Source organism: Oncorhynchus keta, chromosome 32 (assembly GCF_023373465.1).
Source record: "Oncorhynchus keta strain PuntledgeMale-10-30-2019 chromosome 32, Oket_V2, whole genome shotgun sequence".
In the NCBI taxonomy this organism is placed as follows: domain Eukaryota; kingdom Metazoa; phylum Chordata; class Actinopteri; order Salmoniformes; family Salmonidae; genus Oncorhynchus; species Oncorhynchus keta.
In genome coordinates, this window is record NC_068452.1 from 24,426,744 (window position 1) to 24,559,680 (window position 132,937).

Consider the following 132,937-nt stretch of genomic DNA (forward strand, 5'->3'; position numbering starts at 1 on the left):
CTCTAACTACTAGGCTACCCTGTCACCCGAAGGTTCAGACAACAAAACAAGCCATACAGATACCCGCCATGTTGTGGAGTCAACAGAAGTCAGAAATAGCATTATAAATATTCTTAACTTTGATGATCTTCATCAGAATGCACTCACAGGAATCACAGTTCCACAATAAATGTTTGTTTTGTTAGATAAAGTCCATCATTTATGTCCAAATACCTCCTTTTTGTTCGCGTTTAGTTCACAAATCCAAATTCATGAGGCGCAGGCACACTTAGTACAGATAAAATGTCAAAAAAAGTTATATTACAGTTCGTAGAAACATGTCAAACGATGTATGGAATCAATCTTTAGGGTGTTTTTAACATAAATCTTCAATAATATTCCAACCGAACAATTCTTTTGACTTTAGAAAGGAAAAGGAACACAGCTCGCTCTCACAGCCACACGGCATTCTGCCAGACCCCTGACTCAAACAGCTCTTATTCGCTACCCCTTCACAGTAGAAGCCTGAAACAAGGTTCTAAAGGCTGTTGACATCTAGTGGAAGCCTTAGGAAGTGCAATCAGAACAAATTTCCACTGTGTTTGGATAGGCAAAGACTTGAAAACCTACAAACCTCAGATTTCCCACTTCCTGGTTAGATCTTTTCTCCGGTTTTTGCCTGCCATATGAGTTGTTATACTCACAGACATCATTCAAACGATTTTAGAAAATTCAGAGTGTTTTCTATCCAAATCTACAAATATTATGCATATCTTAGCTTCTGGGCCTGAATAGCAGGCAATTTACTCTGTGCACCTTATTCATTCAAGCTACTCAATACTGCCCCCCATCCACCTACAACGCATAAGCTTCATAAACATTGCATGAAATCCATGTAAAGAACTATGAAGTAAGCCTAATGGTCATGGATGTGGTGGGTTTTAATGTGAGCAGTACGGAATAGCAGAGAGTGGGGCAGTGTATTATAGGAATTTCAGCCATGTAACTCTGTTCCTCCATCTCGTCTTGTGTTCCTGGCAGCTCCACTATCATCCTGGCCAACCTGGCAGCTGCCTGGTATTCATGTCACACCCTGCAAACACAACACAGCCAGCGAGGTTGACTGGGATAGGGAGGGGACTGGGTCCAGCAGGATGGGTCTAAAGGAGACCCACTGCTGCTGCCAGGGAGGTGGAGGTGATATAAGGATAGTCATAGTCAGAAGAGACACACAACTCACCTCTCATTACTGCTGGTTATTTGGGGGGACCGAGAGAGAGGGGGGGTAGAAATAGAAAAAGAGGGTGAGAAAGAAAGAAAGAACAAGGGGGTTGTGCATTTTGAGAGCAGCCGTTGTTTATGTTTGCATGCCTGAGTGTTCTCCACATTTTGGGGCAAAAGCAAGTCACATTGCTGATCTCCCCTGGCGCATGCTCTCACCATTTCCTCTATTCTATTTCAGGCTAAAAGTACATCTCCAGTATGTATACCCAAACCATCATGTCTTAGTTTGGCTCAAACTAGTTTGTGCTTACAGTACTTCAAGGCTCTGCGCAGCAGGGAAATCTTGTGTTAGCCTGCTTACAGTTTTACAGTGCAGCAATTTGCAGTGTAAACAAACAGCAACACAACTCACCAATCCCATGAGTTTTGAGGAGTTATGAGGATGGGTGGACTGCTCGGGGGCCACTCACCTTTCACTGTCAACTCAGTACAGACAGATCAGATCGATCAGTCTGATGTCAGCATGACATTATACAATGTACCAGGCCTGTCCAGCTACAGAATACAGGGAGGTTCACCATGTGAGCAGAAGAACAATAATTGTTTGAGGTTGATAGGTGCACAGTCCAACTAGGCTCTGGTTAATGTTTGAATCCATGTCGCTATGTGTTATGACTGTTGGAGCATAAACACGCTCACAGAACTGAGGACGATCATCAACACTCAAGTCAAAATAGAGAGAAGTTGAATAGCATACACAGGGGATGACATGAATGAAGACAACGTCTATCAAATGGGAAGAGCTGATTTCCTAAGAAGATGGTGGGGAAAGAACAGTGGGGTGAAAAGGTTTGTCATACAAAAACACATCTGTACCACATAGACAAGGAAGTGGCCATAACATAGCACTGTTTGGTCTCTGCTTGTCCTTGTAGTGTGGGATAAACAGTCTCTGACTCAAGATCTCCTCCTCAGTCTGCTCTGAGGTCTTTCATCAATCCAAGGATGGAGAGAGAAGGCCAGACATTCATCTGTTTAGACCATTTCACATTTCCCCTGTTTTTTTAAACAGTGTATCTCTCCCTGATGTGATGTGTGTGTGTGACTGAAGATTGCGTCATACCAACTCACTGGACTCAACATCCGCTGAGAAATAAACTGCCATCTGGGAAATACTAAAAGAGCACAGGATGTTGTGGGTTATAGTTCCATTAGAGCCCCATGTCCATTTGATACATAGAGTCAGACTCCAAGATCTAATGCAGTGTAATAGATACAATATTTATTCAGAAACACAAAATAATGAATTGTCTGGTAATCCACACAATTGTTGTGGTAGCTGTCTCTTGGAAAACATTGCGGAACAGGCGTGTGTTCAGATTAACCGATGTGCAAAGCAAAACTAGTGTGATTATCAGATTAACAGATCGTAGAATAGAAAACGTTTGGATGAGTCCTTCCCTGAATGTATCAGTTCCTTTCAATTGCAATATTCATTCCATTTTACAAAATAAAAAGATGATCAGGTGCATAGACAAAACATTTTTGAGCCGAGAGTTCCTGAGACAGCATCACCAAATATGCAGTTTTCTTATTATTTTTTATTTATATGTTTTAAATCTATATTTTTTCAAATATATTTTCCCTATTTATTATTTTCCCCTAATATGTTGATTTCCATCTTAAGCAACAACAACACTGTATCAAAAACTGTCTGCTACTTCGAGATGGTGCACAGCTGGAATATCAAGCAAGAAGTCTCGCTCTGACAGAAACCTTTATCTCACTTTTCCTCTGAACACTAGTGGCTGAAAACAAAATGATACAAAAAACACTGAACCATGATTGTAGTATAACATCCTTTAGCATTCAATGCAGACAGAAACACTGTATACAAAGAGGAGCAGTTTGTAAAGTTGCTTATTAAACATATATAAGTCGGATTGGCTAGCTGGTGTTCCTTGATTGTGTGAGTGAGACAGTCAAAGTCATTGCCCAATATTTGAAAAAGCAGATCCAAGTTGGTTTCTAAGCACATTAGAATACTAGAACACATGATATTCACACACTTACACTGGTTTAAAAAAATCAAGAAGAATGATGTTATTTATGCAGTGCACCCCCAGTATCAAAGGCATCCAGTCCATTGACACCACTCCAGAAAAGACAAAGGAAAGATGATGACACTGTCATACACATCGGTGTGTACAACAAGAAGATCCTTCTTCGGCACTAGTTATACAAGTCCACCTTAGTCTCTGGTTTCAGATCAATGGAAAAAAATTAAACATATGCCTAACTAAAATTGTCTGCAAATTTGTACAATGTGGCGTCATGTGAATGTTCATCAGCTGTATGCTCATAATTCCTCCTTCCTGTCCTCAGTGCATGTCCACAACATTGCTTGGTTTTCTGCTCTCCCTTGCAGACAATTCATTTCTCATTTTGTCAAAGAGGACTGCCCGATATTGGTTCCTCTTGTTATCGCGAGGCCCCTGCAGTGCTCTCATCTCTCTGCCTCCATGGTGACGCTGGCCTGTTCACTGGAGGCCTGCTGTGTGACGGCTTGGGGCCACCCAGGGGGAGGCACCTGAGAGGGCATCTGCCCAGAAGTCCACAGGCCCTGCTGGGTCTGACCTGGGGCAGAAGGGCCCATGGCCCAGTTGACCTGAGGAGGAGAGGTCGCCATGGAGGCTATGGGACTGCTGGCGTTGAAGCTCTCTGAGGCCTTGAGGCGGGAGAACATGGCCAGGGCGTCTGGGAAGTTGGGAGGTGTTGCTGGTGTGTTGGCTGGAGTGTGCATCTGTGGAGAAAGGAGAGAACCATTAATAACAGAACATCGATCTGTACTTATTTCTGATTACATATTTCACTACTGACTTTTGTAATTACTGGCGCATTGTCTCCAGTTCTAATTGACAAGCTTGGTTTGATTTACCATCTTGACACTTATGTCCTCCCTCAACTGGTCCTTAGAAGTGCCTACATCATAATAGTTGTGGAAGCGAAAAGGGAAAAATATTTTCCCTTCGAAGCCCAACTTCCTCAGACTGACCCCTTGTCTTTCCACTGAATTCTACATCCTGCCCTGAGTCTGCCCTCTCAGCTGACACTACAGAGAGCAGGCCTCAGGAGACTGCTCTGTGACTGCCAAACACAGGACCAGTCAGCCAAAACAAACACCATTCCATGAGTAAGAACCTAAGAGGGTCCAAAGGAATCGTACCTTCCAGGACATAAAAGGTCAAAGCAACCAGTGTTAGGATTCACCCCAACCATCTGAAGGCTACCAGACTGTCTGTTTTCTCATTGTGTGGACAGGATATCCACCACATAATAGATTATGCAATATCTCAAAACAGTCATGTGGTTTGTAGTGGAACTAGGGGAAACAGATACCCTCCCCCCCAAGGCACATGCTTGCCTTCAGAACAGGTTTTGACTACGGTAAACATATTTCTTTAGGAGGATTGTCAGACAATTGAACTACATTTTGTTAATGAGAGCTGAAATATGTATAAGAAGAAAAAGATGTCCACAGGCTAATAAAGAAATTCTTATTACTTGATAAGAACATTAGTGGAGTATCCCACACACATGGATTTCTAAGGTTTCTATGGTGCAGTACGAGTGAATGAGTTAATGAATGAATGAACAATCATTGGATTTCCCACAGGCATTAGCGTCGAGCTGCTTCAATAGGAACAAGACATGCCTTTATTCAACATAATCATTTATGATGCGTAGTGAACCATAAAGCTAGTATGTGCATTGCTCAGTTCAGGACAAGCATGTCTTTGTACAAAAAAACAGGTCAGCAGCAGCCATACTAGCATAAGGCTGGCTGCTTCAGAAAAGTAATTTTGCATTTTGCAGATCACTGGTCGCCTACATTTGCTTCAGTCAATAGCATTGCAATAAATTACAGCAATAAATTGAAAGTGATCATAACAGACTTCCTGTCACCTGACACACATGGCGGCAATAAAACAATGACCTAAGAGTAATGGTTGCGTGTCGGTGGCCGAGAAGTCTGGCAGAAAATCAAACTTGGTATAAACGGAGTCGTTTAATAAGTGCTCATAAAACTCCAAAAAACAAAATATACAAAAATATTGGGTACAAAATCACATGACTTTCACATAACATACAATAAAACAATCTCTGACAAGTACATGAGGGGAAACAGAGGGTTAAATACACAACATGTAATTGATAGTATTGGAACCAGGTGTGAAGGAAGACCAAATAAAACCAATGGAAAATGAAAAATGGATCAGTGAAGGCTAGAAGGTCGGTGACGTCACCCGCCGAACACCGCCCGAACAAGGAGAGGGACCGAATTTGCCGGAAGTCGTGACACTAAGATTTGATTTAGAATTATATTTTTTTATATTATATCTGCTTACAAAACGGTTAAAACTGTACAGCTGAAAAACACATATAATACAAAAGCCTTCCGTTATCTGACCTCAATAACAAGACAGCCTTGTATATGTGTGGGAGTTTCCACTGCTTTACATTGAAAGAGGTCAGCAGTGTATAGGGAGAAGGGTGTTGAAGGGGTTGGCTATGTGGACACACAGGGTGTGGGCCTCAGTGTGTGGCAGCTGCTCAGTCAGATCAGCTGGCTCTGTACACATAAACACACAGGAGACCGACCGTGTATTTTCTCATCTGGAGCTGCAAAGTTGCTATAGAAACAGTCCTGTTTGATAGGGATGGATCCTGTAATAGCAGCTGCAGCCAGGGAAACAGTACAAGAGAGCTTGTTTTAGAGAGTGTGGTCTTTCTCATCCCTTTTCCCATTGTTTATTGTCAGTTTGCCATATTTGTGGCTCAGAATAAACAATGGCAAACTGTACCCTGTACTAAAGCCCTGCATCCTACCAACCAGCATTGTCCATTTGAAACAAATGTGCTATTGTACACCAGGCAGTCTACTTTACCATTGTTCAAAGGGCTTGTAAACAGACACATTTTCTTTTCAAAAGTATATCCCGCATCAGAGCACATCTAAATGTAGACACTCAACGTCTAATAGCCATCCCAAATATGAATAACAAGGGCAGTAGTACAGTTTACAAAAGCTGTTTCTTTTGGACGATGTTATGAAGACTCTTTAACTGACTCGATTCATGACTGCCACAGACCTCCTGGCATCCTAGACATTGACTGGGACATTGTGATAAGCCACACGTCTACAATATTGCCACCAGCCTATGCCTTATGAGCCTTAAAAACCCCTATGTGCATTTCAATCATGAGGGACGTAATCATCTGTGGATGTAACATCCCATAAGCACGTTGAGTTTCAACACTGACCTCCATCGTGTGATCTACAAGATAAAATTGTTGAGGGCATCATGGGTAATCTGTCTTTAGCGAGGCTGCACCTTTTTCAGAGCTGTTTCACTAACTCACAGTCACCCTACACAATGTCTGTTTCCATGTACGTGGTCAACTGTCCAACGAGATGAACGAAAGGAAATTCAAACATCACGTGTCACGTGATACACAGCTTACATTACTGTGTCCTGTATCAACAAATCAATCTCACCAACCTCCAACACAAACAGGTCAATGAGCAACCATAGAGTGAGTCAATAATTAACCCAACACAGTCCCTTGTTGTTATTATACAGCCAGGGATAGATTAATATACGGGTGCTGGTTTGTCATGTCAACTTGTTCTAGTGACAAGTGTCTTTTTAAACCAAGGTCACGGTGCTCTTCATAACAACACAACCACTACTGACAACAGAAACAATAGCCTACAGCACTTTCAAAAACACTTCCTTTAATAGCCGTGGGTGTAACAGAGTTCATTTCGTAACCTCACTCCCCAGCTTGAGATGTCTCCACATCATGTTGCATGTGCATCGGGCCTCTCCTACGCCTGACCTTTCTGCGCTGGTCTGTTGAAGGACACAGTGGGCACATACTGCACCGTAGTTAACCTGTCAACCAATTGTCAATGAAAGGGGCTCAACTTAACCTTATGCCACGCCTGACAGCCAACCCCTAATGTAAACAGACCACGCCAGCTGTATTGCCAATGTCACTGCTTCTTATCTAATCTAACGTCTGCCCACATCCTGTTTATTTTCATCCAGTTTGAAAATGAAAAAATGAAAATAGGAGCAGGATGAGATCCTTGGGAAATGGCAGACCCAGTGGTAGGTTATGAGAGGTAAGGTTCTAGACCTAAATAAACTGATATCTTATTGCTCATGAAGCCAGATGTTGTTTCGAAGGAGGAAATCTATTGGCCAAATGGAAAATCTATATGACAAATGGCCAAGAATAAACTGTGCTAATGTCCTGTTATACATGTGTCAAGATTTTAACACTGTCATTAAAAGACAATGTATGTACAGTTGAAGTCGGAAGTTTACATACACTTAGGTTGGAGTCATTAAAACTTGTTTTTCAACCACTCCACAAATTTCTTAACAAACTATAGTTTTGGCAAGTCGGTTAGGACATCTACTTTGTGCATGACACAAGTAATTGTTCCAACAATTGTGTACAGACAGATTATTTCACTTATAATTCACTGAATCACAATTCCAGTAGGTCAGAAGTTTACATACACTAAGTTGACTGTGCCTTTAAACAGTTTGGAAAATTCCAGAAAATTATGTCATGGCTTTAGAAGATTCTGATAGGCTAATTGACAACATTTGAGTCAATTGGAGGTGTACCTGTGGATGTATTTCAAGGCCTACCTTCAAACTCAATGCCTCTTTGCTTGACATCGTGGGAAAATCAAAAGAAATTTGCCAAGACCTCCACCAAATTGTAGACCTCCACAAGTCTGGTTCATCCTTGGGAGCAATTTCCAAACACCTGAAGGTATAAACACCATGGGACCATGCAGCCGTCATACCACTCAGGATGGAGACACGTTCTGTCTCCTAGAGATGAACGTACTTTGGTGTGAAAAGTGCAAATCAATCCCAGAACAACAGCAAAGGACCTTGTGAAGATGCTGGAGGAAACAGGTACAAAAGTATCTATATCCACAGTAAAACAAGTCCAATATCGACATAACCTGAAAGACCGCTCAGCAAGGAAGAAGCCACTGCTCCAAAACGCCATCGAAAAGCCAGACTACGGTTTACAACTGCACATGGGGACTAAGATCGTACTTTTTGGAGAAATGTCCTCTGGTCTGATGAAATAAAAATAGAACTGTTTGGCCATAATGACCATTGTTATGTTTGGAGGAAAAAGGGTGAGGCTTGCAAGCCGAAGAACACCATCCCAACCGTGAAGCATGGGGGTGGCAGCATCGTGTTGTCGGGGTGCTTTGCTGCAGGAGGGACTTGTGCACTTCACAAAATAGATGGCATTGAAGCAACATCTCAGGACATCAGTCAGGAAGTTAAAGTTTGGTCGCAAATGGGTCTTCCAAATGACCCCAAACATACTTCCAAAGTTGTGGCAAAATGGCTTAAGGACAACAAAGTCAAGGTATTGGAGTGGCCATCACAAAGCCCTGACCTCAATCCCATAGAAAATTTGTGGGCAGAACTGAAAAAGCGTGTGCGAGCAAGGAAGCCTACAAACCTGACTCAGTTACACCAACTCTGTCGGGAGGAATGGGCCAAAATTCACCCAACTTATTGTGGGAAGGTTGTGAAAGGCTACCAGAAACGTTTGACCCAAGTTAAACAATTTAAAGGCAAAGCTACCAAATACTAATTGAGTATGTAAACTTCTGTCCCGCTGGGAATGTGCTGAAAAAAATAAAAACTGAAATAAATTATTCTCTCTACTATTATTCTGACATTTCAAATTCTTAAAATAAAGTGGTGATCCTAACTGGCCTAAAACATGGAATTTTTACTCGGATTACATGTCAGGAATTGTGAAAAACTGAATTTAAATGTATTTGGCTAAGGTGTATGTAAACTTCAACTGTATGTTTTGTATAGTATGTATCATAAGTGCTGTAGCCCTGAAATCATTTTATTTATTTATTTTGACCTTTTTTAAATTCATTTTTTACTAAAACAATGTTCACTTTTTCTGGAACCACCCTCCCCCACAAGACACATTTCCAAGGCTTCGATTAAAGAAAAAGAATAGTAGCAGTACAGATCATCCATGACTCACGTGACTTCATTTGACGACTATAGGTATTAGAAACATAGCAGCCTATCATGTCACCGTTCATGTGAAATAACACAGTAAGTAATATGCTACAGTACATGACAAGGCACTATGAACAACGTGGCCAACGTGTGTTTATTTTTGTCAGGCTTGTGTGTGGGTACAACATGGCGGACACGGACGACAAGGGCATGAATATAAATATAATCATAGATGTTGCAATAATCATCATCATGATGTAATAATAATAATAATAATAATACATAAATTATTCATTATTAACAATAATACTGTAGGTTTTCTATACTTACCATTTGATGATGGTGACTGTATGGAATATTGGTTTCTTGAAAAAAGACACTTAATGCAGTCTATTGAAAAATAAAATATATGTGTCAATAAGCAACAGTCCAGTGTGCATTACACATATGATAGATAGCCTATTGCAGACAGATACAACCTAAATTGATATTATATTATCTGCTGTGAAAATGTTACATTGTGCCATAAGGCTGCTGAATACCATAGTTAGCTACATTTTCATTGCATAATAGCATTAGCCTACTGGGATGTTGTAAAGATAACCAGATTATTTTACAAATGATTGGCATTACTGTATTAATTAGATGTATTTAATTAATGACTCTAAGAAACAGACACAGATTGATCTCTGTAACTGATCTATCTTCCATGCACCAAACCCATTGTCAACAAGAAAAGGTTCCCATACCTCGAACTGCCAATGTGCCGCTTGTAGAAGCTGTTTCGCTTGGTCTGCGGCACATCCAGCAGTCAGGACAAACTGATTTATCATAACTTGGTGCTTTAGATCATCCATATTTGCATAAGCGGGCTATTCTAAACCTTTCCCCTTGGGTTGGTGCTCAGTCCTTGAGGTTATTCTCCCTTGCATTAGCCTTTCCTCTCATCGACCATGAAGACAGCACAGTCCGCAGTAAAAACCCAAATATTTACTGTATGAACTATGTTCAGTGTCCTGAGCGCCCCTTTGATCGGCAGCACGAGAGCGCAAATCAGAGCCATGGGGAGGGTCGATCAGTAAGTAGGTCGGTGACAGAAAGAACTACAAGTCCCTAACACCATGTAGTTTGACGTATCACACATCAGAAGGCTTTTGGCTAGAAACTTGTGTTTATTTTCTTTAGCGGAAACCCAGTTGTCCTTGGTTCTATCGTTATTCTTGACAGGTACACAGTTGGATATATAAGTGCCTGTGTAATACCGAAGAAAGTCTAAAACTTGTTACAAAACGGTCCCTTGGACGATAAATACACTAGCGTAGGGGCTAGTAACGTTAGTAGTTAGCCAAGTCTAGCTAGCTAGCAACAACAAGGAAAGATGGGGTCGATTCTTAGCCGGAGAATCGCTGGCGTTGAGGATATTGATATCCAGGCGAATTCTGCGTACAGATTTCCACCGAAATCGGGTAAATATAGCTATTAATTTGGATTGTAACGCTAAAACTCGAACTATAGCTAACGCTGCTAACGTCAGTTAAACTGACATCATCAGTTCCCAACATTATAGGCCTAACGTTACATGTGAACGCTGTAAATGGGTAATTGGATGATATTCAGTCGTGGTGAGATGTTTATTTGTTGAGGCAGAGATGAGTTGTACATCAGTGTCCTGATCTTGTCCTGATTAAAGATAGGCCTTCCATCCTGATTTTTATCCTGATTCTAATCTAGTCACATACTTCTATTTTTTTAAGGGAATTACTTTGCCAGCCATTTTTTCATGGGAGGGGAGAAATTTGACACGCCACATCCAGAGGGTTACCTATTTGGAGAGAACATGGATCTGAACTTCCTTGGAAATAGGCCTGTACAAGTAAGGACCTACAAGTTCGCTATACAGTGGTAAAGAGTGTTAGCTATGTTGTTAAGTTTTGCACCTTGCAAGCTGCAGACAGAGAAGTAACATGTACAGCCTCTTAGGCATATTAGTTGAAGTGGAAGTTCAGGAGTAGTTCTTGATTCACATCCCCCATGTTATTGGTTAGGCTAAATCATTTGAAGTTTATCTGCATTGGGCTGTTCTTTTCTTAGACTAGTTGTCATGTCTCACCTTTGCTTAGTTTCCGTACGTGACCCCGGCACCCCATGAGCCTGTGAAGACCCTGAGGAGTCTGGTCAATATCAGAAAGGACTCCCTGCGCTTGGTCAGGTGAGGAAAAACCCCACCATATTCTACAGCGAGTTGGTAGAGCATGGCGCTTGTAACGCCAGGGTAGGGGGTTCGATCCCCGGGACCACCCATACGTAGAATGTATGCACACATGACTGTAAGTCGCTTTGGATAAAAGCGTCTGCTAAATGGCATTTATTATTATTATTATAGTCTTCAGACTAACCTTACCTCATTTATTTTTCTTAGTGGTTTTCATTGTCAAGTGATTCAAGGTCAAGAATCCTGGCTGATTGAGCTTAGCTTAACATCTCTTCACTGTACTTGTTTAGGCCTATGTTTCATTTGATATCGACATGCTTTCATAAGTGTGGTCCATGAGGGATTTGTTGTTGTTGACTTAATCATAGCTTCAGTATCAAAGTTATGTCATTTTGAAATTGGCCACTTGAAAAAGCTAGCTTAACATTGTTTTGTTTGTCTGCTTGACTACTAGGTACAAAGATGACACTGATGCTCCAGTAGAGGAAGGAGGGAAGCCAAAGGTTCTGTATGGTGTGGAGTTCACATTTGACGCTGATGCTCGTGTGGCTATCACCCTGTATTGCCAAGCTTTTGAGGAATTCACCAATGGGATGGCAATGTATGTAAGAGTCTGATTCAGAAACCTTTTCATTTACATAATAGACTATGTTTAGCATCAATATGCTATTTCTAAGTCATTCACTAATTAGAAATACATATTTTCTTCCACTGTCTCTTGCTCTCTTGCTAACTAAATCAAATTCATCATTTTACATTTCTCATTTGAAATTAAATCTATGCCTTTTATCTGTTTCTGCAGTGAACTTGTTTTATTCACTTTAAAGACACGTTGTATAATAACATCTTATGATAGTGGCCAATATACAGCATAGAATGTCAGTCTCCAAAAAGCAGACTGGGAGAGATACAATGGGTCCTTAGCAACCGCCTGTCTCCATGGATACGCATGTCATCTGAAGAGGGAATTAATATAATAGTTTATGCTGAGGTCATTATGTGAGTGGATGGATGTGTTTTTCTGCCTTTTTTTGCATGTTTTTTTTATTGAGCTTTTCCATTGACAAATTTAAGAGGGAAAATTCGGAAATGGATTTTAGTTAGGCATAATGCTGTTTTTCATTATTTGTGGTTGATGAAAGAGCTCTCAACAAGAGATCTGATAAAGAACATCTTATATTTCCGCTATACTAAATTAACGTTGATAGTTTTTGTATTGATAATATATTGACATCACTGTTTCTGTGTTGTGTAGGTACAACCCAAAGGGCCCAGCCCTGGTTTCTGAGACTGTACACTATAAGAGGGGTGTGAGCCAACATTTCTCCCTACCTTCTTTCAAAATCGATTTCACCGACTGGAAGGAGGAGGATGTGAGTATATCTGGGCAGCAGCACTCAATCCTGTGGAGTGATGTCACCACCTCACAGTTGATAAACTCATCTGTTGTCACCATTTATTTTATCTTTACAGCTGAACTTTGACCTGGACCGGGGTGTTTTCCCCATGGTGATCCAAGCTGTGGTGGATGAAGGGGATGGTAGGTGGTCCAAACGGTTGACGCTGATGTTAATGTACTGCGCTCCATATATCACCTCAAGATTGACTTAACAAACTTAGTTGGCAACTGTCTCTCCGCTGTACCACAATAGCAGGTGCTAGATTAGACACACTGTATGCACAGAGTACAGTAAACCCTTGTGAATTAGTGTTTGTCCTTTTCCAGATTGCTTGGGACATGCACATGTGCTGCTGGCAGCTTTTGAGAGAGTAAGTAACTCATTGTGTCAATTGAGTGGAAGAGGACAGTGTTTGAATTTGACTCAAATTTGCATCCCGCGTCTGATGTCATGAAGTTCTGTTTTCACACATTATGAAATATGTGAAGTAAACACCATTTCTTCCTTTCAAGCATGTGGATGGCAGTTTCTCCGTCAAGCCTCTGAAGCAGAAGCAAATTGTAAGTTCATTCAAGTTAATCCATGTCTTCTCTATTACATTAGTCGATTATTCAAAATGCAAATGCCTGAATAACAAAAACATGTTAATTTACAACACATACATTTGTTAGCATGTGTGCTCATGTCCTCTTTATCCCCTATGGGACATAAGGCTACAATGTGTTCCTCCCATCGTTCTCTGTCCTTGGCCACGTGTTACCATGTGTGCACTCTGTTATAGGTGGATCGTGTGAGCTACCTGCTGCAGGAGATCTATGGAATTGAAAACAAAAACAACCAAGAGACCAAGGTTGTTGTTCTAGAACTCACCAGGAACAACTTTTGTAGATGCATACAGTAGATTTATTTAACATGAATTTACAAAGGCTGTTGGAAAGCAACACATTTTTACATTATAGAGGTGTAACCACACCTGAATCTATCAGAAATGTGGCTCATTTTCCTGTAGGTTTTCAGACCGTTGGTTTGCGTAGTCTATTTTTTTCCTACATGATCATCACTCTTAACAACACTCTTGTTTTTTGGTTCTCTGCAGCCATCGGAGGATGAGAACAGTGACAACAGCAATGAGTGTGTTGTTTGTCTGTCAGACCTCCGAGACACCATCATTCTGCCCTGCAGACACCTGTGTCTCTGCAACTCCTGTGCTGACACCCTGCGTTACCAGGCCAACAACTGTCCTATCTGCAGACTGCGTAAGGCGCGACGCTAGTTTGTTTCCAATAGGCTTCCAACTGGGATTTCATGCCGTAGCTAATAGGAAATAGACCTGCCAGGCTGCCATGTTTCAGAGCTCAGCGAGAGAGACACCTAATGGACGTGGAGATGAATGCCCTGTGTGGACTGAGCTGATTTAAGGAAAATGCTGTAAAGTTGACATTTTAGTGAAGATGCAGTCCCATTTGACAGTGTGTAGTGTAATCGGTGTTTGGTCTGTCTCTCCCCCCAGCCTTCCGAGCCTTGCTGCAGATCAGAGCTGTGAGGAAGAAGCCTGGGCCACTGTCACCTGTGTCTTTCAGCCCTGTACTGGCTCAGACCATGGACCATGATGAGCACTCGGTACGGCGCACACGACACAGGCATTTGTTGTTAATACATAACATCAGTTGTGATAAGGATTGTTTCATTTTATACTAGTATTTAAAGAAACTCGACTCCATCACGATGCAGTTACAAAGCCTTTAATAAATGACTGTGGATGACTAGTGAAGATATGAGCAGTCTTTCTGCGTGTGCCTCTCTCCAGAGCTCAGACTCGGTTCCCCCAGGCTTTGAGCCCATCTCTCTGCTGGAGGCCCTGAATGGCCTGCACTCTGTGTCCCCCTCCATCCCCCCCGCCCCCCTCTACGATGATATTAACTTCTCTGGGAGCCTGGTAGGGGAGGGCCGGCCGCTGGGCTCCCCAGAACACTCCGGGGACGGGGGCCTGCAGAAGGGCAAGGTCAGCAAGTCACCTGACAGGTAATCCTGAGACACAAGGGTAGTAAGTAACAAGCTCAGTTCACTTTATCCTCCATCTGAGATGGACCATCTCCCTGAAGTGTGCACTCGTACACTACACTCCCCCTCATGGATTTAAAAATAATGGACAGGTGTAAGAGAAGATGGTGGAACCTCCCTCCAGCTAATATTTAAACCAATCCAATGCTTTGAAATCTTTTGAAGTAGGATGAATCGGTGCACACTTTAGGAAGAAGGGGGAGGAACTGAAGTGGGCTAAAGTCTCACAGTGCTGCTCTCTACCGTCCAGCTGCCTGCTACTGTAATTCTTCACACCATTACCATTTGATTTGATCGGTCTCTGACTTGGAGCATATGCAATTTTGAATGATTTAGTTTTAGTATGGAGTTAATAGCCCTGGCAGATTAACTGCCCTGGATGGATTTGCTTGTTGACATTGGGTTTGACTCTGGATTGATTGCTCATCATTTTGTGTAACAGCTCGGCCCAGAGTCTGAATAAATAGTCTCCTAATGTTGTGGTGAGCTGCTGCTAGAGGTCATCTTCTGTATCCAGCACCATGCTACAAACTGATTATATGGCATGTCCTTGGCAATCCATCCAGTTGACATTGCTGAGCCTTGCCAACCTGCAGAAAATAAACTTACTAGGACAACAGTACAGAGTGCAGTCTGTATATTATAAAGCTTCACGTCGGTTGTAAATGTTTTTTTTTGTTTGTTATCCATGTCACCTCATTGTAAGTGTTTCACCCCCGCAGCACCCTGAGGTCGCCCTCATCACCCATCCAGGAGGAGGATGAGGAGAAGCTGTCTGAGATGTCGGACGCCCAGCCTCACACACTGCTCTCCAGCAGCCCTGCTCCCACCGAGGCCACTGCAGCCGAGGATGTACCGGAGTCCATCTCCCCAGATGATGGTGAGTTCTGTCATGCTCTGAATGCACGTAGTTAGCGGTCCAGTCTACATCAGGTTCGAGTAGGTGACCTCTCCAAATAATGACATCACACATGACTTGGAAATACCTACCAGGGTACATTGCAAACCAGTGTAAGGACATTTAGGTCTTGTTGCATGTTGTGACCTTGTCTCTCCCTCCTGTCGTGGGTGGTACAGAGGACAGGCTGCACTCTGGAGGAGAGCGAGAGATCCTTCACGACTACAGCAGTGAACACAGCAGCCTGACCAAAACAGAGAGTGACCCGCCAGGGGACCTGTCTCTGCCAGGTGAGCTAATAATAACACAAGGCCCAGGCCTGTGCGTATCTGTGCACAATTGTGTATGTTTGTCTGGATATTAAAGATATTCTCTGGTTCTTTTGTATACTTTTTAGCTAGTAGTTCTGAAAGTAGCGCCCACGAGCCAAAAGTGGCCCCAGAAAATTGCGTACTCTGTCACATATGTGCATCATGTCTCTCTCTGTCTACTGTGTGCGTGTTGCTCGCCGTCACTCCCTTGGCAGGCTGAAGATCATTGGCTGAAACTTTAATTGCTAGGGGGCTGGCCCATGTGGGGGTAAATGTAGGGAAAATGGCGCTGCACAGCTTCCAGAAAACAGTCAAACTAGGGATTTCTTGGCTAGTTCTGCTCATAGATTATGTATGAACTACACATTAACACACAAAAAATAGGAACCTTAAAAAATACTTACTAGTTGCCAAAGTACCAGAGCATGTCTTTAAGGCTCAAACCAATTGTTAACATACATTTTTGATTGCACGTATAATACCTTTTGGCTCTTTTTCTCTTTATTCTCCCAGGCTTTCAGTCCCCCAGCTTTGCATCTAACCTGTGTGCTGTTTGTTCTTCTCTGTTTCCTTACTCCCTGCCCTGTCCCTTTACCTGGCCTTGCTATGGCCAGCTCTAGGTCCTGATACCTGCTCTATTGGTGTGGAGGAATAAATGTGGTATGTAGGACTTCTCTGTCCTGTCTTTACCTATCTGCTTTTCTGTCTCGTTGCTTCAGAGAAAACGATCCCTCGCAATCTGTCCGATTCAGGACAGTTGGTTAATAATCTGCTGCAGGTTGTAACTCTGTTTATCATGCAAATAGACAGCAAGTTTGTATTGATAAGTATGCAATTGTTTAGATTTATTTCACTGGAGTAAGAGCTCCTCTTGTTTAATTGGATCATGCTCCTTGTATTCACAGGGTCATCAGAGAGCCTGAAGAGTCAGAGTACCAACTGCTCTAGCCAACCCCTCCTGTGTCCCCCCAGCAGCCTTCACATGGAGGATGAGCAATTTGACCCCTAACCTCTGGGCCCAACGGTTCTCCCTCTCTGGCTGAGTCCCAATTCACTTTCTCTAATGGCTTTCACAAACTCCCTCCAGTCAATAATTACACCAATCCAATGCTTTTAAATCCATGACGGGGAGTGTGAAAGTGCACATTTAGCCTAAAGGGTGAATAATTGGGACTTAGCCATGGTCTCCTCCCAAGCCCATCCCTCCCCCATGATCCAGTCCCCTTGGGCCTTGTAGAAGACCTCTCTCCTACTTTGGTCACCGATTCATGCCATAACTGGCATTGATTCAAAATGTGTTTTGTGGTGGTCATTGCAAGGATTTACTAAAACCATACTATACCTTAATAGAAAAACAACAAGTCCTTAATTAGATTGCTTTGCATACATACATTTAGGAGTGTGTAATTGTTTATCCATTCTGGATGGGGTTGTGATGCAGTGGCGGACGTTGCATGATTCCAGTGGTTGAGTATGACTACCATCATATGGTAGTACTAGAAGCACACTCACTTTCAGTTTACTCTATTCAAATTATTGCTTGACACTAATTGTTTTAGAGAGCATTAATACCATTCATGTTGTATTCATCTAAACTAATAACTTTTTTTAACTGTTATTTCTTGGTGCTTGTACGATATGAAACGTTTTTGAAAGCAAACTTTGAAACATTTCAGTGGACATTTGACATGATCTAAACATGACATAATTGAATGGTGTCATTTTTTTTTTAAAGGTTTTGAGGATTCATTCATTTTACTTTGAAATGGTGAATTCCCCTGTCATAGCAAGTCAAATTGCGGCATTTCATTTCAAGTTGTCTTCAACGGTAAATATCTGCATTTGTTTGTTTTTATACTGAATTATGTGATATCTTATGTATTGTACCTGTACTAGAAAATTGTGTAGATTAATTTGCAAAATTGTATATTTGTGTATTATAGAAGAACATCTGGGGATTCAAATAAGGAGATTAGTAGTTACAGCTACATGCACAGTATCTCACATTTAGCTGATCGATTTTTAGTGAACAGAGTCCAGCTTTACACCCGAACAGCTGAACACAAAGATAGATAGAGCCTGCAACAAGCCAATACGCGATGCTGACTGTATAGCACAAAGTGTGTTATTTGTAGACGTGGCATATTTCTGTAGCTATATTGTGGCTTGTCATCCTGGCATAGTCGTTGCCTTGCTCAAGTTCCATGACTTGCAGTGTCTGACTTCCCTGTAGATGTAGCACCATACATATAGATCTATGTGCCTTCAACTAAACAGATATGGCTGCTGCCTGTTGCATTTTCGGTGTTCTTGTGATGAAACGGTTTCAGGATATACAGCTGTATGAGCACGTAGTCTAGGAGGTTTTTATTCCCATTGGCTGATATACAGAGCTGTAAAAGTATGACATTTCTTTGCATTCTCAATGGTTCGTTAAATATTTTTAAAGAAACCTAATTGTTATTAAAACCAACTGTTCAGCAATTACAATTATGTTAAGTCCATATATTGATACATTTAATCTAAAAATGAACTACATTATGAGTAGACTTGGTTGTTATATGGTCTGTATTGTATGTGTTCTAATTTTTTTCCCAGGGGGAATAAACTAAATGCTTCTCAACCATTTTACTTATGCAACATCTTGAGACATTGCATCTTTAACATTAGGTTATCTTTTGCTTGTGAGTTTTGTTGTAGAGGGCTGTAAAACTATCCAATCTGTTTTGGATTAACACTGTTCATGTCATGTGTCTTTGATTAACGATGTGTCATGTTAACTTTGATGATGCACTTGTGCCTTGTTCCTGTTTTTCACTATTATTGACCTGGTATCCAGGACAACACCACATTTAGTGATTCATAACTCTATCAATATCTGTCTGTCCCTGTGTACAGATGTAGGATCTTCATTTGATCAATATTCTGTTACTGAGAATTTTCCTTCACAGCAGGAAATGCATTTGTAATGCATTCAAGGTTTAAAAAGACTTCTAAAGTTTGTCATTTCTACTTTAAAATATCAGACTAGATTTGCACTAACGAAAAATGTATCAACCCCTACAAAAATGTCCCATTCACTATAATCCACATAATTAAAATTTCCTGTTACTGCAGGATTATTTTCCTGCTGTAGCAAACTGGCTCAAATTAAGATCCTACATGTGTAGCCTATAGCCGCATGTGAATAACAATTAAATAAATGTAATGTTGAACACTTCTGGTTTTAACTGCATGTCTCATGCTTGACCTGTGATGACCATTTAGGGTGAATTCGGAAAAAGTGGGACACTTTGCATTTCCATCTTCTGTAACCTCTTTCGACATCTATTCAACATATTAGCCCAACACATGACACATTTCTGAAATCCTACATATGTTTCGTAATCACACAAAAAAAAACAACTGTTGATTTTATATTCACAGGAGGCATGACCATATTTTCAGTTCGCATTTGGTCAACTTTGACACCATTATTATAGTCCTAATTGTACTTCAATGACGATTCAATTTTGTGTGATTAGGAAACATTTGAGGATTTCAGAAATGTATCATGTTGGGCCGATATGTTGTATAGGTGTCTGAAGAAGTTACAGAAGGCGAAAACGCAAAAAGTGTCCTGCTTTCTGAATTCCAGAAATAACAGTACTAATAACAGGATATAGTACTACAAGAACCAGAGCCTAACCTAAATACAGGTGGTCCTTAATGTAAACTGGTTCTCTCTCCTCCATTAGAAAAGCCCACTCCATTCTGCTACTTTCACTAGCTATGGTTGGTAAAGCCGGACAACAAACATGACAATTTCAAAATTGAAAGATAATATTGGCAACTATGTATTTTGATGCACCAGTACATAGTATTCACATTTACGTCAACATTCTGCACAGTGCATTATGTAGGACCGTTTTATAACCTTAACAACAAAACAGAGAAGCTATGTCACTGATTTTACCGTGAGCTTCCTGTTTGCTTTCTCTGCCCCTCCATGATGTCACCAATTAAGTGATGTAATTTTGCTTTTAGTAACAATAGTTTAAATGTTCTTTTGTCAGACCAAGAAATAAAGGAATCAGGATTAATCTGTCCCAGTAATATCTTGTCCCACTCTTTCCCAAATTCATCCCATGCATAGTCCTACAAGTTGAAATGAAATGTGTATATATTATATATACAGTACCAGTCAAAAGTTTGGACACACCTACTCATTCAAGGGTTTTTATTTATTTGATTATTTTCTACATAGCAGAATAATAGTGAGAGATCAAAACTATGAAATTACACATATGGAATAATGTAGTAACCAAAAAAGTTTTAAACAATTCTAAATAGATTTTAGATTCTTCAAAGTAGCCACCCTTTGCCTTGATGACAGCTTTGCACACTTGTGGCATTCTCTCAACCAGCTTCACCAGGAATGCTTTTCCAACAATCTTGAAGGAGTTCCCACATATGCTGAGCACTTGTTGGCTTTTCCGTCATTCTGCGCTCCAACTCATCCCATACCATCTCAATTGGATTGAGGTCGGGTGATTGTGGAGGCCAGGTCATCTAATGCAGCACTCCATCACTCTCCTTCTTGGTCAAATAGCCCTTACACCGCCTGGAGGTGTGTTGAGTCCCTGTGCTGTTGAAAAACAAATGTTAGTCCCACTAAGTGAAACCAGATGTGGTGGCGTATCACTGCAGAATGATGTGGGTTATCCATGCTGGTTAAGTGTGCCTTGAATTCTAAATAAAGCACAGACAGTGTCACCAGCAAAGCACCATCACACCTCCTCCTCCATGCTTCATGGTGGGAACCACACATGCGGAGATTATGCGTCCACCTACTCCGCGATCTGACAAAGACTTGACGGTTGGAACCAAAAATCTCAAATTTCGACTCATGAGACCAAAGGACAGATTTCCACCAGTCTAATGTCCATGGCTCGTGTTTCTTGGTCCAAGCAAGTCTCTTCTTCTTATTGGTGTGCTTTAGATGAGGCTTCTTTGCACTTTGCAGCAATTAAACCACGAAGGCCTGATTCACGCAGTCTCCTCTGAACAGTTGATGTTGAGATGTGTCTGTTACTTGAACTGTGAAGCAGCAGGTAGCCTAGTGGTTAGAATGTTGGGCCAGTAACTGAAAGGTTGATGGATTGAATCCCTGAGCTGACAAGGTAAAAATCTGTTGCTCTCCCCCTGAACAAGGAAGTTAACCCACTGTTCCCCTGTAGGTTGTCATTGTAAATAAGAATGTGTTATTTACTGACTTGCCTAGTTAAATTTAAAAAGCATGCAATTTCTACGGCTGGTAACTCTAATGAACTTATTCTCTGCAGCAGTGGTAACTCTGGGTCTCCCATTTCTGCGGCGGTCTTCATGAGAGCCAGTTTCATCATAGCGCTTGATGGTTTTTGCGGCTGCACTTGAAGAAACTTTGAAAGTTCTTGACATTTTCTGCATGGACTGGCTTTCATGTCTTAGAGTAATGATGGACTGTCGTTTCTCTTTGCTTATTTTAGCTGTTCTTGCCTTAATATGGACTTGATCTTTTACCAAATAGGGCTATATTCTATATACCAACCCTACCTTGTCACAACACAACTGATTAGCTCAAACGCATTAAAAAGGAAAGAAATTCCATAAATGAACTTTTAAGAAGGCACACTTGTTAATTGAAATGCATTCCAGGTGACTACCTGTCACACCCTGACCTTAGTATTCTTTGTTTTCTTAATTTTTTTGGTTAGGTCAGGGTGTGACAAGGGTGATATATATGTTTTGTCCTGTCTAGGGTTTTTGTATGTATATGGGGTTGTTTCTAGTCTAGGTGTTTTTATGTCTATGGTTGCCTAGATTGGTTCTCAATCAGAGGCAGCTGTTTATCGTTGTCTCTGATTGGGGACCATATTTAGGTAGCCATATTCCTTGGGTATTTTGTGGGTTATTGTCTATGTATTAGTTGCCTGTGTCCGCGCCAGTGTTTATAGCGTCACGGTTGTGTTGTTAGTTTATGTGTTCTTCCTTTAATAAGAGGAATGTCACGCTGCGCCTTGGTCTCCTCGTTACAACGAACGTGACACTACCTCATGAAGCTGGTTGAGAGAATACCAAGCATGTGCAAAGCTGTCATCAAGGCAAAGGGTGGCTACTTTGAAGAATCTCGAATATAAAATATATTTTAATTTGTTTAAAATTTTTTGGTTGCTACATGATTCCATATGTGTTATTTCTTAGTTTTGATGTCTTGATTATTCTACAATGTAGAAACTAGTAAAAATAAAGACAAACCCATGAATGAGTAGGTGTGTCCAAACTAATGACTGGTACTGTATATACAAAAGTATCTGAACAACCCTTCAAATGAGTGGATTTGGCTATTTCAGCCATACTCCTTGCTGACAGGTGTATAAAATTGAGCACACAGCCATGCAATCTCTATACAAATCATTGGCAATAGAATGGCCATACTGATGAGCTCAGTGACTTTCAACGTGGCACCGTCATAAGATTCCATCTTTCCAACAAGTCAGTTAGTCAAATTTCTGCCCTGCTAGAGCTGTCCCGGTCAACTGTAGGTGCTGTTATTGTGAAGTGGAAATATCTAGGAGCAACAATGGCTCAGCAGCGAAGTGGTAGGCCACACAAGCTCACAGAACGGGAATGCCAAATGCTGAAGCGTGTAACTCGTAAAAATCGTCTGTCCAAGGTTGCAACACTCACTACCGAGTTCCAAACGGCCTCTGGAAGCAACATCAGCACAAGAACTGTTCGTCCCGAGCAGCCGCACACAAGCCTAAGATCATCATGCACAATGCCAAGCAGTGGCTGGAGTGGTGTAAAGCTCGTCACCATTGGACTCTGGAGCAGTGGAAACGCGTTCTCTGGAGTGATGAATGACTTCATCATCTGGTAGTCTGACACATGAATCTGGGTTTGGCGGATGCAAGGAGAATGCTACCTGCCCCAATGCATAGTGCCCACTAAAGTTTGGTGGAAGAGGAATAATGGTCTCGGGATGTTTTCATGGTTTGGGCTAGGCCACTTAGTTCCAGTGAAGGTAAATATTAATGATACCGCATACAATGATATTCTAGACAATTCTGTGCTTCCAACTTTGTGGCAACAGTTTGCGGAATGACCTTTTCTGTTCCACAAAGCGAGGTTGATACAGAAATAGTTTGTTGAGATCGGTGTGGAAGAACTTGACTGACCTGCACAGAGCCCTGACTAAAAACCCATTTAACACCTTTGGGATGAATTGGAACACCTACTGCAAACCAGGCCTAATCTCCTAATATCAGTGTCCGACCTCACTAATGCTCTTGTGGCTGAATGGAATCAAGTCCCGGCAGCAATGTTCCAACATCTAGTGGAAAGCCTTCCCAGAAGAGTGGAGGCTGTTATATCAGCAAAGGGTGACCAACTCCATAGTAATGCCCATGATTTTGGAATGAGATGTTTGAAGAGCAGGTGTTCACATACTTTTGGTCATGTAGTGTATGTATGACTAAAACCATATAAAGACAGTGTAGAAACTATAATGGACCTACAGTACCTTCATACAGTTTCTTGACTGTGTCCAACTCGTTAATAATCATCGAAATTAAAGATAGAAAGTCAGGGAGTATATACAATTTAAAAAATTGATGGAGAGAGAACTATTTTAGGCCAATTTCTGATGGCGAGGAAATATAAGACATTTTAGTGCGTCCTCCGAACATCCTTCGAAGACCGAGTGCGCGAATGCTATCTGCGGGGCAAAATGAGTTTGACACCCTGAGTTAGAAAGACAGAGTTTGTGAGCCTGTGTCCCAGACTCCCAGGACCAGAGAAAGAGTAACTGTGATGGAGTTTTCTACAATGATCATATTCATTTTAACGGAATCATAGTTTCCCTGTCAGCTGGGTATACCTGCTGATTAAAAAACGGATACAGCAAATTCGAGAAGCTAACATCGACAATAACCAGTAGATGTCGCTAATACATCATGTCAAAGCCAGAATTACCCAATTTCATCCCAGAGCCAGTATGTTCGCAGTTTCAACTACACACATTGTCATTAACTGTAACATGTATGTCTTCAATGTCTATAAAACGAGGAATTAATCAAAAGTCAATTCAAATATCGACCATGTGTAGCTAAAGTCACATCACTGTTGTAAAAAATGTAACTCCAAAGGTGGCTGATTTACAATTAACTAAGGATGTATTCATTATCTACAATTATTCAGGATATATTTTAAATATTAGGTATCATTAACTGTCCAATAGCCTACAGAAGACCCTTAGTAAACAAAACTGCACTTCAGTTTTCAAATCAAAACTCATTCTTCTTACAATTCATGAATGCACAACGTATTCATGACAGTCAGAAGCCACTTTGTTTCTGATGAATTAGATAAAAAATAATACATAGAATATTCTGTGTAATTACATTCTGTTTGTTTTCGCTGATTTAACACATTTTCCCTGTATATGCACGCATACAGCGAGCAGTAGAGACAAAGGCGAAACCTGAAAACCACGGAGCCAATCAGCGTCCTGCTATTTGTTTAGGGCTATTAAAACTCAAGGCGGTCTTTTCTGTCTTTCCCTCAGTATTTTCTGATCTGCCCATCGCCGTTGTGGGATTATTATCACACATCGACAGGATCTGAACGAATGTGGAAACATAAAAAGGCTGCTTTTGCCAATGAAGTCTTGGCTTTACATGTTTAGATAGCAGTTTCTCTCCAAGCCATCTGTACAGACATCGCAATAACGTGTAAGAGGTTTGGGTACCATATGAGAACAGTGGAGCTGATCATTCAAGCTGTACTGCGGAGTACACCAAGATCAAGGTAAATGCTTTTGCAAATACTTCTTTATGAATGAATGGCCACTGTTATTTTATTTTTTTATGAGATTATAATGCAGTTGAGTGAGATCACACCAATATTTTGTGGGAATTTATTAACAGGGACACTTTACAATGCCAGTACTACCAAGTCAGGAGATTGCCACCAGATTCAAGGAGAAATGGATGAAGCTTCACCCAGAAGACCAAGACAATGAGAATGGTTCAGTGCACCTGGATGACAGTCTCACCAGCCTCCAATGGCTCCAGGACTTCACCATAGTCAGTGTGAGTCTAGAAAGCCTACCGGGCTCCACTTGCCAGCCGTACCACCTGCCTCAGCCCAGCCACCTGCATCCTCAGGGCTCCGACTCCCCTTCCAGTCCAACTGCTGGGGACACTGCAGCCTCCGGCATGCCTCAGAGTGCAGGCAGCCCCATCACCTCCAGTGCCTCAGCCAACAGGACTAGTTACTACTCACTTCAACCGACAGTGACCAACCACCACCAGATCACTGTGCCAGCCAAGTCCCTGGAGGAGGTAGACTTCAAGACCAACCACGAGGTGAAGCCTCCCTACTCCTACGCCACACTGATCTGCATGGCCATGCAGGCCGGCAAGAAGAACAAGATCACACTGTCTGCTATCTATAACTGGATCACAGAGAACTTCTGCTACTACAGACACGCTGAGACCAGCTGGCAGGTTAGTGACTCAGTCTGTCTTCTACATTATTGATCAAACCTGAGAGAGGTACACAACACAGGGGGAGAGAGATGGGTGGGCGATTGCATGCAACTAATCCCTCAGAGATACAGTATTTATTTTTGATGTTGTATGGAAAATATGTTCTAGGCCTATCATGATTATTTATATATGTTTATCATTGATGTAATCGTGGGTTATTTAATGTTTAATGTTATTTTTTGGGGGAAATAAGTAGAAGGTGCTCAACCAACGTGAGTAGAGGTGCAACCTAAAAATGGGTAGACATCATTGGACAAAAAAAGACACAACGCTCGCTCACCATTCAAAATTGGTAGTTTTATTAGACAAGTTAAATGATTGACTTTGTTTGATTTTCTTGGAATCTCTGTGATGGGGACTATATGATTCAGGAGTACACTGAACTTAAATGGTTATTACCTTGTCCTGACGATGCACATTTGACATGTTATGACCAATGATTTATATATACAGCATTAGTTATAACATTATGACGATCCAGCAACACATGACAGAGAATCTTTAATGAGACCGCTGTCAGTTAGCTCATGTTTTCATGAACTACATTCCATTCTCTCCTCAGAACTCTATCCGTCATAACCTGTCACTCAACAAGTGCTTCATGAAGGTTCCCAGGCAGAAAAATGAACCAGGAAAAGGGGGATTCTGGCAGATTGACCCTCAGTACGCGGACATGTTTGTCAATGGAGTCTTCAAGCGCAAGCGGATGTCAGCCATCCATTTCAACACCCAGAGACACAGCAAAACCCAAGGATCATCCCGTAACCGAAAAACCCAGGAGTACCACCAGCATTTCTCCCAGGCCCACTACACAGTGTCCCACAGAGGGGCAGGTGCTGGGAACAGACGCAAACTTGGTGGCACAAAGTGGGAGACAGTCCATAAGTCACCACTGTTGACACCGGATCTCATGGAACCAGAGGCACTGAAGGGTGAACTAGACTGGGCCATGGTGTTTGACGATGTTCTGAATGGGAGCAGCAATAACTTTGAGGATCTAGACATTAACTTAGCTCTGAACTCCCTGGGCTGTAAGGTGGAGCTCTCCCAGCAGGATCAAGGCCGGGCCTGGCACCTGGGGAGGTGGTGCAGCGGAGGGGCTGACCGGGACCACCAGCAGGCCTGCAGGTACATGGAGGTGACCACCATGGGCTGCTACAGCATGGAGGAGATCCAGCAGCACCTCAACCTGACTGGACTGCAGCAGCCGCTCCCTTTGGAGGTCCCCCCGCAGCACTTTGAGGAGCCGACACTGTTCCCTGATGAGCAGCAGAGGCACCCCTGGGAGGAGCTGAAAGAGGAGGTGCAGGCAGTGCCTATCGCCCTGGACCATAGCCTCAGCTTCTGTGAAGGCTTCTTCACTGAGATGCAGCCATGGGGGACAGCAGAGTCTTATATGTGACACCCTCACCCAGCACCAGCCCCAATACTGAACAAGCAGTCCAGCAGGAGGCCAGAGGACCTATAGACTACTGTTTTGCTACATTAGCATTATGGATTTATTCGGAGAAACGTCTGAGTCACATTTACTGTGTTTTTTAATGTGCATTTTCTATTTGCTTTGTGATTGTTTGCATCTATGAAACAAACATGCTGTTTTTATTGTAGTATTGAATGTCTGTTATAGAACAAAACAAATCTATCCTAATTAGCAACCACTTCGTTTTATTCCAAAAAATCTTTACACTACTTGTCAAAAGTTTTAGAACACCTACTCATTTAAGGGTTTTTCTTTATTTTTTACTATTTTCTACATTTTAGAATAATAGTGAAGACATCAAAACTATGAAATAACACATATGGAATCATGTAATAACCAAAAAAGTGTTAAACAAATCAAAATATATTTTATATTCTTCAAATAGCCACCTTTTGCCTTGATGACAGATTTGCACACTCTTGGCATTCTTTCAACCAGCTTCATGTGGTAGTCACCTGAAATGCATTTCAATTAACAGGTGTGCCTTCGTAAAAGTTCAGTTGTGGAATTTCTTTCCTTCTTAATGCGTTTGAGCCAATCAGTTGTGTTGTGACAAGGTAGGGGTGGTATACAGAAGATTGCCCTATTTGGTAAAAGATCAAGTCCATATTATGGCAAGAACAGCTCAAATAAGCAAAGAGAAACGACAGTCCATCATTAATTTAAGACATGAAGATCAGTCAATCTGGAAAATGTCAAGAACTTTGAAAGTTTCTTCAAGTGCAGTCGCAAAAACCATCAAGCGCTATGATGAAACTGGCTCGCATGAAGACCGCTACAGGAATGGAAAGCCCAGAGTTACCTCTGCTGCAGAGGACAAGTTCATTAGAGTTACCAGCCTCAGAAATTGCAGCCCAGATAAATGCTTCACTGAGTTCAAGTAACAGACACATCTCAAAATCAACTGTTCAGAGGAGATATGCACAAATTGCTGCAAAGAAACCACTACTAAAGTACACCAATAAGAAGAAGAGACTTGCTTCGGCCAAGAAACATGAGCAATGGACATTAGACCGGTGGCAATTTGATATTTTACACACATATGAAGGATAAGAAATCATTTCTGATGAAAAAAACAAATGTGAAAAATGTGTGTATATAGTGTTTTGGAACTCTTCGCATATTAATATAATATCATTTCATAATCAGTATTTTGTGGGCAATCAGATCAGACATAATGCAAGAGAGAGTTGTGTCATGACAGTTTGCTGGCTGTCGAGCAGGCTACATTATACTCTGAAAGTCTTCAACTGTAAAACTTTATGATGATTTTTTAAATATTCTTTCCATTAGTAGATATTCTTAAAAGGCTCAGGATTACCTAACATTAGTATAGCCATGGTTGTAAGGCTATGTTATGTAAAGGATGTTTTATGTATGATTCAAGTAATACAGTTAAAATATGAAAACACTGAATCACTTTTTCTGCATAGATGGTCATCTCTTTGGCAGTAAGTTTATCTAAACGTACATGTGATGAATGGGGTGATGAATTATTGAATTATTAATTAAAAGGCTGTAAATAATGCATTAATTAAATAAATACAGTGGACTTAAACAATAAATTATTTCATGATGTAGTTTATATGATCTTCCTAAGGATAGGAAAAAGATGGAACAGAGTAAATAGGTGTTAACTTGTGGAATAGACACTGGCTGAAATAGGTTTTAACCAATCAGCATTCAGGATTAGGCCCACCCGTTGTAGAAATCTCATTATACACTGTTTGGTTCGAGCCCTGAATGCTGATTCGCTGACAGCGCTAGTATATCAGACCGTATACCACAGGTAGGACCAAAAACATTTTTTTTACTGCTCTAATTATGTTGTTAACCAGTTTATAATAGCAATAAGGCACCTCTGTGATTTGTGGTATATGGCCAGTTAAGGGCTGTGTCTAAGAACAGACCTTTTTTTTTTTTTTTTAACCTTTATTTTACTAGGCAAGTCAGTTAAGAACAAATTCTTATTTTCAATGACAGCCTAGGAACAGTGGGTTAACTGCCTGTTCAGGGGCAGAATAACAGATTTGTACCTTGTCAGCTCGGGGATTCGAACTTGCAAACTTTCGGTTACTAGTCCAACGCTTTAACCACTAGGCTACCCTGCCCCCTTAGCCGTGGTATATTGGCCATATACCACACACCCTCGTGCCTTATTGCTTAACTATACTGGATGATCTATTGTTAATGTATGTAGACAGACAAATATTATTCTACTCTACCAGGAAAGAACTGTCCTATCTCTATCCCCTACCTACACCCTCTCACCATACACTACTGAACCTTCGTCTCATGAGGACCAGCCTGCCTAAGCCCAGGTCACTCATTTCATTCTGAAATGGATGGTACAAAACAAAGCACTTCACCCAGCAGGGCAAATGAACACACTTCCATCTCTGCAAGATGAAACGTTTCTTTCAGTTCCCTCAAGGAGTTTTTTTTCCCAACAAATCCAAATTCCATTTCCAGAGGAGGATCCATTAGCGATAGAGCGTGATGAGGTATTGTAGCAGTGCCCATTCAATTCCACTCATGGTGGAGAAGTTATTCCAGGATCAAAATAATAATTTGGTGGTGTGTGTGTGTGTGTGTGTGTGTGTGTGTGTGTGTGTGTGTGTGTGTGTGTGTGTGTGTGTGTGTGTGTGTGTGTGTGTGTGTGTGTGTGTGTGTGTGTGTGTGTGTGTGTGTGTGTGTGTGTGTGTGTGTGTGTGTGTGTGACCCGTTCTGAACACTTCCCTCCTTCTCTTGCCCCATGTTATAATGAAGATAACCTCTTTCTCTTTCACAACAGAAAAAAAGTAGATATTTCTCTCAGGCAAGTCTGAGCTTGTCGAAAGATTCATAAAATGGCCAGACCCACTGGACTAATAACCATGGTACAACTTGGTCTGTCTGTGTAAGTCTAATGTTTTTGTAATCGTCACCCTGAACATGAGCAGCCCAGAGGCAGGTGTTAAGGAAGAGTCGGGTCAAGTGGAGGTGGTGGAGCAGGTCTGGGCATGCAGGGGCCATTGTGTTATTATGCAGTTCTGAGTAAACATAAACCAGTTGGATGTGTAGGTAGGTTGGGTCATCCTGAGGTCCATGGCCAATCTGCACATCACTTAAACTCAAACTGAACCACACCACAGCTTGTGGACCTTACGACAGTTTACGTTCTAGACAATCTAATGGAAGGTACAGCTGGGTGGTGAGCTCAAATCTAACATTCCCCCCTGGACAAACGTTTTGTCTGGTGTCGAAGCCAACTTTCCTGAGCTGCCCTGATAGACTTATCTCCCTGCAGGCTGAACCATGGGGCTCTATTCAAACAAGGAACTGTGGCACACTGTCAGCCCAACATGCAGATCTGTCAGGGTGAACAAGCAGGGCAGTCAATTCACCCTGACCCTGTCTGCTTAATGTCCTCCTGGTACTGCTGATTACAGGAGCTGACTGCTGGGGGGCACAGGACAGCCAAGGAGGAGCTGACTGCTGGGGGGCACAGGACAGCCAAGGAGGAGCTGACTGCTGGGGGGCACAGGACAGCCAAGGAGGAGCTGACTGCTGGGGGGCACAGGACAGCCAAGGAGGAGCTGACTGCTGGGGGCACAGGACAGCCAAGGAGGAGCTGACTGCTGGGGGCACAGGACAGCCAAGGAGGAGCTGACTGCTGGGGGCACAGGACAGCCAAGGAGGAGCTGACTGCTGGGGGCACAGGACAGCCAAGGAGGAGCTGACTGCTGGGGGGCACAGGACAGCCAAGGAGGAGCTCACTGCTGGGGGGCACAGGACAGCCAAGGAGGAGCTGACTACTGGGGGGCACAGGACAGCCAAGGAGGAGCTGACTGCTGGGGGGCACAGGACAGCCAAGGAGGAGCTGACTGCGGGGGGCACAGGACAGCCAAGGAGGAGCTGACTGCTGGGGGCACAGGACAGCCAAGGAGGAGCTGACTGCTGGGGGCACAGGACAGCCAAGGAGGAGCTGACTGCTGGGGGGCACAGGACAGCCAAGGAGGAGCTGAAACAAAGGGTGAACTGATACTGATGGCTTCACTCATGTACACAATACATTAACAAATTAAATCATGTTGGTTTTTATTAGTCTTTCCAGTGATATACAGTAGAAAGCACAACACAGAGTGGGGACGGCCTGAAAGCTCAATGGGTTGTTCTGTGTATGTTTCTTTTACGTCTGTACAAACAGTCCCGACCTGACATGCCTATTATTACACAAGTGGTCCCCAATCCCCAGAGTCCATTCACTCTGAGAATGATTGCTTCTCATTGTTCCCTGCATCTTCATCCAAACCAAGTGGACGTCTTTGTGTGGTGGAGAGACGTCTGGGGATCCATCTCCTTCAGATGTGTGTGAAACCAGAGCAGAGAAGGGGATGAGGAGCTGCATCTGACTGCATAGTGGCTTGCATTAGTCAAGTAAAACTCTGTCCTAATGCACAGCTCTGCTGAGTTTAAAACATAATTCTAAATATATTTCTATACTCTTGAGCATGGTTATAGATATGTCTTTAATTATCACTGTTGTATACATTATGATAGGAGAATCTTGACAAGTTCCAACTTTTACATTCTCGGCTTTACTTAAAAATCTTTTGGGAGACCAAATGTCATGATTGATATTCAGACACACAAAAGAGATCCGTTTTTTTTTTTTCAAGTGGGATGACTGTCTCGTATCTGTCACATTAGGGGTTAAAACAGACTAATCTAATGTTCTCCCATGGTCATTACATTTCCACGGTCCATTCCCAATTCTGACTTGGGCTGACTGATCAATGACATCCTCCAGAAAGAAAGACAATCTAAACATAGAAAAATATATAGTTTGTTTTTACCATGCTGTTTTGACAACCAGACTGCAGACCAAGTTGCCTACTGTTTGTGACTGGAATCTCTCAAAGACTGTCACGTCCTGACCAAAGAAAGCCTGTATTTTCTATGGTAGAGTAGGTCAGGGCGTGACTAGGGGTTTTAGTCTAGGTTTAATTTTCTATGTTGGTGATTTGTATGATTCCCAATTAGAGGCAGCTGGTAATCGTTGTCTCTAATTGGGGATCATACTTAAGCAATTTTTCCACCTGTGGGTTATGGGATATTGTTCATGTTTAGTTGCCTGTTCGCACTGCATAGTCGTCATGTTTTGTTTATTCTTTATTGTTTTGTTTTTTCTAAGTTTCACTGTCTATAAATATGTGGAACTCTACGTACGCTGCGCCTTGATCCGTCTATAGTATAGACTCTATACTAACGAACGTGACAGAATATCCCATCAACAAAGGACCAAGCAGTGTGCCCAGAAGGAGGAAGTATCCTGGACTTGGGAGGAGATCCTGGCAGGACATGATCGCCTTCCTTGGTGGGAGTCGCCTAGGAACATGAGAGGACAGCGACGACGTCAGGAAGGAAGGCCACAGAAACCCCAATAAATAAATACAATTTTGGGGCGGGGCTGAGGAGTGAACCAGAGCCAGTCTGGGAGAAGAGGGAGAATTTTGTATTTTTTTATTTATCCGTTATTTTACCAGGTAAGTTGACTGAGAACACATTCTCATTTGCAGCAACAACCTGGGGAATAGTTACAGGGGAGAGCAGGGGGATGAATGAGCCAATTGTAAACTGGGGATTATTAGGTAACCATGATGGTTTGATGGCCAGATTGGGAATTTAGTCAGGACACCGGGGTTAACACCCCTACTCTTACGATAAGTGCCATGGGATCTTTAATGACCGTAGAGAGTCAGGATACCCGTTTAACGTCCCATCTGAAAGACGGCACCCAACACAGGGCAATGTCCCCAATCACTGCCCTGGGACGTTGGGATATTTTTTAGACCAGAGGAAAGAGTGCCTCCTACTGGCCCTCCAACACCACTTCCAGCAGCATCTGGTCACCCATCCAGGGACTGACCAGGAACAACCCTGCTTAGCTTCAAAAGCAAGCCAGCAGTGGTATGCAGGGTGGTATGCTGCTGGAGGAGAGAGAAATGGGAGATTTGTTGAGTCGGTGGAGGATGCACGGCATTTGCCCTAAGGAACGTGTTGTCAGTTTAGTGCCACCTGAGTCTGCTCCCCGTACTCGTCCTGAGAAGTGTGTTAAAGTTCCAGTACAATCGAAACCGGCTATACGCACCAGGTCTCCACTGCGTCTTCACAGCCCAGTACGTCCTGTGCCAGATCCTCGCACTTGCCGTGCGAAGTGTGTTAACGTTCCGGTACAATGTGTGGCGGTTTTGGCAAAGTGTCTCCAATGCGCCTTCACAGCCCGGTGCGTCCTGTGCCAGCTCTCCGCACTTTCCGTGCGAAGGTTGTCATCTGTCCAGAACACGTTGTGCCAGCTCTAAGCTCCAGACCTCCAGTGTACATCCACAGCCCAGTACTTCCTGTGTCTGCTCCTCACACTCTCCCTGAAGTGCGCCTTCCCAGTCAGGTACGTCCTGTGCCTGCTCCTCTCACTCGCCCTGAAGTGCGTGTCACCAGTCTGGTGCCACCTGTGCCGGAACCACGCATCATGCCTCCAGTGCGCCTCCCCAGTCCAGAGAACCGGCGACAGTTCCCGGTCCAGAACCTCCTGAGACGGTCCACGGTCCGGAACCTCCTGAGACGGTCCATGGTCCGGAACCTCCTGCGACGGTCAATGGTCTGGAACCTCCAGCTCCATGGCTGGAGCCTTCCCCTGTGCTGATGCCCAGTCTAAGCACGGTGTTCAGCCTGGGTCCATGGCTGGATCCGCAGGATGAGCGGATACTTCGTCCCGCACCAGAGCCGTCTCTGATGCTGGCGGATGAGCGGGTACTTCGCCACGCGCCAGAACCGCCACCGACACTAGATACTAGATACCCCCCCCCCATAGAGAGCCTGTATTTTCTATGGTGGAGCAGGTCATGGCGTGACTAGGGGTTTTAGTCTAGTTATTTATTTCTATGTGGGGTTCTAGGTTTAATTTAATACTTAAGTAGCATTTTTTCCACCTGTGGGTTATGGGATATTGTTCATGTATTGCCTGTTCGCACTGCATAGTCGTCACGTTTCGTTTATTCTTTATTGTTTCGTTTTTTCTAAGTTTCACTGTCTATAAATATGTGGAACTCTATACTAACGAACGTGACAAAGACAAAGCATGGTTGGGAATAATGGTTTAATATCCAGTGGTCTTTCATTAACTTCCTCTATGAAGCTATGTGGTCTCCCACATGAAAAAATACTGTCGTATAGAGGTTGTTAGGCGGTCAATGGAATGCAGACCGTGAGGGATAGAAGGGAGCTGGACTGGGGCAAATTAAACACATTATATTTTTAAAAGTGGATATTCATCAAATCCGTCATGATTGATGTCTTGTAAGAGACCCAGAAGCATTTCGCTACACACACAATAACATCTGCCAAATACAGTTGAAGTGGGAAGTTTACATACACCTTAGCCAAATATATTTAAACTCAGTTTTTCACAATTCCTGACATTTAATCCGAGTACAAAGCACAGATCCTGCAGCAAAGCACCCCCACAACATGATGCTGTCACCCCCGTGCTTCACGGTTGGGATGGTGTTCTTCGACTTGCAAGCCTCCCCCTTTTTCCTCCAAACATAATGATGGTCATTATGGCCAAACAGTTCCATTTTTGTTTCATCAGACCAGAGGACATTTCTCCAAAAAGTACGATCTTTGTCCCCAGTTGCAAACTGTCGTCTGGCTTTTTTATGGCGGTTTTTGAGCAGCGGCTTATTCCTTGCTGTGCGGCCTTTCAGGTTATGCCAATATAGAACTCTTTTTACTGTGGATATAGATACTTTTATACCTGTTTCCTCCAGCATCTTCACAAGGTCCTTTGCTGTTGTTCTGGGATGGATTTGCACTTTTCGAACCAAAATATGTTCATCTCTAGGAGACAGAACGCTTCTTCTTGCTGAGCGGTATGACAGCTGTGTGGTCCCATGGTGTTTATACTTGCATACTATTTTTTGTACAGATGAACGTGGTACCTTCAGGCGGAAATTGCTCCCAACGAGGAACCAGACTTGTGGAGGTCTACAGTTTTTTTCTGTGGTCTTGGCTGATTTCTTTTGATTTTCCCATGATGTCAAGCAAAGAGGCACTGAGTTTGAAGGTAGGCCTTGAAATACATCCACAGGTACACCTCCAATTGACTCAAATGATGTCAATCAGAAGCTTCTAAAGCTATGACATCATTTTCTGGAATTTTCCAAACTGTTTAAAGGCACAGTCAACTTAGTGTATGTAAACTTCTCACCCACTGGAATTGTGATTCAGTGAATTATAAGTGAAATAATCTGTCTGTAAACAATTGTTGGAAAATTTACTTGTGTCATGCACAAAGTAGATGTCCTAACCGACTTGCCAAACCTATAGTTTGTCAACAAGAAATGTGTGGAGTGGTTGAAAAACAAGATTTAATGACTCCAACCTAAGTGTATGTTAACTTCTGACTTCAACTGTATATGTATGTGACCAATACAATTTGATGTGGTTCCTAAAGTCCGATGTGGATATATTTGGCTGTTACTGCATAACATTTAGAAGTTGTCCCTGTTCAGGTTTAGAAGAAGTGACTGCTAAATGCTAACACCCATAAGTATAAGCTTTTACCATAGCTAGTATACAGATATCGATGCTGGTAGTCAAAGTTGTTTTGAACTGTAATGCAGTTGATTGATGATGACAAGATGAACATATATTGGGGTTGACATCCTGTAATGTTCGTCGTTGGGAGAAAGAGAGGAGGACCAAGGTGCAGCGTGGTAAGTATTCATTATGCCGTTTAATGAAAACGAATACTCGAACAAAACAACAAAACGATAAACGAGAATGAAACGAAACAGTCCTGTTTGGTGACATACACAAAGACAGAATATAATCACCCACGAAACACAATAGAAAACAGGCTACCTAAATATGGTTCTCGATCAGGGACAACGATTGACAGCTGCCTCTGATTGAGAATCATACCAGGCAAAAACACTACAGTGAATTCTGTGGTATTTCAGTTAACTATAGTATAAATACGGTAGTAAAAAGAAAACTGTCGTATATACGACAGTAATTTGTTTTTTCTTCATTCAAATCGTGAGTGTATTGAGAACAGAGGCAGGTTGAAACTTTTCAAGTACATTTAAGGAGAAGGTAGAAGGATGCATGTGTGTGAAAGGAACTATACCACTAACCCTAACCCTAACCCTAACCCTTACCACCAATAAACCACTTAATTCCCAAACAGCATCTCTTTAATGTGAGGGGAACTAAATAGGCCCAATGAGTGATAATCCAATCTGTTGTGGTAAAGAATTATTGGAAGTGGCATTCCTATTCTATTATTCACCCAGGAACATGGAAGTGCCTCTGTGGTGTCCTGCAGTGGTGGTTCACAAGTTCATAAAGCAGTTGATTCCTTACATGAAACGGTAGTGGGAGCATGTCTCACCCCTGAGGACTCCGGACAGAAAATAAAACCACAGCATGGGCTTAATGCCATTTTTAATATAGCTATGTTCTAGATCTCTCTGTGTATACACCAACACACAGCTGGGGTCATGCAGTGTGCCCTCTGGCTTTGATGGGCAGCACGGTAAAGGTCAGAGGTCACAGATCTGTCAGATAGTTCTCCTGTTGAGGCTGTAATTAACTTGGGCCCCTCTGAGAAAGGGGGTGAAAGGATTGTCTCCTTTTGATTTGGTCTGACTAGATTTGGTCTCATCCTTGGCCCTATAGATAGTCCAGTTTGAACATCTCCCAATCTCAGTGCATCAGCAGGATATCTGACCATTGATGTCTAAACAAAAGAGGGGTCCAATTAGAGCAGCATTATGTCAGAGAATCCTGCAGCCCAAGGTGAGGTGACAGGCTGGGGGTGAAACATCATCTTTACGTCTGTTTGAGAACCTCTGGTCAGGTGATCCTTAGTCATCATCATTTATGTTACATTTGAGTCTTTTAGCAGATGCTCTTATCCAGAGCGACTTACAATTGCAATTAGGGTTAAGTGCCCCACCTCCACCTGCTGTGGGTCTGCTCTATCCCTATGGGGAATGTGGATTATCATCAAAAGTGAACACCAAACAACAGCCTCCACTCCAGACCAGACTGAGGAAAGAGGAGAATGAGTGGTGGGTCCTTCAATAACTTGCATCCCCTGAACACAGCATGTTGATTATTATTATTATTTAACCAGGCAAGTCCGTTAAGAACAAATTCTTATTTACTATGATGGCCTACACCGGCCAAACCCGGATGACACTGGGCCAATTGTGCGCCGCCCTATGGGACTCCCAATCACAGCCGGTTGTGATACAGCCTGGATTCGAACCAGGGTGTCTGTAGTGACGCCTCTAGCACTGAGATGCAGTGCCTTAGACCACTGCGCCATTCAGGAATTAGCTCTTGCAAATCTATCGATCATTATAAGAAAGTATTTTCTGCCACATCAGTGCAGTCACCAATAAATGAATGTGTTCATTTGAGTTGTGTGCTGTGTGTGTGTGTGTGTGTGTGTGTGTGTGTGTGTGTGTGTGTGTGTGTGTGTGTGTGTGTGTGTGTGTGTGTGTGTGTGTGTAAGCGCAGACGCTCAGTCCTCTTTTCTATTTCCCTCTCCTCACAGCTTTCCTGATGAATAAGAAGGTGGGTTTACATTGCAGGGATTGTCTGGGTCTTGAAGAGAGTCTTACTTGATTAGCTGCTCCTTGTTTTATGAAGCCTGGCATCTGGCTCCCTGGGCCACCTAACTGGTTAATACAGGGTAACACTATACCTTCCTTCCCTAGGCCTGGGACCAGGTGACTGCACTGGGAGCTCCCCTAATCAGCTGTCTGGATGGAGGGATATGTGTATGCATGCTGGGGGAGATTTGACGGGGAGTAGAATCTCTCTCACCTGCTCTCCTCTTAGGACATCATCATACTCAACACAATAATCTCTCTCTTTTACTAATCAGACTAACAATCAGTAGTCAATATTGACCAATGAAAAGAACAATGATCAGACAGTAGAAGCAGACCTGTTTAAAGGTTGGAATGACTTCCTGGAAGGACTATTCCGCTTTTGAAAAAGTTGTATGTAACTGGCATTCCCAAAACATTTTTAACCAGACTATACTGTATATATACTGAATAACAAAGCTCATATTGTGGAACATTTCTCAACCACTAACAACAACATTTTAAATGTAAAAACACGCAGATTTGAATACATTGCAGAAATGATAGAGGCAAACAAAAAATGTAAAAAGCCACACACCAGTCCGTAACACCATTGATCAACATACTGCCAACGGTGGCCTCTCTTGCAGAAGAGATCGGTGGGATTCATTAAAAGCGGTGTAATTACTGTAGCTGGGACTACACCTGTCCCCGGCAGACTGTTGATCAAACATGCAGTACATCTGCCTGCCTATTGTGATTGGCCATGAGGCACAGCAGGTGCTGTGTGTGCAGCTCCCAGAAGCCTCAGTTGCTCCAGGTGAGAGAAGGGTACCCTCTCCTCTCCATCAGCGCTACTTTAAATATTCATGCTGGATCAACAGTGGAACACAATCCTTCTCCTGGGTTTTCTCCTTCCCTGCTTTGAGAGGCATAGGTCTATGGTGGCAGACCCATTATGGGCCGTTATCGCGCACATACACACAAGCAGAGCACACACAGTAAGCCGTCGTCATACTTAATACCTGATGAAAGCAGGCATATTGCAGGTGTTGCAAGTGCATTAATCAGACAAATGTACATTTTCACAGAAAAACAGAAAAACCTTATCCTGTTGGACAGCAATGTTATAAAAAGCTTTTTCTTTTTCTCGACGAATTACTGCACTGTCAAATATTAGAGTCAGAAGGCTCTTTTTCATCTAAAACCAGACGATGGGCATGAGACCTCAGAGAGAAGAAGCTACCGGTACACTGTGGGTAGGAGCATGGTTGGTATCTCAGGAAGGGCTATCAGGTACCAGGGGACCCTGGGGGTCCCTAGGGGCCAGAGCTCATTAGGCAGCTGCTTAATGAGAGAGCTGAGGGAGAGATGAGACTTGTGGCTAGGCTCTCGTTAATGCTGCACTAGGTGGTAGCAATGGGAAAGAGAGGGAGAAGGGGGGGGGAGAGAGATACCTGGAGACCATTCTGACCTAAATAGACAGGGTGAAGAACATTGTGTGCAAGTATTGGTGATGTTTACACCATTTGCACACACTGTACATAGACTTTTTTTCTATTGTGTTATTGACTGTACGTCTGTTTACTCCATGTGTAACTCTGTGTTGTTGTTTGTGTCGCACTGCTTTGCTTTATCTTGGCCAGGTCGCAGTTGTAAATGAGAACTTGTTCTCAACTGGCCTACCTGGTTAAATAAAGGTGAAATAACAAATAAAAAAATAAAAAATGTAAGCACATTTACATCAGCCAAGATCTCCCTCATCACCACAGACTGGAAAAGTCCTTTTGAAGTAGTAGTGCTTGGTGAAAGTATGAGTAAAGCCTAGTATGAATGCCTTATTCCAACAGACCTTCATTTTTGACATTTTGATACTGTCTTCCAGAGAGCACAAACAGATTTCAGTCACAAGGACACATATTACACTACACCATCAAGCACACAATTTGGCCAAATGATTCAGTGCTCTTACTAAAAAATGTAGTATGGGGCGTGGATACTTGATGAGAATGCTGACCTCCGACCTTCAAACTAATTCAGAGCATTGTTTCTGAGGTATTGTTCAATACCCCTATTCAGATCATATGAATACTTGATTGAGTAACTCTTTAGCGGTTGAATCTGTCCATCCCATGGCTGAGAGAGGGGTCTTTGTGTAGTGGTAATCATGGGGGCTTGCTCTGGCATTAGGGTCAGGACCTGCCCCCCCCCCTCCTTCTCATATCACAGCACCAACTATCCTGGACTACGCATCTCTCTCTCTCTCTCAATTTGCTTTATTGGCATGATGTAACCATGTACATATTGCCAAAGCTTGTTTTGGATATTTACAATATAAAAATAATGAGAATAAAATTGTCAATGGGACAACAGTAACCAAGTGTCAAAATAACCATACATTCAACAATAACAATATGTATACAGTAGAGGACATGTGCAGGTTGATTGGTCTGTCAGACACTGTCCTTCAACTTATGGCAGGCAGCAATGTAGTGCGCTGCCAACCCACAGCTCTCTGCGTCCTCCCCCAACAGGATGGGTAGCCTACTCTCATCAGAGAGGTCTTTGAAACCTTGAATAAGGGTTTCAAATTTTGGGGAAATGACACTCTCCAATTGTTTTATATTTTGTCAGGAAATGCAAATCCGTCTCAGGTTCTGCTGTTGTGCAGTGGTTGCACAGCCTTTCCTCTACAGGGAGCCAGGTTTTCCCAGGTTTTCTCTGTGTCTCTGTCTCTCTCTCTCTCTCTCTCTCTCTCTCTCTCTCTCTCTCTCTCTCTCTCTCTCTCTCTCTCTCTCTCTCTCTCTCTCTCTCTCTCTCTCTCTCTCTCTCTCTCTCTCTCTCTCTCTCAGCAGGGGTTGGCACTCCAAAAGGACCATGCTAACCTCCCATTGGTCAACCGCAAGCTCAAGTTAACAGCTCAGATGTTCCATCCCATCTGTAAGGTGTTTACTTGGATATGACTGAATCTGTGTACAGAATTGGAATGGACAAAAAAAGGAGAACACTGAAACAAGAATGTTGAACCCCATGTCAGATCATAATCAACAAACTGTACTGTCAATAAGATCTCGCTTTTCTGCTCCAAGGTTATATTGGACCTAGAGTAACTGAAGCTATTTGTTATGCACCCGTGTTAGGCTAATACTGTACACGAGGGACTGATTGAGACATTGCTGGGTCATGCAGGTTTCACAGTGCCCCCTGCTGATGTTCTCCATAAAACTGGCCTTCTGGTACTCATGGTTGCAAGTAGGTAACATGAGCCTGTGTATGTTAAACTTCGATTATACTTCCTCTTCTGCACATCAACCACACAATAAACCTACACAACCACTTACCTGAAATATACTAATAGAATTCACAGAGTGTGGTCTGTCTGTTATACTCATCTCCATTTGACTATCTCTTATTTGCTGTCCAGTTTCCTGAGAGCCATTTTACCATGACAACAGGAGTGTCCCTATATAGCCCTCCTCTCCTCCCTGTCTAATCACGGTCACTATCGTCTACAAAATGACCGTGTATGTCCTTAACATGATGCCTATGAATGTCCAGTTCGTCCTTTTAGACAACGGAGCTGTTATAGTCAACATGTAATACATATGTGAAAGAAAATGAGGAACAACACTTAGGGCATGTTTAAGAAATAGGCCTTCGTAAACACTAATGTTGTTATCGGGATACGGCGCGGTACAAATTCATTTGATAGTTTACACCAGAATGATGTGTCTGTTGAAAGAAGAGACAGGTCTGGACTGACGTGGATACTGTGAAATGTTTGGTACTGTCAAAAATAATCAGAGGGGTAATATGATAGATCTGGAATGTATAGTTACTTGGACAAGGGACAAGGGTGGAGGTGGCCCTGGGTCAACACTGGTGGCCTTTCAACTGATAACAAAAGGTTGGATCATGAACAACCTTGACAGTTCTTGACAAGCTGTTTAACATGAACTATTGTTCTTCAAAGTTTGTATTCTTTCATGATCCCTAAATATTGTGAATATAACATGTATCATTTCTAGAATAGCCCTGTAAGGATAATTCTCAACACTTTAATTCTATACCCCCCCCCCCCCGAGGCGCCCTCTAGTGTGGAAACTGAAGTATAACCAACGGCAGATGAGTAAATATGGTCCTTGCATTAAAAACCTGAACAAAATGCATTGTAAACGATGGGCTGTCAATAAATAACATACGGACACATTTACTGAGAACCGATGATGCACGTCAGAACTGCAGCCGGCTTCCAAGAACAGGCGTCATGTTTGAGTAGACCAGTATGTTAGGCAAGAACCCGCTGACACCCATAATTGTGCACCATGGATAAGGACTAATAACTACTTGCCTCCCTGTCCATTATGGGTTGATGTGAATGACCTATTCTTCTGAACCAAACCTGCTACCACAGCAAGCCCGTACATGCTCTGGCAGAGTGTTGATTACTGATTAGACAGTTCAGCAGGAACTAGTGAAACACCTGTAATAACAATGGATTGGTCACGAGTCAATGGATTGGTCACGAGTCAATGGATTGGTCACGTTAGGTATTATTTTGCCCATATCATGTGTGCAAGGGGTGATACAGATCTTTATCAACATTATATTATATTTTTTTGAGTATCTGCCCACTGGGCGAAAACTGGTTGAATCATTGTTGTTTCCAAGTCATTTCAACCCAAAATTCAATGCGATGACATTGAATCAACGTGGAAAAGTGATTGGATTTGAAAAAAGTTATCAACGTAAGGAGATTTCGGGGGGGGTTTTCCACCCAAATTGAAACCATAATCCAATGAAAAGGTGTCCTTTTATGCTGATTCCATGTTGAATTCACGTTAAGTTAAAAACTCGACCAAATGTAAAACTAGACGTTGAACTGAAGTCTGTGTCCAGTGGGCCTAATTTCTCCAATCCCAGAGTAAGATCAATGTTCAGCTATGATTCACCTCTGCATCCTCTAAGTGTAGCTCGGGCCTTTATGAGGAGCGGAGTCCTTACTCATAATATCTGTATACACTGAGTGTACAAAACATTAAGAAGACCTTCCTAATACTGAGTTGCACCCTTTGCCCTCAGAACAGCCTCAATTCGTCGGGGCATGGACTCTACATGGTGTTGCAAGTGTTCCACAGGGTTGCTGGCCCATGTTGACTCTAATGCTTCTCACAGTTGTGTCAAATTGGCTGGATGTCCTTTGGGTGGTGGACCATTCTTGATACACATGGTACACTGTTGAGCATGAAAACCCCATCAGCATTACAGTTCTAGACAGACTCAAACCGGTGGGCCTGGCACCTACTACCATACCCCGTTCAAAGACACATCTTTTGTCTTGCCCATTCACCCTCTGAATGGCACACATACACAATCCACGTCTCAATTGTCTCAAGGCATAAAAATCCTTCTTTAACCTGTCTCCTCCCCTTCATCTACACTGATTGAAGTAGATGTTGTGACATTAATAAGGAATCATAGCCCGGGTTCACCTGGTCAGTCTACGTCATGGAAAGAGCAGGTGTTTTTAATGTTATTTATACTCACTGCATATTACGTATTTTCAAGCCCTCATACTCCCTCCCTTAAATTAGTCCAAGTATGTTTTATAAATGACATTGTATGACATTGTGTGGTTTCTGTTATGCATCAAACTGGATACTGGATAACTGTCTCTAAGCACAAAGAGGAGAATGTCTCTCACTGGACACTTGCCAGGCTTGGCTACGGTCTATGTCAAGTTACAAGGTCAGTCAGTCAGCAAGTGCAAGGCCAGGTCCCTCCCCAAGACAATCAACTAACCCTAACCTCAACCCTAACCCTAAAAGCTTACCGTATGCTTCCCAGTCAAAACAGCTTATGCTTCCCAAAACAGTTTGTGCATAAATTATATATTTTTTGTTAGTTTTGGTCTTTATCAGGTTTTTTTCCAGCTGTTCGTGCACACAAAACATATTATTGAGGCAAGTCGAAGTTCGGTAGCCGAAGTCTATGCCCCTTAGTCTGTAATAGGTCAACAGTACTACTCCTAGTAGGAGTGGGAAAATGAAGAGTTTGTTCTCATTCAACGACAGATGACTAGGTTTCATGCATTTTTTTACTTGAGAAATACTGCACCAAACATCTTAGTTAAATGTAAAATTTAAAAAAAGATCACCTCACCAAAAACGTCAAAATTAATGACAGATTAATTCGGACTATTTTGAGGAAGTATTTCTGGCTATGTTGTTGCTATGGTGACTCAGAATGGACAAATGCTTTTTTCTTGTTTTTTCAAGCGAAGGTCTTTAGGGAGTATGAGAGCACAGGCGGTCGTTTCGCCTTGCCAAGTTCTGCTAGGAGCAAAACAAACCTATATTATGTATGCAGATTCCTTAACCCTAGCTTCATGTCCACACCCTGGCTCAACCCTAAGCCGAACTTCATTTAGGAGGACTCAGACCATATTTACCCCTGAATTTCAGCCATCCATCCTTTTCCCATTGGTGTTGACCTGTAGCCCAGTCTCTGTGTCATTTGTTAGGTCAAGTAGAGCTACTAGCCTCATAACCAGCTTGCGTAATCTCCCAGCACAGAAGGGTAGAAGAGTTATGAGACTAGGCTGTCAGAGGATGGGTGATCCTCTGGATGTGCCTGAGTAGGCAGCAGGTCGGTACAGATTAAAACAGTCTGGCACACTGTGCCAACCTCACCCACTAACCTCATTAAGCTGACACTGCCAGTACAGCTCAAGAACCAATTCAATTTGCACACACACTGATGCACATGCATGCACACATGCACCACTGTTCAAAGGTTTCTGGTCACTTAGAAATGTCCTTTTTTTTTAAATGAAAAGCACATTTTTTGTCCTTTAAAATAACATCAAATTGATCAGAAATACAGTGCAGACATTGTTCATATTGTAAATGACTATTGAGGCTGGAAACGGCTGATTTTTTAATGGAATATCTACATAGGCGTACAGAGGCCCATTATCAGCAACCATCACTCCTGTTTTCCAATGGCACGTTGTGTTAGCTTAATTAAGTTTATAATTTTAAAAGGCTAATTGATCACAACTGAGCAAGAGGACAAGTACATTAGACTGTCTAGTTTGGGAAAAAGACGCCTCACAAGTCCTCAACTGGCAACTTCATTAAATAGTACCCGCAAAACATCAGTCTCAACATCAACAGTGAAGAGGCGACTGTGATGTTGGCCTTCTAGGCAGAGCTGCAAAGAAAAAGCACAAGACTCCCTTCTACAAAAAGCTCACTACTCCCTTCTCAGACTGGCCAATAAAAAGAAAATATTAAGATGGGCAAAAGAACACAGACACTGGACAGAGGAACTCTACCTAGAAGGTCGGCATCCCGGAGTCGCCTCTTCACTGTTGACGATGAGACTGGTGTTTTGCGGGTACTATTTAATGAAGCTGCCAGTTGAGAACTTGTGAGGCGTCTGTTTCTCAAACGAGACACTCTAATGTACTTGTCCTCTTGCTCAGTTGTGCACCGGGGCCTCCCACTACTCTTTCTATTCTGGTTAGTGCCAGTTTGTGCTATTCTGTGAAGGGAGTAGTACACAGCGTTGTACCAGATCTTCAGTTTCTTGGAAATTCCTCACATGGAATAGCCTTCATTTCTCAGAAAAATAATAGACTGATGAGTTTCAGAAGAAAGGTCTTTGTTTCTGGCCATTTTGAGCCTGATATTGAACCCACAAATGCTGATGCTCCAGATACTCAACTAGTCTAAAGAAGGCCAGTTTTCTTGCTTCTTTAAATCAGCAAAACAGTTTTCAGCTGTGCTAACATAATTGCAAAAGGGTTTTCTAATGATCAATTAGCCTTTTAAAATTATAAACTTGGATTAGCTAACACAACGTGCCATTGGAACACAGGAGTGATGGTTGCTGATAATGGGCCTCTGTACGCCTATGTAGATATTCTATTAAACAAAATCTGCCGTTTCAAGCTACAATACTCATTTACAACATTAACAATGTCTACACTGTATTTCTGATCAATTTGATGTTATTTCAAAAACATTTCTAAGTGCCCCCAAACTTTTGAACGGTAGTGTACACAAACACAAATTCACACACACAAACACACAGAACATTCTGTAACACTACATTATAGTGTTCTTATTATTCTGTCATTACTTCTTGAAAGTATTGTCACATCCTGATCCAGGGATCCATGATTTTAGGTTATCAAAGTATTTAGGAATATAATGATATTCGTCAACAACTTTGTAAGATGGAGTCTTTTATAGGAGTGTAATCCAAAACATTGGACACTAACAAACAAGGACATGATGTCACATGGAAAACATATAGGAGGTGAGAACCTGATATGCCCTCCCAAACCCCCATTGCACGTCACCACAGCATAATTTCCTCCTCAACTCTCATTTAAACTGGCTAGAAGCTGCAGCTCAGAGGTTTGAGTGCTCTTTGAGATAATTACCTTCCTGACAACAACAGTGAGACCCTACTCTCCTCTCCTTTTTCCTTTTCAAGCAAACTAGTGAGATTAGGAAGACAAGAGCTTTAGGTGGATCCCAAAACAATCACGCCATCATAAAAAAAACAGAATCCGTGCATACGCTCTAGGCCTAATATCCAGTGAGCCCAACAAGTGGAGATTTTCTCATTGTGACTGTCTTGGAAAGACGCAGCTGTTGGCTGGAAATAGAGATTTCACCATCCGTTTCTAAAGTAATCCTACAGACAATGCTTTTTGGTAGAACAGTGGTCTACAGAGCCGAGTTACTCCACATTCAGTGGTGTTAAAGCTATTATGGCTTTGCTAAGCCTGTGTGGATAAGGCTATGGTGGGGGGGGGGGGTTGGTTATCTTTAAAAAAAAGTAATGTTGACATGGGCAAAGTTCTCTTGTTGTCTACAATATCATCTTAATGTAAACATTATGACAAGTAATGAAAGGCTATACTAATAACTGATAAGGAATGGGCGGCGTGACATTATTTAGCTTTCTCATAATATTATTGGCTTTCTGTAAACTACTCAAGGAATATTGTTTTGGGGATTAATGTCCATTTCAGTCACTATGTGAAGAAATGCTGCCATTTTACAATTAATCTGGCAATCTCAATATTTCGAAACTAACAGACAAAAGCTGCACCTTACAGATGGCCCTGGTAGAAATGTAACAGTAAAATGATCAATTACTCCATAAAAATAAAATATAATATTCTACATGTGGATTAGCTGCATACAGCACAAAATAAATATCACATTAATGATCACCATAAATAACTAGCATAGTGCTAACATAAATGATCGCCATAAATAACTAGCATAGTGCTACATAAATGATCGCCATAAATAACTAGCATAGTGCTACATAAATGATCACCATAAATAACTAGCATAGTGCTAACATAAATGATCACCATAAATAACTAGCATAGTGCTACATACTCTACATGTTTTTTAGTGCTACATAAATGATGACCATAAATAACTAGCATAGTTCTACATACTGTACATGTTTTTAGTGCTACATAAATGATCACCATAAATAACTAGCATAGTGCTACATAAATTATCACCATAAATAACTAGCATAGTTCTACATACTCTACATGTTTTTTAGTGCTACATAAATGATGACCATAAATAACTAGCATAGTTCTACATACTGTACATGTTTTTTAGTGCTACATAAATTATCACCATAAATAACTAGCATAGTGCTACATACAGTTAAAGTCGGAAGTTTACATACACCTTAGCCAAATACATTTAAACTCAGTTTTTCACAATTCCTGACATTTAATCCGAGTACAAATTCCCTGTTTTAGGTCAGTTAGGATCACCACTTAATTTTAAGAATGAGAGAGAATTATTTATTTCAGCTTTTATTTATTTAATCACATTCCCAGTGGGTCAGAGTGGGTCAGAAGTTTACCTACACCTTAGCCAAATACATTTAAACTCAGTTTTTCACAATTCCTGACATTTAATCCAAGTACAAATTCCCTGTTTTAGGTCAGTTTGGATCACCACTGTAACGTCGTTCTTCGTTTGTAGAAAGAGAGTCGGACCGAAATGCAGTGTGGTTGTTACTCGTGTTCTTTAATGAATGAAATGACGATACATGAAAATAACGTAATATACAAAATACAAAACAACAAACGGAACGTGAAACCTATTACATCCTATCTGGTGAAACTACACAGAGACAGGAACAATCACCCACGAAATACACAGTGAAACTCAGGCTACCTAAATACGGTTCCCAATCAGAGACAACGAGAATCACCTGACTCTGATTGAGAACCGCCTCAGGCAGCCAAGCCTATACAACACCCCTACTCAGCCGCAATCCCAAATACTACAAACCCCAATACGAAAATACAATATATAAACCCATGTCACACCCTGGCCTGAACAAATATATAACGAAAACACAAAATACAATGACCAAGGCGTGACAACCACTTTATTTTAAGAATGAGAAAGAATGATTTATTTCAGCTTTTATTTCTTTCATCACATTCCCAGTGGGTCAGAGTGGGTCAGAAGTTTACATACACTCAATTAGTATTTGGTAGCATTTCCTTTATATTGTTTAACTTGGGTCAAACATTTCAGGTAGCCTTCCACCAGCTTCCTACAATAAGTTGGGTACATTTTGGCCCATTCCTCCTGACAGAGCTGGTGTAACTGAGTCAGGTTTGGAGGCCTCCTTGCTCGCACACACTTTTTCAGTTCTGCTCACAAATTTTCTATAGGATTGAGGTCAGGGCTTTGTGATGACCACTCCAAAACCTTGACTTTGTTGGCCATAAGCCATTTTGCCACAACTTTGGAAGTATGCTTGGGGTCATTGTCCATTTGGAAGACCCATTTGCGACCAAACTTTAACTTCCTGACTGATGCCTTGAGATGTTGCTTCAATATATCCACATCATTTCCCTACCTCATGATGCCATCTATTTTGTGAAGTGCACCAGTCCCTCCTGCTGCAAAGCACCCCCACAACATGATGCTGCCACCCCCTTACTTCATGGTTGGGATAGTGTTCTTCAGCTTGCAAGTATCTTGGAGCCTCTTTCAGGTTATGTCGATATAGGACTTGTTTTACTGTGGATATAAATACTTTTGTACCTGTTTCCTCCAGCATCTTCACAAGGTCCTTTGATGTTGTTCTGGGATTGATTTGCACTTTTCGCACCAAAGTACGTTCATCTCTAGGAGACAGAACGCGTCTCCTTCCTGAGCGGTCTGACGGCTGAGTGGTCCCATGGTGTTTATACTTGCATACTATTGTTTCTACAGATGAATGTGGTATCTTCAGGCGTTTGGAAATTGCTCCCAAGAATGAACCAGACTTGTGGAGGTCTACAATTATTTCTCTGATTTTCCCATGATGTCAAGCAAAAAGGCACTGCGTTTGAAGGTAGGCCTTGAAATACATCCACAGGTACACCTCCAGTTGACTCAATCGCAGTCAATTTGCCTATCAGAAGCTTCTAAAGCCAATTTCTGGAATTTTCCAAGCTGTTTAAAGGCACAGTCAACTTAGTGTATGTAAACTTCTGACCAACTGGAATTGTGATACAGTGAATTATAAGTGAAATAATCTGTCTGTAAACAATTGTTGGAAAAATGACTTGTACCCTGATGAAGACAGCTTGTCTGTCGGATGGACATCTGATGGACATCTGAGCTCCCAGAGTGTGCGGCTCTCCTTTATTTTTTTAAGTGTTCCACTCCGCTAGCCAGCACCTCGCCTAAATAGGAGTGCGTTTCTTTCGCCTCTGGAAAAATGACTTGTGTCATGTACAAAGTAGACGTCCTAATCGACTTGCCAAAACAATATTTTGTTAAGAAGAAATGTATGGAGTGGTTGAAAAACAAGTTTTACTGACTCCAACCTAAGTGTATGTAAACTTCCAACTTCAACTGTATATGATCACCATAGTGAACTCGCATAGTGCTACATATATGATCAACATAAATAACTAGCATAGTGCTACATATATGATCAACATAGTGAAATAGCATAGTGCTACATATATGATCAACATAAATAACTCGCATAGTGCTACATATATTATCAACATAAATAACTAGCATAGTGCTACATATATGATCAACATAAATAACTAGCATAGTGCTACATATATGATCAACATAAATAACTAGCATAGTGCTACATATATGATCAACATAAATAACTAGCATAGTGCTACATATATGATCAACATAAATAACTAGCATAGTGCTACATATATGATCAACATAGTGAACTAGCATAGTGCTACATATATGATCAACATAAATAACTAGCATAGTGCTACATATATGATCAACATAAATAACTAGCATAGTGCTACATATATGATCAACATAAATAACTAGCATAGTGCTACATATATGATCAACATAGTGAACTAGCATAGTGCTACATATATGATCAACATAAATAACTAGCATAGTGCTACATATATGATCAACATAAATAACTCGCATAGTGCTACATATATTATCAACATAAATAACTAGCATAGTGCTACATATATGATCAACATAAATAACTAGCATAGTGCTACATATATGATCAACATAAATAACTAGCATAGTGCTACATATATGATCAACATAGTGAACTAGCATAGTGCTACATATATGATCAACATAAATAACTCGCATAGTGCTACATATATGATCAACATAAATAACTCGCATAGTGCTACATATATGATCAACATAAATAACTAGCATAGTGCTACATATATGATCAACATAGTGAACTAGCATAGTGCTACATATATGATCAACATAAATAACTCGCATAGTGCTACATATATGATCAACATAAATAACTCGCATAGTGCTACATATATGATCAACATAAATAACTCGCATAGTGCTACATAAATGACATTATCATATATGATCATATTACTTTATTTGACTACAAATCTGTTCAGTTGTCTGAGTAGTGACATCAAGAGTAGTCATTCTGTAACCTACTCATCCTACCCCGTTCCTCCAGGCCCAGTAGATATAAACAGGTTTACTCTCCTCCAGGCAGCCCAGCAAACAGGCTGCTTTCATTCTCATTAATTAGCAGGTGAGCTAAACCTCTAAGCCATGACATCAGCCTTACAGCAATCCACCCAATCCACTCTTTCTCTCTGGGTTTGTTACAGTGAAAGCCCACATGCCCTTGGAACTACACACACATGCCTATCACGCAAGTAAGCCAGAAGCCACGCTACAGCCCTTTCCGCCACCGTCTCCAAAACACACCCCCAAGGGCCCCCCACGTGTCAACACAATGTGAGCTACAGTATATCGGCTAGCTTTGCTACGTGCACACACCCTGGACCAGATCCACGACATACAAGCGTGGGTATATTGTAGCACGAGCCCGGGAAACATGAGAGCCGTCCAGAAAGGACGACGTGGGCGCTGACGTTAAGCGTGCCAAAATGACATCATCGATGTGAGAGACAAAAACCCTTGGTGATCTTGGTCACACTTTGAGCTTTAACTTCAAAAGATTAATGAAGGCTTCAGAACTCTTGAAAGCCTACACAGAGGTTTCACTCATCATGTTTTAGTATATCATATAATGGTGATATAAGTAGCCCTTACATACAGTATGGGGCTTGAAAGTGTGAACTGTGAACTTGATGGATTTCTTTGTGAATGGATGTAATAACAGTGCAATGAAAGGGACAACATATTAAAAACTGGCCTTCAATTGAGTTTTCTAAGAAAACCCTGAACAAAATGAACACTGAAGAGAATGAATGAATCAATAACTAATATAATGGATATCACAGAGTTCAATGGTTTCCTTTAACCCAGACACTGCTATGCATAAACATGCTTGTCACCAGATTTGGTGAATTGTCCACCTCACGTGCCCAGACAGTGATCCCCTCTTTGGAAGGACCACTTTGACAGATCAGGGGATGGGCCAATAAGAGCGAGATAGCAAGAGAAGGAGATCAGGGAGGGTAAGTGCTTGCAGTGGAGGTGTTGAGACAAAAGGACAGGTACTATTCTACTGGTGAGGAGAAAGACTAGTCAGTTGACAGATAGAAAGCACAGAGCAAGATAACCTCAGATGTGTTTTTAGTGTTGGATATTCAAAGACTATTATCATCATCAAACCACTCTGGAACAACAACAAAAACGGTCGAGAGGAAACCAACATCTATAACCAAGAAAATATCTACAGTCGTCTCTACAACAGAAGACTGGGAAGAGAGCTGCTATACTTGTAGAGACAGGACAGAGACTGTTTCATCGTTATTATTCACCAGCCCAGGAACTGACCATCATGACACATCAGGTCAGCCGCTCTCCATTCCTCAAGCCCTTCTACACCAGGACCCCGGTTGGTGGGGTCATTCCGCAAACCCAGAGACGCCACACGCTCCCCGCCAGCGAGTTCAGGAACCTGACCCCACAGGACGCCATCAGCGTGTTCGAGATCGAGAGAGAAGGTAGGAATATCTCCAGATTCTACTGGTTACTCAGAAAATGTTGATTGTATAGGATTTGTTGGACTAGAGAGGCTTTTGGGTCTTAACAAAATGCACATTTATCTTATCATTTCTAACACATAATGACAATAGCTGTCAGTCTCCACTATATAAATAGCTCAGGAAACTAAACAATGCCATAATACCACCAAATGTGTTTTTATCACAGATTTTTGTCCCAAAAAATGGATTGTGAATGACATCAATACACTGTGACAAGAGAACAAGCAGCCTGTAATCCCTGGTTTGTTTGTTAATCTTCCAAGATGCTTCATCTGTCTTTCCTCCCACCAGCATTCGTCTCTGTGTCTGGTGAGTGTCCACTCACTCTTGACGAGGTGCTGAACTTCCTAAGTCAGTGTCCGGAGCTCTCCTTGGGCTGGTTTGAAGAGGGCCAGCTGGTGGCGTTCATCATCGGCTCAGGCTGGGGAAAAGAGAGACTGGAGCAGGTGAGACAGACACCACAATTTCCAGTAGCTACCTCCATTGCATATTTGGAATTGTTTTGCCCCCCAAAAAACAGACATATTTTTTTCATAATCTGAAAGGTAACCATCAATAAAATACATGTTTTTACTCTGATCATACCTGGTCATTAACCCTACCTTTGCCTTTCCCTACCCCAGGAGGCCATGACCCAACATATCCCAGAAACCTCGGCAGTGCACATCCATGTACTGTCTGTACACCGCCACGCTCGCCAGCAGGGTAAAGGTTCCATCCTGCTGTGGCGCTACCTGCAGTACCTGCGATGTGTGCCAGGCCTCCGGAGGGCCCTGCTGGTCTGTGAGGAGTTCCTGGTGCCCTTCTACCAGAAGGCAGGCTTCAAGGAAAAGGGTCCTTCTGCCATCACCGTGCCCAACCTCATCTTCCAGGAGATGGAGTACCATATCGGCGGAGCAGCCTACGCACGGCGGAACAGCGGCTGCTAGTCACTGCCGGCCATCACCACCTCGCTCATAATCACATCAATCCTAGCACTGGAACTCATCCACCATGTAAACATAGACTCTGGTCATCACAGGTGACCGTCCAGACCACACTATAGCAGACAGACAGATCCACGCACCAACCTGGTCTCAGAGCATTTCATAATATTCTGTACGTAAATTCGAGACACTCCATTTAGTATGATAGGTTACATTTGGTGTGGTTACATAAGACAGATGGTTACTTAAGGAGGGTGGGCATGTAAAACGAACATCTAGCAAAGATTGCGAGTTCAAATCTCCTCACGGACAACATTAGCAACTTTTCAACGACGTACTACTTTTTAGCTACTTTGCAACTACTGAGCATGCTATCCTAAACTTCCCCTAAGCCTAACCTTAACCCTTTAAGCAAACCCTTCACGTTTAGCTAACCTTTCATGTAACTCTAACCTTAAACCTTTTAGCTAATCTTCCCCTAAACCTAACCCTAACCTTAACACTTTAACTTAACTCATAAACTTAACCCTAACCCCTAACCTAGCTAACATTAGCCAACTAGCTAGAATTTGCAACATATTACACGTTTGGTAAAATCCTAATATATTGTATGTTTTGCAAATTCTGAACATATAATACGAATTGTAAATCGTAATATCATACTAAATGGATTATCTCAGATTTACATACAGAATCATATGAAATGCTCTGAGACCAGGTTGCAACCACAGGTGCTCCATGAGAGAAGGCACTGCCCCATCAATCTCAGCTGCAGCACCAGCAGGCTCCGAGACACCATCTTTCAGTGCCTCACAGACAGCATCCCGACCCCCTGCAACATAGAGAGGGGACATGCACCATCGCATGAAGGGGACAAGAATGGGTTTTCTTAGAAAACAGCAACAGAAAGAAAAACAAATTGTTACTGATAGAAGACTGAATCAGAATATGTTTGAGATGCAATGTCGAGTTTCTGCATACTTTGTGTATGCGTCATTGAATTATCAAAGTTCGAATTTTGCAGTCCCAACATTCTTCATTGTAATTATGCTTCGTTTTGAGAGTATTTAAATTAAATGTTCCTTGCCACAAATCGTACTTTGTAGTACTATTCTTGTTTGAGGTTTGTATTACTACTAATACTACTATTAATACTACTATACTATTAATACTACTAATACTACTATTGTTATTGAGATACTAACTCTACTATTGTTATTGAGATACTGTTACTGAGATACTACTATTATTGAGTTCTCTGAGTGTGATGTAAATACCATTTTATTTGTCTAAACCCTATTAGTCCTCTAGTGTGTTGAACTCTTTGGCTGTTGCTCATCTTGTCGTATTAACACTATGAAGGCAACAAAGGGAAACGATGCCACTGATTTTATAGCTCCTCATACTCCCTTTAACATTCACATACATCACGAAAACAGTGGTGCCTTCAACAAAGCCGACTGTTAGCGAACGCTAACGAATGTTCATGTCTGAAAGTAAAGGACAGCATCAGTCACCACAGAAAATCAGACAGACTTCACTGACGGATTTCTTTTCTCGTTTTTGTTTTTTACTGTTGTATTCGGTTACATATGAGTAGATAGGTAGCTAAAACACTACCTTGTTTCCATCCATCATTACTTCTTAAGAAGCAACAAACCAATAAAAGGATAGCATTTGAGTGCTCAACGTATTGTAACAAAAAATATGGCAGTAGTTGGTACATTTATCAGCAAGGCACCAAAGGTATTAATGTCTGATTTGTTTGTCCCTGGTTGTTTTGAGAGGTTGTCTGAATAATTACAAAACCTACTCCTGGATTGTGAGTGTTTAAAAACATGAAAATAAAAATTGAAAAATTTAAAATTTGAAAAACATACAGAAATATGTCCTTCTGTCTATTGTACCAGTGATGACTCCTCCAAACCCTGCCTTATACGTGAAGAGAGAGAGAAATGTGTGAAGGGCTTAGATAAGGGGATAGACCATACCCTTCTCTCATTGGTCAGTGGAGGAGAGAAAATGGTGTGTGTGTGTGGGGGGGTGAAAAGAATGTGATTAATGCAAGTCCTCATGACGAGTGCAGTGGCATTCCTACTTATTCATACAGACAGCCCGAGTAAAAAACACAAGCATATTGTCATCAGAGTTCAGTTCACAGAGCCAGAGGAGAGGGAGCTCCGCACAGGACCCCCCTCCTCTTTAGCCACACTATAGGGCAGAACAGAGACAAGGATTGGTTGATAACACCTGCCAATCGATGCCTCTTGATCTGACGCCCCTCCTCTGGCGCTACCTTCCCACTCCTCAGTGGAGGTGGGCGTTGAGGTCATACTTCTCACAGAACTTGTCTGTGAAGGGGATGCAGGTGAGCAGTTCACACCAGTCACACTTGATGGGGTACACAGAGAAAAGCACCACGAGGCCGGCGAACAGCCCCAAGAACACCACCAGGAAGACGATGATCTGCAGCCGCTTGCGGTACATGTCCATGCGTCCGAAGCTGATGTAGGGCAGGAAGGCGAAGGACAAGAAGAAGCCAGAGATGAAGCCAAAGATGTGGGCAAAGTTGTCGATCCAGGGCAGCAGGCCGAAGGCGAAGAGGAAGAGCACCACACACAGCAGCTTGATGAAGGCCCGCCACGGCTGGGCCAAGATCTGCCAGCTCTGGAACAGCTCCACAAACAGGCAGGCCAGGATGCCAAACTGGGAGCCTGCCGGACCCACCTGACGGAGGGAGGGGAAGAGAGAGGGACCGGTCAGTCAGTGGAAAAGGTCAACATAGAAATACTCAGCACCTAGACACACTCTATTAGACACATTCTATGAGCTGCACAAAACAATGAAAGACCCCCCAGTCTGAACCATACATCTAGCCTGTCTCATCTGACACTATTACCAGTCATGTGTTCTGAGCTGTCCAAATTGAAGCCTACATATTGAGGTGTGTGTGTTAGTGTGTGTTATGGGGGAGACCTCTGCTCTGTAGGGCAGGAAGATGGCGCTGGCTAGGTTGCCGGTGATGCCAGACAGGATGTATACGATGGAGATCCTCAGCCAGCCTGCCAGCTTCTCCAGGTCTCTCAGGATGGTCATCTGGAAGCACACTGACACCATGCAGTGAAGGATCCTACAGGGTGACAGAAAGACACGTTACACCACGCAGTGAAGGATCCTACAGGGGGACAGAAAGACACGTTACACCACGCAGTGAAGGATCCTACAGGGGGACAGAAAGACACGTTACACCACGCAGTGAAGGATCCTACAGGGGGACAGAAAGACATGTTACACCATGCAGTGAAGGATCCTACAGGGGGACAGAAAGACACGTTACACCACGCAGTGAAGGATCCTACAGGGGGACAGAAAGACATGTTACACCATGCAGTGAAGGATCCTACAGGGGGACAGAAAGACACGTTACACCACGCAGTGAAGGATCCTACAGGGGGACAGAAAGACATGTTACACCATGCAGTGAAGGATCCTACAGGGGGACAGAAAGACACGCTACACCATGATGCGAAGGATCCTACATCGTGTATGCGTGTGAATGTAAGAGTATGTCCTCTGCATGTGATGGAGGGATCCAGCTAATCCGGCTGCTGTGAGAAGACACCTACCTCCACAGCCAGCCAACCAGAGATCTCTAGTTTATCCAGCATCAATATGTCTCTGCTGTCTGTCTATCTCCTCAGGCCTAATGAGGGCTACTGCCTGCAGAGAGGACATTTCCTTCAATTACCCCGGGGAGGAGAGGAGAGAGAGGAGAGAGAGAGAGAGAGAGAGAGAGAGAGAAGAGAGAAGAGAGAGGAGAGAGAGAGGAGAGAGAGGAGAGAGAGAGAGGAGAGAGAGAGAGGAGAGAGAGAGAGAGAGAGAGAGAGGAGAGAGGAGACAGAGGAGACAGAGGAGAGAGAGGAGAGAGAGGAGACAGAGGAGAGAGAGGAGACAGAAGAGAGAGGAGAGAGAGAGAGAGGAGAGAGAGGAGAGAGAAGAGAGATAGGAGATAGAGAGAGGAGAGAGACGAGAGAGAGAGGAGAGAGGAGAGAGACGAGAGAGAGGAGAGAGAGAGGAGAGAGAGAGGAGAGAGAGGAGAGAGAGAGAGGAGAGAGAGAGGAGAGAGAGGAGAGAGAGAGGAGAGAGAGAGGAGACAGATAAGAGGCAGCAGAGAGATGGAGGACTGCTACTCTGCTCCCTCCTCTTCCCCCGAGTGGCACGTTAGTGTACACACTCAGCTCCTTCTACTAATATAGGCTCATGACATCTGCGCTGTGGGACCACTGACATTCTGACAGAAGAAGTCAAAGACATTAATGAGGCGCTTGAAGAAGGAGTTATTGGAGAAAGTGTACATGACACATAATGAATCAGTGAGAGGACACATAATTGGTCACCCAATGGAACGAATCGTAGGCCACCCTTCTGCCTCATTATAATACAGCTGCTCCAGGGATGTCTAACAGCACAGTACCGGTCGAATGTATTAAATGCCGCTAAGATGGACAGAGGATTTGTGATGAAATGGCAGAGGCAGGCAGCCACTTACCCAGCGTGCAGGAAGAGAGAGAGCCACAGTCTGTAGAACTGGTCTGGGATCTCTGGGTTGAGGAAAGGCAGCAGGCCACACACATCATCCATGCAGTGAACCTGGGGGAGGAGGTAGAATACATCACCTACAGGACACCATCTCTCTCTTTGTCTCTGTACACACACACACACACACACACACACACACACACACACACACACACACACACACACACACACACACACACACACACACACACACTAGCATACAGATACCCACCGGATTTACAATAACTTATTTTACTGCCATGCTGTTCTAAGACAAACATGTCGCTGCAAGTACCAGTAGTAGAGGATGGATTTTCATTTGACACATATTGTGGAATGAATACATCCTGTTTATAATGAAGAGCCTTCCGTGTGAATATATTTACTTGTGCCCTGGATATTCTGTAGCTCAGAGCAGAGGGGATTACAGTGAGGACAGTTTGCCTACTCAGTAGGGTATTGTGTGGCACCCTGTATGGTGATTAAACACTATCCACTCTGACAGCTTAGGTCTTCCTCTGCTCCTCAACGGCTGCCTCCGACTCAGCCTGTCTCATTAACCTAGTCGGAACGGGGCCGGGGTTATGGTCCACATTATGTCTTTTGTAGGACCCGGGCTATCGTATCCATCATACGAGCCAGCCACTGAAGATGACTTGGCAATATCCTTACGCAACGTAATAGTCCGATATTCATTGAGTAGAGAGATGTTTACTTACTTGGGAGCAGAGAGTAGCCTCCTCGTGGAAGTAGCCCTTCATGAAGTCACAATACTCCCTGGACGTGATCTCACACCTGAGGAACGGGAGAACCACAGGATGACCTCGTGGCCACACACTCCCTTGACTCCTCCCCTTCATGTGCACTGATAGGTCATGAACAAGACACATGGTGACCACTACATATTGCTGCTTTACCAGATCAGTGCAGATGAAGGCAAGAGGGGAGAGGAAGTCCATGTAGATTATTGAGATGCAGCCCCCTGCCTTGTTTAAGCATCCATCTACATGTACCACAGACACAGGCAAATCAACACCAGTGTCTATCGTAAATATACTCCCAGGAATGTGTGTGTGGTGTCTGGCGTGAATGTTTGCATGTTTGGTTTTGTATGTAGGCTCTCCTCACCTCCCTTTTGTGCCGATGCAGCAGGGCCGGCCTGTGATGGTGCAGTCTATGTGAGGCAGGTTGGTGTGGTTCCCTGTGTTGTACCTGGTGCAAACCTAAAAACACAGCCAGAGGTAACAAGGAGACACTGACTGATTGACAGGTCCTCTGACCTCTCACCCTCTCATCGTGACCAACGGGGTTACACAATACTCACTGGCCACATGGTGATGTCGTCAGGCCATTCATGCGGTGCCACCGATGCTGGCTCGAGACAAATCCTGTTGTGGGGTGAAAAATATTGATGAAATATTAGTATGGATACACAGTTCAGTCCGTGGTCCCAATAAGCACACAGTGCAACAACAGTAGCATGAGGAGTGTGACGGCGTACTGCTGAATGTCAGAGTGGTTCTCTCACCGGGGGTCCTGATGGCACACTGAGCCGTACTGCCTGTCTCTGCCCTCCAGCTGAGGGGTGCTGGGATGACCAGGCCACTTCACCCACACGGCCAGAGTACTCTGAGGCAAAACAAAGATCGAAAGGAACAAATATTGACCCCTGAATAGCTCTTTCGTGGAGGTAGCGTACAAAAGAGTGTGAGAGAGAGAGAGCGAGAGAGAATAGGTCGACTCAGGGACTCACGACTCACCGAACACTCCTCCTCTGAGGTCTGTAGACAGCCGGAGCGGTCGTTGCGCACACAGCAGGCAGAGTCTCTCTCTATGTCTCTCTTGTCCCGGATCAGGTCGTGCACCTGCTGGTCCTGACGCATGCAGGGAGAGTACTTGGCCCCCAGGTGGATCAGAGCCTCCTAACGAGGGAGACAGATGGCATGCAGACAGTCAGGAATAGACACATAGAACACCATCCCTTTATCAGGCCTAGTTAAAGCGCTCACATAAGTACCTTCCAAACTGAAAGGATCGGACATATCTGGTCCTGGAACAGAATGTTTGAATGAACAAAAGGGGAGCAATGTGAATGTGCTTACTGAACTGGGCCCGACCCAGAAGTTCTCTTGTTGTACAAACTTGACATTTTCATATACACCTTTGTTTCTTAGAACCTGTGGAGGAAAACATTTCACATTTCAAGTAGATCCTGGAAGGATGGAATAGAAGGTCATAACGACTGTAAGGCCATTGTAAAGCTGTAATGATTCGTTCAGACGTTTCTTGATTTTAGTTTAGGATTATTTGATTGAAATTTTACTGCACGGTTAGGAGCTAGTGACACAAGCATCTCACTGCACTGTTAGGAGCTAGTGACACAAGCTTTTCACTGCACTGTTCGGAGCTAGTGACACAAGCTTTTCACTGCACTGTTAGGAGCTAGTGACACAAGCATCTCACTGCACTGTTAGGAGCTAGTGACACAAGCTTTTCACTGCACTGTTCGGAGCTAGTGACACAAGCTTTTCACTGCACTGTTAGGAGCTAGTGACACAAGCTTTTCACTGCACTGTTAGGAGCTAGTGACACAAGCTTTTCACTGCACTGTTAGGAGCTAGTGACACAAGCTTTTCACTGCACTGTTAGGAGCTAGTGACACAAGCTTTTCACTGCACTGTTCGGAGCTAGTGACACAAGCTTTTCACTGCACTGCTAGGAGCTAGTGACACAAGCTTTTCACTGCACTGTTCGGAGCTAGTGACACAAGCTTTTCACTGCACTGTTCGGAGCTAGTGACACAAGCTTTTCACTGCACTGTTCGGAGCTAGTGACACAAGCATTTCACTGCACTGTTAGGAGCTAGTGACACAAGCATTTCACTGCACTGTTAGGAGCTAGTGACACAAGCATTTCACTGCACTGTTAGGAGCTAGGGGCACAAGCATTTCACTGCATTGTTAGGAGCTAGTAACACAAGCATTTCACTGCACTGTTAGGAGCTAGTGACACAAGCATTTCACTGCACTGTTAGGAGCTAGTGACACAAGCATTTCACTGCACTGTTAGGAGCTAGTGACACAAGCATTTCACTGCACTGTTAGGAGCTAGTGACACAAGCATTTCACTGCACTGTTAGGAGCTAGTGACACAAGCATCTCACTGCACTGTTAGGAGCTAGTGACACAAGCATTTCACTGCACTGTTCGGAGCTAGTGACACAAGCATTTCACTGCACTGTTAGGAGCTAGTGACACAAGCATTTCACTGCACTGTTCAGAGCTAGTGACACAAGCATTTCACTGCACTGTTCGGAGCTAGTGACACAAGCATTTCACTGCACTGTTAGGAGCTAGTGACACAAGCATTTCACTGCACTGTTAAGAGCTAGTGACACAAGCATTTCACTGCACTGTTAAGAGCTAGTAACACAAGCATTTCACTGCACTGTTAGGAGCTAGTGACACAAGCATTTCACTGCACTGTTAGGAGCTAGTGACACAAGCATCTCACTGCACCCGCAATAACACCTGCTAAACTGCGTACGCGACCAATAAACTTTGATTTGATTTGACCAGGGAAGTGAGGTGGTACTCACAGAATCAACCGTCTCGTGCTGGGAGAAGCCCACGGGGGCGATGCCATAGATGCAGACAGCCAGGATGGTGATCAGCAAGTGGACAACGGTGATCCAGTACGTAAAGAAAGGCCTGATGGAAACACAATGTCCATATTAGAAAACAACGGTTTAAACACAGAAGTGCTCTACTCTACACCGATGGTCTCATGTATTAAACACGCTGAGCCTCAGCATGGACTTATAGAGACCATTACCTATGGTCATCCATGTCCTCTATCTGCCTCTTCACATAGCTGTCGATGCGCTTGCGGTAGGTGCGGTTGGTGAGCTTCCCCACCATGCCCAGCCCGTAGGGCCTCTTCTCCCGGGCGAACAGCTTCTTGACGGGCACAACGATGCGCTGCCCCCGTCGCTGTCCGTTCACACTCACCACCTCCTGCCGCAAGGGCACCTTGGGCGGTCCTGGGGTTCCCTCTTTGGCCTTACGCCACCCTCGCTCCAGAGGCCTGGGAGGGGAGGGGAGACAGAGAGGAGGGGTAAAGCCAGTTTAAAGAGGAACCCACCACAGAAACACCTGTGGGGACAGTGTAGGTTCTCTTTAAACCGAACACTGTGTCATAACAACTGAATGGTTCACTGAGATGCTCTGGTGTATTGGATATTGGCGACAGGAAACCAAAGATACTCTAGTCATTTCAGATGTTTTGGTGTACTTGTTGTCATGATGGGTGTGCCTGACTCACAGCATGAGATGGCTCCTCTCCAGTTCACTCTTGTCCAGAGCGCTGCCGGTCAGCTCCGTCTCGTCCAGCTTACTGCCCTCCTCCTGCACCACATCCATCACAGCCGCGTCCGACTCAGACTCAAACACCTCGTCAGCGTACGTGGACAACTCCTCCTGCATCAGATAGTCCTGGGGGAGGGATTGGGAGGGGGTAGGCCAGGTCTGAGAACAGTAGTGGGTGGGAACTAGGCACAGGAGAGTTCCCTGGTCAGCTCACACATGGTTTAGGAAGAACTCCTGGTCCTAATGAAAACACACACTAACTGGTCGGCCAATCACAGGCCTTTAGACTCTATCCCAGGCTGCAACTCTGTTAGAGACCTCCAGGGTGTGCTGTATGTTCTCTTTTAGATGGAGGCCTGAAATTAGTTTCTAACTACAGAGTAGACGAGGACATGTCCTTACTCTGGCGAAGAAGGATGTGTCCAGCTCATCAGGTAAGTCCACCACGTCCTCTTCCATGAAGCTGGCAGGGGTGAAGCTGCGTCTCTGCATCCGCCGCAGGGTGGCGTTTTCCCGCAGGGAGCGCCCCTGAGATGCACACACACACATGACAACACAACACACACTATAAGCTGTCACCTAGCACAGCAGGACGATACGGAGCTGACCGGTACACACACACACACACACACACACACACACACACACACACACACACACACACACACACACACACACACACACACACACACACACACACACACACACACACACACACACTAACATTGAGTTGAGTGTATTTTTGCATGTCAGAAAATGTTGGGGACAGTACCTCATAATTATAATACATGCATAGTAGGCATATCAGAGCTTGTGGAGCCATGTTCGTTCATTCCTCCCCGTCACTCTTGCACTTCCAAAACGGTACGCTCTTTCATAACAGTAGTCCTAAGCACGGCACTGCTGCTCTTGAACATGCAACACAGCACATAGTGGTCTCCCTCAACACAACACAGAGATAATGTCTCCTTTCGAAAATAAATGTGTCCGCCCCCAATGGAACTCGGTGTTGTTCTAGAACGCCGGAGGCCGACTGATTCCACACAACTGATCAGGCCATGCTGTTTCACCGAGGGTACCTTATCGATTAAGGGAAGAGTTTGGTCATAGTGGTACTGGGTGGGTATGGTTTGGATCTGTGTGTACAGTATAGTAGAGGGCTTTAGCAGCTGACAGTCTCTAAAAGAATGAATCACTTCCTTCAATAGAATGTCTCGTCACACAGCAAGCTCACCTTAACCAGAGCTGCTGCTGCCCTGAAGCTCATCTTGGCGACAGACTCCCTCTTGCGTCGCCGCGGCAGCCGGTTGAGGCCTGAGCGGGAGGAGGTGAAGGAGCAGAGGGAGGCGGCGCCGGGGGTGACGGGGGTCTGGGGCACGCTGTAACCGTCCACCTCCTCCACCATACGGAACGCACGCCCCCTCGCCAACGGGTCCACGATCTGAAGATGACAGACACATCGGTTAGGAGCGGGCTATCTAGGACTGAGTGTATATTGTGAAACTGGATTGTGGTCGAATAATCTACCGAGATTCTAATTGAAAAAATACGGTGGGTACCACAAGAGACAAATATTGATACATCCAAACATATGTTGTCAAGATCCACAATGAAACCCTCACTGAAGTACAAAAGTACTATAGGCATAATGACCCAAATATATAGATGACAGAGGTATCATACCTTCTGCATGCCAAAGGCGTGTGCTGAGGAGGGTACGTAGAGGGGCGGGGGCGTCTCGGTGCTGGTCAGAGAGATGTTGTCCTGACTGGACAGGTCCATCTGCCGGATCACCTGGGGCTTCAGACGGCCATAGCGCATGCTGCAGTGGCGCAGACTCTTCCTCTGCCATTTCTGAGTGGCATCGCCGTCCTTACTGACCCCGAACCAGTCCGCTGTGCCCCTGACACCACAAACACCAGCCACTCAGTCCGCGGGAAGCACACATCTCATCTCATAAACTGCACCCTACCCACAGAACTCTCTCTGATCAGCTAGTTCCCCAGTACTTCTCTCGTAGAGGGAGTCTGCTAACTCCAACTATCTAGCACAGAGTGCATCAGTAAATGGCCAGAGAGATTTAGAGCTGTTATTAGATGTCCCTGCTCAAAGCCCTGTTCGGAAGACTGGGTGGGCAAACACGCAATGGACCGATAACGCCACACTTCTCAGGAAAAGAAAAAATGACTAATTGTTCTTGACTGCACTAGTAATAGACCATCAGCCAGAGAGAGGGAATAAGCCCGGACATGTTCCAGTCCAGGCACACACCCACACACACACGCACACACCCACCGACCCACACACACACACACACACACACACACACCGTCTCTCTCATGGGTCTGGTGTATATTGTATTACTTTGCCTGCCTTTGCAGCATTACAGCACAGTAATAAAGTCAAACATTTGAATCAATGTAAAAGACTGAACTTTCTCGACTCTCAAAGCATGCTGGAGGCATTCTGTTGCTGGAAGAAAATCTGTCCATTTCCTCCAGATGACTAACTTTAGAATAAAGACATTTTTGGAATGGACTATTCTATTACAATTTGACCCCGTTAACCTGTTACTCCTACCCCCTACTTTTTCGAACATTCTGTTAAAAATCGCGCAACATTTCAGTGCCCTGCTGCTCATGCCAGGAATATAGTATATGCATATGATTAGTATGTGTGGATAGAAAACACTCAGACGTTTATAAAACTGGTTAAATCACGGCTGTGACTATAACAGAACGTGCGTTTCATCGAAAAGCGCAGGACAATCTGATCACTGAAAATTGGAAAATATATCAATGCGCCACTTGCATGGATTGTCTATGGGAAAGCAAATGACCTGGAGCCGAGATTGCAATTCCTACAGCTTCCACACAATGTCAACAGTCTTGTCATTTGCCTAGGCTTTGTTTCTTGGTCAAACGAAGAAGAGGCAGCCCATTTCTTCAGGTCTCGGACCGGATATTTTGGTTGAGATTTACCCGGACATTATTTCCAGACGTACCCCTATTGAATATACATCGCCTCGTGATCAATTTGATCGCTTATTAACGTTTACTAATACCTAAAGTTGCATTACAAAAGTATTTTGAAGTGTTTTGTGAAAGTTTATCGTCAACTTTTTTAATTTTAAAAAATTACGTTACAAGGCGCTATTTTTTTTCGTTTATCACACAGTCTTCATAGATCGATATCTAGGCTATATATGGACCGATTTAATCGAAAAAAAGACCCAATAGTGATTATGGGACATCTAGGAGTGCCAACAAAGAAGATGGTCAAAGGTAATGAATGTTTTATATTTTATTTGTGCGGTTTGTGTAGCGCCGACTATGCTAATTATTTTGTTTACGTCCCCTGCGGGTCTTTTGGGGTGTTACATGCTATCAGATAATAGCTTCTCATGCTTTCGCCGAAAAGCATTTTAAAAATCTGACTTGTTGCCTGGATTCACAACGAGTGTAGCTTTAATTCAATACCCTGCATGTGAATTTTAATGAACGTTTGAGTTTTAACTAGTACTATTAGCATTTAGCGTAGCGCATTTGCATTTCCAGATGTCTAGATGGGACGCCTGCGTGTCAGGTAGGAGCAAGAGGTTAAATGAGTTTTACAACTATTTTACAACCTGGTTCCTTGCACTGAAAGTAGTCTATGGGCCAGGATAATCTAATCTACAGTTCAGTTCTCTTTAAACATCCACTACAAACTTCAGCTAACTTTAGCCGCTACAGACTTTTTTCCTTTAACGAGTCGGGCTCCCGACGTGAATGATATACTGCTCTCCTGGGAACAGACCCAGATTCTTCTGAGAATTTGTAGGCGACCGAATAAACCCCCACTTCTACGAGCAAACGTGCAATCTTTGGAAAATAAAATTGTCGTCCTACGTGGAAGATTAAACTACCAACAGGACATTCAAAGCTGTAATATCTTACGCTTCACGGAGTCGTGGCTGAACGACGACATTATCAACATACAGGTGGCTGGCTATACGCTTTATCGGCAGGATAGAACAGTGGCGGCTGGTAAGACGGCGGCAGACTATGTCTTTTTGTAAATAATAGCTGTTGCACGATATCTAAGGAAGTCTCAAGGTTTTGCTCGCCTGAGGTTGAGTATCTCATGATAAGCTGTAGACCACACTATCTACCTAGAGAGTTTTCATCTGTATTTTTCGTAGCTGTCCACATACCACCATAGACTGATGCTGCTACTAAGACGGCACTCAATGAGCTGTATTCAGCCATAAGCAAACAGGAAAACGCTCACCCAGAGGCGGCGCTCCTTGTAGCCGGGGACATTAATGAAGAGAAACTTAAATCCGTCTTACCAAATTTCTAGCAGCATGTTAAATGTGCAACCAGAGGGGGGGAAAAAGTCTGGACCACCTTTAGTCACACACAGAGACGCATACAAAGCTCTCCCTCACCCTCCATTTGGCAAATCTGACCATAATTCTATCCCCCTGATTCCTGCTTACAAGTGAAAATAGCAGGAAGTACCCGTTACTTGCTCAATAAGGAAGTGGTCAGATGAAGCCGATGCTAAGCTACAGGACTGTTTTGCTAACACAGACTGGAATAATGTTCCTGGATTCCTCCGGTGGCATTGAGGAGTACACCACATCAGTCATTGGCTTCATTAATAAGTGCATCGATGACGTCGTCCCAACAATGACTGTACGTACATACCCCAACCAGAAGCCATGGATTATAGGCAACATCCGCACTGAGCTGAATGCTTGAGCTGCTGTTTTCAAGGAGTGGGACTCTAACCCGGAAGCTTATAAGAAATCCCGCTATGCCCTCCGACGAACCATCAAACGGCAAAGCGTCAATACAGGACTAAGATCGAATCGTACTACATCGGCCATGATGGATGTGGCAGAGCTTGCAAACCATTGCAGACTACAAAGGGAAGCACAGCCGAGAGCTGGCCAGTGACAGGAGCCTATCAGACTAGCTAAACTACCTCTATGCTCGCTTCGAAGAACATAACACTGAAACATGCATGAGAGCACCAGCTGTTCCGGAAGACTGTGTGACCATGCACTCCGCAGCCGATGTGAGTAAGACCTTAAAACAGGTTAACATTCACAAGGTCAGAGGGATTACCAGGACGTGTACTGCGAGCATGCACTGACCAACTGGCAAGTGTCTTCACTGATATTTTCAACCTCTCCCTGTCCGAGTCTGTAATACCAACATGTTTCAAGCAGACTACCATGGTCCCTGTGCCCAAGAACACTAAGGTAACCTGCCTAAATGACTACCTGACCCGTAGCACTCACGTCTGTAGTCATGAATTATCCCAGAGACCCACTCCAATTTGCATACCGCTCTAACAGATCCACAGATGATGCAATCTCTATTATACTCCACACTGCCCTGTTCCACCTGGACAAAAGGAACACCTATGTGAGAATGCTATTCATTGACTACAGCTCAGCCTTCAACACCATAGTGCCCTCAAAGCTCATCAATAAGCTAAGGACCCTGGGACTAAACACCTCCCTCTGCAACTGGATCCTGGACTTCCTGACTGGCCACCCCCAGGTGGTAAGGGTAGGTAACAACACATCTGTCACGCTGATCCTCAACACAGGGGCCCATCGGGGGTGCGTGCTTAGTCCCCTCCTGTACTTCCTGTTCACTCATGACTGCACGGCCAGGCATGACTCCAACACCATCATTAAGTTTGCCGATAACACAACAGCCTGATCACCGACCACAACGAGACAGCCTATATGGAGGAGGTCAGAGACCTGGCCGGGTGGTGCCAGGACAACAACCTCTCCCTCAATGTGATCAAGACAAAAGAGATGATTGTGGACTACAGGAAAAAGAGGACTGAACACACCCCCATTTTCATCCATGGGGCTGTAGTGGAGCAGGTTGAGAGCTTCATGTTCCTTGGTTTCCACATCACCAACAAACTAGAATGGTCCAAATACACCAAGACAGTCGTGAAGAGGGCACGACAAAACCTATTCCCCCTCAGGAAACTAAAAAGATTTTGTCATGGGTCCTCAGATCCTCAAAAGGTTCTACAGCTGCACCATCGAGAGCACCAATGCCTGGTTTGGCAACTGCTCGGCCTCCGACCGCAAGGCACTACAGAGGGTAGTAAGGACGGCCCAGTACATCACTGAGGCCAAGCTTCCTGCCATCCAGGACCTCTATAACAGGCGGTGTCAGAGGAAGGCCCTAAAAATGGTCAAAGACTCCAGCCACCCCAGTCATAGACTGTTCTCTCTGCTACCGCACGGCAAGCGGTACCAGAGTCTAAGTCCAAGAGGCTTCTAAACAGCTTCTACCCCCAAACCATAAGACTCCTGAACACCTAATCAAATGGCTCCCCAGACTATTTGCATTGTCCTCCCCCCCTCTTTTACACCGCTGCTACTCTCTGTTGTTAATATCTATGCATAGTCACTTTAATAACTCTACCTTCATGTACATATTATCTCAATTACCTCGACTAACCGGTGCCCCCGTACATTGACTCTGTACCTGTACCCCCCTGTATATATAGTCTCGCTATTGTTATTTTACTGCTGCTCTTTAATTACTTGTTACTTTGATTTCTTATTCATATTTTTTTAAACTGCATTGTTGGTTAGGGGCTCGTAAGAAAGCATTTCACAGTAAGGTCTACTCTACCTGTTGTATTTGGCGCATGTGACTAACACAATTTGATTTGATTTGACAAGCTAACAATCAATGGAAGTAATGTTTTTTTATTTTTTATTAAAAATCTCCTTTAAGTAACATCAAACCAAACACGGAGCTGATTTGATTGTATTGTGTTTTGATGTTCCGAACATATTGCTCACCATTTGTCTTCTGCGGAGGTACAAGGGAAAACGAGCTTGGGTCAGTCATGGAGATAAAAGTGCTGAAAACACAAAGTCTCCCTGTTTGAAAAGAAGATGGAGAACCAGCTGTGAAGGACAAATACTTAGAACTTTGGTGTAAAATAATATTGCGATAGTTGATACGATATATCGTCACTACCACAACTGCCCACTGAACTTGTTTTCTCATGGCTCCCTCTTGTCCCTCTGCAGAAGACATATGGTGAGCAATATGTTTGGAGCATCGAAACGCAACAAAATCTCAGTATCAAATTGTAATACATATATAATTGTGAGAATCATGATAATATCGTATCATGAGGTCCCTGGCAATTCCAAGCCCTACTGCCTAGCAACAGTTATTATAGCCCACTATACACCTACTGTACCTGTTGCATGTAAATAATTATTCTGGGTAATATGGCCAGATCATTTGAAATACTGTGTCCTGTGTTCCTCTGGGTTGTGGATGGATGTACTATCTCTATCAGTCTGTTAGTGACATGATTGAATTTCTGGCATTCCAGACCAGCTGCCCTGTCCTCCAGGTCGTGGCGTGTCATCAGAGTGTGTTAGCCTGGCATCCGTGACCTCAGAGGCTATAAATAGACCTCTGCCTGATGGAACATCTGGAACACCTCTCTCCCTCTCCCCCTCTACCTCTCTGGCTCTCTCTCTCTCTACCTCTGCCCCCCTCTCTTGCTCTCTTCCTCTGCCCCCTCTCTCGCTCTCTCGCTCTCTACCTCTGTCCCCCTGTCTCGCTCTCTTCCTCTGCCCCCTCTCTCGCTCTCTACCTCTGTCCCCCTCTCTTGCTCTCTTCCTCTGCCCCCTCTCTCGCTCTCTACCTCTGTCCCCCTCTCTCGCTCTCTACCTCTGCCCCCCTCTCTTGCTCTCTTCCTCTGCCCCCTCTCTCGCTCTCTACCTCTGTCCCCCTCTCTCGCTCTCTTCCTCTGCCCCCCTCTCTCGCTCTCTACCTCTGCCCCCTCTCTCGCTCTCTACCTCTGCCCCTCTCTTGCTCTCTTCCTCTGCCCCCTCTCTCGCTCTCTCGCTCTCTACCTCTGTCCCTCTCTCTCGCTCTCTTCCTCTGCCCCCCTCTCTCGCTCTCTACCTCTGCCCCCTCTCTCGCTCTCTACCTCTGTCCCCCTCTCTCGCTCTCTTTCTCTGCCCCCCTCTCTCGCTCTCTACCTCTGCCTCGCTCTACCTCTGCCTCGCTCTACCTCGGTCTCTCTCTCTCTCTTTTTAGTTGCATAGGAAACATATGCTTATCAAATTAGATTTGTTTTCAAATTCTTTGTGGGTCTGTGTAATCTGAAGGAAATGTGTGTCTCTAATATGATCATACATTTGGCAGGAGGTTAGGAAGTGCAGCTCAGTTTCCACCTCATTGTGTGGGCAGTGAGCACATAGTCTGTCTTCTCTTAAGAGCCAAGTCTGCCTTTGGTGGCCTTTCTCAATAAAAGGTCTCTCTCTCTCTGCCTCTCTCTCTCTCTCTCTCTCTCTCTCTCTCTCTCTCTCTCTCTCTCTCTCTCTGCCTCTCTCTCTCTCTCTCTGCCTCTCTCTCTCTCTCTCTGCCTCTCTCTCTCTCTCTCTGCCTCTCTCTCTCTCTCTGCCTCTCTCTCTCTCTCTCTGCCTCTCTCTCTCTCCTCTGCTCTCTCTCTCTCTCCCTCTGCCCTCTCTCTCTCCCTCTGCCCTCTCTCTGCCTCTCTCTCTCTCCCTCTGCCTCTCTCTCTCTCCCTCTGCCTCTCTCTCTCTCTCTCTGCCTCTCTGCCTCTCTCTCTCTCTGCCTCTCTGTCTCTCTCTCTGCCTCTCTGCCTCTCTCTCTCTCTCTCTCTCTCTCTCTCTCTCTCTCCTCTCTCTCTCTCTCTCCCTCTGCCTCTCTCTCTCTCTCTCTCTGCCTCTCTGCCTCTCTCTCTCTCTCTCCCTCTGCCTCTCTCTCTCTCTCTCTCTCTGCCTCTCTGCCTCTCTCTCTCTCTCTCTCTCTCTCTCTCTCTCTCTCTCTCTCTCTCTCTCTCTCTCTCTCTCTCTCTCTCTCTCTCTCCCTCTGCCTCTCTCTCTCTCTCTCTGCCTCTCTCTCTCTCCCTCTGCCTCTCTCTCTCCCTCTGCCTCTCTCTCTGCCTCTCTCTCTCTCCCTCTGCCTCTCTCTCTCTCCCTCTGCCTCTCTCTCTCTCTCTCTGCCTCTCTGCCTCTCTCTCTCTCTGCCTCTCTGTCTCTCTCTCTGCCTCTCTGCCTCTCTCTCTCTCTCTCTCTCTCTCTCTCTCTCTCTCTGCCTCTCTCTCTCTCTCTCCCTCTGCCTCTCTCTCTCTCTCTCTGCCTCTCTGCCTCTCTCTCTCTCTCTCCCTCTGCCTCTCTCTCTCTCTCTCTCTCTGCCTCTCTGCCTCTCTCTCTCTCTCTCTCTCTCTCTGCCTCTCTCTCTCTCTCTCCCTCTGCCTCTCTCTCTCTCTCTCTGCCTCTCTGCCTCTCTCTCTCTCTCTCCCTCTGCCTCTCTCTCTCTCTCTCCCTCTGCCTCTCTCTCTCTCTGCCTCTCTGCCTCTCTCTCTCTGCCTCTCTGCCTCTCTCTCTCTCTCTCTGTCTCTGCCTCTCTGCCTCTCTCTCTCTCTCTCTCTGTCTCTCTGCCTCTCTGCCTCTCTCTCTCTCTCTCTCCCTCTGCCTCTCTCTCTCCCTCTGCCTCTCTCTCTCTCTCTGCCTCTCTGCCTCTCTCTCTCTGCCTCTCTCTCTCTCTCTCTCTCTCTGTCTCTGCCTCTCTGCCTCTCTCTCTCTCTCTCTCTCTCTCTCTCTCTCTCTCTCTCTCTCTCTCTCTCTCTCTCTCTCTCTCTCTCTCTCTCTCTCTCTCTCTCTCTCTCTCTCTCTCTCTCTCTCTCTCTCTCTCTGCCCCTCCCTCTGCCCCTCTCTCTGCCTCTCTCTCTCTCTGCCCCTCTCTCTGCCCTCTCTGCCCCTCTCTCTGCCCCTCTCTCTGCCCCCTCTCTCTCTCTCTCTCTGCCTCTTTTTTTCCGTGAGCTGTTGTTTTCTATTGAATCATACAATCTGTACATTCAATAAGGATGACAATACAATGTTCTCTGCCTCTGCCAGTCTAATCTAATCAGGTGCTGCAGAAGGCCACGCTAACCCAACCCTGCCGCAATACACAAACTAACCAGAGTGGCTTTGTTTAAAGAGCAGCTCAGGTTATTTTAAGACTCAGTCAAACGCAATTATGGTCTTTTAGTGACTGTAACATCAAATCAGTGGACATGTATTCTATGGTCCCTAACTCAGACAGAGATTCATAAAGTCTGAGGCGACATTATTGTTGCTTAGTCTTTGGCCTGACCACAATGGTGGTTGTTGTGTATTCCAGGAAAATGGCAGGTCCCTGTGTTAGGACGCTTTATTATGACCAATTCCGTGTGAGTCAGATGTGTCAATGTGGTGAGTCATATAACAACACCAGTCATAGCACAGAGAGAAAACAACAGCCCCCCTGAAGAGGCTTATAGCTATAGGCAATGGAACACAGTTCATTCAAGCTGTGCCTTTATGCCTGATGCAGTATTCTGTCTTACAGAGAGCCTGCACTCTGTTGATAATTCTCTCTGTTCTGAAATTCATACTCTTTGTACTCTCTAGATCTGAGCCACCACCAACATAACCTAGGACACAAACACTGGTGGGGTGAACACTTAGCTAAACCTTCCTCTCCCCCCAATCACAAGATGTTCTGGCTCCTCATGGTTGCACACTGTATGTTACTGTATGCTACTGTAATGTAATCAGACAGGAAGTGCTACCCTCATTGGCCAGTGTACTGTGGGCCCAGTCTGACCTCTGACCTCTGGCCTGCAGTACCTGAGCAGGGTTCTGGAGAGAGAGTGATGCTTCCTGGGGCCGTGGCGAGATGCCCGCTGACCCTTAACGGGCACTGTGTTAATCCGCTCAAAGTGCACCCTCCTGCTGCTGGAGACGGGCAGGGGTGGGGGGAGAGGGTAGGGAGGTGAGAGGAGGAGGAGGACAGGGGGAGAGGGTAGGAAGGTGAGAGGAGGAGGAGGACAGGGGGAAAGGGTAGGGAGGTGAGAGGAGGAGGAGGACAGGGGGAGAGGGTAGGAAGGTGAGAGGAGGAGGAGGACAGGGGGAGGACAGGGGGAGAGGGTAGGGAGGTGAGAGGAGGAGGAGGACAGGGGGAGAGGGTAGGGAGGTGAGAGGAGGAGGAGGACAGGGGGAGAGGGTAGGGAGGTGAGAGGAGGAGGAGGACAGGGGGAGAGGGTAGGGAGGTGAGAGGAGGAGGAGGACAGGGGGAGAGGGTAGGGAGGTGAGAGGAGGAGGAGGACAGGGGGAGAGGGTAGGAAGGTGAGAGGAGGAGGACAGGGGGGGAGAAGGTGAGAGGAGGAGGAGGACAGGGGGAGAGGGTAGGGAGGTGAGATGAGGAGGAGGACAGGGGGAGAGGGTAGGGAGGTGAGAGGAGGAGGAGGACAGGGGGAGAGGGTAGGGAGGTGAGAGGAGGAGGAGGACAGGGGGAGAGGGTAGGGAGGTGAGAGAAGGAGGAGGACAGGGGGAGAGGGTAGGGAGGTGAGAGAAGGAGGAGGACAGGGGGAGAGGGTATGGAGGTGAGAGGGGGAGAGGGTAGGGAGGTGAGAGGAGGAGGAGGACAGGGGGAGAGGGTAGGGAGGTGAGAGGAGGAGGAGGACAGGGGAGAGGGTAGGGAGGTGAGAGGAGGAGGAGGATAGGGGGAGAGGGTAGGGAGGTGAGAGGAGGAGAAGGACAGGGCAGCGGGTGGGGGGAGAGGGTAGGAAGGTGAGAGGAGGAAGAGGACCGGGCAGGGGGCAGGGGGAGAGGGTAGGAAGGTGAGAGGAGGAGGAAGACAGGGCAGGGGGAGAGGGTAGGATGGTGAGAGGAGGAGGAAGACAGGGCAGAGGGAGAGGGTAGGATGGTGAGAGGAGGAGGAGGACAAGGCAGGGGGAGAGGGTAGGAAGGTGAGAGGAGGAGGAGGACAGGGCAGGGGGAGAGTGTAGGATGGTGAGAGGAGGAGGAGGACAGGGCAGGGGGAGAGGGTAGGATGGTGAGAGGAGGAGGAGGACAGGGCACGGGGAGAGGGTAAGGATGGTGAGAGGAGGAGGAAGACAGGGGGGGGAGAGGGTAGGATGGTGAGAGGAGGAGAAGACAGGGCAGGGGGAGAGGGTAAGGATGGTGAGAGGAGGAGGAAGACAGGGCAGGGGGAGGGTAGGATGGTGAGAGGAGGAGGAGGAGGACAGGGCAGGGGGAGAGGGTAGGATGGTGAGAGGAGGAGGAGGACAGGGCACGGGGAGAGGGGGTAAGGATGGGAGAGGAGGAGGAAGGGTAGGAGGGTAGGATGGTGAGAGGAGGAGGAGGAGGACAGGGCAGGGGAGAGGGTAGGATGGTGAGAGGAGGAGGAGGACAGGGCACGGGGAGAGGGTAAGGATGGTGAGAGGAGGAGGAAGACAGGGCAGGGGGAGGGAGGATGGTGAGAGGAGGAGGAAGACAGGGCAGGGGGAGAGGGTAGGATGGTGAGAGGAGGAGGAGGAGGACAGGGCAGGGGGAGGGTAGGATGGTGAGAGGAGGAGGAGGACAGGGCACGGGGAGAGGGTAAGGATGGTGAGAGGAGGGGAGGAAGACAGGGCAGGGGGAGAGGGTAGGATTGTGAGAGGAGGAGGAAGACAGGGCATGGGGAGAGGGTAGGATGGTGAGAGGGTAGGAGGAGGAGGAGGAAGACAGGGCAGGGGGAGAGGGTATGATGGTGAGAGGAGGAGGAGGACAAGGCAGGGGGAGAGGGTAGGATGGTGGAGGAGGAGGAAGACAGGGCAGGGGGAGAGGGTAGGATGGTGAGAGGAGGAGGAGGACAAGGCAGGGGGAGAAGGTAGGATGGTGAGAGGAGGAGGAGGAGGACAGGGCAGGGGGAGAGGGTAGGATGGTGAGAGGAGGAGGAAGACAGGGCAGGGGGAGAGGGTAGGATGGTGAGAGGAGGAGGAAGACAGGGCAGGGGGAGAGGGTAGGATGGTGAGAGGAGGAGGAGGACAGGGCAGGGGGAGAGGGTAGGAAGGTGAGAGGAGGAGGAAGACAGGGCAGGGGGAGAGAGTAGGATGGTGAGAGGAGGAGGAAGACAGGGCAGGGGGAGAGGGTAGGATGGTGAGAGGAGGAGGTAGACAGGGCAGGGGGAGAGGGTAGGATGGTGAGAGGAGGAGGAAGACAGGGCAGGGGGAGAGGGTAGGATGGTGAGAGGAGGAGGAAGACAGGGCAGGGCAAAAAAGAGAAGGAAAGAGGAGAGAAGAAAAGGTGGTGAGCAAGAAACAGCATCTAGAAAAGCGATAAAAACAGAAATAGTGCAAAATGGAGTAAAGCTTTGCAAGCATTGAAATTGTAAAGGGAAATGAAGTTTGAACATGCATTAGAATCATACACACTGACCAGACGAAGAACCAGGCATGCAGAGGGATTCCCAACTCATTCATTCAGACTGTTGAAGAATCAATGCACACAACACAGCCACAGTGATTTCAACTTTTATACACTGTAATATGAGCCCATCTGCAGACCCAGACAGGCACTGATAAAACACACCACAAACAAGCACCTACAAATACCAGTCTGTCCTGTCAAACAAATACAGGTGTCTGGTAAAAATCAATATGCAACCAAACCGCCAAGCTGAAGTGGGTGGCGGCAATCAGGCAGAGAAATGGACATTATGGTCTCATGCCTTGTTACTGGCATCACACAAGTAGCCTACAGCAACACAAACTGGTCAAAAACATGCCATCCCTGACTAAAACATTGCTTACTTCACACCATCATGACAATTTCATCATCAAATATTTTCAAGTGGCCCACTGCTCAACACCAAAGATAACCAAATCCCATGGAGGTCATACGATTCCGGGTCACAACCATGATCTAACCAATCAAGGAGTCCTTCAGTAGCTCCAGAGCGTTGATATGTTCCCCTTACCTCTTGATGGTCTGTGTGATGGAGGACTGGCGTAGCAGGGGCGGCCGGCGAGGGTCAAAGAGGTCGCGAGGCGGGGACCGGAGGTGGGAAGGCTCCACTGGCATGCTGATACTGCGGAGGAAACCCTGACGCTTCACCGGCTGCAGTGGGGGGCATGGGAAGAGACAGAGATGAAGTACACACGATGAGAGCCATATTGCATGCAGAGATTCACATACAGTTACAACAGACCACAACACTGTGGGAGAGACAATGAGAAAGCAGGGAGAAGAATGGAGACAGAGACCCAGAGAGTGAGTGAGTGAGTGAGTGAGTGAGTGAGTGAGTGAGTGAGTGACAGAGAGAGAAAAAAGAAAGTGAAAGAGAGAGAAAAAGAAAGTGAACGATATGGATAAAGAGTGAGATAGAGACAGGGAGAGAGCGAGAGAGAGAGAAAAGAGAGCGAGAGAGAGAGAGAGAGAGAGAGAGAGAGAGAGAGAGAGAGAGAGAGAGAGAGAGAGAGAGAGAGAGAGAGAGAGAGAGAGAGAGAGAGAGAGAGAGAGAGAGAGAGAGAGAGTGTGTGCTGTACCTGGACGAAGGTGGGTGGCTCATCCAGGGACACCTGAGCAGTGGGAATGTCCAGTTTGAGCCATGGAGGCTTCTTCCTCTGCAGGCTGCTGGTGCTCTCACGGCGTGGTTCAGCCATGCTCCCAACCCCACCCCACGCCTCCCACCTACAGGGAGAGAGACAGATGAAGGGAAAAATGAGATTGATACATATCCATCCTTCAAATGTAATCACATCGTCCCTCAGGAGTTTCATTTTAAAAGACTAATCAACAATTCGTAAATGAAAGCCTGAGAGCATCCCGCTAATGATTTGATTTGAAACTTTGATTTGAATAGCTTGTGTTGCAGAGTCATTACACAAGATGGTGCTGAAGAGCCTTGAGTCACCCCATGTGACAGGGTCTGTACTGCTATCGAAAAACCAGTTAGAAGAGCAGAGAGCGCCAAATGGAGAGATTACCAGACCACAGCTGTTTGCTCTTACCCAGAAAGAAACACACGGAACCACTTAACAAAGCAATAAATATTTGTGCAGCGGGAGTGGAGAAGTTTATGATCTAAGGACTAAAAATGCCAGAGATTTAACTGAACTTAATCCCACCTTGTTGTTATATATTACCCTATTCTAGGACTATCCCCCGCCAGGCATTTGTGGGAGAGCCTAAATTGCTAGGTCTCTTCCCATGACGCAGCCTCGACGCCACAGGTGGTGCAATGAACCTCGCCGGCCTCCGTCAGAGAAACCTCCTCATCCCTAAAGCATCGTTATCAACAATCCTTCACTTCAACTTGGGTTCTCTCACAGTCTCACTTATCTCTCTGTTTGTAATATCCTGTTATTATCCTCACTGCTGATTACGGTAAGACAGTACAGTGTCCTTCAAACACCAGGGTGGCAGTCTAAAAGTGCCCTGCGACATTCTCCCCAGGGGCATCATAGGAAGACTGAAACCGTCATTCCCGCGGTGAGATACATGAACGCGCAAATAAAGACTATTTCCACCAAGAAAAACACTCTCCTCACTTGTCACATGATAATTGTCTTTCACAGACTCTCATATTGCTCAAATGCCCCACAAGACGAGGGATGAGGGCCCTAATGTGGTCTTGTGCCTTCACTTCAGCAGCATCAGAGGGCTATGAGCGGGCTGGCAGCAGTCATACGGGGTCACGCATCCCCCTTCTATGGTTACAGAGCTTTAGGTCCTTGGAAAGTTCACGGCAATGTCAAGCACATCTGCTTTGCTTTGCATTTTAACACACTGCAGGCTCCTGTTTTAGCCCAAGTGATGATGGGAGTGTTCATGTGAAACATAAATCCTGCCACAGAGCCAGCGAGGCTGACAATGGAGGGCAGTGGAGGGAGGCAGGAGTGAAACCCCAGGCCGAGGGCCCTGTCCACGGATAGAGAGGAGAGGAGAGAAGGTGAGGTCAACCACACTGCTAGTAACAGCAGCCTGGTCCCAGTCAGCCAAGCCATCATTGACGGCTGGTGTTCACGAGCCATCGGTTCACAGCAGGACACACATGCAGTCAGTCCCATCCTGACCTGTCCAATCATGTGTGAAAATGGTCTGCAACACACAACTGGGTTCAAGTAGTATTTGCTTTATGTAAATACTTTCACTGAGTTTGATTGAGCTCGCCTGGTGCAATGGAACCAAGGGAATAGTACCAAAAGTGCAAACACTGCCAATATGGTAGGCTCAATCAAATTCAGCAAATAATTGAAAGAAAACACATACTATTTGAACCCAGGTCGGACACAGAGAGCGCATACTGAACAAGTCCATAAGCTTGTGGTAAATAGCTAGCTACTGTGAAGACAGAGCCAACTAGAGGTCGGTCACTTCACCCATGGACACCATGCTGAGACATTCTGCCCCACTGCACAGAGTGTAGAGAGGGCTCTGTGTAGGAATGCTGTCCGACCTCACCAGCCTTTATGTCTGGTCAGGAGCTCTGGGCTGTGATGACTGGCCAGGATTAGCTGTTAGCTGAGCCATATGGGAACCAAGCAGGCCAGCCTAGGGTGTGAGGGAGGGAGGTGTGAGGGAGGAAAGAGGGGGAGACCACCCTCACTGACTTGCAACCAGGTTCTTCTGTGTAGAGAAAATATCACAAGATTACACATTTCGAAGCACGGTCACTCAGCTCCATATGAGCTTAGACTTCTAGTGACGGTACAGGTCATGACTGTAGGTTTCTTACCGGGGGTATAAGGCGTAGTGACAGCCTCCCCTGGTCTCCTACTGGGGTGAGTCATGGGCAAGGTGAAGCTCTGTTAGACCAGCTAGCAACCAACGCCTGGAGGAGGGAAACTTCAGCCTGTCCGTCTTCAGCCTTTGCACTTGTACAAAACACACACTATAACATTGCTGCCAGAACCACACACACAAACCCTCTCTTCTATAGCCCAGACAGCCCTGAAGCCACAGCTCCCATAATTTGCTTTTAACGACAAACTCTAGGGATCTTAGTGCTTAGTGATCCAACACAGCAGAGGCATATGCCCTGGTTCTGCCGATTGTATCGAGGGATGGGAGCCTAATTGTCTCATTTGATTCCAGGCCCAGGAGCCGTGACTGTAGTGTGTTTGACCTGGGACTCAGCCTCTGTCTCCTGCTGAATCTACGCTCCACTATCTCCTGGGTTTGTAGCAAACACTGGGGGCGTTGGCGCCTCAGATTCTCCCCACGGTTTTCCTACGGCCAACCCACTTAAATCCTCCTGCCTGTTGCCTGGCTTTCCTCTCATCCTTACTACCCTGTGTACACACTCTTGAGTGTAACTCTGAGAGAGACCAGGTGGTTGACGCGACTGGCACACTGAGACCTATGAAAATCTGAAACCTTAAGACAGACCTACTTACACAATGACAGACACAGACCTACAGACAGGCAGACCTACAGACAGACAGACCTACAGACAGACAGACCTACAGACAGACAGCTGTCTCCTTTCTCTCTTGTCCTTCAGTCCAGTCCAAAGTCAACATGGCAGCTGACTTGGCAGAGTTCTGAGGCTTGTGTCTGGGGAGGAGGATGGGAGGATGGCGGCAACCGCCAACCGGATACTAGGTCTGCAGGCTCCAGGACACCCAGCATGGACACAGGCTGTGGTTATGGCAGTCATCTACCACGGGTCAGTCTTTAACATGGCAGTCATCTCCTCTCACCAGGATAATGAATGAGTACAGTACATTAGGCCTGCATGAATGCCAAGGGCCTAGCTAGGATTCAGGATCATCCATCCCAGTCTGAGAGGCACACTGACTTGACTTCATAGGGAGGAAGTCCTTGAGCAATGGAGATGTCCTTGAGGAGAAATGATGTTGATTGAATTCTACATTTTGGACCCCATCCAAGGACACAGGATTATCATTTTCCCTGACTCCTTATAGTTTCAACTCACATTCAAGTTCCAAAAGGCTTGAAGGCAAGTGGCTCAACCATTTATTTATTTGATACTATCACATTAATGCTTATTACTGCTTAATATTATTAATTGAGTCGAAGACTGTCTTATCTAAAGGTTAAAGGTTAAAACTGAACGTTGCGTGGCAACAATTTCATGCCTGGAGATAGCAACAGTTTTCCCACCATGATAACTACTCTGTCTGTCTGTCTGTCTGTCTGTCTGTCTGTCTGTCTGTCTGTCTGTCTGTCTGTCTGTCTGCACTCAGCATTCTTAAGGTTAACCATAGCCGCGGGAAGTAGTTTGGGGGTGGGGCTGGATAAATCTTTTTGCCCGTGCTGGCACTGCAAGTGGATATATTTATTTATTGATAGTTTTTAAAATTCTGATTTTTCAGGGGTTGCTGCAGCACCGTCAGCACCCCTTCTTCCCACGACTATGAGGTTAACGTGATTTAATCTGTGGGCCCTTTAAAGATATTTGTTTTATCTTCCAGATCCACATCCGAAGAAGGAAAACACCCACTCCCATCCTTGCAACATGCACACTGCAAGATTAGCTTCCTGCTGACGCTTCAACTCCAGGCTAATGCATTTGAGAAACAAACGCTTCCTACTCAACCATGAGATGCATTTACAACAAACTCGATTGACTGTGTTTTTACGTTCTGGTGTTGCTGTTGCTCTCCATTAGCGGGGAAGACTGACAGGCAGACTAAGCCCAGAGGACAGACCCGGGTCTCTCCAGGTGCAGGGTAGGACAGAGATGTCCATGAGGCTTTCAAGTTATCAAACTGACTCAACCACAATGCTTTACCTCCCTGGGAGCCATGTAGGTCTATTGTTGGTGTATGTGCAAGCGGCACCAACAATATGCCCACGCACGCACACACACACACACACACACACACACACACACACACACACACCCTGGATGAGGTTTTTAGGCCATCTATTAATATAATGACTTGGTAAATGGGTGCCAGTCATGCACAGGGAGGCAGTGAGTATTGACAATGGAGGACCCAGCTGTAACAGGTAAAGCTTGAAGACAAACAGTGGTGAGGAGGGCTGGGGGCTGCAAGGAGCTTTGTAGATGTGACTGCTTTCCTTCACTACTGCCTCTTTCAGATGCCTGTCTGAAAGGGCTTTAGGTGTGCGAGGGCAGGGGTTCATTCTCACGGTTCACTTTTCAACAGGACCTGGTTCTCCTGCTGCGATCTCACAACAACGCTTCCTTAATTGACACATCCTGTTTGACGTTACCCACATTCTAAATATATCCCTGTTTTGATGCCTGCTAAGCAGAAACAAATGTTCCACTGAAAAATCTTCATGTTATCTGTTCAAACTGGTAGCCCTAACTTCCTGATACTCGACACCCCTCGACATAAGATCTAATCGATAGAAAATGACAACATGATCCATCCATTTCATTATCCATGTGTGCAGGAATGCATTTGTCAGCAGCCTCTCTCATCTAATGCCAGCCCAGATTTGGAAATAGAAGTGAAACATTATACATTTATAAAATGGGTCTTGTACAGTATGTTTCCCAAGACCTCCATCCAGGGACATAACCTGAATTCATAATAAACTGTCACTGGAACATTCCATAGCAACATTCCATATGATCTTCAGTTGAACAGCCCCCACCATCTCTCCCCCTCGAGATCACTGGCTCAGCTGTTAGCAGGGCCGAATCATTAAAATTCCTGGGGAACATCATCTCCCCGCAACCTCAAGTGGGAGGACATGATCACAGCGGTCACCCAGAAGACACAACAGTGGCAATCCTGATCTGGTTTAACACATCAATCGTTGAGTCCATCCTCACCTCCTCCATCACCGTCTGGTTTGGGTCTGCCCACTGCAAGGGCAAACCGCCACGCATTGTCCGCATGGCGGGTCCTAGGCTGCCACCTGCCCTCCAAGACAAGGAAGCGTGCAGGAAAGATCATCGCCGACTCCTAACAACCCCGGTCCCCCCCCCCACTCCAAACATTCACCTCTGGGAGGCGGTTCAGGTCACTCTTGATCAAAACCTCCCGCCACAATGTTTCTTCCCCTGGACTGTGGCCCTCACCAACCAGCCATCTGGCGCATAGAGACTAAAGGACTGTGGCCCTCACCAACCAGCCATCTGGCGCATAGAGACTAAAGGACTGTGGCCCTCACCAACCAGCCATCTGGCGCATAGAGACTAAAGGACTGTGGCCCTCACCAACCAGCCATCTGGCGCATAGAGACTAAAGGACTGTGGCCCTCACCAACCAGCCATCTGGCGCATAGAGACTAAAGGACTGTGGCCCTCACCAACCAGCCATCTGGCGCATAGAGACTAAAGGACTGTGGCCCTCACCAACCAGCCATCTGGCGCATAGAGACTAAAGGACTGTGGCCCTCACCAACCAGCCATCTGGCGCATAGAGACTAAAGCACTGTGTACACTAAAGGACACCCTATGCTGCACACCGCATCAAGCCATCTCTGAACTGCACATAAAATAACTGCACTAAAATAACTGCATTGCACTCTGTCCATCTCTCTGCATTTAGATATATTCATACTGATAATGTAAATGTGTACATCCACTGTATATCAACCGTATATCCACTGTATATCAACCTTATATCCACTGTATATCAACCATATACCCACTGTATATCAACCTTATATCCACTGTATATCAACCGTATATCCACTGTATATCAACCGTATATCCACTGTATATCAACCATATACCCACTGTATATCAACCTTATACCCACTGTATATCAACCGTATATCCACTGTATATCAACCGTATATCCACTGTATATCAACCGTATATCCACTGTATATCAACCATATACCCACTGTATATCAACCGTATACCCACTGTATATCAACCGTATACCCACTGTATATCAACCGTATACCCACTGTATATCAACCATATACCCACTGTATATCAACCATATACCCACTGTATATCAACCATATACCCACTGTATATCAACCGTATACCCACTGTATATCAACCTTATATCCACTGTATATCAACCGTATATCCACTGTATATCAACCTTATATCCACTGTATATCAACCGTATATCCACTGTATATCAACCGTATATCCACTGTATATCAACCATATACCCACTGTATATCAACCATATACCCACTGTATATCAACCGTATACCCACTGTATATCAACCTTATATCCACTGTATATCAACCGTATATCCACTGTATATCAACCGTATATCCACTGTATATCAACCATATACCCACTGTATATCAACCGTATACCCACTGTATATCAACCATATACCCACTGTATATCAACCATATACCCACTGTATATCAACCGTATATCCACTGTATATCAACCGTATACCCACTGTATATCAACCGTATACCCACTGTATATCAACCGTATATCAACCATATACCCACTGTATATCCACTGTATATCAACCATATACCCACTGTATATCCACTGTATATCAACCGTATACCCACTGTATATCAACCATATACCCACTGTATATCAACCATATACCCACTGTATATCAACCGTATATCCACTGTATATCAACCGTATACCCACTGTATATCAACCGTATACCCACTGTATATTTATACATCTGCTCATTCTCTTACAGCGCTATGCTCACTCTACCTAGTTGTATATAATACATGTAAACTTCGTATGAACTCAGTTGCCTGTATTCTGTCTCTAAATGTTGTCTATCACTAGCAGCGCCATATCACCAAGTCAAATTCAGAGTTATGTGTAAATGTACCTGGTGAATAAAAGGTGATTCTGAAAGTGAGCAGCATTGCTGGAGAAAGCACATCAAGTCTAACCAGTCTGTTCAGCCAGTGTCTGGGCTGGGTGGGGGGTTTCCTCCCTGCTGCTTCTGTGTGCTCACTCCCTGCTCCACTCCCTGCTCCGTACAGGACAGGACTTCTATGTCCCAAATTGCACCCTATTCCCCATAGAGTGCACTACTTTTGACCAAAAAGTGGGGTGTCATTTCAGTAGGCCCTGTGTGCGGACAGTCACAGGAAAATTATTTGTCTTATTGTAAGTGACAGAGCTGAAGACAGTGCAGCTGGCTGCGGGGCAGAGCTGAGGCTAAGGAGGCAGGCTGGGTAGATGAGGGTGGCTGGGTAGAGGAAGGTAGGCTGGGTAGATGAGGCAGGCTGGGCAGAGGGAGGCAGGATGGGTAGATGAGGCAGGCTGGGCAGAGTGAGGCAGGCTGGGTAGATGAGGCAGGCTGGCCAGAGGGAGGCAGGATGGGTAGATGAGGCAGGTTGGGCAGAGGGAGGCAGGATGGGTAGATGAGGCAGGCTGGGCAGAGGGAGGCAGGCTGGGTAGATGAGGCAGGCTGGGTAGATGAGGCAGGCTGGGCAGAGGGAGGCAGGCTGGGCAGAGGGAGGCAGGCTGGGCAGAGGGAGGCAGGCTGGGCAGAGGGAGGCAGGCTGGGCAGAGGGAGGCAGGCTGGGTAGATGAGGCAGGCTGGGCAGAGGGAGGCAGGCTGGGCAGAGGGAGGCAGGCTGGGCAGAAGGAGGCAGGATGGGTAGATGAGGCAGGCTGGGCAGAGGGAGGCAGGATGGGTAGATGAGGCAGGCTGGGCAGAAGGAGGCAGGATGGGTAGATGAGGCAGGCTGGGCAGAAGGAGGCAGGATGGGTAGATGAGGCAGGCTGGGCAGAAGGAGGCAGGATGGGTAGATGAGGCAGGCTGGGCAGAAGGAGGCAGGATGGGTAGATGAGGCAGGCTGGGCAGAGGGAGGCAGGATGGGCGTAGGGGGAAGAGGAAGAGAAACAGAGAGTTCATGCTGGCGTGCAGGCCGAGGCAGGCGCCATGATGGATGATCTCATTAATCTGGGTACTGAGAAGGCTGGACACTTCCTTCCTGAGAAACTGAACATCCTGACCCAAGGCTCTGCTTCCTCGCTCTCTCATTCTCTCTCGCTTCCTCTCTCTCTTTACCCAGCATTTCTCCAAATATATCTTTATCTTTCTCTCGTCTTCTGTTGCTGAACCTCAATCACTTTATTTTGGTTTTCTCTAAATGTCTTTGTGTATAATTGTATTCTTCCCTCTTTATGAGTGACACACTTGCCTACTCATGACCCAAGATAAACTATGGAAAACTACAACACAATGACTTCGCTTTAGTACCGCATATCATGTCCCTTTCGACCTAACAGAATATGCACCATAAATACCGTAAACCTGGATAAAAACAGAGATTCTTCTTGGTATTGTTGACCTTCCCCATGCTGGAGTTGTCACAAACAACAATGCAACCTATCCATCATGGCTGCAGTCCGCCTGCCTCACTACATGTTGAAAGCAATGCAAAGCCTGAAATAAAGGAAATAATGGGAGGAAAAAATGCCATTGAGCAGCTCCCTCTCTTACCCAAACACTGACCTCACTCCTCATATGACTCTATAGGCTTACTATGCTGCAATCTGCATGCACCGTAGGCAACAACACTCCCACAACGTCGTTACTGCCAAGGAGCCCAACAAGACCTCATCCTTCAAGTGTGTTTGGATGGATAAGGAACGTGCTAAGCAATTGGAACACCCATCTGATCTGGCAATGGACCGAGATGGGAGATCTAGAGACCGTGAATCAATTGCACTTAATAACAACGGCCTCAGTGTTGTGTAACACCTGATCCATCTGAGGCACATCTGGGCATTTATTACAGCATGGTGCTGCTTTTTATCTTTAAATAGCGCACACACACACACACACACACACACACACACACACACACACACACACACACACACACACACACACACACACACACACACACACACACACACACACACACACACACACACACACACACACACACACACACACACACACACACACACACACACACACACACACACACACACACACACACACACACCACTGTCAAGCGAGACCCATTAAGAAGCTGACAGGAACTGCAGTCTCTTAGTTTGGGAGCCTGTGGATGACTTCTGAAACAGACGCAGATTAAAGGACTAACAATATCAACACAACGTTCGTGTTGCAGGAGCGACAGGAAGACCAGGTGACCACGCTGATTGTGGAAGCAGAGTTAGGACGCAGACGAGAGGTGCCTCTGTGAATTAACCAAGGGTGTAAACGCAACTCTCTGTTTCTCTTTCCCTCCTTCACACCTTCTCCCTGATGACTAACAGAGCAGTGTGACTCTCAACCACGTGGTTTCCATGCACACGGCGCTGGGATGACAAGGGGATTTTCACCAGGGTTTTTTAAGGGGAAAAGGAAGGAGGGTCCAGCTCCGGTTCCTCTCCTCAGTCTGGGCGTATGGCCTGGCGGTATACTCCTCTTACATGGAAGGAAATACTCCACATAGCTGCAGACCAGGCCTGGGTAGCGGAGGCCAAGGAGCCGCCCTGTGTCCGGCCCGCTCCGCACCATTAAGATTCAGTGTGTGTCTAGCCTGAGGCAAACCGACACAGTGACAGGCTGTCACCCCGAAACATCCTCGTCTGACATTAAAACACAAACACAACAGGAATACCCTCTGCAGCTGACCCAGAGATCCAGTGTCATGGCTGGGGAGGGGCCAGAGGGGAGGGGGGAACTGGCATGACAGGCCTATCTGGTGGAACCTCATTCCATTCCCCATGTTTGCTCACTCAGACACCAGGGCCGGCTCGTCCTACCGTCCGGGAAAACACACACACACACACACCGCACGCACGCACGCACGCACGCACACACACACACACACACACCACGGGGGGATTTTATAGTGCAAAGTCAACACTTGGAAGTGAGTGGCTTTCAATCCAAATTGAGTGTGAACGTGCTACATACGGTGCATGGGAAAAACCTCTGCTACTGCTGTCCAAACAGTATTGACTGTATGCTAAGATCTAGTGCCAGAGGTACTATGTATGAGAGGATAAGTAAGTCTCTGACGCTGTTCTGTGTGCATACAGTCTATTTATAGAAACTTCAATGGCCAACGTCCTGCTGGAGATAGACTATAGACAAGCTTACATAAAGGCAGACATGCTAGATATCAAGGCAGTAGAAAGTACTGTAGGATGATATAACGGCAAATGCTACTACTGTAACTGGCAAAATGATGTCCGCATCCTTTTAACATCTCACGAGTGACTTCACAGTACGATGTGCACTGTACTGTACAGTGACAGTGTTATGCAGTTCATCACTCTCATAACACCCTCCTGCCTCATATACAGCATATTTAACCGCCAGTTAAAAAGTTGAGCGGGCAACATCCCAATGAATACATTGAGAAAACAGTGCATATATCTTCCTCTGCAAATCAACATGAAAAAAAGGGTGAGATGTGTTTTATATCAGGGAGAGGAATTAGCTCTGAATTGCCACGTCTACTGATTCAGCTCACTTGAAGTTGAGTAAGTTCTGCCCAGGCAAAATGGTTTTTCCACTTTTCTTTAGGGGGTGAAATATTATTGCAAGGGTGGATAATTCAACAGATAAATTATTAAACCATTCTACACTTGTGAATAATTCACGGTGTATTTCCCTTTGGAGCTGGCATGGCACACACACACACACACTCTCAGAGCGACAGAGAGAGAGAGAGAGAGAGAGAGAGAGAGAGAGAGAGAGAGAGAGAGAGAGAGAGAGAGAGAGAGAAAGAACCACTTGGCCCATAGCACTCTGTGACTACAGTAGTACACTTACTGTCTCTTTTCTCAAAACTCTTTAACGTGCCCCTCTTAGCTCAACTCTTTAGCATGCTCTTCTTAGCTCAACTCTTTAGCATGCTCTTCTTAGTTCAACTCTTTAGCGTGCTCTTCTTAGTGCAACTCTTTTAGCGTGCTCCTCTTAGTGCAACTCTTTAGCGTGCTCCTCTTAGTGCCACTCTTTAGTGTGCTCCTCTTAGCTCAACTTTTTAGTGTGCCCCTTTTAGCGCAACTCTTTAGCGTGCTCCTCTTAGTGCAACTCTTTAGCGTGCTCCTCTTAACGCAACTCTTTAGGGTGCTCCTCTTAGCGCAACTCATTAGGGTGCCCCTCTTAGCTCAACTCTTTAGCGTGCCCCTCTTAGCGCAACTCTTTTTTTTTACCTTTATTTAACTAGGCAAGTCTGTTAAAAACAAATTCTTATTTACAATGACGGCCTACCAAAAGGCAAACGGCCTCTTGCGGGGACGGAGCTGGTATTAAAAAGATATAAATATAGGACAAAAACACACATCACGACAAGAGACACCACAACACTAGATAAAGAGAGACCTAAGACAACAACATAGCAAGGCCGCAACACATGACAGACAACACAGCATGGTAGCAACACAACATGACAGCAACATGGTAGCCACAAAACATGGTATAAATATGATTGGGCACAGACAACAGCACAAAGGGCAAGAAGGTAGAGACAACAATACCTCACGCAAAGCAGCCACAACTGTCAGTAAGAGTGTCCATGATTGAGTCTTTGAATGAAGAGATTGAGATAAAACAGTAAATCTTGGGAGGGGCCAGCTGAGTATAAGACTGTATCATCTGCATATAAATGGATGAGAGAGCTTCCTACAGGAAGAGCTATGTTGTTGATGTAAATTGAGAAGAGCGTGGGGCCTAGGATTGAGCCTTGGGGTACTCCCTTAAGGACAGGCAATGGCTGAGACAGCAGATTTTCTGACTTTATACACTACACTCTTTGAGAGAGGTAGTTAGCAAACCAGGCCAAAGACCCCTCAGACACACAATACTCCTTAGCCGGCCAACAAGAATGGAATGGCCTACCGTATTCAAAAGCTTTGGCCAAGTTAATAAAAATAGCAGCACAACATTGCTTAGAATCAAGGGCAATGGTGACATCATTAAGGACCTTTAAGGTTGCAGTAACACATCCATAACCTGAGCGGAAACCAGATTGCATACGAGAGAGAATACTATAGACATCTTTAGCTTGCCCCTCTTAGCTCAACTCTTTAGCGGGCCGCTCTTAGCTCAACTCTCTAATGTGCCCCTCTGAGCTCAACTCTTTAGCGTGCCCCTCATAGATCAACTCTTTAGCGTGCCCCTCATAGCTCAACTATTTAGTGCACCCCTAAACTTGCCTCGTGGGCCAGATGCCTTATACTATTCTAAGACAAGTAAATGTAATTTGATTTAACACAATCAAATATTGTGTCTTCTTGTGCATGGACAGTGATTACATCAGCTGATTCTTAGGGAATGCACACACACACACACACACACACACACACATACAACCTCCTCAAGTCTGAGATGTGGTGGGAATAGAGAGGGTGTTTTATCCGAGCCTGAAGTCCCTGAGATTGCTGCTATCATGCCAGGGCCCCAGATGGTACTTTTTCGCATGGAAACTCTTCTTATCTCCCCCTGCAGACAACCCAGTGTGCCCACGCAAAAAGGCCTGTCACCTGGGGAGAGAGTGGGAGTAGAGATCCACCTAGATTCAGGGCCCCTCTGACATCCACCCCCCCAGACCACTGCAGCCTGGAGGACAGGGTGTGACCATGACAACAGCTTCTCCATGTAGCCTGTATAACAGCCTTGTAATAAGTATATCTATGAGTTTCCAGTATTTAACAGCCTGGAGATGGGTAGGAATGCTGTGGGGACAAAGAGCAGAGTAAAGAATGGAGATAATAAAATGAACATGAGCATGACACTTACAAGGACGTGACCTCATCTTATAGGGACATGACCTAATTTTAACGGGAACTAGGAGATCTGGGTCAAAGGTTGAAAACACAGAGGAGGTGTGTGATTGGACTAATTCAACCATGACCATCGATGGCTCTGAACAAACTTTATTTGACTCTTTGCAAACTGGAAACCATTTATCCTGAGGCTGCATTCATTGTAGTTGGGGATTTTAACAAGGCTAATCTGAAAACAAGACTCCCTAAATTGTATCAGCATATTGATTGCGCAACCAGGGCTGGAAAAACCTTGGATCATTGCTATTCTAACTTCCTCGACGCATATAAGGCCCTGCCCCGCCCTCCTTTTGGAAAAGCTGACCACGACTCCATTTTGTTGATCCCTGCCTACAGACAGAAACTAAAACAAGAAGCTCCCGCGCTGAGGTCTGTTCAACGCTGGTCTGACCAATCTGATTCCACACTCCAAGACTGCTTCCATCACGTGGACTGGGATATGTTTCGTATTGCATCAAACAACAACATTGACGAATACGCTGATTCGGTGAGCGAGTTCATTAGAACGTGCGTTGAAGATGTCGTTCCCATAGCAACGATTAAAACATTCCCAAACCAGAAACCGTGGATTGATGGCAGCATTCGCGTGAAACTGAAAGCGCGAACCACTGCTTTTAATCAGGGCAAGATGACCGGAAACATGACCGAATACAAACAGTGTAGCTATTCCCTCCGCAAGGCAATCAAACAAGCTAAGCATCAGTATAGAGACAAAGTAGAATCTCAATTCAACGGCTCAGACACAAGAGGTATGTGGCAGGGTCTACAGTCAATCACGGATTACAAAAAGAAAACCAGCCCCGTCACGGACCAGGATGTCTTGCTCCCAGGCAGACTAAATAACTTTTTTTCCCGCTTTGAGGACAATACAGTGCCACTGACACGGCCCGCAACCAAAACATGCGGACTCTCCTTCACTGCAGCCGACGTGAGGAAAACATTTAAACGTGTTAACCCTCGCAAGGCTGCAGGCCCAGACGGCATCCCCAGCCGCGCCCTCAGAGCATGCGTAGACCAGCTGGCTGGTGTGTTTCGGACATATTCAATCAATCCCTATCCCAGTCTGTTGTTCCCACATGCTTCAAGAGGGCCACCATTGTTCCTGTTCCCAAGAAAGCTAAGTTAACTGAGCTAAACGACTACCGCCCCGTAGCACTCACTTCCGTCAAGGACCATATCACCTCCACCCTACCTGACACCCTAGACCCACTCCAATTTGCTTACCGCCCAAATAGGTCCACAGATGATGCAATCTCAACCACACTGCACACTGCCCTTACCCATCTGGACAAGAGGAATACTTATGTGAGAATGCTGTTCATCGTCTACAGCTCGGCATTTAACACCATAGTGCCCTCCAAGCTCGTCATCAAGCTCGAGACCCTGGGTCTCGACCCCGCCTTGTGCAACTGGGTACTGGACTTCCTGACGGGCCGCCCCCAGGTGGTGAGGGTAGGCAACAACATCTCCACCCCGCTGATCCTCAACACTGGGACCCCACAAGGGTGCGTTCTGAGCCCTCTCCTGTACTCCCTGTTCACCCACGACTGTGTGGCCACGCACGCCTCCAACTCAATCATCAAGTTTGCGGACGACACAACAGTGGTAGGCTTGATTACCAACAACGATGAGACGGCCTACAGGGAGGAGGTGAGGGCCCTCGGAGTGTGGTGTCAGGAAAATAACCTCACACTCAACGTCAACAAAACTAAGGAGATGATTGTGGACTTCAGGAAACAGCAGAGGGAACACCCCCCTATCCACATCGATGGAACAGTAGTGGAGAGGGTAGTAAGTTTTAAGTTCCTCGGCGTACACATCACAGACAAACTGAATTGGTCCACCCACACAGACAGCATCTTGAAGAAGGTGCAGCAGCACCTCTTCAACCTCAGGAGGCTGAAGAAATTTGGCTTGTCACCAAAAGCACTCACAAACTTCTACAGATGCACAATCGAGAGCATCCTGTCGGGCTGTATCACCGCCTGGTACGGCAACTGCTCCGCCCACAACCGTAAGGCTCTCCAGAGGGTAGTGAGGTCTGCACAACGCATCACCGGGGGCAAACTACCTGCCCTCCAGGACACCTACACCACCCGATGTCACAGGAAGGCCATAAAGATAATCAAGGACAACAACTACCCGAGCCACTGCCTGTTCACCCCGCTATCATCCAGAAGGCGAGGTCAGTACAGGTGCATCAAAGCTGGGACCGAGAGACTGAAAAACAGCTTCTATCTCAAGGCCATCAGACTGTTAAACAGCCACCACTAACATTGAGTGGCTGCTGCTAACACACTGACTCAACTCCAGCCACTTTAATAATGGGAATTGATGGGAATTATGTCAAATATATCACTAGCCACTTTAAACAATGCTACCTAATATAATGTTTACATACCCTACATTATTGATCTCATATGTATACGTATATACTGTACTCTATATCATCTACTGCATCTTTATGTAATACATGTATCACTAGCCACTTTAACTATGCCACTTTGTTTACATACTCATCTCATATGTATATACTGTACTCAATACCATCTACTGTATCTTGCCTATGCCGCTCTGTACCATCACTCATTCATATATCTTTATGTACATATTCTTTATCCCCTTACACTTGTGTCTATAAGGTAGTAGTTTTGGAATTGTTAGCTAGATTACTTGTTGGTTATTACTGCATTGTCGGAACTAGAAGCACAAGCATTTCGCTACACTCGCATTAACATCTGCTAACCATGTGTATGTGTCAAATACAATTTGATTTGATTTGATTTGATTGGACCATTTATCAACATGAACCTTTTAAGCTGGGTTGGTTTAACTGAGGTTGAGTGGTTTAACAAGATAACGTCTATAGTAGAACAATGCTGACACCGTCTTCTGTCAAACTAAATATTAGCCTACATAACGACAATAGCATAACTTGTTACTGAAAATGCCAAAGGGTTATCCAAGTAATAACATTACTCATTATTACATGATAGATTAACATGACACTTTTACACTCCATAATAAATCACAGTAATTACATGTGTACAAATAAAATACTGTCTCTCCGCTCTCTGTACTGACAGTTTACTTATTCACAAATTCAAAACACTGCTGTGAAACCGGCCTGACAGGGCAAGGGAAACTACTGGGTGAGCCACAGCATGCAAATCTGAAACAGCCCTCTCTCTCTCTCTCTCTCTCTCTCTCTCTCTCTCTCTCTCTCTCTCTCTCTCTCTCTCTCTCTCTCTCTCTCTCTCTCTCTCTCTCTCTCTCTCTCTCTCTCTCTCTCTCTCTCTCTCTCTCTCTCTCTCTCTCTCTCTCTCTCTCTCTCTCTCTCTCTCTCTCTCTCTCTCTCTCTCTCTCTCTCTCTCTCTCTCTCTCTCTCTCTCTCTCTCTCTCTCTCTCTCTCTCTCTCTCTCTCTCTCTCTCTCTCTCTCTCTCTCTCTCTCTCTCTCTCTCTCTCTCTCTCTCTCTCTCTCTCTCTCTCTCTCTCTCTCCATAATCAGTCAATCAATAATATCAGCATTTGACTTATGCAACCGAATTTTAGCGTGTTTAACCTCTTGACCTCTCACCGTTGGACATAGAAGTGTCTGTATGGATTTACATCCTCTTGAGAGACAGGGTAGCTTTAAACAAAACAAAGGAAAACAAACTCAAAGCAGAATGTCTCTCCTCCACTACTATCCCCTGTAGAGAGGCTCCCAGATGCATCCCCAAACGAGCTAAACAAGCGCCTTATTGTCTGTAGAAAGCAGAAGCTGCCCTTCCTGTTAGCCAAGTGAGCTAAGAGGGGACTCAGCAGCAGCATGACCAAACATGTGATCCCCATCTAAATAGTTTCCAGCATGATATCAGCCTGAATCGCTCCCGCCTACAAAAGGCTGCATTGTGTGCTGGGCATCAGGCTGATGATGCGCATGGGGCTGAAGGAGGGTCATTGTTGTGGAGACTGATCCAAAATTCTTCCTCAACGTGAGGGAAGGAAGGGGAAAACCAGGCTGACTGAAGGATTCATTCCTTTATCGATCAAAACTGGGGTGTCAGCAAGTTCTGTGTTAAGCTAATGACCTTTGTGTGCCCTGAGTTCGTTAACCCCATCATGGTTAGAAGGGAGTAGATGTGGACAGACTCCAGCTGTATCGGACAGACAGTGTATCTTGTTATGAAGTCCTTCAGACTGGTGTATTCTGGAGGTGATACGGCCTGTCACCACCATATTACTCATTGTGGGCACTCCTAGGTTTATTTACACGCTCTGGCCAATCAACACGAGTAAAAATACTTCACAAAGAGACGCCATCAACAGTGTGACCTCACATCCTCCCTGAAAGACCACCAGCACAGAGAGGTCAGATGACTGCTTATTTAAGACGTGCTGGGAGGAAGTGGAGAGGAGAGGAGGAACTGAAGAGACCTCCGAATGGGAAAGCAGGAAACACACTGCTGTCTGGGAGGCTTCCCCACAACGTTCACTGCGCACAGCCACAGAAACAACACACACACACACTAATCAATGTCATACCATCACCGGCTATGAGGCATCCCTCCCCTCCAAATACCACAGTAGAGAACAACAGCCACCCCTCCCTCCTGCCTCTGTCCTGTCCCGTCAGCGCCATCTGGCATCTCCATGGAGTGTGAAATCTAAGCTGTTGTCTCTATTGAGAAGAGCAGACGAAGTGTGGCCTGTTGCTCTGGGACAAAGGAATTAGCCAGACTACACACGGATTTAGCCAGGGGAAAGAATGGGCATTTGGCCTGTCCAAATCAGCCCTCTGATCTCCAATCAAAGCCAATGAGGTCAAACCTCCTGATAAACTGGCCAGGGAGGGACTGGCAGGAACACCCACCCTCTGTCTGTATGTCTGCTGGGGTGAGGGATCAACTGCCACACCATCAGACCAAACAGTATTTGTTTACTAAACTCAGGTTTAGTCTTTGAATACTATTTGAACCCAGGTCTGACAAACCGCCAGAGAAAATTAGCTTCACCATTATGTACTAAAAACGTAGGCATATAGTGAAAGGTTCATTTAATGACATTCATAATCCCATGGATTCATTCATTTATCCATTTACTACTAAATCTTTCATTCATATATTATATTAAAATGTTCACTACTTGGTAATTAGTTTTATTCCGAAGGGAATTCTGCAGTGATTGTAATATGATTGAAAGCCTCTTCTAATCCCTTCATACAGATTTGCTTGACCTTTATGGTTAATTAACAATTCTCTATTCTCTCTATTTTTCATTCGTTTTGAGTTTGGAGTGAGTCAAATATGTATTGGGTTTGGAGTGAGTCAAATATATATTGGGTTTGGAGTGAGTCAAATATATATTGGGCTTGGAGTGAATCAAATATGTATTGGGTTTGGAGTGAGTCAAATATGTATTGGGCTTGGAGTGAGTCAAATATGTATTGGGCTTGGAGTGAGTAAAATATGTATTGGGTTTGGAGTGAGTCAAATATGTATTGGGTTTGGAGTGAGTCAAATATGTATTGGGCTTGGAGTGAGTCAAATATGTATTGGGTTTGGAGTGAGTAAAATATGTATTGGGCTTGGAGTGAGTCAAATATGTATTGGGCTTGGAGTGAGTCAAATATGTATTGGGCTTGGAGTGAGTAAAATATGTATTGGGTTTGGAGTGAGTCAAATATGTATTGGGTTTGGAGTGAGTCAAATATGTATTGGGCTTGGAGTGAGTCAAATATGTATTGGGCTTGGAGTGAGTCAAATATGTATTGGGCTTGGAGTGAGTCAAATATGTATTGGGCTTGGAGTGAGTCAAATATGTATTGGGCTTGGAGTGAGTCAAATATGTATTGGGCTTGGAGTGAGTCAAATATGTATTGGGTTTGGAGTGAGTCAAATATGTATTGGGTTTGGAGTGAGTCAAATATGTATTGGGCTTGGAGTGAGTCAAATATGTATTGGGTTTGGAGTGAGTAAAATATGTATTGGGCTTGGAGTGAGTCAAATATGTATTGGGTTTGGAGTGAGTAAAATATGTATTGGGCTTGGAGTGAGTCAAATATGTATTGGGTTTGGAGTGAGTAAAATATGTATTGGGCTTGGAGTGAGTCAAATATGTATTGGGCTTGGAGTGAGTCAAATATGTATTGGGCTTGGAGTGAGTCAAATATGTATTGGGCTTGGAGTGAGTAAAATATGTATTGGGTTTGGAGTGAGTAAAATATGTATTGGGTTTGGAGTGAGTAAAATATGTATTGGGTTTGGAGTGAGTAAAATATGTATTGGGCTTGGAGTGAGTAAAATATGTATTGGGCTTGGAGTGAGTCAAATATGTATTAAAGGACACCGTACTCTTCACGGTATCACTTCCTCAAACCAAGAACATTCTTGTATGGAAGGAAGTGACCTCAACTGGTTCAGCAGACGGGCGGCTTCTGGTGAAACGTGTACACAAATGAGAAATAACACACAGAATACACACAAGCAGATCGAAGGAATTGATTTCCTGACCAGCATCACAACAAACAGGGTCTGTAATCCCCATCACAGCAGGGGCCATAGATGAACCACCGACTACTACAGCACACTGTTGCTATGCAGTACCCGTCTCCATATGGCAACAAGGCAATTCAACAATTGGGGGCAACAATCTGAGGTCTCAATCTATTCAACACATGTACAGTCACTTACACAGTAGCTGTTGAGGATGTGTACTATGGATCTTTAATCTTCTACACAGAGTGACTCCAACCAGACAAACCCATTTACCTTTGACATATACACTACCGGTCAAAGGTTTTAGAACACCTACTCATTCAAGGGTTTTTCTTTATTTTTACTATTGTCTACACTGTAGAATAATAGTACAGACATCAAAACTATGCCAAGAGTGCAAAGCTGTCATCAAGGCAAAGGGTGGCTATTTGAAGAATCTCAAATAGCAAATATATTTTGATTTGTTCAACACTTTTTGGGTTACTACATGATTCCATATGTGTCATTTCATAGTTTTGATGTCTTCACTATTATTCTACAACGTAGAAACTAGTAAAAATAAAGTAAAACCCTTGAATGAGTAGGTGTTGTAAAACTTTTGACCGATAGTGTATATATATATATATATATCCCTCTGGTGTTATGTCTCTCTGTCTAACCCAGACACAACAGGGTGAGTTTCATAACCCTCCAACGTTTAAATCCCTTTCATCTGTACTAAATCGCAGATATCCAGGGAGATAAGAGGATAAAAGCGGAACAGGTGAGACTCAGCAATATAGTCAAATCCAAAGGTATAAAGAGGAAGTGAGGTTCTTTCTGTGGTTGATTGAGTCTTCGAGGTGTATCACTGTTGCCATGCGGTGTTCTAAGACAGGTGCTTCACTTCCACCTTGAACATGTGCACTGATTCCCATGGCCAGGCAGCCAGCCACCCAGACTGCCTGTTTACAAGTCCCCACATTCATCAACTTCAACATGTACACTCTGCCCAAACTAGTTGCTGTGTGTGTGTGTGGGGAGCAGCACTCTCAACTATACTGCTATGCTGATATGATCTCTTTCTCTGAACTTCTGACCCTTATAGATGGGGCGGCAGGGTAGCCTAGTGGTTAGAGCATTGGACTAGTAACCAGAAGGTTGTGAGTTCAAACCCCCGAGCTGACAAGGTACAAATCTGTCGTTCTGCCCCTGTGTAACTTTGTATTAATAGAGATAAATAGCACAAGTGGGTATTTTTGTGGTTGATACACTGCATCATAGTCTCCGGAGCACCATCAACAGACCGTGAAAATAAGATACAAACGTTACAATGACAATGTCGAAGCGGTTTAGACGCTATGTCTGTATTTCATATCACTCAGTATTTCAGATGTGCATTGTATTAGACGAAGAGGAGAAACATAAGTTAATAATCTCTGTTTTAGCTATCTTTTTTTTATTTTTATTTAGCTACATTTGGTCATTCTCTCTGCTCTCACATGCCCTGGAATCTCCCCCACACAAAACATTTGATTGACCTGTTTCAGACAAGCCCCTCACCTGTATCTTTACATCTTATTCCCTAATCTAACAAGGTGCCATAGGATTCTCTATCATCTCTGGGGAAGTGAAGCTGGCCCTGGTGGATCATCAGAAGGGAGGCCCGCCAGGGTTCAGGTCTGAGGGGTCGGGGAGAGAGAGCAGGGGCGGGCGGGCCTGCTGCAGTCAGCTGTGCTGCACAGAGAGTCGTGGAAACTCCCAAACACAGGCACAGGAAGGCTGGGGCAGACCCCATGGGAGATACAGTAGGCTGAAGGGGGCCTCCTCGGTCCTCACCCTGTAGATTGGGCTGAGGAAAACACAGACTCCTCCACAGAGATGAGCGTAATGTGTTGACAGGGGAGATAAGGGTGGACAAGGGAATGACACATATCCCAGCTTCCCAGGTGTGCTCGTCATTGTGCGATAATCCAAATAAACCCTCATCAGTCAGGTAACAGGTTATGGTGTGACAGTAATTTGGAGAGACAGAGTGGTGGTGATGAGTGTGCCCCTACAGCAGCAGAACCAACTTGACTCACTGTATCTGGGTTACGTCCCCAGACTGAAGAACCCGACAGACTCTATTCATTGATTTATTTTTCTGTTGAATCGCTGCTCTACATGCAAATGTCCTTCACTACAGTGCTCGCAACCAGAAGAATCCAGAAGACGGCTTTATTATTGCAGTGCGTGACGTGATCAACTGGGTGGCAACACTGGCAGGCTTTACATCATCTTCCTGGCACAAGGCAATGCCAAGCACAACCACTGACAACTGGCCAATGGATGGAGAAGTTGGCATGGATCTGAAGTGTAGCACAGGCAGCTGTAGCGGTTGTCATAGGTGGAAGAAGGTGAAGAGGACCAAGGTGCAGCGTGGTACGTGTTCATGGTAGATTTAATAAAGAAACTGAACACTAGAACAAAAAAACAACAAAGTGGAAACAAACCAAACAGTTCTGTCTGGTGCAGACACACAAAGACAGAAAACAACTACCCACAAACACAGGTGGGAACAGGCTACCTAAGTATAGTTCTCAATCAGAGACAACGATTGCCAGCTGCCTCTGATTGAGAACCATACCAGGCCAAACACATAGAAATACAAAACCTAGACTACAAAACAGAATGCCCACTATATGTATATTATATGTATTATATGTATACTATATTGTATTTACTTTGCCACCATGGGCTTTTTTTTGCCTTTACCTTCCTTATCTCACCTCATTTGCTCACATCATATGTAGACTTGTTTATACTGTATTATTGACTGTATGTTTGTTTTACTCCATGTGTAACTCTGTGTTGTTGTATGTGTCGAACTGCTTTGAGAACTTGTTCTCAACTTGCCTACCTGGTTAAATAAAGGTAAAATAAATAAAAAGTTAAATAAACTCACGCCCTGACCAAACTAAAACAGAGACATAAAAAAGGAACTACTGTCAGGACGTGACAGCAGCAGACAAGAACCGGAGAGCAAACTGGGAAGGACAAGCAGAAGTACAGGATGACTTCATTACCAATTTCAATCGTTGTGACACAAAGATCTTAAAACCCAACAGAACAGTTCAACTACAGAACCTTCCTGTGCTGTAGCACTTGGACGACTTCACTACTTCAGAGTGCTTTAACAAGAACAGCCAAGGCACACGCTCCCTTACAGCAAGTAAGGGACCATGATGGTCCATTGAAACTGGAAATGTCAAACCTTCTGTCCAAGGATAGCAGTGTGCTTCAAGTTTCAGTACAATGTGAAGTGCACTCGGAGTGATCCAAGTGGTCTCCCTGTCAGTTATCATTAGTCATTCCTGGATCCACCTCCTCCCATAGGGCCAGGCAAGGCCAAGTCACAGAGCTGTTCCAAAAGCACACCCTCATTTCTTGGAAACTCCGTTACAGAGTGAGTTGGGCCCAAGGTATGTGATGGAGGTGGTGGTGTGGACTGTTGGTTGAGACTGTCCAGATATTACTGTGTATGACTCTGTGTGCTCTTCCATGCAGGGGAACAGTCTACTTGAGTTTACCGCGTGATACACTAATAGGGCAGGTTTACCCAACTGGTGGCCCATGGCCCGAATTTGGTCCTTTGTTGATTTTCTTTGTGTTAGGGTTAGGGTTAACCCTTTGGTTAACCCCCCAAGTTGACCAAGCAAAAAAGTGGTTTTTGCTATTGGGACATAAAAGACTGTAAAAACACCAGCAAATCAGCTCCAAGTGATCTTCATTATGGAAATCTGTTCCAAAGTATTCCCACGTACAGTAGAGAGTAATACAGTCCCCTCTGAAATGATTGGGACAGTGAAGAATTTTGTCTTCTTTTGAATCTGTACTCCAGCACTTTGGATTTGAAATGATACAATGACTAAGGGCAAACTGTCAGCTTTAATTTGAGGGTAAACGGTTATGACAGCATTGTTTGTACATAGTCCCCCCATTTTAGGGGACCAAAGGTATTGGGACAAATTCAATTATATGTGTATTAAGTTTGTCAAAAGTTTAGTATTTGGTTCCATATTCATGGCACGTAATGACTACTTCAAGCTTGTGACTCTCCAAACTTTTTGGATGCATTTGCTGTTTGTTTTGGTTGTGGGTTGTGTTTCAGATTATTTTGTGCCCAATAGAAATGAATGGTAAATCATGTATTGTGTCATTGGAGTCACTTTTATTGTAAATAAGAATAGAATATGTTTCTAAACACTTCTACATTAATGTTGATGCTACCATGATTACGGATTGTCCTGACGGTAATTGTGAATAATGAAGAGTGAGAAAGTTAGATGCACAAATATCATCCCCCCGCAAAAATGCTAAACTCCCCTGTTATTGTAATGGTGAGAGGTTAGCATGTCTTAGGGGTATGATATTTCTGCGTCTGGAACTTTCTCACTCAACTTATTCACGATAGTGAAACTCATGGTCATTGTATCATTTTTGTTTTGGCTTTCTTGCGGTCAATTTGCATTCTACAAATGATTTGTAATTATGTTCCGCCCCCCCTGACCATCCGCTGAGGAAAATAATCGTCCTGTGACTGAATCTAGTTGATGATCCCTGCACTAGGGTCTGACGGCTTGCTGTGCCAAAGATAGGGTCGGAGAAGGCAGGCCGCCCTATTTAAAAAAGATGTGCTCTCAACTGTAACAGTCCTGGGATAGTAACTATAATTGTCCCTCTCCAGTCCTTGTGTGTGTCTGGCCATTCAGTCTTTTAAAGAGATAGTGAGTGTAGGAATCTAACACTATGGACAGTCTGACAGTAGAGACCTGTACTAATGGGCTCTAACTGAAAGCTGAAGAACAAAGATTTCTCTTGAGGATTTTGCAATAATGGACATTGTCGGTGTACATTAGAACAGCCACTTCCTAGCAAAAAGGCGAGGAAAAGTGCTGAATGTGGTATATGTTATTTCTAGTCCCGCACTCAAGACTCCTGTCGAAAAAGAACAAGACTGACAATAGTTCCACTAACTGTCCACTTGACAACCATTAAAAAAAAAAATCAGGCCTATATTTTATCTGTTTTGAGTGGCAGGATCTGAATTAGACTAGAGATTCTGACTTGTGTAAACTCTGTGATAGGAGATACTACACAGGTCAGGATCTGAATTAGACTAGAGATTCTGACTTGTTGTGTAAACTCTGTGATAGGAGATACTACACAGGTCAGGATCTGAATTAGACTAGAGATTCTGACTTGTTGTGTAAACTCTGTGATAGGAGATACTACACAGGTCAGGATCTGAATTAGACTAGAGATTCTGACTTGTTGTGTAAACTCTGTGATAGGAGATACTACACATGTCAGGATCTGAATTAGACTAGAGATTCTGACTTGTTGTGTAAACTCTGTGATAGGAGATACTACACATGTCAGGATCTGAATTAGACTAGAGATTCTGACTTGTTGTGTAAACTCTGTGATAGGAGATACTACACATGTCAGGATCTGAATTAGACTAGAGATTCTGACTTGTTGTGTAAACTCTGTGATATGAGATACTACACATGTCAGGATCTGAATTAGACTAGAGATTCTGACTTGTTGTGTAAACTCTGTGATAGGAGATACTACACATGTCAGGATCTGAATTAGACTAGAGATTCTGACTTGTTGTGTAAACTCTGTGATAGGAGATACTACACATGTCAGGATCTGAATTAGACTAGAGATTCTGACTTGTGTAAACTCTGTGATATGAGATACTACACATGTCAGGATCTGAATTGGACTAGAGATTCTGACTTGTGTAAACTCTGTGATATGAGATACTACACATGTCAGGATCTGAATTAGACTAGAGATTCTGACTTGTGTAAACTCTGTGATATGAGATACTACACATGTCAGGATCTGAATTAGACTAGAGATTCTGACTTGTGTAAACTCTGTGATATGAGATACTACACATGTCAGGATCTGAATTGGACTAGAGATTCCGACTTGTTGTGTAAACTCTGTGATATGAGATACTACACATGTCAGGATCTGAATTGGACTAGAGATTCTGACTTGTGTAAACTCTGTGATATGAGATACTACACATGTCAGGATCTGAATTAGACTAGAGATTCTGACTTGTGTAAACTCTGTGATATGAGATACTACACATGTCAGGATCTGAATTAGACTAGAGATTCTGACTTGTGTAAACTCTGTGATATGAGATACTGCACAGGTCAGGATCTGAATTAGACTAGAGATTCTGACTTGTGTAAACTCTGTGATATGAGATACTACACATGTCAGGATCTGAATTGGACTAGAGATTCTGACTTGTTGTGTAAACTCTGTGATAGGAGATACTACACAGGTCAGGATCTGAATTAGACTAGAGATTCTGACTTGTGTAAACTCTGTGATATGAGATACTGCACAGGTCAGGATCTGAATTAGACTAGAGATTCTGACTTGTGTAAACACTGTGATATGAGATACTGCACAGGTCAGGATCTGAATTAGACTAGAGATTCTGACTTGTTGTGTAAACTCTGTGATATGAGATACTACACATGTCAGGATCTGAATTAGACTAGAGATTCTGACTTGTTGTGTAAACTCTGTGATATGAGATACTACACATGTCAGGATCTGAATTGGACTAGAGATTCTGACTTGTTGTGTAAACTCTGTGATAGGAGATACTACACAGGTCAGGATCTGAATTAGACTAGAGATTCCGTAAACTCTGTGATATGAGATATTACACAGGTCAGGATCTGAATTAGACTAGAGATTACGTAAACTCTGTGATATGAGATATTACACAGGAGCTGCACTATCCACATGCCAACAGCTATGGAACAATCCTATGGACCCCTTCTTTTTATCTGTGAAAAAGAATAACACCCTTATAGATTCTGTCTACAGACACAGAGCCAGAAGGTGAAAATACACAGAGCAGTTCCTCCTCCTTGGAGCTCTGGTCTGCTTGGTGGGAGCACCCACAACATTCCCATAGTCCTGAGAATGACGAGTGCCGCCGGGTAAACCAGTCTCAGACGAGACGCCACCCCATTGAGAACAACAACCAATGGAATCCGTAAAAACCCCAGCAGCAAGGACCATGCCCTAAATATGATCTCATCAGACTAAGCCCCACCTAAAATCAGCTTAAAACAAATAATAACATAAAACAATCTATATTAATCCCTATATTCAGTTAAAGCAAGTTCACATTCTGCCCTGTAGTCATAACAGGAGACATGGGTATTTGAGTTTCTTGGGATTCCTGACTGTGGATCCCAACATAGGCCATGGCTGAGTTTTGATAGATGAGGTGGTAACATGGGGACTAAGAGAGAGAGAGGAGCAGGCAGAATGGCTTGCTGGCAGACAGAGCCTTGGAGACCAGAGGTAGACCTGAAATAGCATTACATCACATCTGACTGAGTTTGCAGTCCCGTCTGTTGGCCGGGCCTAGCCTCTGCAGCACAGGCCCTACATGCCACCTCCAAGATGTAATGGGAGGGTTACAGTTAGCTGCTTCACGGCTGCTTTCCTGGGACTCACATAATCAAGGCCTGAACACTGACAGGAAACTCACAGACCAAAGCAATTTTCCATTTATCCATACACGGCCAAACTCAAGACACCCGAGGGAGGACCATGACCACGCCAACTCCTCACACGACACAAAATGGTGGGGGGTTGGTTTTGATGAGGCTTTTTCATTGTGACTGTTGGGAACTAATGTGAAGGTTTGTGTATTTGCTTGCATGTATAGAAAGGGTTTCAGTGTCTGACAGCATGAGGAAAACATATTCCTGTTCACAAGTATTCCACATAAAGCGTAATCACCACGGCATATTCTCCACGGTTCATAGATTGACGCAACAAATTATTTTTGCAATGTCTGAAAAGAGTGGTCTGTTTTTGATTATCAAGCATTCCTGAAGCCTTGACACAATCTGACACAAACTCCAGGCCGACTACAAGCACATCAAAGTTATTGACGGTAGTGGTTGAGCAAGCACCAATGGGACCCAGATCAAAGAGAGCGCATAGGCAGTAAATTGTTCTTCTCTCGCCATTATTCTTCAGTGCCACTATACCTGCCATGCTTGTAAAGCCCCGTCTATCTGTCTGCCGTAGTGGGAACACTCTTTACTGATCTGCTGAGCAAGAACACTCCGCTTATGTCACGTTCGTTATAAGGATCGGACCAAGGTGCGGCGTGGTATGCGTACATTCTTATTTATTAAAAGAATGAACACAGGGCCTCCCGGGTGGCGCAGTGGTTAAGGATGCTGTACTGCAGCGCCAGCTGTGCCACCAGAGACTCTGGGTTTGCGCCCAGGCTCTGTCGTAACCGGCCGCGACCGGGAGGTCCGAGGGGCGACGCACAATTGGCCTAGCGTCGTCCGGGTTAGGCTGGTAGGGAAATCCTTGTCTCATCGCACACCAGCGAGTCCTGTGGCGGGCCGGGCGCACTAACCAAGGTAGCCAGGTGCACTGTGTTTCCTCCGGCACATTGGTGCGGCTGGCTTCCGGGTTGGATGGCGCTGTGTTAAGAAGCAGTGCGGCTTGGTTGGGTTGTGTATCGGAGGACGCATGACTTTCAACCTTTGTCTCTCCCGAGCCCGTACGGGAGTTGTAGCGATGAGACAAGATAGTAGCTACTAAAACAATTGGATACCACGAAATTGGGGGAAAAAAGGGGTAAAATGACAAATTTAAAAATAAAAAGAATGAACACTGAACAAACTAACAAAATAACAAAACAAACTGTGAAGCTATACAAACGAGTGCTGACAGGCAACTACACATAGACAAGATCCCACAAACACCAAAGGGAAAATGGCTACCTAAATATGATCCCCAATCAGACACAACGATAAACAGCTGCCTCTGGTTGGGAACCATATCAGGTCACCATAGACATACAAATCACCTAGACCTACAAAAACCCTAGACATACAAAAGAAACTAGACAATACAAAAACTAGGGTACCCACCCTAGTCACACCCTGACCTAACCAAAATATAAAGAAAACAGAGATATCTCAGGTCAGGGCGTGACAGCTTATTGTTCCTAAAGCTGTTCACCAAGTTTGTTGACATGTTTAACTGCAAGACAAGAGATACTGTTGCTTTGCCCTATATTTTACAACTGCAAGCATGCTTCCACAAACAGAGGAATCCTCAATTGAGATATGGATACACATACATAACTCAGATTGTTGGGTGTGTGAGCCAACACTAACTCTACAATTAACCCAAAAGGGTGAAGAATTTTCAACCACAGATATACCTGTAGTTGAAAATGTCTTCTCTTCAACAATTGATATTACTTTGATTAATACTAACACTATAATTACTAATAAGAGAGCAATTATAATTATCTATTACATCATCCCAATGGCATTATAGCACGCCATAGTCATCACTACATGATTATAAACTCTGGGTCTCACATGATGTAGCGAGGCCTTTTGAAGCCGCAGCAGCCAGCCTGGGGTGATTTAGAAAAGTATGTGCTCAGCACACACACACACACACACACACACACACACACTAGAGGTCGACCGATTAATCGGAATGGCCGATTAATTAGGGCCGATTAGGGTCGATTGTATTTTTGCACACCGATTTTGCCGATTTGTAAAAGAACAAACATTTTTACACCTTAATTTCATCTTTATTTAACTAGGCAAGTCAGTTAAGAACAAATTCTTATTTTCAATGATGGCCTAGGAACGGTGGGTTAACTGCCTCGTTCAGGAGCAGATGACAGATTTTCACCTTGTCAGCTCGGGGGATCCAATCTTGCAACCTTACAGTTAACTAGTCCAATGCAATAACGACCTGCCTCTTGTTGCACTCCACAAGGATACTGCCTGTTACGCAAATGCAGTAAGCCAAGGTAAGTTGCTAGCTAGCATTAAACTTATCTTATAAAAACAATCAATCAATCATAATCACTAGTTAACTACACATGGTTCATGATATTACTAGATATTATCTAGCGTGTCCTGCGTTGCATATAATCTGACTGAGCATACAAGTATCTAAGTATCTAACTGAGCGGTGGTAGGCAGAAACAGGCGCGTAAACATTCACTCAAACAGCACTTTCCTGCCTTTTGCCAGAAGCTCTTCGTTGTGCATCAATCATTGCGCTGTTTATGACTTCAAGCCTATCAACACCCGAGATGGTGTAACCGAAGTGAAATGGCTGGCTAGTTAGCGTGGCTAGTTAGCGCGCGCTAATAGCGTTTCAAACGTCACTCGCTCTGAGACTTGCAGTGGTTGTTTCCCTTGCTCTGCATGGGTAACGCTGCTTCGAGGGTGGCTGTTGTCGTTGTGTTCAAGCTTCGCTGCCCATGGAGGAGCGAGGAGAGGGACGAAAGCTATACTGTTACACTGGCAATACTAAAGTTCCTATAAGAACATCCAATAGTCAAAGGTTAATGAAATACAAATGGTATAGAGGGAAATAGTCCTATAATTCCTATAATAACTACAACCTAAAACCTCTTACCTGGGAATATTGAAGACTCATGTTAAAAGGAACCACCAGCTTTCATATGTTCTCATGTTCTGAGCAAGTAACTTAAATGTTCATTCAGTATTGTTACAAATACATTATTTTTTAAATCGGTGGATTAATCGGTGCCGGCTTTGGTGGTCCTCCAATAATCGGTATCGGCGTTGAAAAACCATAATCGGTCGACCACACACACACACACACACATACACACACACACACACACACAAAGAGAACAAGAGAGAGACAGAGAGAGCGAGAGAGCGAGAGAGCGAGAGAGACAGAGAGACAGAGAACTGTACAGAGGCTAGCGTAAATGTTCTCTCCCATGGCCTTCAGGTAATGTAATTTCATAACAAGACAGACTGGTCTTATAGACTAGATGTAACATAGTAAACATATGATATGTTATGTTTGGTATGGTTACATAAGATAGAAGTTACTTAAGGCAAAAACGAAAGGAGGGTGGTTGGTCGGTGATAGGTAGGTGGGCCCGAAGGTTGCGTGTCGGTAACATATTTGTAACATATTGTACGTTTTGCAAATTCGTAAAATATTGTACGAAATGGATGATGGACATCCACAAATGAATACATACCATATGAAATGTAACATATCATACTAAATAGAGTGTCTTGGGATTACGTACAGAATCATACGAAATGCTCTGAGACCACGTTAAACAAGAAGATCATTCCAGGAACTGCTTTTTTTTTCGTACCAAGGGGCTGCATCATCTCATCGACTGGACGGAGCAGCAGAGGATCTGACATGACCATGACACATCTGAAGTCTGGTCAGCTTTTCATCATGATCATCATGAGGTGATTAGAACAAACACCTACACAGAACACAACCTCATGGCTGCCTTAGAAGGCCTTACATATAATAGAGATGCATGCACACTATCATGCTAGTGTCCTTAAGGGTAAAGATTTAAAAAACAAGACCGAAACAAGTCTGGCACCGTCTGGTGGTTTCAAAACAGGACTCCTGAGGGTGAACCCGGTTCAACCCAGTAACCCAAGTGAAAACAACACCACATGGAGAGAGAGAGAGAGTGAGTGTTGCACACTTAGCAAGACTGATTGATAGATAGACAGATACTGCACCATGACTCATGTGGGCATGACTACAGTCCAGTGTGCCCCCTTAGCAACTCCCTGCTACACCCACATACCAACCAACCAACACAGGCCTGGCTAGCCCATTCCCACCTGCTCCCTTCAATGCCAGCTCCAGAACCCCTCGGTTTTTCCAAGGAATACTCTCTCCCGATTGAATGGCACAGAAAATGCCACACACCTTCCTCCACACATGCCTCACACTGTACACACACACACACACGTGCAGGCAACCCCCCCCCCCACATACTGTACACATACATACACACACACAGGCAACCCCCCCACATACTGCACACACACACAGTCTCTTTCCCAGTGGAAACATTCCCTGTACCTCCAGTCCAGTTGGACCGGTTAGAGAGGATGAACATGACCGTCACTATCACACATCATAGCTCTGTCTGCTGTATCTGTGTCATGACATCAGCCCTCATGATGATCCTCTTGGTGGCCATGTGCTGCCTGCCTGGCCTGCTGCTCCTCTCACTTTGCCAAAATAACTCAGCACATTTGAATACATCTCTCATTCCTGCTGCAGACAGGGGGCTATAGTACAGTGTCCATTGATCTGGTAGCACAGTGGAGGCAGACGCCTGTGCTATATTGTGGAGTCTAAACAGTGGCATTGCATTCATGACATGTATGAAAATGTTAACAAAGCAATCAATTACCTAATAATAGCTATCAATAGTTCATAACAGAATATTGATCATGGGCATCATGAACAATCCTTGGAGTACAAGGTACAGCCATAATCATTTTATTCCAATGATTTTGCTTAGAAAACACCTGAACCCACTTATTCCAGGAGAAACATTATCAGAGGAGATCTGTTACATTCATCACCTGACAAAATACCTCAGGTGTAAGCCTGCGTAATAGCAGTCATATTATGTAGTAATACCTTGCTATGTGCTCCTTTACAGACCGGGCGGGCTACTATGCTACAAATGAACATGCCGGACTATCGTGAAGCCTAAAGGCGCTCGCAGAAATGTCAAACATTTATAGAATAGAAGCACTGGTATTGAGGTGATGACAAGCTGTCATTCACAATCACAAATATGCAAAACGTATGACAGGTCTTATATTGTATAGCGATACACGTAGATCTTTGCAACCTACAGCACAGATGCATGTGAACCAGGAAATTCAAAACAGGTTCCAATATCAAATAGTACAATTCGTTCGATACATTCCCTTTGGACCGTGTGAGTAGGCTATGGATCTCGGTGTAGGCTATCGATCATACTGTGCGTACACGAGACTGAGGGACAGATTGCCTATTCCGGATCGTCTTCTTAACATTCTATTTCTGATGTTTTAAATCCTATATAGCCTAGCACTCTAAACCCAGCATATTCATGTAGTATACAAATACACTTACCCTTATCAAAATCAAATCCTATGTTTCCCGTTGCGGAGAAAAAATCTGGTTGTAAAGATTTCAGATTTCAGTTACTGAAATGTGATGTCACTTCATTCTGAGAAGGAAAAATAATAATTTATTTCGAGTCAAACAAGAGTCCTTTTCTATATCCTGGAACTAGTGAAAAAACGTTCAAACATTTCCAGATATGTCTATTGGGATCCTATTTTCACAGGCAGTGTCCAGCGCATTCCCACACCGCAAGGCTCAACAAGGGTAAGTTTTCTTCCGCCGGTAATTCAGTTTCACCGACCGAGAACCCCGCCCTTGAGCATAGGACAAGACTGTCAAACCCACCAGCCAATCGGTTTACATGGGCAGCCACTGCCGCGCTCGGCGCTAACCGGCTGACGGGCGTGACTAAGAAGAGATCGGGTTTAAAAATATTAAAGAGACAGCATCGTAACAAATCATGTACGCTCTCATTTGGCACTACCCAGACATTGGCCCATCCAGAGAAATCATATGACATGACATCATAGGACATACCTGACCAGCAGTGATCAATAAATATTTTAATCATGTGTCAACTGTAACTGAAGGTTATTAACACACTTATTAGTACACCCCTCTTCATACCTTTGTAGGCTAGTGATTTTGTAGTTAAAGTAAAGCCATGATCATTTCAACAGATCTGTTCAATATCTGTTCTTTATATCCCAGTCATAACATCTTTATTTGTAAAGCATGTTTCAAGCCTTAATCACACTGAAATAAAACAATGGTCCTAACATGTTAACGAATAACAGATGTGGACAGAATGACTCTGTGTAGACATGCATGGTCCCTTGTCTCAAGGGTCTTTGTTGTGAGAGCAGTCATGTGACGTTGTTTCACATCCTTTTCGATAACTGGACCTAGAAGTAGACTCAAACCATATCCTATCTGTGTTTGGTAAATTCCATGGACAAGTGCCTAGACACCTCTAAAAATAGATACATAAATGACTTAGGCAGCCTGTCCTATAATAACCTACTGTAGCCTAATGAATTCCCACGATAATTGTATAGAATAACATCTGTACTGTCGGCTGCGTAAGGTTCTAAAGTATTCTATCACTTGAGTTTTAGTTAGGCATTGATGGGCATACGAGCATGTCTTCGTGATTACTCACTCTACTCTCCAAGCCTCGTGTGCCTTCCTTTCCCAACCCACGGACCCTGTTCCCATACGCCACTCCATGTTCTCCTGAGAGAGACAAAATGAAAACCAGAAAAACACACAAGTTTGTTAGACAAAATTGGTCTTGTTCTTTCATATTTTTACAGCCCTGATTCAAATCAAATCAAATTGTATTTGTCAGATGCGCCGAATACAACAGGTGTAGTAGACCTTACAGTGAAATGCTTACTTACAGGCCCTTAACCAACAATGCAGTTAAGATAAATAAGAGTTTAGAAAATATTTCCTAAAATAAACTAAAGTTTAAAAAAATAAAAGGGCAACAATAAAATAACAATAACGAGGCTATATACAGGGGGTACCGAGTCAATGTGCGGGGGTACAGGTTAGTCGAGGTAATTGGGGTAATATCTACATGTAAATAATCCAGGTAGCCATTTGATTAGATGTTCAGCAGTCTTATGGCTTGGGGGTAGAATCTGTTACGAAGCCTTTTGGACCTACACTTGGTGCTCCGGTACCACTTGCCATGCGGTAGCAGAGAGAACAGTCTATGACTAGGGTGGCTGGAGTCTTTGGGGATTTTTAGTGCCTTTCTCTGACACCGCCTGGTGTAGAGGTCCTGGATGGCAGGAGGCTTGGCCCCAGTCATGTACTTGGCCGTACAAACTACCCTCTGTAGCGCATTGAGGCCGGAGGCCGAGCAGTAGCCATACCAGGCAGTGATGCAACCGGTCAGGATTCTCTCGAAGGTGTAGCTGTATAAATCCTTTTGAGGATCTGCTGACCCATGCCAAATCTTTTCAGTCTCCTGAGGGGGAATAGGTTTTGTCGAGCCCTCTTCACGAATGTCTTGGTGTGTTTGGACCATGATAGTTTGTTGGTGATGTGGACACCAAGGAACTTGAAGCTCTCAACCTGCTCCACTGCAGCCCCGTCGATGAGAATGGGGGCGTGCTCGGCCATCCTTTTCTTGTAGTACATGATCATGTCCTTTGTCTTGATCACGTTGAGGAAGAGGTTGTTGCACTGGCACCACACTGCCATGTCTTTGACCTCCTCCCTATACGCTATCTCATGAATGCATTTGTAAATAGAGATACTTCCATTTTCCTCCAAGAGTGGCTGAAACTCTTATGTAGACCCAACCTCTTTTAAGCAGCCATGTGTTTTCCCTGTTTCCAGGTCGGATTTGTTTTTCATGTCAGCTATTAACAATCTGTAGCAGACCATCACCTACAATTTCAGTGTGGATCAAATGAACAATTTGATATTCAAAGTTCTCTCTGTTCTTTAATTCAATCCAAGGGAGGTTTCTGTCCTGGAATAGTTGTTTGGAGCTTCTAAGTGCTCCTCAGAGAACAACGTCTGTTGGTTCTAATGTAAAGACCATTCAATTCCATGTTCTCAGTGAAAGCTCATATCCACTCTGGGCCTTTAGAGTGGGGAGTCTGATACGGGGGCAGGAGGTTCCAGAGATAATGACAGCCCTAGCAGGTTTCTCTAGATTGAGACTGCTGGGTAAAAACACTGACTCACTAGCTCCCAGAACTGACCACAAGACACACATGGCTGGTGTCACGCCAGGAGAGTGGCAATGAAACCTTGCAACACCTCGAAAGTGGCAACGACTACTGAACATTTTTGCCCTTTTTCGCCTATAAAGAAAAATGTTTAGTTCTGAAGAAAATGTCAGAAACATTGGCAAACATACTGTATGCTTCTGAGCCTCTATTAGCATTGTGCCGGCAGGTAGCCTAGCGGTTAAGAGCGTTGGGCCAGACACCGAAAGGTCGCTGGATCGAATCCTTGGGAAAATTTGCCGTTTTGCCTTGATCAAGGAAGTTAACCCTCAACAATAACTACTCCCTGGGCACGGATGACGTGGACCTCAATTAAAACAGCCCACCACACCTCTCTGATTCAGAGGGGTTGGGTTAAAAGCGGAAGACACATTTCAGTTGAATGCATTTAGTTGTGCTACTGACTAGGTATCCCCTTTCCCATTGTATATGTTCGGATATACCTTGTGAGTAATAAAATACAAACGACAGAACTCTCTTCAATACATACATTAAAGGCCTGTGAGGTAGCGTAGGGAGTTTCTGATTGATATACCATGAAGTAGCTGTGATTAACGGTGAACTCTCACCGGGGTCCAGGAGAAGGGGGAAGTGCGAAAGAACTGAGGCCAGGCCAGGGCATAGGCAACTAGTGATTAGACAGCCAACGCCAGACCTCTAAGAGCACTCCAGCTCCCCTGAAGCTCCATCAATCACACACAGGAAAAAAAGGGTTGAGCTACAAAGGCCATGTTTAAGCAAAGGAACACTTGTCAGTCGGATAACACAACCATTTCCTCCTGTGTCAGCCAACCACAGAAATGGAGGACCATCGTTCCTGAGGCTAAGCTAAAGCAGCGAGAGAGAGAATAATTCCTGGGCTACACAAGCAGTACAGTGATGATATGGTTGATTCATGGGTTAAAGCCATTCTCATTCAGGTAGGGAAAACGGATACATACAACAGGCTGGGGGAGTGGAGGCATCGGAGAGACAGGCAGGCTGACAGTCTTCAAAGCACCTACACCACCCGATGTCACAGGAAGGTCAAGAAGATCATCAAGGACAACAACATTGGATGCAATACCTTTATCACTGGTCACTTTAAACAATGCCACTTTATATAATGTTAACATACCCTGCATTACTCATCTCATATGTATATATTGTACTCTATACCATCTACTGCATCTTGCCTATGCCGTTCGGCCATCGCTCATTCATGTATTTATATGTACATATTCTTATTCATTCCTTTACACTTGTGTGTATACGGTAGTTGTTGTGAAATTGTTCCATTACTTGTTAGATATTACTGCATGGTCGGAACTCGAAGCACAAGCATTTCGCTTCACTCGCATTAACATTTGATTTGAGGGTAGAGCCTGTCAAAATGACTTATTGGCAATCTACTCTCAGTGGCTGTGACGTTCAAAGTAAAGCCACAGCCTCTGCTCCATCAAGTCCCAACGTCAGCTCACTTGTCAAATGTTTCACCCTCCATACGCCCTGTAACCCATACACCAGCTGCCACTGAGACATCTCAACAAGTACCCAATACAGTGATACTCGGCAAAGTTGACTTTTGTATATACAGTACCGGTCAAACGCTTGGACACACCTACTTATTCCAGGGTTTTTCTTTATTTAACAATTTTCTACATTATAGAATAATAGTGAAGACATCAAACTATGAACCAAAAGAAATGTATACAAATCCAAATATATTTTATATTTGAGATTCTTCAAAATAGCCACCCTTTGCCTTGATGACAGCTTTGCACACTCTTGGCATTCTCTCAACCAGCTTCACGAGGTTGTCACCTGGAATGCATTTCAATTAACAGGTGTGCCTTGTTAAAAGTGAATTTGTGGAGAACAGCTCAGATAAGCAAAGAGAAACGACAGTTCATCATTACTTTAAGACATGAAGGTCAGTCAATACGGAAAATGTAAACAACTTTGAAAGTTTCTTCAAGTGCAGTCGCAAAAACCATCAAGCGTTATGATGAAACTGGCTCTCATGAGGACCGCCACAGTAAAGGAAGACGCAGAGTTACCTCTGCTGCAGAGGATAAGTTCATTAAGTTCATTAGTTAACTGCACCTCAGAATGCAGCCCAAATAAATGCTTTACAGAGTTCAAATAACAGACACATCTTAACATCAACTGTTCAGAAGAGACTGCGTGAATCACTACTAAAAGAACACCAATAAGAAGAAGAGACTTGCTTGGGTCAAGAAACATGAGCAATGGACATTAGACTGGTGGAAATCTGTCCTTTGGTCTGATGAGTCCAAATTTGAGATTTTTGGTTCCAACCGCCTTGTCTTTGTGAGACGCAGAGTAGGTGAACAGATGATCTCTGCATGTGTGGTGGCCACCTTGAAGCATGGAGGAGGAGGTGTGATGGTGCTTTTCTGGTGACTGTCTGGGATTTATTTAGAATTCAAGGCACACTTAACCAGCATGGCTACCACAGAATTCTGCAGCGATATGCCAACCCATCTGGTTTGCGCATAATGGGACTATCATTTGTTTTTCCACAAGACAATGACCCAAAACACACCTCCAGCCTGTGTAAGGGCTTTTTGACCAAGAAGAATGATGGAGTCCTGCATCAAATGACATGGCCTCCGCAATCACCTGACCTCAAACCGATTGAGATGGTTTGGGATGAGTTGGACCGCAGAGTGAAGGAAAAGCAGCCAACAAGTGTTCTGCATTTGTGGGAACCCCTTCAAGACTGTTACTACATGATTCCATATGTGTTATTTCATAGATTTGATGTCTTTCGCTATTATTCTACAACGTAGAAAATAGTACAAATAAAGAAAAACCGTGTTGTGTCCAAACTTTTGACTGGTACTTTATACTGTATATTGAATTCCAACCCAATGAAATCTCACATTCTCACAGTCTATACCACATTAATAAAAGACCTAAAGAACACAAACTAAGCAGCCGCAGGTTGCATTCAGATCAAACAACCAAACAAGGAGAAAACCATCCATCCCATTCTCACATTGAGCAGCTGGATAAGTAGAGCAGAGTGAGGCCTCCAAAAGGTCAAATAAAGAACAAACAAAAAACAGTTTTGGCTGCAGGCACACAGAATGTGATGAGTCTCTAGCTATGATCAGAGCATTAGCAGCCGACTGTGGGCTGCAGACAGCCTTGCGCCTGCCTGCCTGCCTGCCTGCCGTTTAAACAGGAGCGCTACAGGTGTGACTGGAGACAAGGACGCTGTTATCAGGCTACACCAAGAAACTCAATGGTAAGGGGGAGAGGCCCCTTTGTGTGAAAACATCCTTGTAAAACTATGGCCTCGCTCGCTCAATGACACATACAATTGCTATTATCCCTGAGCAACAGATACGTGTGTGCTTTGCTTATAATATTGTTTGAGAAGCTTGCGAGGTGATGTTAATATTTTGTCGTTATTGAGCCCGATTTAAGCCATATCTGCACATACAGCTAAGTTGTAAAACCACAACCACATGTTAAACAGTGACTAAGGGTCAGTATTATGCAGCTACAGTGACAGCATAGGGTCTTTAGTCATTTCCTTTGTCTTTTTCTCCTCTTTCATTACAGCTCTTTCAACCTCTCGATGACTGAAAATACCTCCCACATCCCAGTTTCTGTATCTCTAGTTTGATCAGAATAGGCCGCTTTCTTGAGAACCACACAAAGTTGAGTGACTAAATGTGAGCAGGTTGGACAGATGTTTCTGATCAAGCGTGTCTCTGACAGTTAGGCGGAGCCAGCCGGGGGCCTCTCGGAGACTCTTGTTGAGCAGTAATCCTGCCTCTCCCTCCCACTGAGGACCTGCACCCACCTGACACCTCGGTTGCATCACACAAGAAAGGAGTCGCGTGAAACATTCATGATCCTCTATTAAATATTAACCCCATCAAACAGAAAGGAGGCAGATGAAGATTAGGCTCTGCCGTCATCCAAAGGCCTCGTATATGGCTTCTTCTCATCAATTAGTAACAAGAGACCTCAGTGACTGTTTTTCATTAACAGGTGAAAGATCAACTCATGGCTGGATTGCTGATGAAAGTGATTGAGCGCTGTAGAGAACACCTGGGCTAGAATCCATGTAATGTTCTGAAGAAGAAGTCTGATGCCAACTGAAACAAACAGGTAGCTGTAGATATGATTATGTGCCAAAATCACTTGGGTAGCCGCAACTGCTTCTGTAGCTGATGAATAACAGCATGGAGAACCACTTCAAACACAGAAAACAGACTATGATCCTAAACAAACAGCATTTGTGAAAGACATGCAGCGTTTTTTGGAAGTATGTCAGCTGTAGTTTAATTCAGTAAAACATGACACCACCCGTTCAATGTAGAATCAATGTACCTATTTAATGGAGAGAAACCTAAATACATTACTGCTCAAGTGCTTGAGCAGAGGGAAGAGAATATTAAAGAATTCAATTAAATGTGTCTAGCATTTCTCTCTGAAGCATTGATTCACTCAGCTGCAGTTTTGTCCTCTGAAAAATGCAAGTCTATCCAACCAGGAAGAAGCAGCAAGCATGCCATTGACCTGCCACTGTAGAAAAATACAATTTTTAAGCCACTACTAACTGAATGAAACCACAAATACCCTGTGATTTACAATATTCAAAGAGAGGCAGTGTGCGAGAGCGAGACAGCGTGCACGAGAGAGAGAGGGAAAACTAGAGTACAGTAGTGCGGGACTATGGAGCCTCTGATTAGTAACGCTTGGATCTGCTTGTCAGCTGACAGAGATATCAGGTTAAATTTAGCAAAAGTTCAGTGAGGTGAACAGAAGGGGCAGTGTCAGAAAACACTGTGTTCTAAAGTTGTGGCTACTTGCTTTAAAACTTCATGTTGGGGTTTAGTTATGATTTATTTACATTGTGTGGTACTGCAGCAGCTATTTTCATCATAGTTCCTTTGAGTCTAACGTTGGACTCAAGTCTGTATACTGTTAGTTCTCGGCTCTCTGCTCTTCTAAATGGGTTATGGCCGTGCTTAATTCATGATGTTTGTCCGTAAAGAGTAATGTGAGGGATGATGAGCTGCTGTGGAGAGAGTTAATACACTGAACAAAAATATAAATGCAGCAATTTAAAATATTTCATGTAAGGAAATCAGTCAATTAAAATAAATGCATTAGGCCCTAATCTTTGGATTTCACATGAATTGGTCACAGATACCATTTTTTTAAAAGGTAGGGGAATGCATCAGAAAACCACCATGTAGCCAATAGCCTTTGCATGAAAACAAAAGAGTCGCATAGAGTTGAACAGGCTATTGATTGTGGCCTGTAATGTTGTAACAGTCCTCTTCAATGGCTGTGCAAAGTTGCTGGATATTGGCGGGAACTGGAACACACATCGATCCAGGGCATCCCAAACATGCTTATTTTGTGTGAGGATGCAGGCCATGGAAAAACTGGGAGATTTTCATCTTCGAGGATTTGTGTACAGATCCTTGCGACATGGGGCTGTGTATTATCATGCTGAAACATGAGGTAATGGCGGCGGATGAATGGCACAACAATGGGCCTCGAAATCTCGTCACGGTATCTCTGTGCATTCAAATTGCCATCGATAAAATGCAATAATGTTCATTGTCCATAGTTTATGCCTGCCCATACCATAACCCCACTGCCACCATGGGGCACTCTGTTCACAACGTTGACATCAGCAAACCACTCACCCACACAATGCCATCTGCCTAGTACAGTTTAAACCAGAATACATCTGTAAAGAGCACACTTCTCCAGCGTGTCAGTGGACATCGAAGGTGAGCATTTGCCCACTGAAGTCGGTTACAGTCAGGCCAAGACCCTGGTGAGGACAACAAGCATGCCGATGAGCTTCCCTGAGACGGCTTCTGACAGTTTGTGCAGCAATTCTTCAGTTGTACAAACCCACCGTTTTATCAGCCGTCTGGGTGGCTGGACTCAGACGATCCCGCAGGTGAAGAAGCTGGATGTGGAGGTCCTGGGCTGGCTTGGTTACATGTTGTCTGCAGTTGTGAGGCTGGTTGGACGGACTGCTAAAATCTCTAAAATGACTGTGAGCGTACCAAGTAATTAGGCGTCACTCTAAAGCGGGAAGGTGGAATAAACGGTGGAAGGTGGAATAAACGAGTCAGGAGTAGGTTCTTGATTGAACACGGTTCTCTATTGAGGGTATTTTGTCAACAAAAACATTCTAACATAATCAATGAAAAATCTTCCAAGGAAAAACACACATCTTCTTCTCCAGATGAAACAATAACACAATAGGATTATCTTTAAACTACAACAAACATAAATCACGGGTTGTCACCGTCTTAGTGGTTCTTTCAGCACAGCTTCTCTCTTCTCTCAGTGGCCATCTTCCAGAGATAGTTTCCCCCCTCTCTGCTGGTTCCATTCTCTCTTTTATAGGGGAAGGAGAGTATGTCATTAGTACCGTCAGCTGTGCTTAATTGACTCTGGTTACCTTGTCTCCCATGCTTTGTTGGGCTACTATCCATGAGCCCAGCCTGCCCTCTAGTGGTCCTTCCACATGACATTGGAGGTGGCTTATGGTAGAGAAATTGACATTGAATTTTCTGGAAACATCTCTGCAGTCAGCATGCCAATTGCACGCTACCTCAAAACATGAGACATCTGTGGCATTGTGTTGTGTGACAAAACTGCACATTTTAGTGGCCTTTCATTGTCCCCAGCACAAGTTGCACCTGTATAATGATCATGGTGTTTAATCAGCTTCTTTGATATGCCACACCTGTCAGGTGGATATATTATCTTGCCAAAGGAGAAATGCTCACTAACAGGGATGTAAACAAGTTTCTGCCCAATTTGAGATAAGAGATAAATAAGCTTTTTGTGTGTATGGAAAATGTTTGAGCTCATGAAACAGCACTTTACATGTTGTATTTATATTTTTGTTCAGTGTAGTATGAAGATAATATACATTTGGCATAGGGGGAAGCCTAATGAAAAGCATTCAGGATTTAATACTCCCAAACAGTATGGCTTTGCTCCTTCTTCTTGGTGTGGTACACTGAGCACACTAAGCCAAGCAGGTGCTCCACTGAAACATGAGATGGTTGCCATCTGTCTGTTTAAAACATTTAATAGGTAAATCATTACATATCACACCATGTGAAAGCACAGTTAATATGTTGTCTTACAGAGATGCCTGCATCGACAGCTTCAGGGGATTTCTATGAGAGCAATACATCTTCCAAACACCTTTTACAAACAGCAAGCAAATGATTTCCTAAATGCTGTGTCAGAAGTCACTGGTGGGTCAGAGTGAATTCCTATTGGGTCATGTTCAGTAGGGAACACCGTAGCAAAACCTTTTTCAATGGAAAACAAAAATGTATTTGTATTCTTAATGGACTAGAATTACAACCCTCATGTTATGGATTTATGATTGGTTCGTGGCTTCAAATATGCTTGAGTAAATCCTAAGTATACTGAACAAAAATATAAACGCAACATCTAAAGTGTTGGTCCCATGTTTCATGAGCTGAAATAAAAGATCTCATCCCATCCCATGTGTTCACATCCCTGGCAGTGAGCATTTCTCCTTTGCCAAGATAATCCATCCACCTGACAGGTGTGGCATATCTAGAAGCTGATTAAACATCATGATCATTACACAGGTGAACCTTGTGAAGGGGAATATTTTTGTGCATACAGTATGAAACATTTCTGGGATCTTTTATTTCAGGTCATGAAACATGGGACCAGGACTTTACATGTTGCATTTATATGTTTGTTCAGTGCAATTAGGGGGCTATGAGTCACAGTGCTATTACAGGTGGTGAGGGTAGGCAACAACATCTCCTCCCTGCTGATCCTCAACACGGGGCCCCACAAGGGTGCGTTCTGAGCCCTCTCCTGTACTCCCTGTTCACCCACGACTGCGTGGCCACGCACGCCTCCAACTCAATCATCAAGTTTCATCAAGAAGGCGCAGCAGCGCCTCTTCAACCTCAGGAGGCTGAAGAAATTTGGCTTGTCACCAAAAGCACTCACAAACTTCTACAGATGCACAATCGAGAGCATCCTGGCGGGCTGTATCACCGCCTGGTACGGCACATGCTCCGCCCTCAACCTTAAGGCTCTCCAGAGGGTAGTGAGATCTGCACAACGCATCACCGGGGGCAAACTACCTGCCCTCCAGGACACCTACACCACCCGATGTTACAGGAAGGCCATAAAGATCATCAAGGACATCAACCACCCGAACCACTGCCTGTTCACCCCGCTATCATCCAGAAGGCGAGGTCAGTACATGTGCATCAAAGCTGGGACCGAGAGACTGAAAAACAACTTCTATCTCAAGGCCATCAGACTGTTAAACAGCCACCACTAACATTGAGTGGCTGCTGCCAACACACTGTCATTGACACTGACCCAACTCCAGCCACTTTAATAATGGGAATTGATGGGAAATGATGTAAATATATCACTAGCCACTTTAAACAATGCTACCTTATATAATGTTACTTACCCTACATTATTCATCTCATATGCATACGTATATACTGTACTCTACATCATCGACTGCATCCTTATGTAATACATGTATCACTAGCCACTTTAACTATGCCACTTTGTTTACTTTGTCTACATACTCATCTCATATGTATATACTGTACTCGATACCATCTACTGTATGCTGCTCTGTACCATCACTCATTCATATATCCTTATGTACATATTCTTTATCCCCTTGCACTGTGTATAAGACAGTAGTTTTGGAATTGTTAGTTAGATTACTTGTTGGTTATCACTGCATTGTCGGAACTAGAAGCACAAGCATTTCGCTACACTCGCATTAACATCTGCTAACCATGTGTATGTAACAAATAAAATAAAATTTGATTTGATTTGATTTGATTTAGATATTTAGACAGCCTGTGCTGACTTGCGCTGGCTGATACATTCTAGTTGTTGTACGGAGACCAACCATCTGTGCATCACAGACAGGTCATTGGCATCCCTGCAAAGAAGCATCGTCATAGCTATGTTCACTTCAGAGATGAAAGAAGGCCAGAATTCAAAAGGACAGCCAAGCTCTACCCACCACTACCCACCCAGCCCATTTAACTCATCAGTGGCACTGCCAAGCTGCCAGGCCCGGCCCAGAGCCCATCCACACTGCTGACAGTCACAGGAAACACAGATAACCGAGCCAACAGATAGAGCCAGAGCATGGCAACGATGGCCTCAGCCAGACCATCAGATCAGATATATGACAGAGTCATCAAACCCTCCCTGGCCTCTACTACCAGAGCTGCCCTGGGGGTTTGTGTCTGGCTCCCACCTCAGCTCACCATCAGTCAGTCACAGACTTGTCGCCAATAGGAATTAAATGACACCTGGTTTCCACATTGGCCACACATGATGTTCCAATAACTTCAACATGCTGCCCTCAAGGCATAGAAGTGTTTGATTTGCAATGTTGATGTACTCAAAGTACTAAAGTAAGGCAAGGAATTGACATACTCAAAATGGTTGTGCTCTCTGTTATTTTTGGATAATGACCAGCTACCATTTTCTCTATCGCCACATAAAAATGTAAGGCATTTCCATGTAAACCCCCCCCATATGAGCATATCAAATTTGGTGTCAAATGAAAGCTAATAGTCTGTGTTTTAGAAATTAAGGCATACAGTGCATTGGGAAAGTATTCAGACCCCTTCCCTATTTCCACATTTTGTTACGTTACAGCCTTATTCTAAAACAGATTAAATAAAAATTGTTCCTCATCAATATACACACGTTACCCCATAATGACAAAGTGAAAACAGGTTTTTAGAATTTTTTGCAAATGTATAAAAAAATTAGAGAAAACAGAAATACCTTATTTACATACGCATTCAGACCCTTTGCTATGAGACTCGAAATTGAGCTCAGGTGCATCCTGTTTCCATTGATCATCCTTGAGATGTTTCTACAACTTGATTGGAGTCCACCTGTGGTAAATTCAATTGATTGGACATGATTTGCACACACCTGTCTATATAAGGTCCCACAGTTGACAGTGCATGTCAGAGCAAAAACCAAGTCATGAGGTCAAAGGAATTGTCTGTAGAACTCCAAGACAGGATTGTGTCGAGGCATAGATCTGGGGAAGGGTGCCAAAATGGAGGAAGTTTAGAAACACCAAGGCTCTTCCTATAGCTGGCCACACGGCCAAACTGAGCAATCGAGGGAGAAGGGCCTTGGTCAGGGAGGTGACCAAGAACCCGATGATCACCCTGACAGAACTCCAGAGTTCCTCTGTGGGGATGGGAGAACCTTCTAGAAGGACAACCATCTCTGCAGCATTCCACCAATCAGGCCTTTATGGTTGAGTGGCCAGACGGAAGCCACTCCTCGGTAAAAGGCGCATGACAGCACGCTTGGAGTTTGCCAAAAGGCACCTAAAGGACTCTCAGACCATGAGAAACAAGACTCTCTGGTCTGATGAAACCAAGATTGAACTCTTTGGCCTGAATGCCAAACGTCACGTCTAGAGGAAACCTGGCACCATCTCTACGGTGAAGCATTGTGGTGGAGCGTCATGCTGTGGGGCTGTTTGGGAGACTAGTCAGGATTGAGGGAAAGATGAACAGAGCAAAGTACAGAGAAATCCTTGATGAAAACCTGCTCCAGAGTGCTCAGGACCTCAGACTGGGGAGAAGGTTCACCTTCCAGCAGGACAACGACTCTAAGAACACAGCCAAGACAACACAGTAGTGGCTTCAGGTCTGAATGTCCTTGAGTGGCACAGCCAGAGTCCAAACTTGATCACGATCAAACATCTCTGGAGAGACCTGAAAATAGCTATACAGCAACGCTCCCCATCCAACATGACAGAGCTTGGTAGGATCTGCAGAGAAGAATGGGTGTGCCAAGCTTGTAGCGTCAAACCCAAGAAGACTCGAGGCTGTAATCGCTGCCAAAGGTGCTTCAGCAAAGTACTGAGTAATGGGTCTGAATACTTATGTAAATGTCATATTTCAGTTTTTATTTTTAATAGATTTGCAGAAATGTCTAAAAGCCTGTTTTTGCTTTGTCATTACGGGGTATTGTGTGTAGATTAATGAGGGGGGAAAACGATTTAATTCATTTTAGAATAAGGCTGTAACAACAAAAATGTGAAAAAGTCAATGGGTCTGATTAAATTTTTGAATGCACTGTATATACATTTTTCAACCATTGTCATTCTAATGAATTAGGAATAAGCAAAGGCTTTTAAAGGGGTCTTAGGAAACATCTGGCAGAACAAGTCTTTAAATGTATCAGAAGTACATTAAAACACAACAATGTTGAAGTAAAGACCCCTGCCATCATTCTCTAACCAGATGTTAATCAACTTAATTTACTGTAGTTCAATAACCAAAAGGTGTTTTATCATAGCTGACCCCCTATTCTTTCTGCAGACATCTTTGCATCCTAATTCAGAGTAAACATTTAACAGGGAGTTTGGAAAACTTCACATAAACTGAGGAAAATGTTATCGTCATTCTGTTACTCAAACAGTTCAGATGTAAAGTTTGGTAAGTCTGTTTTTGTACAATTTGTATGTGGAAATTGTTAAAACTAGTCCTTGTGCATAGAGTTGTATGGTTTGTTTAACTTTTGCAATCAATGGTTTTTGTTTGGCGCACTATTAAAGTGAATAATCAGTCTCATTCTGTTATTCCATTACCGTGGAATAGCCCAGTATACATTCCCAAATTATTGAGAGATAATAAAATCAAAGCTCTTGATAACGATGATATCTTCAATAAAACCAATCAGATCTCCACATATCTTCTAACTCTGGACAATTTGATCACTTGGTCACACAAGAGCAAGTGATAAAAGTACTACAGGACAGCTGCCATGACATCATAAAAATGAGCCATGCAAATATTAGATCTGGGAATGTTTATGCCATCCTTAAGTTACTGATATCAACTTACCCCCACTGGCAACTTCCTGTATGCCCTTCACCTATTTCTGCCATGCTTACACATAAGACCACCACTCCACAAGCACACTGCTGTCTCTGGCAGGCCTCCAAAACATTTGACTGACTGACTGATCCACACAGGGAGGCACTGCTGGGGTGCAGAGATCGGCAGTTAGTACATCACCTCCCAACCATGCATTGCATTTCTCCGATTTAAATATACAGTATCATCTTTTCTCAGCAGTGGCAACAGACCAAAACTAGAGAGAAAGGCCAGCCATGAGGAAAGATGTAATAAAGAACATACACTGCTAGTCCAAGATCACTTAACTCCCATAATTTGATCAACTACGATATGGGCTAGCGTAAATAAACCTAGTCCTTAAGGCCACACATCTCCACATCTCCCAGTCTATCAGCCTCACTACAGATGATGGGCCTGACAGTTGACTGACAACTGATTTAAATTGACTTGTTTTCTAGGAGGTGCAGTAACCGCCTTCAGCTCAGGGTCTTCTCTACCTCTTCTCCAGCTTGATCCTAGCAGCCTGTTGCTTGGTAACAGACTGCGACCACTTCCCTCTCCCTTAAGTGCAAGAGTCCTGCCTTGGAAAGGCTTCAAACGGGCCTGTTACTGAACCATGGGACCCAGGCTCCACCATGTTCCCCTCAACTCCTGTGTTCCTGTGCTGGTTTAGAGCAGCTGAGCAGGCTGTCTTCGGGGAGCAGGAGGAGAAGGTGGTAGACCAGGCGGCTGGGAGCAGGGTCTGGCTGGTGCTGATGACAGAACCGTACAGCAGGGAGAGGCATGGGGGACCAAGCTAGAAACCCCAAAGCGCTGTGTTAAGAAGCAGTGCGGCTTGGTTGGGTTGTGTATCGGAGGACGCATGACTTTCAACCTTCGTCTCTCCCGAGCCCGTACGGGAGTTGTAGCGATGAGACAAGATAGCTACTAAACAATTGGATATCGCGAAATTGGGGAGAAAAAGGGGTCAAATTGAATTTATTTTTTTATTTTTTTAAATAGAAACCCCAGAGTCTGTCAATCCCATCAGAGTTACTAACCATCACACAATGTCAAGCAAACCTGGCCAACATGGGGCCCACTCTCATCCTGCAAAGTTACATCCTAGAAGAATGTGAAATCCAAAACGGGAGTGGAAAGTGACCCTGCATCATAATACTGAAGCACCACATCTTTCTCAAATAATCTGCTGTTTCTATTTTCTAGAATTGCTTTGTTATTGCAGGCAGTTTTCAGTGAGTAATACTGAAAGTGGGAGGTAGGCTGAAAGTAGAATTAATTTCTTCCCAGTACTGGAACTCATAGGCCTGTAACAAACATTTTATGGAGCTAATCATAGAATTACATATAGAATCCCTATTAATTCAATAGGATCTCTGTGGGCCTATTCATAAAGATGAATCATTTCAAATGTATAAACCTTTTATTGTGGCATAAATGGTGTTTTAATCTGATTTTCGAATCATCACTTCAAAGGGCTCCTTTACTAGGCTACCAGCGCACGTTCATCCACTTGCAACATATTTCCAGCCTCCAAACAGTGGTGAAAGGAATTGCTATGCAGACATACACACAATGAATCTTCTCCTTTCCTCCTTCTGATGACCAGATCACCACCTCTGAACCTCGGCAAAGACAGCTGCTCTTCCTCCCGCGGAAGGACTGAAAGGACAAAGTCCTCTTCCCAGACATCTATTACATAAAAGACCAAAAAGTGTGATGATATTTTGGTGATTGTCATTAGGCCAGAATGTATGCCTCCACTGCTGTCCGTGCGTGTGTCGGTGTCGCCCACTCATCACTGCCTTGCCAAAATGTCCGTGTTCTCAGCGAACCACATCGTATTTTGGAGCGTGGGCTATAGGCTACCACACGTTTTCAAGTCCATTCCCTCCTTTTTCATGCCTCTGACTTCTGTGATAAAAAAGGGGTGTAATAGCATACAGTTCTGTTGACATTTGGTTTTAATTATGTGATAGGCTCATGTTGTAGCAGTATGGTGTACCTCCACTATTTATTCTGCTGGGACGCCGTACCGGACCGTACCGCCTGACTATGAAGCACCATAGCATATTCAAAAATAATAGCTCATTTCATATCACTACCTCTGAAAGGCCTCCTAAACTGTTGTGTCACAAAAACATTTTAAACACGAGGATAATGGACAGACTTCTGTACTGTACTTCATTCCCAGTGTGCCATGCTGTGTTCACACTCGTGTCACATTCTGTTATAGACGGCCAGACTGGCACATTGGTCAACACAGCCTGGGGCCAAGCTGCCTGGTGCAGACAGCCCTCTTCCTGGGCACGGGCGGGCAGGCACGAGGACATCAGAACTATTTATATCCGCTTATTAAACCAGCACTGTTTTCCTAATGAAGTTGTGTCAAATGAGAAGGCAGAAAGAGGAAAGAGTGGACCCAGGTCTACTACATGCAGTACGAAATTCCCCTTTGAGATTGTACAACTCAATATTAAGAGGTTTTTCTTAATGTTTTGTAATGTTTAGATTGAGATAATACAAAACAAAAACAAATTGAGAGTAGCAAAGTGAAATGCCATCTCTAGGGAGCCATCCAGATGCTCTAAACGTGTGCAATGTGAAGTGAAATCCATGGAATGTGTTCAGCAAACCACAAAGAAAGTTGAAATAACTTTGGCACGGGTCAATAACTATGAATGTTATGAACGTAGCCAGACAAAGGCCATTACCTTATCAGGATCAGCTAACAGACATATTCTCATTCAGACATGGCCAATAACAGGAAGCTGACACAATCTGATGTCATTGTGAATCCATCCCCCCAGTCACCTGCTTTGAGTCTCGCTGGCAGTCCAAGCAACACAGCTGGAAGGTATTCACTGTGAACAAAGAGAAATTGTGAAGGGAAACTCAGCAATCATCCTTCACAAAAGTTAAGTCACTAATTTGAAACATCCCCTATAGGTCCCCTGTAAGTGACGATGATCTGCTGTGCCTGTAAGCAAAGATTTACAATGTAAAATTGCACAACCACTTGTTAATGTAGCTAAGGTAGCCTAAATAGTGATTTTCTTTTGTGAGTTGATGTGAGAAACAAAAATAAAATAAAGAAGTAGAATGGGAAAAATAAGTGGAAATTAGAACATATTTTCCCCCTCCATTCAATCACATAATTTACTTCACATAAATTAAATTCTCTATAAAAGACAGCACATTTTATAAGTACATTTTTGGATTGAATTTGTTAATCTGATGTGTGTGGTCCCTTTAACAGGAGTCAAAAGAAAATGCTGCGTTTATAACCAAGTGGGCATCTGGTATTTACCACACTGGTAAAAATCCAATTGAACGAACCTCCAACGAGTTTACCAACTCGTGTACCATCTCCAAGCTCCGATTTCTCACACATGCTGAACTCTGACGTCATATTAAGGAAACGGTCTCAATAACAGCATTTTCGGCAGTAAAATGCAACAACAAAATTGTATTTATAGAAAGTAATCTATTAATGTGTTTTTTTAACACTATAATTTGCTTGCGAGCATGATAGCTGTACTTTTTGTCGATGGTTGACATGAGCCAATCGGCGTTTCTCAAGAAGTTGAATGCACCCAACTTGATTTTACGAGTTCACAACTGGTAATTACCACCTTCCCATTTAGTTATCAACTCAGCAGAAGCCCCAGCATCACACGCGATACAACTAGCAAGCCAAACCGGCTTTTGACAAATATTTCCTTTAACAAATCATTTGTGGGTGCAAACACAATTTCAGATTAATACATAGGAAACGGACATTATTGATGTTGCATACTGAATAGGCCTGTATGTTCTTGGCTAACATAAATGTGCCTCAACAAACCTACATCGTTGCAACAAAACAAAAAGACTAGCTAGCTAATGCTTTTAACCTTATAGGAAAAAGAAACGTGTCTTGTTTAACAAGCTAGGTCACAGATGAAAGAGTTATAAGTATCTCTGGCTAGGTAGCTATTTTAACTCGATTACAAGCTCAGGTACATCAAGCAATGTAGCTTGTCAGGGCGAAAGAGGACACAAGTGTCCGTTTTTTTAATTTCACCTTTATTTAACCAGGTAGGCTAGTTGAGAACGAGTTCTCATTTGCAACTGCGACCTGGCCAAGATAAAGCATAGCAATTCGACACATACAACAACACAGAGTTACACATGGAATAAACAAAACATAGTCAATAATACAGTAGAACAAAAGAAAACAAAATGTCTATATACAGTGAGTGCAAATGAGGTAAGTTAAGGAAATAAATAGGCCATGGTGGCGAAGTAATTACAATTTAGCAATTAAACACTGGAATGGTAGATCGGCAGAAGATGAATGTGCAGGTAGAGATACTGGGGTGCAAAGGAGCAAAATAAATAAATACCAGTATGGGGATGAGGTAGGTAGATAGATATGCTGTTTACAGATGGGCTATGTACAGGTGCAGTGATCTGTAAGCTGCTCTGACAGCTGGTGCTTAAAGCTAGTGAGGGAGATGTGAGTCTCCAGCTTCAGAGATTTTTGCAATTCGTTCCAGTCATGGGCAGCAGAGAACTGGAAAGAAAGATGACCAAAGGAGGAATTGGCTTTGGGGGTGACCAGTGAGATATACCTGCTGGAGTGCGTGCTACGAGTGGGTGCTGCTATGGTGACCATTGAGCTGAGATAAGGCGGGGCCCGAGGGCCAAGTAAAAAGGGGCGTGTCACTGAGGAAGGTGAGGTCTACCGTCCATGACCATGAGAGCGGTGATGTTGATGATGTCAGACCAGGGACAGTGAAGAGTCAGTACTTCTGCAAGGAGGGGGAACCACAAAGGCTTGGAGAAGAGTTCTTCAACCAGCCCTGTATAAGTTTGGCTAAAGCATTCCTGGGCAAAATACGTTCCCTAGAATCAAACATAATTTTAACCCAAACCACTGTTGAATAGCCGTTGATCAGATACAGATTATAACACAATAGGTAGGCCTATTACTAGGGCAGCCCCCGTGATGGGAAGGGGGTTCTTTGTGGACTAATGTCTACCTCTGATATAGCTACAGATTGTTACACCAGATAATGTGATTGAACTTTTTTTGCTCCGTGAAGTAATCCAACAATTTGTAATCCAACAATTTGTATTTCAAATATTTTCTCATTGATCGAGACTGGTGGGTGTCCTCCCCAAGGTGCTCGTGTCATGAAGGGCAGACACCTGTCTCGATCAATGAGAGAAGACTTGAAATAGACAAGATGGTAGGATTACTTCATGGAACAAAAAAATGATTACCTGGTGTAACAATCTGTAGTCACCTCTGAGGATTATTGTTGCAACTAAGAGTTGGAAAGGTCATCTATTTTAATCCTGAACAGAAACACTGCTTGCATTCAAACGACCAGCAAATTTCAAAGCCAGGAAGTACTTGTGTATGCAGAGTGACTTATTAATCTTAGCCATGTTGCTTCTTTTTAAGCCCTCCAGTGGCTGAATCCTGTGCATGTTTGTATTTAATTAAGTTATGTCTGGACCAGTTTACAGGAAGGCTGTAATAAAAAGTATGAAAGCCATTATCATGTGGCAAGGCTTCCGGGCTGGTTGTTAATTGTCAGAGAAGCTTGGTTCCCCCCGGTGTGATTATGCATTCCACCAAACTTCCAGCACACACTGCCTCAGAACACTGTGTGGTTTGTGAACAGTCCTTTGCTCAATGCTGAAATAATTGCTCTCCTCAATGGGGACTTCTTTCAACAGCACTGAAAGAAACTCTGACTCTGAGTAGTTGGTGCTGACTGAGATCTAAACAACTGATGGGAGAGGACTTATCTTGTAGAAGAAGAAAAAATTCCTCCTCACATTAACCTAATTTTATACTACTTTGCCCCCCCAGCTCCATCTATACTAAATGCCTTCTCATGGCCTCTGTTGATTTTGTATTTGTATTTATTATGGATCCCATTACCCAAATTAAGGCGGTTTATACCATTTTAAAACATTGCAATACATTCACAGATTTTACAACACGCTGTGTGCCCTCAGGCCCCTACTCCACCACTGCCACATATCTACAGTACTAAATCCATGTGTATGTATGTTATCGTGTGTGTGTGTGTGTGTGTGTGTGTGTGTGTGTGTGTGTGTGTGTGTGTGTGTGTGTGTGTGTGTGTGTGTGTGTGTGTGTGTGTGTGTGTGTGTGTGTGTGTGTGTGTGTGTGTGTATGCATGTGTCTGTGCCAATGTTTGTATTGCTTCACAGCCCCCGCTGTTCCTTAAGGTGTTTTTTTAATCTGTTTTTAAAATCTAATTTTACTGCTTGCGTCAGTTACTTGATGTGGAATAGAGTTCCATGTAGTCATGGTCTATGTAGTACTGTGTGCCTCCCATAGTCTGTTCTGGACTTGGGGACTGTGAAGAGACCTCTTTGGGTATGCGTCCGAGCTGTGTGCCAGTAGTTTAGACAGACAGCTCGGTGCATTCAACATGTTCAATACCATTCAATACCTCTCATAAATAAAGGTAGTGATGAAGTCAATCTCTCCTCCACTTTCAGCCAGGAGAGATTGACATGCATATTATTAATATTAGCTCTCTGTGTACAGTTGAAGTCAGACGTTTATATACACCTTAGTCAAATACATACATCCTAGTAAAAACTACCTGTCTTAGGTTAGTTAGGATCACCACTTTATTTTAAGAATGTGAAATGTCAGAATAATAGTAGAGAGAATGATTTATTTCAGCTTGTATCACATTCCCAGTGGGTCAGAAGTTTACATACACTCAATTAGTATTTGGTAGCATTGCCTTTAAATTGTTTAACATGGGTCAAACGTTTCGGGTAGCCTTCCACAAGCTTCCCACAATAAATTGGGTGAATACTGGCCCATTCCTCCTGACAGAGCTGGTGTAACGGAGTCAGGTTTGTAGGCCTCCTTGCTCGCACACACTTTTTCAGTTCTTCCCACCAATTTTCAATAGGATTGAGGTCAGGGCTTTATGATGGCCACTCCAATACCTTGACTTTATTGTCCTTACGCCATTTTGCCACAACTTTGGAATTATGCTTGGGGTCATTGTCCATTTGGAAGACCCATTTGCAACCAAGCATTAATTTCTTGAGATGTTGCTTTAATATATCCACATAATTTTCCTTTCTCATGATGCCACCTATTTTGTGAAGTTCACCAGTCCCTCCTGCAGCAAAGCACCCCCACAACATGATGCTGTCACCCCCATGCTTCACGGTTGGGATGGTGTTCTTCGGCTTGCAAGCTTCCCCCTTTTTCTCAAAACACAACGATGGTCATTATGGCCAAACAGTTCAATTTTTGTTTCATCAGACCAGAGGACATTTCTCCAAAAAGTACAATCTTTGTCCCCATGTGCAGTTGCAAACTGTCTGGCATTTTTATGGCGGTTTTGGAGCAGTGGCTTCTTCCTTGCTGAGTGGCCTTTCAGCTTATGACGAAATAGGACTCGCTTTACTGCGGATATTGATTCTTTTGTACCCGTTTCCTCTAGCATCTTCATAAGGTCCTTTGCTGTTGTTCTGGGATTGATTTGCACTTTTCGCAAATCGCTCATTTCTAGGAGACAGAACACGTCTCCTTCCTGAGCGGTATGATGGCTGGGTGGTCCCATGGCATTTATACTTGCATACTATTAATTGTGATACAGTGAAATAATTGGTCTGTAAACAATTGTTGGAAAAATTGCTTGTGTCATGCACAAAGTAGACATCCTAACCGACTTGCCAAAACTATAGTTTGTTAAGAAATTTGTGAAGTGGTTGAAAACAAGTTTTAATGACTCCAATCTAAGTGTATGTAAACTTCCGACTTCAACTGTACATCCAAGGGACAGCCGTGCTGTCCTGTTCTGAGCCAATTGCAATTTTCCTAAGTCCTTTTTTTGTGGCACCTGACCACAAGACTGAACAGTAGTCAAGGTGGGACAAAACTAGGGCCTGTAGGACCTGCCTTGTTGATAGTTTTGTTAAGAAGGCAGAGCATCGCTTTATTAAAGACAGACTTCTCCCAATCTTAGCTACTACTGCATCAATATGTCTTGACCATGACAGTTTACAATCTATTGTTACTCCAATCAGTTTAGTCATCTCAACTTGCTCAATTTCCACATTATTTATTACAAGATTTAGTTGAGGTTTAAGGGTTTAATGAGTGTTTTGTTCCAGATACAATGCTTTTAGTGTTAGAAATATTTAGGGCTAACTTATTCCTTGCCACCAACTCTGAAACTAACTGCAGCTCTTGGTTGAGTGTTGCAGTCATTTCAGTTGCTGTAGTAGCTGACGTGTATAGTGTTGAGTCATCCGCATACATAGAGACTCTGGCTTTACTCAGTCAGTGGCATGTCGTTAGTAAAAATTTCAAACATCAAGGGGCATAAACAGTTACCCTGGGGAATTCCTGATTCTAACTGGATGATATTCTATAGGCTTCAATTAAGACAAGTAACTCTTTATCCACATTATAGCAGGGGGTGTAAAGCCATAACACAATTTTTTCCAGTAGCAGTCTTTGATCGATAATGTCAAAAGCTGCACTGAAGTCTAACAAGACAGGCCCCACAGTCATTTCATCATCAATTTCTCTCAGCCAATCGTCTGTCATTTGTGTAAGTGTTGTGCTTGTTGAGTGTCCTTCCGTATAAGCATGCTGAAATTCTGTTGTCAATTTGTTTACTGTAAAATAGCATTGTGTGGTCAAACACAATTTTTTCCAGAAGTTTACTAAGGGTTGGTAACAGGCTGATTGGTCGGCTATTTGAGCCAGTAAAGGAGCTTTACTGTACTTGGGTAGCGGAATGACTTTAGCTTCCCTCCAGGCCTGAGGGCACACGCTCTACAGTAGGCTTAAATTGAAGATGTGGCAATATCGTCTGCTATTATCATCAGTCATTTTCCATCCAGATTGTCAGACCCTGGTGGCTTGTCATTGTTCATAGACAATAATTT

At 44.2% G+C, this 132,937-nt stretch overlaps 5 protein-coding genes across 8 annotated transcripts; 3 read left to right on the top strand and 2 right to left on the bottom strand.

Annotated features, from left to right (window-relative positions):
• Positions 1-2,463: 2,463 nt before the first annotated feature.
• Positions 2,464-10,316, bottom strand: LOC118365362 (UBA-like domain-containing protein 1). Its single transcript, XM_035747521.2, has 3 exons — positions 10,055-10,316; positions 9,636-9,695; positions 2,464-4,006 (listed from the first exon to the last, which is right to left on the bottom strand). The coding sequence occupies exons 1-3, from the start codon at positions 10,160-10,162 to the stop codon at positions 3,710-3,712; spliced, it is 465 nt and encodes a 154-aa protein (XP_035603414.2). The 5' UTR covers positions 10,163-10,316; the 3' UTR covers positions 2,464-3,709.
• A 145-nt stretch (positions 10,317-10,461) lies between these two features.
• Positions 10,462-20,274, top strand: LOC118365361 (probable E3 ubiquitin-protein ligase MGRN1). 2 transcript variants are annotated; one of them, XM_035747520.2, is made up of 16 exons: positions 10,462-10,771; positions 11,060-11,178; positions 11,426-11,514; positions 11,972-12,118; positions 12,773-12,890; positions 12,991-13,057; positions 13,244-13,287; positions 13,430-13,477; positions 13,699-13,767; positions 14,014-14,173; positions 14,428-14,537; positions 14,725-14,939; positions 15,701-15,858; positions 16,056-16,166; positions 16,802-16,847; positions 17,093-20,274. In XM_035747520.2, the coding sequence occupies exons 1-15, from the start codon at positions 10,684-10,686 to the stop codon at positions 16,840-16,842; spliced, it is 1,584 nt and encodes a 527-aa protein (XP_035603413.1). In that variant the 5' UTR covers positions 10,462-10,683; the 3' UTR covers positions 16,843-16,847; positions 17,093-20,274. The 2 variants fall into 2 exon arrangements, with proteins under 2 accessions (XP_035603413.1, XP_035603412.1); XM_035747519.2 differs by lacking the exon at positions 16,802-16,847.
• Positions 20,275-24,767: 4,493 nt separating this feature from the next.
• Positions 24,768-28,804, top strand: LOC118365363 (forkhead box protein J1-B-like). Its single transcript, XM_035747522.2, has 3 exons — positions 24,768-25,016; positions 25,136-25,717; positions 26,322-28,804. The coding sequence occupies exons 2-3, from the start codon at positions 25,148-25,150 to the stop codon at positions 27,159-27,161; spliced, it is 1,410 nt and encodes a 469-aa protein (XP_035603415.2). The 5' UTR covers positions 24,768-25,016; positions 25,136-25,147; the 3' UTR covers positions 27,162-28,804.
• A 23,400-nt stretch (positions 28,805-52,204) lies between these two features.
• LOC118365364 (serotonin N-acetyltransferase) lies at positions 52,205-54,557 on the top strand. Its single transcript, XM_035747523.2, has 3 exons — positions 52,205-52,370; positions 52,704-52,858; positions 53,036-54,557. The coding sequence occupies exons 1-3, from the start codon at positions 52,205-52,207 to the stop codon at positions 53,339-53,341; spliced, it is 627 nt and encodes a 208-aa protein (XP_035603416.1). The 3' UTR covers positions 53,342-54,557.
• Positions 54,558-54,884: 327 nt separating this feature from the next.
• On the bottom strand, positions 54,885-109,618 carry LOC118365785 (inactive rhomboid protein 1-like). 3 transcript variants are annotated; one of them, XM_052490998.1, is made up of 19 exons: positions 109,288-109,616; positions 76,648-76,792; positions 76,080-76,219; positions 72,968-73,075; positions 63,967-64,186; positions 63,518-63,724; positions 62,686-62,811; positions 62,240-62,409; positions 61,751-62,002; positions 61,515-61,626; positions 60,019-60,093; positions 59,677-59,838; positions 59,445-59,545; positions 59,241-59,304; positions 59,045-59,139; positions 58,636-58,711; positions 57,888-57,988; positions 56,315-56,468; positions 54,885-56,065 (listed from the first exon to the last, which is right to left on the bottom strand). In XM_052490998.1, the coding sequence occupies exons 2-19, from the start codon at positions 76,762-76,764 to the stop codon at positions 55,646-55,648; spliced, it is 2,700 nt and encodes an 899-aa protein (XP_052346958.1). In that variant the 5' UTR covers positions 76,765-76,792; positions 109,288-109,616; the 3' UTR covers positions 54,885-55,645. The 3 variants fall into 3 exon arrangements, with proteins under 3 accessions (XP_052346958.1, XP_052346959.1, XP_052346960.1); XM_052490999.1 differs by lacking the exon at positions 72,968-73,075 and having other exon boundaries at positions 109,288-109,614; XM_052491000.1 differs by lacking the exons at positions 54,885-56,065; positions 56,315-56,468 and adding an exon at positions 56,612-56,648 and having other exon boundaries at positions 109,288-109,618.
• Positions 109,619-132,937: the final 23,319 nt, after the last annotated feature.

Bases quoted from the DNA above. Each gene is read 5' to 3' on its own strand.
- LOC118365362 (XM_035747521.2), bottom strand. From the start codon at position 10,162: ATGGATGATCTAAAGCACCAAGTTATGATAAATCAGTTTGTCCTGACT. The intron at 9,696-10,054 runs GTATGGGAACCT...ATTTTTCAATAG, and splicing joins CGGCACATTGGCAGTTCGAG to ACTGCATTAAGTGTCTTTTT. The intron at 4,007-9,635 runs GTAAGTATAGAA...CTTTCTCCACAG, and splicing joins ACAGTCACCATCATCAAATG to ATGCACACTCCAGCCAACAC.
- LOC118365361 (XM_035747519.2), top strand. From the start codon at position 10,684: ATGGGGTCGATTCTTAGCCGGAGAATCGCTGGCGTTGAGGATATTGAT. The intron at 14,174-14,427 runs GTAAGGCGCGAC...CTCTCCCCCCAG, and splicing joins CTGTCCTATCTGCAGACTGC to CCTTCCGAGCCTTGCTGCAG. The intron at 16,167-17,092 runs GTGAGCTAATAA...TTGTATTCACAG, and splicing joins AGGGGACCTGTCTCTGCCAG to GGTCATCAGAGAGCCTGAAG.
- LOC118365363 (XM_035747522.2), top strand. From the start codon at position 25,148: ATGCCAGTACTACCAAGTCAGGAGATTGCCACCAGATTCAAGGAGAAA. The intron at 25,718-26,321 runs GTTAGTGACTCA...TTCTCTCCTCAG, and splicing joins ACGCTGAGACCAGCTGGCAG to AACTCTATCCGTCATAACCT.
- LOC118365364 (XM_035747523.2), top strand. From the start codon at position 52,205: ATGACACATCAGGTCAGCCGCTCTCCATTCCTCAAGCCCTTCTACACC. The intron at 52,371-52,703 runs GTAGGAATATCT...TCCTCCCACCAG, and splicing joins GTTCGAGATCGAGAGAGAAG to CATTCGTCTCTGTGTCTGGT. The intron at 52,859-53,035 runs GTGAGACAGACA...TCCCTACCCCAG, and splicing joins GAAAAGAGAGACTGGAGCAG to GAGGCCATGACCCAACATAT.
- LOC118365785 (XM_052490998.1), bottom strand. From the start codon at position 76,764: ATGGCTGAACCACGCCGTGAGAGCACCAGCAGCCTGCAGAGGAAGAAG. The intron at 73,076-76,079 runs GTAAGGGGAACA...GCCCGTCTCCAG, and splicing joins ATCACACAGACCATCAAGAG to CAGCAGGAGGGTGCACTTTG. The intron at 59,140-59,240 runs GTGAGTATTGTG...CTGTGTTTTTAG, and splicing joins ACGACATCACCATGTGGCCA to GTTTGCACCAGGTACAACAC.